General features: G+C 42.5%; 1 protein-coding gene and 2 non-coding genes across 3 annotated transcripts; 1 reads left to right on the plus strand and 2 right to left on the minus strand.

The window, feature by feature from the left end:
* The first annotated feature begins 8,362 nt into the window (after nt 1-8,362).
* On the plus strand, nt 8,363-84,058 carry LOC126556921 (nephrin-like). Its single transcript, XM_050212480.1, has 18 exons — nt 8,363-8,507; nt 48,336-48,477; nt 55,216-55,362; nt 61,900-61,961; nt 62,257-62,501; nt 65,967-66,039; nt 73,580-73,731; nt 74,305-74,455; nt 74,721-74,851; nt 75,271-75,424; nt 77,597-77,688; nt 77,786-78,164; nt 78,313-78,425; nt 80,744-80,845; nt 81,064-81,148; nt 82,668-82,786; nt 83,184-83,456; nt 83,586-84,058. Exons 1-18 carry the CDS (start codon nt 8,363-8,365, stop codon nt 84,036-84,038), a joined length of 3,018 nt encoding a protein of 1,005 aa, XP_050068437.1. The 3' UTR covers nt 84,039-84,058.
* A 12,057-nt stretch (nt 84,059-96,115) lies between these two features.
* On the minus strand, nt 96,116-96,188 carry Trnaf-gaa (transfer RNA phenylalanine (anticodon GAA)). Its single transcript has one exon. It is a non-coding gene; the product is annotated as a tRNA-Phe (tRNA).
* A 5,836-nt stretch (nt 96,189-102,024) lies between these two features.
* Nucleotides 102,025-102,097, minus strand: Trnaf-gaa (transfer RNA phenylalanine (anticodon GAA)). Its single transcript has one exon. It is a non-coding gene; the product is annotated as a tRNA-Phe (tRNA).
* Nucleotides 102,098-140,337: the final 38,240 nt, after the last annotated feature.

Genomic DNA, 140,337 nt, shown 5'->3' on the forward strand with positions numbered 1-140,337 from the left:
AATGCTGACACGCTTCGGTTCGGGGCCTCGGTTCGGCGTGCGTTTCCTGCCAGTATAGACACGGGTGGCAAGTTTCATACGCGTATCGGTACCACCATACCAGTGGTGCGTGCGTGTGCGTGTGCGTGCGTATGTACCTTTCGCAGTGGTTTCTTATTGCGCTATTTTTGATCGCGCGACCTGTGAACAACAATTTCGTGTGACGGGAAATATTGTTAAATTCGTGCATATGTGTGAGTGATTGTGTGTATGTGTGTGTTTTGCCCAGTGCAAGGAAAAGGGTTTTTGGCAATTGAGGCTGAAATGCTGAAATCCTGAAGCTCAAGGGTATCGCAACCCTTACCCGACAAAACCGAATAGGGTGAGTTTTGTGGCAAAAGCATTTTTGTTGAGTCGTCGTTTGGAGCTTTCCAACCGGCATGCGGGCTCACTCACAGGTTAAGTGGAAAGAATTAGCAGCTGATGTGAAACAGCATGGTGAAATGCTTCTAAAGCAATGTGGAAAGTTTGTCTTGTACCCCAAAATGAGCAAGAAAAAAGTTTCTCTCCTGTGTTCTGATTTTATCATGTGAAATAATGATGATTTTCAATTTACCTGTTACACTCAGCCACCGTACGAAGATTTGTGTTGATATTATGCTACACGGAGCTTGCATTATCCTGTGCAAAATCGATGGATTACTCCTGTTCGGTTATGGGTCTACTAACATAAAACCACGTGGACAAAAGGTAGTAAAAATCAAACAGACGAAGAACACCAATTCATCAATCGAAATGCGAAGACCACGCACGCAACTAAAACAAAATCAAACAACGTGCGTGCTTGCGTCATTTCTAAGCTGTGTCACAAAATTTGTAGGCTCTGCTGATGGATTAAATCGCGTGATTGATCAAGTATGAGTTGTATTAAACGTGTATCAATATACACTGCTGAAGCGTAACGTGATGAAAAATATAATTCACAAACAACAGTGTTTTTATTTTACTACAAGTGTTTAAGTACGAAGATGAATTGTAAAAGCCGATCATCAACTACCCAGCGTGCTATTCTAATCATTCAATTACCTACTGGAAGCTAACCAGGGGCTTATGTGAGATTGTTCTTCGTTTGTGTGAGTGAAAAATTGATTAAAAAGCATAAATCACGTCGTGTTCAACCGGATTTCAACCGGAAATTCATTGTCGGATTGTTTTTTTTTTTGTATTTGTGCCAGTGCTCGATGGTTTCCCTACTTCACACGTGGAATTTATCAGTTCAGCCGTTAAATGATAAATTAGTTATGCATCATCATCACCAGCGAGTCATCAGTGTAAAGCTCTAGACGCATAATTTAATGTGTCCTATTTGTGTACATATGTGTGGCTGATAAGCAGTACAGTGAGCAGCGAGAAGTTTGAAAAATAGCGCACCGAGGATATATGATGATAAATCGCAAGGATTAACGTACCCGGTTGGGCACAAACTCAAACCGATTATGTGCCGGCAGTAGGTTGTAGCGAAATATGGCGAAATAAGCACACCACAGGAGGATTAAGTGATGGAAAAATGTGCCACTGTAGAGATTGATTTGTTTCACCACGGTCCTCCCGTACAGGCTCCGGAAATGGAATGAAACAGGACCCATGGGAACTGGTGGTAGTCATCAATTCTGGGGATAATTTCCATAATTATCACTACGTAAGTCAGCCGAAAGTAACCGTATTGGAATAATCTGCAATACAACGAGGTCAGCTAACGTTAGTTAACCAACGCACACTGGAATACATTATACCTGAGCAATTCCATTCGGTACGCCGTTTTCTACAATTTTTCCACCATTTCCTGCTCCATTAAAGTGATCGTTAAATTATCCCGATTTCATTTCCATTTGCCGATGCTCTCAACGTTCCTTAAAGCATCAAATCGTTCCGGATCTAAGCACCTTAAAACGCAACCAAATCCCGTAAATCACCGTTCATTGTAGATCCCCGAAATGTCTCGAAACACTTCTCGAAAAATGTCTTAATCAGAACCTTTCGGAAAAATCGTCCCTCAGATCAGATTGGGCGATTGGTACTGCCGGTAGGCGCAAAAAAGGGTCTCTCCTTCGGTGTGTAAATCAAGCAAGTTGAGCAAACTTATTGGTGGAAAAAGAAAAGAAGAATTAGTAAGAAATGGGTAGCAAAGATTCAAGGGTGGCGCGTTCACAACCTTTATGCGAGAACAAGAACGCCCACATTCTGGTACTTAAGCGCCCCGCTGCTTCTTACAAGTTGCATGCAAATTTTCGCAAAGCTAGAAAACAAGCAGGCAAGGAGCCTTCTAAAACTCACCTCAACATTAAACACACAAGCCTACCGTAGGGGGCAAGTTTCCTGGCAATCGCTGATTCGTACGCTCGCCGTTCGCGGAATACATAAATTGTGTGCTTCCTGTGTGCTCCTGGAATTTCTAACCGCAACACGACTGGACGCGGAAAGCTTTAACTCCGGCTTTGAATGTTCAAGATTAGCAGTACCCTAACATCAGGCCACCCCACCAGTCCTTCGTGACATTACATGTTTGACGATTTGTTTGCATGAGGCACATACCACTCTAGGAATAAACGTTTTATCGTGGTACTTTGGTACACCCTTTTACCTGAATGCCGCGTACGAGATAGCGTGCGTTGCTTGTAAGGAATGTGCTAGTTGAGTTGGTAGAAATTTAAACAGCATTAAAAGTAAAAGCGCACAATCTTTTCCCATCCTTGATTTAGCTTCAAATATCAACAATGACTTTACTCTTTCTTTCTGTCTTGTCTTGTCTTTCTCTGTCTTGTTCAGCTCTCTCTTAGTTTTTCATACTGCAAGCATGAAGTGCAACTTTCGTAACTAGGCCATGGCTTGCATTCCATTTGAAGGAAGAAAATAGCGTGGAAAAGCTTTCAACGCGATTATGATAAGTTTTGCGGACGCTTTTCTGCGTCGAAACAATTTTACGCACTGTCAGGCAAGGCTGGTGGTGATTACGACCATGTTATTTCCTTTTTCCGTAGAAATTCCCAACTAAATTTGTGATATTTGTTGATGTTAGGACTGTGTATTTGATTGGCTTAAGAATTAAGTTGAATTATGATGAAAGAAAAATGAGTAAGAAATTTGGTTTGCTTCTTTGTGAAAACAATAAACTTGCATCTTTTGAAATTATTTTTCAGAACTAAACACAATTTATTGCACCTAAACTTTAGAAACTTAACTAATTTTTTATCAACTCAAGAACAACGTCGAAGCTAAGTTGAAAACACAAATAAAACTGAAACGATGAAAGCAGTAGAAACTTTTCTACGAGTTTTTGTCGCACCAACTTTTCACGCAACGCAATTCTATTTCGCTCCCCTTCGTACAGAAGAAAAACCACTGAACAACGTGCTCTAACTTAAAGCCTATCCTTTCTGCGCAACGAATGGAGGCGCTTTTTTTTTTTGGTAAACTTTTCCAGTTCAAGCCCAAAGAAAGCAAAAATGGAACGATTCAAACCCGATTGACCCTTTTCCTTGATCAAAAAGGCAACGGAACAAAAGTCCTTCGCAACCATGCGCCTCCTTTAAGCATTTCCAATCATTCACCCGACTGCCGAATAGTGTACAACTTTCGGCGTATTTTCCATTGCTTCCGCACAACGTAAACCTTCCTCCCGCTACGCATCTCGTCAGCTACGAGTTTTCGCCATTCGTCCAACCGGTGGGGGAAATTGTTAAATTTGCGGTAACAACTTCCTCTACCGCAAAACCCATAAACCACGGACGAACCGGACTCATTTTACAAGTTTTCCCCGCACTGAGGGGTAAGGGGCCTTTTCTTTGCGCTTTCGAAGCAGGTAAACGTTGAACCTTGTTGCCACAAATGAAGGTCCTCCGGGTGGGACCTATCGTGTCCTTGTCCGCCACTGCTCACGATAGCACTTTAAATACGAAGAAAAACCTTGCACCAAAATTGGTTATTGGTCGATCCGGTGTACCGAAAGGTGAAAACCGCGAACGAAACATCGCATAGACGATCCTCTTTTTGAAAGAGTTTTCTCCGTCTGGTCGAAAGGCCAAGTCATACCTTGTCGAGGCATTGTCGGCAGGCTAGGAGGTAAAAAAAGGTGATCGTAAAAACTTCTAACACATTCAAAGTATAAGAGCAGCAGCAGCAGCAGCAGCAGCCACAGATGTGCCAAAGGGAAGAATTTCATTAGACATTTGTAGACATGGAAACGTCTTTAAAAGTCCTTCCCAAATCGGCAAAGAATCTTTCAGATCCATTTCATTTCGACTGGAAAAATAAAGGCACATATAGCCACACGCACACCACGATACCAGGTTTGAATTATAGACGTTTTAACTGCATCCAGCACAGGATCCCTTGTCCCCCCGAATGCTACAATTTTTCCTCGTTCGTGCGTAACGTGCTGGTAGAAAAAATAGCTTTATCCTTTTTTCTGTTTTGCTTTACGTTTGGTACCCTGTGCACGTGGTCGCATTTATGAGATGATTTACTTTTTTCCTTACCGGCACTTTGTACCACCGGTGGACCCGTTTTATGATTTCCTTCTGGTTAAAGGAGGAACAAAAAAGGCAAAACAAAGCTCCGAGAGGGATATTACAGCAAAATACGACCGCGTTTTGTGTAGGGCAACTTCCAGCGAGTAAACTCAAAATAAAAACAAACAAATGAAACACAAAAAAAAAACGCCTAAACAGCTGCACGTGTCCCAAAAACAAGGAAACAAAAATTTGCAAGCTTTAAAGTGCTGGCGCGATGGCAGAGTAGCAAACGGCAACAAGAACTAAATCATCACAGACGGTAAGGTATTCTTAGGCACAACCGAAATGAGCCTTAAGGTGTGTAAAAACAGAACAACAGACAGAATAATTCACCTTTATCTCTGTTGATGTACACCTTGCGCGGGCTTTAAAGCCCGGATCAAACCAGAGTCAAAAGCAAGCCAAAAAAAAAAAAAACCAAACAATGAACTCAAAAGTTGCAACAAATTTAATACGTTAGAACCCCCTCCTACCACCTCCTCGACCAGAAACTGAAGGGAACTTTTCTTGCTCGTTCTAAGCCATTGCCGTTAGTTTCCGTTCCCACAAAAATCCAAACCCTTGTTTTCTGCACAAGGCAGTTTTTATTTTATTTTCATTCAGTTCCTACCATACCAAAGCTCCAAGGCGAAAAAACAAAGCTCCAAAAGGTGGATTATAAATTAAAAAAGTTTTCCGCCTTGTGCGAAAGCGCACAATTTTATCTCAGTTGTCGTATACGGATTTCAAATTCAAACGGTTGATGGTAAACGAATGCCTGTTTTTCCTTTTTCATACGTTGCTTCCTTTGTATTTACAATCACTTAGGCAAATTAAAAACATATCACTCGGATTAAATTCCAACAGTCGTCTGACCTTGCCCCACACGACTAAGCGATCCGATCAAACTCAATGTACTTATTTCCATTCGAAGTTCCCCAATCCACGAATGGCGGTAGTGGTGGCGATTGCAGTTGCAGCACTAATCCACTCACAATCGAAACAACACAGCGCAAGTATTTATACTTAATCCTCCAGTTTCGGTGTCTGCTGGTAGCAGTGAACAACGCTTTACCAAAGTAAGGTAAACACAGCGACAAAACTCGACACGAATCGAGTCAAGTTGCTGGAAGAGCTTCCCGGGCGAGACGAATAAAAAATTAACCCCAAAGCTGCCCCAAATCTGCACCGACCGTTTACGCCACGGATAAAAATGGCGAGATTCCGTAAGCTGACTTAATCCTTCTCTGTGCTATCACTTCGGCTAGAACGGTGAGCCGCAACAAGACTGGACGAAACCCTTAAAATGCGATAGGTGCTACCGACCAACCAGCGTGGCGGTGTTGCTGTGGTTACTTCTGCGGTCATTTTCTATTGGAAGAAAGCCCACCCAGCCACCAGCCACTCGTACACAGGCGAGGAAATGGAAAACAAAAACAAAAAAAAAACACCTAACCAAAGGAATGTCCTTGCGCTGGCTTTGGTATGGGAATTTATATTTGAAGAGAATAAAATAAACCGCGGAACATCATGATACACCGATTCCCGGGGACAGGATGTTGGGCATTTTTTAATCTAATATTCTTCCTTAGGAACTGTGGTGTACGGCACAGCGTCTCGTGGACTAAAAAGCGGCAAAATGGTTAATCCAAGATGAGCTTACAGTGGTTTTTGTTTCCATTTCCAGACTAGCACGGAAAGACTGCGGCGACGCACAGTTACACAGCTTAAAAATAAGGGGAGCTGTTTGCATTTTTTGTGTGGATGAATTAACATATTTTTGCCTTGGCGGATTTTTGCCCTGTTTTATTGGTATTCTAAGGGTGCTAAAAATGATTTTGTTTTTTAAGATCATAGTTTTTTTTTATTATTTTGGATTAAAAATTTGAAATAAATCATTTTCATAATGTTGGCCTGCCAAACTAATAAATTGCTATTAATGTGCCTAATGTTTATTCTATAACAATTGAAGTACAAAACTTCCAGCTAAACCGACGTTTGTTCCGTCGCATAACATGATTCATTAATAAGCAACTAAAAACAAAGTTTCCTCTCGCTAATCCAGCCCGAAACTTTGCTCCATTCCACTCTGAATACAAATGAAGGAAAATAGCATGCGTGAAATGGGAATCTGGCAAACTTTGCCCCAAGACCGATAGCTCATTACATGGCATTGGTCGAACGGTATAAGTTATTATTTTCCACGTACAAGAACACGGAAGGCTCGCTCATACATTCACTTACGTCACAGCGGATCAATTATAATTAACTAATCAATTATCGGCTTCCCTCGGCCCCCGTAAAAGGTGTATCCGGCGAAGCAATTTCCCCAACGGACCACCTAAACCAACGTGGGAAAAGTTTCTTCAATACATAGTTCGATATCAAAATTGCACAATAAGATTCTTTTCATCTCTATCAGTTTTCCAAACTTATGCTATTTTGTAAAGCTCCATTTTCTTTCCAATAAGTTACTAAACTTTGTTTTATTTTTGTAAGGAAGGTATTATCTTGCAGGCACGACACGAACGGCAGATTATTTTAATAATCTACAGAGAGGGAGTTAATAAATTTTCAAGCGATCTCTAGCCCCAACCAAAGGCGCCGGGACACTTTTATCACCTCCGAGCGAACAAATGCTTTGTTGTGAAAACCGAGAACGAAAAGATGAAAAGTTTAACTTCAACAATGTTTTTTTTGTTCGTTCCATTCCATTCTTTCACGGTGATTCCGTTTCGGAACGGCTTTGGCCTACAAAGGTCGGGCAAATATTTCGAACCGCTGGGTTCCAGAATTTGAGCGGATGAATATAAATTCCTGCACTATACTTAGTGAATAGGTCAGTTAGCTAGGTAACGGGAATATTCAAAACCTGGGATAAAGCACTTGGAATGCCGAAGTGGTGCTGAAGAAAAATATTCCATGAGTTTTTTCTTGCGTCACAAAATAAAGTAAAAGAAAAAGTTTAGAAATAAGTTTGTTGAATACTATGAAACGCTTCTGCTGGTGGGAGTTAATCAAAACGGTGAAATAAAAAGTAAAAAATGGGAATAAAATAGAAAGAAAGCAGACAATAAGCTTCCAAACGTGAAAGAGATTGAAGGTGAAAAATTATTAAGGATGTTTCTACGGTGTCGACGCCATTCCTGTCTGTCGCAAGTTTAAGTTTTTGACGTTCGCTTCCTATCGATGTGTACTGTACCGATAGCAAGGTTAACGAAGGTTACAAGTGTACAAGTGTTACCAACTTCGTGGCAATGTGCATTGGATAACAAGACAAGGTTAGGCTGGTTACAAATAGAACCAGGTGTTTCCTTATCCGGTTCCGGTCACCGCTCGGCAGATAATGATAGTTTGTGGTTTCTTCAGTGTATTTGGTTTTATTGCTATTCAGTGTCTTAACCTACTCTTTTCTTTATTTATTTTTTTCCTACAGCTTCAATGCAAAAGCAAAGTGATGTGAGGTGAAAAAGTGTGTTTTTGTGTAGTTATACGAAAGATGGTTTAAAATTTATTAGCTTAGAAAAAATAAATATTAAAACCGAAATCAAAGTAAAACACGACCATCTCCAAGTTCTCCGGGAAAGTTTCTTGAAGTGTGCGATGCAAAAAAGAAAATTCTACCACCCCACCCCTTTATCGTAACAGTGCAGTGTTTGCGAGTGTTTACTTTTGAGTTTCTTTTGTTTGCATTTTATTCCCCCACGTTGGGGAAGGAAGAAAAAAATTGCGTTCAAATAGCCGGGCAGCTTTGGTGCTACGTCCTGCCAAAGCAATGCAGTGAAAGTGTTTGGTGGATGTGAAAGAAGTAAGTGTGACGCAAAGGGGGAAACATGGTGGCCAGGTACGTGACAAAAGTGCACCCGGCAGTTGCAGTACTTTGGAGGTGTTTCGTGAGACCGTTGCTGTTGCTATCGATTGTGGCCACCGGAAGGATAAATCTAACCACAGCCAGCTCTATCATTGGTGACGAAAATGGTAAGTGATTCCGATATCTTCCATACATTAGCCACCTGGTTGGATTGAGGACCTTTTGTTACGATAACTTTTTATCGCTTTGAACCTCCAAGGCGACAACCCCAAGGCGCTGAAAAGAAACATGGAGAGAGTTTGATATCCAACCTTCTTTGCATATGATGGTGTGCCAGTTTTATTACTTCTACATTTTAATTACAAACTCACACGCAACCCGGCAAATGACCAGATTGGTGGTAGCGTTAGTCGAAAGGACCGAAAAAATTCGCTCTATCCCCAATATCAAACGCTAATCCATCATCCCGAATGATTGTGTATCGATGTGTGTGTGTGTGTGTGTATGCGTTTGAAGCTTTCTTACCCACCACACAATCAAAACAAGGTCCGATTATTAGTGTCAGGCATGCTAATATGCAATTACAGAAAATCATACGTCCGCCGACCGTTGTAAAGCACGGACGATAATCCGCAACCGCAAGCGTGTTGGACGGAAATCAATAACAGTGCAGGTCATGGTTTGAAGGCTGAAAAGGAAGGTATATGCATTAAGGGATGGTGAATGTTTATTATAAGTTTTTCGAAATAAAGGCAAAGGGATTATTAAATCGATTTTTGGAAAATCTAAAGCAAAAATACTTAGAAGAAAGTCAAAATACTTAAGGAAAAGTTTTGAAGGATGAAATTACCTTGAAATTGCTTTATCTCATCAGATCAATTCATGTTGAGCCAGGCTTCTATGTAATAAAAGGATGACTAAAACAATCAAAATCATAATATCAAAAGCATAATTTCATTTTCATTGACCCCCAGCCAAGAGCGAAATGGTTTGAAGCCATCGGGGTACCGACGTCCGAGGAAGCCATCCTAACGCGACACAAACACAGAAACTAACCTATCAAACGTGAAGAATAAAGCGAAAAACGCAATATTCGCTTTTGAAGGACGTCTTTTGCGGGGAGCGTTCTGCAAAGAAACCGAACCAAATCGCTAGCTTCTTTCATGGAATGAATTCCAAAGAGTGTTCTTACCAGCGCCGCACATTTGTACTTTTGTTTTGCCCTTAGCGAAAAGCAATGGCACGCGAACGTAAGAGGTCCATTCTGTTGTGCGCGCAGTGGAAACAACAGAAATGAAGAAAATGAAGTTCGATTTTTCCGATCGAATGCCTTCCTCAACACTCACACACAAACACACACACTCACCACTTTATACCCTTGAGGGCTAAGGACTAGGACGGAAAGCGGACATCTTCCTTTTTTTCACCGGGCCGGAACTGGCATCGAAACATTAAGATAGATGGCAGCATAATCGAAAGATAATTCTCTTTACTGGATTTATACTCCAGTGGCGTGCTGTGGGCTTGTTTGTTTGCTTGCTTGTGTGCGCACATGGCCAGTGCCTCGGTTCCGAGCAGGGAAAATTAATCCTACCGTGCTTGATATCGATACAGAACGGAGGCGAGGAAAGAAACTGGCAAAAAACACTTACAATCACACACAATTTACCAGTCCAGCATGACCCAGACTAAACTGTTCACTGTCTTCAACGAAAGCGGACCGAAAATCGATCGTTGCGATGAGTTGCGAAGGCCGATGCCGAAGGCTTACCGTGGATAGAAATGAACGATTTTCCCATTTCCCGATACATTCACCACTGGTTCCCAGTGTCTCTCCATGGACTTAAACTAGGGTTGCATTTTCGAGGAAAGTATCTCGATTCAATGTGCTTCGTGGGCAAAAAAGTGCGGGTGCGGGTTGGATGGACGAAGGTATAAATCCTGGCTGTCATCTTTCCGATTATTGTGGCTCTAATGCTTGAACTGTACTCCGATTGCTCAATCGCTTTGTTTGATTGCGTTGATGGATTTTCTACGCTTTTGTTTCTCATGTTCCGGCCTACAGATGGTTCGAGAGTTAAGTCAGGATGCGTCTGGAAGTGTGCAATTAAGGATCTTCCCCAGTCGCTTACTAAAGGTGCCTAAAGTGGTACGAAAGAGCCTAAAGTAAAAATTTTTGTTTACAAGGATTTATAGAGAATTTTCACCGATCTTCTGAATATCTTTAATTTGCATTTCATGCCCAAAAAAACAAGAGTTACTAATGACAAACGTATTGGTGATTAACGCATGGTGTAAATATTTATTCCTTTATTGAACATGATGCCACAATTATAACGGTGCGATCATTATTTATTGCATTAATTATGCTGACCTTGGAAACCTTACCAATCCTACCCGTTGTAACAAAAAACAAAGATAAATGATAATCGGACATCCAATTAAAATATTGTAACCTAATAATAAAGCCCCGATAAGCCGATCGCTCAACGCCGGATTAATTGATTAGAACAAAACGTGTCGGCGAGGTCTCCTCTCAATCGATGCTGAAATCGTTCATTTCTTTCTTCGTTTCTTCGGTACCCCAGCAGAAGAACGATTCGATCGCCATAAAAACGCATCTTTGCTCGTGATGCCACCACCTGTGCCGGTCTTTCACTTTAAGTAGGGTGGCATTAAAGTAGTCTGCAGCCCATCATTTCAACGCGGCATCGGCAAGATCAGAATCAAACGATGCCGCTCATAAACATTGCCATCCCGGTGCCGGAGGGAGGGTGAAAAGTCATGGCAAAGACATTCCCGGTGAAAGGGTTCACCGTCCCCTCACCCGTCCACGGTTACACTTAAAGATACACATTGGAAAGAAAGTAGCCCGCTAGAGCCCGTAGCTCGTTAAGGCCAAACTCGTTCCTCTTCTGGATTCTGTTTTCTCTCTCTCTCCTAAACATGATGTGCTGGTGAGAACTTTTGGTGAACCTGCCAATGTCGTTGCAGACAGCAAGATCAAAAGACGGTACGAGCGGAGTGTCTCTGCGAGAAAAGACAGAAAAACGGGCAAGAAATATCGAACCATTTATAACCGTTTGATACGAATAAAAACCAAGAAAAGGGAAACCCTTCTTTCGTCCCTTGATAGGTAAGAGAAAAGCAATGTGGACCACGGGCAGACCATCTGAAATAATCGATGAATTGGCTTTGGACAGAGTGAAAATAAAAAAACGGCAAAAGCAGATACGAATGAGAGGAAGGATACGGAGAACTTCGTCCTCCCGACTGGAACGTGTCAACAAATCATCAGCGTTTCAAACATTTCCATCAGCTTCTTGTACCGTTTTACCGTTCGCAAGCCTCTTCTGCCTTTTTCAAAACGGTCTCCGACCTATAAGTCCAGCTCGATTTCAAAATTGATCGAACCTGCTTTCTTCATTCCTTAACTTTTATTATCATTTCAAATCGTTCTTCACCGCGCCTCTTCGCCGTCTTTGGAGATCAGAACGGAACGAGGAAAATTTAATCAACAACCTTTCTTGTGATTTTTTTTTATTGATTTCTCAAACAGTTTGTTTCTTTTCTTTTAACGTGCAACAAGCACATGGTGTGATCGTCTCTGACTCACGTTGCAAGAACTAGAATTTGAACGCTCGCTGAGCTATTCATTTTGGGATGCTTCATCAACACAATCGCCAAGCTCACTCCAGATTCTAGTTCCAGGAAGGGTTTGAAATGTTAACCACTCGTAAAATTTCCATCTCCAACAGTGACCAACAATTGATCCCCAAAAGTCGGTGTGAGAAAGTGATGAAAAGCGGTTCATTAAATTCGGAAACCGGAATTTAATACGGCCGACTGCTTATTGGCCTAACACTAAACACAGTCGGACGAAAAAAGTGCTTGATCAAGCCGAGCGATCAACATACAACCGCATACCGCCGTCAAGAAGGTCTCCCAGGCTTTACAAAAGCCAAATTCGTGCTAGAAAAGGATCAAACTGAAGTATTCCGTTCACAGCACACGCACATAAAAGATGTATTGATTTGAGCATACGAAGCATCCACGGACGACAATATTATTCACTCAAAGATATTGATCGATATGGAGCAACCGGCAGGCAACCCACAAAAAAAAAAAACAAGCCGGACATACCGGTAGAGAATCTGGGAAAGTTAGACCGCCCGTAAGCCACAGTTGTTTTGTTGTGTGCTGTATGTCATAAATTATGGGCCCTGGCAATTTATATTCTGGCTCACCGTACCGAATCCTTTCTTGAAAGATTTGCCATTTTTTTATTAATGGATGCCATTTTTTTTGTTTTTGTTTTTGTAAACCTTCGAAGGTGGTCGCTTACGGATCAGACATCGACAACTGATTTGATAGCAAAAAAAGACGAAGGTGTGCTGTAGTAAAAAATTGATCTCTACAATAGATCAGCCAATGCTTTGATGAAACATTTGTTTGTTACCCAAAAGAAGGAGGAGATCAATTTCGCAACCATGATGGCCACAAGCTTTTGTCTAAAAGTCATAACTCATAGTTTTTTAGTTGGAAATTTCGGCGAATAAGCCCGTAGCCGTCATAAAAATCAAAAGCTTGCCGGCTGGCGTTTAATTACCATCTTGGGCGGTATTTCTACAGTCACACCCTTCAACATCTAGGCAAAGATATTTTGTGATGTATCACGTCGATCCGAAAATAACATTCATCGTACAAAAAGACATTTATGATTAATAAAATAATGTTTTGCATTTCTTTAGCTTTATATAAAAGAGATTATTCCGATCGAAATTCCACACTTTTATGAAAGGAATATGTTGTGGCTTTTACCGTTGGGAAAAACATTTCTTTGAAGAGCGAATCTGGCGTCTTAAGCGTTTCATATCTTTCTGTGTGGCTTTCAAGATCCATAAAAGGTCCAAACGGATTTTTTTTAACCCATCTTCCTTTCCGCCCCGAATCTTAATATCTGGACAACACACGTTGTGGACTCGTTTAAATAGCTCCCGTGGGTGTTCCGTAGGTATACATCGAAAATTTGCCGCATCGTTCGCAAATTGGAAATCCCTCGCGAGTTCCGCCCCTGAATCTGCCGTACCCTTACCCGTTGGTACGTTAATTATGCGAGAAATCCCAAATTCAAACGTAAAACCTCACTCAAGCACACACACACACACGCACACAACCACAACAAGTGAGCGATCAAAAGCTACCACCGTAAAACCAAGAGGAAAAGGTACGCCATCGTCATTTCCAACATGCATAATGGATGCCACAATTTCCGTACGTTTCAGCAAACTGATTACCGATCTTTTCTGATGGTGGTTCGTGTGTGAGCGGTACCACGGAACCACGGTCACTTCCTTGGCGCTCACGCTCGTAATATCCGCCAAAACCTAAATGAGAAATCATAGGCTGACCTACATTAACATCCTCCGGTGGTTCGCTCGCACGTAAAACATATAATCGCGCCGAAAATGCTCTCAGCGCGATTGGGAAAATCCTTTCGGGGATTTTTCACACAGCTTTCCCTGCTGGCAAAAGGACGAATCGAGCATTTCGTGGAACACAATTTCGTTAAAGTTTCCCTCATGGAAAATGAAGCGAAGACGAAAGCAAACAAAAAAAAAAACAGCAAATTGCATTCATCAATCATTTATGCGTGAAACCGTCGTGTGAAACTACTGTGACAGATCTAAGAAGAACGGACGCGGAAATTCGTTCTGAGTGGCGTACACACTTCTATTTCCTTCACGTGTGCGAGATGGTCCTCACAGAAGCGATCCCCACCACACAAAAAAAACCCGCATGCATGCAAATGGAATCGAAATCGATGGGAAAACTTTCGAACAGAGGCGACTAAACTTATTGCTCTAGGCAGCTGCTTGTTCGCTGAGCACAAGCCCTCGCTTAGTGAAGTTTAATCCCTTCCTGTCCCTGATATCGGTATGTTTGTTTATGTCTGTGTGTCATACTAATTGAAAACTTTGACACTTTGTTCTTGGAAGTTTGCGAACTGGAAGTTAAATCAATCGAAGAGTGAGCTCTATACGCGCGAATTTTCTTCTCGGTAAGCAAAACAAACAGTTTCCTTTAGAAGCAAATCGCAGAAAATCTGCACACTCTCGTTAAAGACGGACCAGCAGGAAAATATAATATAACTTACCAAGTTTGCCCTACAAAAAAACCAAAACTCCATCCCGCTAATCACATAAAAACCCCGTTTCGGACTCTTTGAGTTGGATAATTGAAACGATCCAGCTCGCCAATTCGCCGTTAGCTAGCATTTCAGCGCGCAGTAATTTAATGCTCAACCATAAATCTCGTCCCAAAAGGTGGGGGGATGGGGGGGAGGGGGTCTGGAGTTGTTTGGACGTCTTCGTGCTTTCCTGAAGTTCGTTATTTGCTTGGTTCCAGCGGTGGAAATATGTTAGGGACCGCCCTGCAAGGAACACTGGGAAGTCCTTACAACCCTACGCTGAAAAGTTCCTATTTGACTGAGCGTAACTAATTTGAATTGCTACTGCTACTGCTGCTTTTTCTGGTGCTCTTGTGCAGCGTTCCAACAGGAATGGAACGGTGCAATACTTGCAGCTTTCCCTGCAATCCGAGTGATATGCTAAACGTGTAGAACTGGCAAAGTGGCGTGGTAATGATTTTTCGCTTGCTAAATCTTCTAGCTGTCTTTTCTTTACTTTGGGGGGTTTCCTTTGCTTTACAAACGGTTGAGAAAGCTGGTTTACATGCATATTATTCACCAAACACTTTCCTTAAGAAGCTCACTTCTCACATTCTTCGTACGAATAGAAAAAAAAAGTCTTCAAGAAACCCCCCTCGTGAAAAATTTGTAAAAAATGCAAGCAGTATAGAAGGATGTTTACGCGGTAAGTCCTTCCCGTATCATTACACTCGAATACGCCTTCCTCGTGTACGTGCATGTTTTCGAACTTTGTACCAAGTGGGTCCTTAACTTACCCTTAAACACACACACAAACACAGAGCACATGAAGTACACGCAAGCCAAAAAACATCGTTTCATGCTTCTCTGTATGTTTTCGACGATCGTCAGCGATACGCCCCCCGTACACGGTGATTCATGGATCGCGCTTAAAGGATGGAACCTCCATTTCCGGCAGTGTGTTTCTGCGGCAATGTTTTGGCGCTTGCAAGATGCTAGACGAGAGTTTGAGAGTCTTACCATCTTACCACGCGTGGGATGTGTTGAGGGTGTGTGTGTATGTATTTAATGTTGAACTAACTTCAAGCGCGATAAGATTACGCTGGCTTTAATTACACATTTTCCGTTTGAGTTTGAGGGATAGACATGAAATAATTTGCATTTGAAGTAGTCAATTTAAGAGCATCGTCATAAGTTCGCTTGCAGTTTAGAAAAATGCAGTGCGAATAGTATAATGCATTGAGCAACTAAAACTTAACGCTCGACGATAGAACGCTAGAGAATTGGCAAACATCGCGTTCTTCACCACAATGGCTGAAATCACTAGAAATCGCTAGCGGTGATCCCTCCAGGGTTTCGTGGTCAAACGTGAATTCATGATAACCTATCTGGCATAGAAACACACAAGACTTTCACACACGCAGCGATCCCTTAGTGACCTTAGTCCGGAGTCCGGAGTCCGGAGCATGGCGAAGTAAACTCAACTCTCGGTCACGTAAAAGTGAAGTTTACAACTAGTTCCGGCGGGTTCGGTCGTCGTGGGTTTCCATTTCATTCGCCTTTACCTCTCATACACACACATGCACAATTGGTTGCTCTTTATTTATTAGAACCACCACGAAGGCATGAGTGGGATGGGTTGGCTGTGGGCTGCGGCCGTTTGAAATTACAATCTTCTGGTCGGTATTGGAGCTGTTGGTTTCGTCGAGAGTGCCGGGCGAGCGCAACAAGAAAAGTTAAATCACGTCCGTATTCTTCGCTGTGGTTTTTGAAAACGCTGTAATCTGGAAGGGAGAAAGGAGCCTGAACCATGAAGTATACTTGTAGCGGTTGGTGGTAGCTGTTTGCCTTGGCAAAGGGGCGGCTGGAAGGATCCAGTTCGCAATCCCAACGATCCACCACGATTTCTATGCGAGCATATCAGATGAATGCATTTGTTCCTCGCTAGTAGCAAGTCTACACACAACTCCGCCGAGTGTTCCATTGTTTTTCGCAGAGCCGAGTGCTGCGAACTGATATGATAAGAGCTCTGGTGCTTCGTGCTGAAACTACCGGCAAAAGCTGAAACATTCCAAGGTGCTTGAAAATATGCAACCTCTTTAGCTCCCGAGAGTTGGCAAAGGTTTAATGACGGCGTAGCAACGGGGTTACCGGAGTGTCTCGTCCCCGCACACTCTCCATTCGGTTTGCACTACGACCTGCGCTTGCAGAAGACGCAGTTTCACTGCCATAGGCTACCGAATGGGTTCGATGTAGCGGATATGTTCAGCTATGGGGCCGCTATTACCGTGTACACTTTGGCTGAGGTGAAACCTGAAATGGGTGAGCAAGATAAGCCCTACCTTGTATGGCGGATGAGCGGTTGCTTTGCACAGCCGGCAGTGTGTAAGAAGTGTTTTCTTCCCGGTAAATGCACCCGAAGCGTACATGGACGAGTTATTATAATTACAAGGCTCCATTGTTATAGCGGTATCTACCAACAGAGATGGTGATTTATTGCAACATGTATGAGCTTTAGAGTAAATATGTCGAAAACTCCTCGCTTGTCAAAACAATCGTGTTCAGTCGGATGATTAGTTTAAAAAATTAAACACCACCATTACGTATTGGGACATTTGTTTTTCAACTAGTTTAGTGTGGAAAGAAACTCGCCTCATCACACACACACTACTCGTACCAACAATTTAATTAACGTGCTTAGGCTAAAAGTTGGTCCGTTCATCCATTAGTGTTGTTAATTGATGGTGCATACCATACAAGTGTTCTTGATGTGAAGGAAACCCATGATCGCCCATCCATTAGTCAGATTGCAATGGTCAACCACTTACACATGTGGTAAATTCTTTATGCAGTAAAACCATCATGCAATTGATTAATGCACTCCATTCCAGTGAATATGATAGATGATTACAGTGGCACAATTAAGACCAATAAATGGTTTAGTCGTGATCTGTTGAGAAGATACCGGTCGAGTCTCTGGTTGTGCTTGTATGTGCTTGTGCTTGTCAAAAAATAAATTACATCAACCTTGCTTGCTTGGCAAGCTTTAGAAATATACAAACTGCAAGAATAAAGTAAAATATTTACGAATTTCCTCCACCATACGAAACTTTGTACGCTGTAAAGGATTTAATGACTTAAAACATTACATTGCCTCCCGGGGGTTTCTTTCTCCCCTATCCACACACACACATAAGCACACACAACTGACAGCGTTACACATTTCCATCGGCTCGACATTCTCCTCGGCCGTGCGGGATGGGTAAGTTCATAAAGACAAACCATACATTATGCAAGGGACGCACCAAAATGCATGACGCGCGCTGTTCCACGTTCCATCGCATAGTTAATTGAAGCCATATAGCACGCCAACACACCACCACCGGGAAGGGGTCGTCTAAGCACGCGCTTTCAATATTTTAGCTGTGCATTCAGCATTTTGCAGCTGCAACTTTTTCCTACCACAACGTACCCTGGCGTTCTCCTTTTGCGACACAGCTCCCCGCAACTTCAGCAAGGACTCCTCACAGGGACTTCCATTATCCGGAAGCAAACGACAAAAAAACACCATCCCCATTTTCCCATACAGACGACGCCGTCGTTGTCGTCGTTAGTCCCTCGCAAGGTGTGAAGGTTGCAACGCGTAGCAGCTGTATTACAGTTTTTCCTTACTTTTGGAGCACATGCTTGGGGGTAAGTGTTTTGGTGCGAATCATAATAAAACATGCTCTCCATGTGTTTTTTTACGACCACTTCTACTCTTATTTTTGTGTGTGCGAGATTTTCTAACACGATAAGAACGCATAAGGATGCATCATTATTTTGTATCTTCAAGGGTGTGCTGTGGATGGCACCGTGTGGAAAAAAGGGTTTTTAGAAGCACATACACACACACACGTACGAGTTCACCTCCAGATATCATGCAGGGGCAAATATCGGAAAGTCAATGAGCGAGATGAATAATGTACTAGAAGCGCGGGTGGATTGAAACAGAACCCGACACGTTCCCTCTTCTGCCTGCAGCAGGAAAACCGGCCAGGCCTTTGACATTGCTCACTCGAACAGGACCTTCTTCACCTCTACAAACTCGATGCTAAACTTCTTGTTGCTTGCACGTGAAAAACCCATCCTTCGAAAGGCTACGGTGGATGAGTGATGAAACGTTTGGCGCAGCAGGTGCCGTTACAAGCACAAAGCCGAGCAGCGGTCCTGCTCCAGTGAGCGGACGCCCATTTTCGCACTTGAAAGCGTTGTGCGAAGAAATCGGGAAAAGAGACCGGGTTGACAGACGCATAGGCAATTGCCATTGTTTTCCCATCGTCCGTCGGTCGGCCACTTGTCGGTGGTGCGATCTTCAGCTGGTTGCTGTTGATGGCAGGACAATATCGGTCGACGGAAATAGAAGTTGAATGGAGTGGGCCGGTGTGAGGGTTATGTTGAAGTCATTGAAATTCATATTCATAGGACATTCTGTGCTCTGACGGCCGTACAGTAAAGTGCCGTGAGCATAACGGTGTAGTGAATTTTAAAGCGTTGCTCTTGCACACGGGTAAATGCTCAAGTGGATGTGGGCTTGACTTGTACAGGCTTGCAGTTTCAGGGAACCTAGAAAACATGACTACGTTAGCTGGAGTTAAGTGTGACTTTTGTCCGGGCGCACTAAGCTTACGATGTGAAGCAAACCTTGTAATGGACATTTCCTCTTGACCTATGAAACTAAATGTAATCATAATGAAGCTTCACAGCCCCAATTTATAGCCCCAACTAACGATCTCGCAAATGAATGAAAACAAACAATTGAAACACCACCGTTTATATACACATAGATGTACAAGGCCAGTCTTTGCGGGTGTTAATTAATACGCAAGCTGGTCGAGAAACTCGGCACAGATTCATCATCAATCATACGCACGCGAAACTCTCATCGTCCCAACCGTCCGTGTTAATTGTGAAACATAAATTGTGATAAACGTAGTTCGCCGGCAGGTTCGCTCTTTACTTAAGCAACTTCGCTTGAACTTCACTCGCATCGAAAACTTCCGCAGTAACATGCCAGCCAGTTTGCGGTTACTGACAAGTGGCCAGGATCGATCGCACCAGTGGGTTACATTACTTTATTTTTCTTCTTTCTATACTAAAGCATGTGCATAAGGGAGTTGAGTGTTGTTTTTTTGCTTGGCAAATATTTTCCTTTGCTGGAATTAATTTTTCCGTTCCCTTCCGTTCGACCCTCGTCCCTCTATCGGTTTCCGGTGATCCTTCGCCAGTTAATTACGAACGAACTAATCGATACCGCATTTTGCCAGTCACTAGTGCGACCGCTCAGCTCAGCGAAGGACAAAGTTAATCCTTTCCACGAAGAAGCACATTGTTCCACTTGCGATACACGCTGAAGAACTAAAATAGACGCTAACGAAACAACGGGGCAAAAAAACAGCAAATGAGACGTAGGATAGTTTTCCACCGAGTACCACGACGGTGGATGGCCCAGGATCGCGTGCTTGCGTCTGGTTAGTATTCATATTTTATGTCTCATCACTCCCTACCTTTATTCCTGTTTTTTTGGCCCTATGTTGGCATGTTGTTGGCCACGTCACTACTTCCACCAGACTCTCATCACCACGTCTTGTTCGATTTTATGTTAAAGAGTTTTTGCTTCGGCTGCCAATCAAAGTTAGCGATGGGTTAATAATAACGCTATCACGCGTTCCGTATGGTCCCATTTTTGTCATCTTCTGTTAATTTAAGCACCAAAACTAAATGTGTTTACACAGGCTACAGGGTAAACACATTTGAACCGGTTTATTTCGCCCCAGTTACTATTTCAAGTGGTTTGACGTCTTTGAAGAAGAAGTAGAAATCGTCCATACACATAAACATCGACCGGCAGCAGAGGGGAAACTTTTAATGACCTTCAGTCAAACTTCTCCCACAGCTGGCATTTTGCTTCACAGCGGACGTGCTTCCGAGTGCAGTCGCGCACTGTACAAATGCACCAGATTTGTGTTGAGATTATCGACTCGAGTCATATAAAATTGCCTCAGCAAAACGAATCAATTAAACCGTGGCAGGATGCACACACACACACATACACACACAACTTTAAACCAGACATCTCAATTAACTCGCCCAAGAAGCGTCATCGTACCCGGCTTTTGTGCTCCCAGGTTTGTAAGCCGAGTCGCACTGCAGCCACATCATTGCATTTATCGATCCATTTTCCTTTTACATTTTCAACTATCCCCATCGACGATTAAAGCCGGCAATGATCGTTTTCGGGAGTCTGTGGTTAGCCCTTTTTGCTTGAATGAAAGAAAAAAAAAACCCCCGCCCAACGAAACCAGATTCCAAACATGTGGCAATTGTGGGTTGAGGGAGACAAAATATCCCCGGAATACGATAAAAGGCATAAAAATGCGTCAATGCGCACATTCCACGGTGGTGCTGGTAAATGGATTGCATTTTCTTTTCACTTTTGCTTTGCTTCGGTTGGTCGAGTACTTTTACAGTAAAAAAAAGGCTGCTCGCTCCTATTTTTTTGTTCTTTATTTCGGCTCTATTTGGTGCGTTGGAGCGTCATCAAGTGTCACCGGCACTTGAGTGATAAAATTATTCCATATTGAAATTAATTATTTTCAACCCTTTTTATGCGTGTGCGTGTGGCACTTTTACACCGTATTCTTCGTGGTAGATTGTTACTTGTTCTTTTGCTCTTTTGATGGAAACATACAAAAACCAGATTGAGAGGGCTAAAATAATTGCACACCACGTCATTTGCATGGCTTTTCTTTTAAGGTTTTTGTCTGTAGCGCTTAAGCTGTTGATAAACTTTTTATTGCATTTGACTTTGTCATTAGTGCGATTTTTTATCGCAGAGACAGTACCAATTATGAATTTGAAAATTTTTTAAACTAAATATTGGAAAAATGTTACATAAATCGTAAGATCTTGAAAGCTAACTAACTGAAGCAATCGTAAAACTGACGAAAAATTGTGCCATAAGATTTAATTTTATGTTGCAAGGAATTATGATGCAGACAAATTCAACAAAAAGTTTCGATTACAGGATCAATCAGATCAACAATCTACAAAATCTCAACATCTTCAATAATACATAGAGATTAGTTAGCAATGCAATGATTTAAACGAGCAATTTGAACTGATAATAATATTACTGCTACGGCCAATGAAACGAATTATACCTGAAATAATACTTTCCCAATTCCTTTCCACCATCATTTCACAGCTAATCACTCCGAAAATCACCATCGAGAAATATTTTCAATTTGCACTTCGCATTGACACTCCTCCCCAAAAGCGACGCAAATTAAAATTGATTCAATGTCAGACGTTCACTGCCACCGGAACCTTAACCTGCCTGGCACCGCCAAGAATGTCGAGCTTAAACCAGCATTAAACATCTCATTTGTACGTCCGCTCATAATTAGCAAACCGCTGCTACCATTAACCACCAACACAAGCTTTCCTTGCCCTGCCATTTCTGCCAACTTGCCCCCCGAAGGATGCTTGATCCTGTTTTTCCAGTTCAATTTAATTAAAAGCCTCCAGCGCCGAGGTAGCAACGGATGGACGGACGAAAAACTAAAAATAATAAACACATTCCGAACCGCTCATGCTGCTTGCGCCTGCGAGCAGAAGAATTGCACCGGGGGGATTTGCTTTCCGGTTCGTTCGTTCTTCAAACCGGTGCCAATTAAATTTTGCCCTTGCGAAGAATGCGAGAATCGAACCGAAAGCATCCTTCTCCCGGACTTCCATTGTCAGCTATTACCATGCCGCTTCCAGCTCACTGTTGCTCCATTAAATCATATCACGGAATATGGCGCTCCAGGAGTCGCCGGAGTTACGGCTAAAAAATTATTGATCCCTGCGAGAGAGCAGACATTCTTCCAGTACCTTCTTGGCTTGTTAGGAACGCGAAACGTGTGCAGCAAAACACCACCGAACCAAGCCATCGTGTAATGGTGATTAATTTCGCGAGTGACATTTTAATGAATTATTTTGTAATGCCAGCTGAAACTGGAACAAGAAACGGAATGCAAAATGTACTGGAGGAAGAGAAAAATCGATTGCCCCACAAAGGCTACAATTGGAACACACGAAAGGAGAAAATGAGGGCGCATAGAAAATTCATTCATTTGAATACAATCAGATTTCACTTGCAGTGGTGTGCATTACATTTGTAGGGAATATGCAGTTGAAGCAACTTACAGTTTTGAAATGAAAGAAAAGCAGGTGTTATTTAGAAGCATTAAATCATTTTAACATGGATGACGTAAGGTTATCTATGTAAGTGCACAATTTATGCGAACTTTTTGTAAAATATGATAAATGTTATGATTTAATTGTAGAACGTTTTCACAATACTTCATAATTAATAGGCATCTAAACGATGATTTGAGCTAAAAATGAAATAAATTCCCAATGAAAGTAAAGTTCTACAGAAATTCCTAAGGAAAACAAATCATCAAGACTTTATTTGATGCGTTCGTTGGAATGTCAAGTGTCATTCCACCTATATTTAGCTATCTATGCATTATTCTGTGTGATGTTAATCCTTATAAGCTCCTTTTGGGGTCAAGTAAGACATTTTTGTGCTTCTTATAAGTTCACAACAAAACATTCTTTTGTACATGAACAAGCCTCCAACAGCAGAAGTCGTTCATAACTGCTACCCCCGACAATAATTGATGACAAAATTCTCCTTCGGGCTATAATCTCAACGTTACTATTAAACAAGTTTACCCCGAGCAACGCCTTTCTTCCAGTGGCATTGGAAATGAAATTTATCTGCCCAGCGTGCGCTAGTGATTAATCATTTGTTTTTCAATTATCGCAAAAATCGTCCATCCTTTCGTACCCAATTTTCGACATTTTCTCACGATCAGCTATGTCTCGGCCGAACTGCTGCTGACCAATCTGGGATCCAGCCGCACTGCGAAGGGGTGGAATGTTCTTCCGCACGCGTTACGTGTCCACCGTTTGGGAGTTGGATTATCTTCTCCTTCTCCGGCACCCAAGAGCTTCACCGAAGAGTAAACTCGTGCCGCGTGAAACGCAACGCTGCATCTCCGGTTGCAGCATCTGCAGCAACAACCACGGTCATGGAGTGTAACACACAAACATGGACACCCTTCTGCTCTTGCCTACACTCGCACACGGTTATCCCCATGGCGTCGGAAGTGAACCGGAACGGAACCGGGCAAAAACAGAACTCGGCACAAAACGAAACAAATCGTTCACGGGAAAAGGCTGTTGTACACATTGTTTTCCGATACTTTCATTCTTCGAAAAATGCACCCTCCAACGCTCGGAGGAGGGTGAAGCGTTGCAGTTAGACTATTGCTACACCGACCAACCACGTCACGTTTTTTTCCCCGACCTCGTCGATGGAAGCGCGTTCGGGCACAATTTATGTCGCCCATAATTACAATTTATATCGATACGTATGTACGAGAAGACGCAGCGGCACCGAATCGCAATGCCCGATGGGATGTGGGATTTTACGCTTACGACAAAAACATGCCGTCATTTGTTCGCCCGTTCGTTAACGTATCGACCTTCAACCATTGCATTGCATCCGCCAGCCATTGATCCCTTCTAGGCAGCAGGGATGGCTCATGAAAAGTGGAAAATTAGTCGTTTGTTCGCGCTAGTGCGCTTTTCCAGCCTAACGAAGAGACGTACGGGCAATTTACTCACTGCAGCACTTTAGTGGTGCCATTGAGCGGTGAGCTATAGGTCGTTAAGGTCGATTGAAATGGAGATGAAACTGCATTCATGCAAAAGTTTTAACATAACTGTGCAAATGCTTGTTTGTGAAATTATAAATTGGTTGTAGAGGTTGTTACATGCAGCGAGGGATTTATATGGAAATTTTTGAAGAGACATTTTGTTGTTTATTAAGTTAAATAATTTACTTTCTTGAATGTGATGTAATTCAAGTAACAACAATCTTTAATTAAAAATGTTTACAACACTGGCAATATCTTGAAAATTTTTTCGATGGATTCAGTATGAAAATGCATATAAAACCAAATTAAATTACCCATAACATTATTAAAAAAAAAAAAACATTTCATTATAATTCGGTACAAGCCTCGGTGCTTTAAAATATTTCCTTAAAGCAAACGATAAAAGTTGCATTTTATTTGTGCAACAATAAAACACTACCTCCACCGTTCGAACAGTGCCACTTGGTGCCCGTACCTAACACTGCAATTTATGAGAGCATTCGAGCTATTTATAATCATTTTTAATGATAACCGTTAATTTTAGAGACCAAAACGTCACGGGGAGATTTGTGTTCCGCTACTGATTTTCCCTCAACGTCGAGGGATGCTGGCGTCGAGCTGCCCATCACACAACTCACCAGAAATGCGTTGTGACCCGATCGCGGAAAGGACAAGAATTTTGTTGGACTCCTCAACGAAAATGCTTCCCGGCGTACGCACACCAGCGTCCAACTTTAAAGAAAGAATTATTGATACTGACTGCATCGTAACTTTTCTTTAGGGTTTGTTTTATCACAATCTTCTCGGTTTTTTTTTTCCTCCCTTTTGCACTCTCTGGTGATGGTAACGAGATTGGTGATGGTAACGAGATTGCGCTTCGTCTTGATCCAAAGACATCACCATTTGTGTCAATCAACAACCACAACATTCAGGAAGGTGTAGTTGAGAGGAAAAACTGGGGACGAAAACCCCTAGTCAGCACTTACCGATATATAAACTCGAAAACCCATGTTACCGAAGAGGTTTATACAGACTTTAAATCGACCATGACAAAGACCATGGCTCAACTGCGCTCTAAAAGACTTTGTGGTTCTATTTCTAATCCCCCTACCGATGTTTCCGTTAAAGTGGAAAACTTTTTGCTCCAACTTCTAATTTCAATCCAAACAATTCAACCCAACCGGGCAGCATTTCCATTCGTGGTGCTGGTTTTGTCATTCCTGCCCGGTTATGACCTCGCTTGGAACCGGTAAGGGAAAATGAGGGACATTAAAATTGATAATAAAAACAAATTGCTCCACCGAAATGAAATACTCAGGGGGTACACGAACCAGCCAACCAACCAGCCATATTCTGTCTCCTCCGTCGTCCACCAGATATTGTTGTATACATACAACTACACGGCAAGTATATAGCTGATACTGCGTTTGAGGAAGCATTAGGGGAATTGTCAGACGGGCATCCAAATTTCGTGTTCAAACAAAATAGAACAATTTTTCCACCTTTCCCCTGCGTGCATTTTCTTCCCGAAACCCTCGCCGATGATACTCTAATCCATTGGTTTGGTTCGTCATCATCATCATCCACCACCGACGGGCAGACATTTTGGAACGGTCGGTTTCCCGAGGACACAGGAAAGGCGGATAAAACAACACGCACGTCATAACGAGTCAATAAATCAACCGTAGCAATAGAATACACCGGGAAAACCCCCTCACCTTTCGCAGGAAAAATAGCTCTATCGGAGGGTATTCGGGGACAGAAGGGATTGCTGTGGTCCGGTATTAATGGTCACCAATACCACGGTGGCGCCACCTTTGGGAAAACTCACCAGCTTCCACACCACACCCGTGAACGGTGGCGCTTTTATGAATGTTTTCCACTCCAGGGAATCAGCGAACTCGTGTCGCGCTCTGAGCCACCGCAACAAACGCACACATGCCACTATATATGTTTGTGACATACACACGTGTGTCCCTTTTTTCCAGCCCAGACGGTGGGTGTAAAAGAAAGAAAACAATGCTTAATTCGTTTCCGGTAAATAAACATTCCGATCGTATGCTCCCGGGAACACATCCTACGCGTTCGGTTTAGAAGCACCGCAATCCACGGTCCAGCGGTGTAAGATGACGATACACGGGATACACATTTAAGGGAAAAAAAAGAAATTTACAGATATAAAACAACTAGACAAAAAATGAAAAACATAAAACGCTTTTCCCAACGGGACGACATACATTTGGGGCTGCACCTTTCGGATCTGCCGAAAGCGATGGTGTTGATAGAGAGGTTATATCAGTCCGGTGACAATTGACATCGTACCGTTCCGGGTCAGCGAATATCTTCCGGCATGTTCATCCATTCGGAAACAAGGAAACAAGACCGAGAAGTCTATCGAATGCCAGAGGTTTGATTTGGAAATGCTTCGCAGAGAACCACCGTCTATTCATCACATGCACGCGATGCAATCAAAATATTTCCAACGCTCTTCCGGTGGTGCTATTTATAAAGCATCTTTCAACAAATGTCAATTTATAACAGAGATTCCTCGATTTTGTTTTTATAGAATTTGGAGACGAATCCCTCGTCAGTTAAACTATTTTTTGGAGGGGAAGATCTCATTAAAATAGTTTGAACAAATTTGGAAACGTTTCATTCTCTCTTCGATGGCGAGCCTCTCGTCTGCAGTAAGTTCAAAAATAAATATACGATCCCTTGTTATTCTCATGGGAAGATAACATTCCCAGCGCTGGAAATATTGGTCATATTGTCGTCGAACTGATTGAGAACAGATCCAAACAAATCGTTTGAAAAGAAGCCAAACAAAGAGCTCACAATGAGTTAACCAGCCGGAATCCATGACGGATCTACCGAGTGTCTTCTATGTGCCTTAAATGTCTGAATTTAGGCGTGATTATAGCGTTCGCTACCAGGCCACCGGAGTAGTGAAGGATGTTGAAATTACACTCCAACGTGACCTTCATAAATCACGTGGGCGAGCGTTTCTTGCCTTTCTCGTACCGGAAAGAAGCACTTGAACCCGCCCGAAACGAGTTCTGTTACGTTTTCGAGGAGCCAAAATAAGAAGGAATCTCGGAGTCGGCGTGTAAACCCATCGTGCGTGCCCTCTCTATGCAGTGATGTGCGTCCAAAGCAATGGGTTTACGAAGCAAAACAAGATCTTTGCTACATCCTCACCAACACACGCGCTTACCAAACTGCAGATCGCTGGCAAATGTGTCCTTCCTCGGGATTTGGGTGTGGAACGTTCACACAGTACGGGTGTCAAGTAACACGATCCACAGCGCCAGCGCTAGAGACGTCCTGGCGTAGGTTAGCCGTGTAATCAGAGACTCTTCGGCTCCGATGTCACTGTATATTTGACGGCGACACGTGTGAACATATCATCTTGATCCGAAAGAAACTTGCCCGCCATTCCGCCGAAAAATCTAATCCAATCCGTGATCGAAGGATTCAATCTGCCCGAATCGAAAGAAACTCGCTTGCAGCGTGCAAATGCTTACCGACCTGGAAAGATCGGTAAACGTCACGAAAATCTGGCTGCACGATATTCAATTTGGGTAAGCTTACTGGAGGCGCTGGTGGATGCCATGCTAAAGGTCAAATGGTAAAAGAGCATCCTATTTCGCTGCAACACGTCTTACCGTGTGACCCAATCAACTAACAAGCTCCCACTTTTTCTTGATGTTAAAACTTAAATTATTCCAAGTAACACGACACTCCCAAGAACCATCACCTGCAAAACGTCTCCCAAAAACATCCCGTGGCGAAAGAAAATTTGAAATACTTTTTCACTGATGCCTTTTTGTTGGCGCTCCCCAAAAAAATCGCAATGAATTTGAATCGACTCTTGAATTTGATAACGGTGTGCTAAGAAGAAAAATAAACCGAAACATGATCAGAAAAATGCTTCCCCTGTCAGTGTCGACACTAAATACAAACCGGTGCTCATTAAACCAAACGTCAGCAGCAGACGTCCCCGCCCGGACGCCTTTACAGATCTTTTCCCTTCCCAATAACGTTACAATCCACCCCTTAAGGACCAACGTAATAGAAAAATCATTTTCTTCGAGTTATAGCTAAATGAAGGCCAAAGCGAATCACGAAAAGCGTAGCCCACAACACACAAACACCCCCAGTGAACCATAAAAATCTTTTCTTTCACCATCATCAGTGATGGTGGCCGTTCGGTTTATGGCGGTGAGGGTGGGTGGGGCAGCGAAGGATCGAGTTTTCTTTTGCAGCGTGCGAATATTATTGCTCCCCGAAGAAAGTTTTCTTGCAGTATTGTTTCGTCCTTCCGACCTACGCTATGCTGCGCTACTGTTAGTCGACCCATTGTAGTCGATGTGAGGCGAGAGAGTGTTCTAAATTTACTGAACCATTGCATATTTAGGTCCGTCTTTATGATTGTCCTCCGGAGAGATATACTGGCTACGTGGGGTGTGGGCATCCTGAAAATGAGGTTCGATTGATTCTGGCTCAATAGTAATGGGCGCTTTAGTGGCCCAGCGGTGCAAAAATCAAACAATAATAGGCTTTAGTGATTTTCTTCCTCTATTCCACCGCACCGCAAATTGGATGTTGGCGCAAGCTGGGCACGGACAGTACAATTTGATCCAATTTCTTTGATTATGAATTTTTGATACCTTACTTGGTTGGATATTTGTGGGTGGATATAACTGGGTGCAGATGGAAAAAAAACGTCAAATCAAATATTTAACAACATTGTAACATTGTACAACAACATATAAAAATTAGTAAGAACGTGCCAAACACATGAATATCTCTCACTGACCTGGAAACACTGCAAATGGGTTTAGAATTCGACGGAGTGAGTCATCCGGAAGAAAGCTTAATCTCTTCCATGAAACACACGTGCAAACCGTTTCAGGCCTCGAACACTCGGGCCGCAAATGAAAAGTTTATTCCTGCTGGCTGGTTGCGAACCTATGATACCATCTTTCGTATCAATAGCGGGTGAAAACTAACACCATTCAGCGAGCAACGCCGTAGAGAAGGATTTATCTTTCGAATTGTTCTGTGGATGGAAAAGACGCCAGGGATGGGATTCATTCGATTGCAATTTAATTCCAATTTAAAGTTATTTCCCGAAATATTCATCATTCAATCTCCACTGTACTGTATGAATAAATTTTCTTGGTTAAAAAATTAGTACAGAACCTATTATAGCAGTGAATCCTTTGTTACGCAATGTAAACTCATCTCACTCATGTTGGCCTGCTCTTTTAAAGAGCACGTCGTCGTGACATGGCCTGGTCAATAAAAGATCTCCAGGAACTCACACAACCGAACTGGGGATCGCTGGGTGGGTCATGCGTTCGGCATCCTCATAACATGCCCCAGCCATCGTATCCTGCCGGTCTTTGCAATCGTCAGGATGTCTGGTAGCTCCGTATAGCTCAGTAAGCTCGTGGTTCATCCTTCTCCTCCACACTCCATGCTCGAACAAACCGCCAAGGATGGTCCGGAGGATGCGACGCTCAAACACGCCAAGAGCGTTTGCATCCTCCGCTCGGATGGTCCAAGACTCGAGGTCATATAGGACCGGGCGAATGAATGTGCGATATATCTCACATTTTGTGCGGTCTCGAAGTCTTCTGGATCTCAGCAGACGGTGAAGCCCGTAGTAGGCACGGTTCCCCTTACGACAGTCCCAAGATAGCAGATCTCCTCTACTACCTCGAGGTTTTCGCCGTCGACTAATACGCTGCTTCCCAAGGTATTGCACGCTGCTTGCAAGCAGGTATTTCGTCTTCGTCGCATTGATCATCACTCGATGCTCTCACTCTGCACTGCACCCTGTTCATGGTGGCCTTTAACAGCCGGATCAGCTTTCCAGGAAAGTAGTGCAGCTACATTATGTTCCATAGCTCATTCCGATCTATGGTATCGTAGGCCTCCTTGAAGTCGATGAACAGGTGGTGCGTAGGGATCTGGTGCTCTCGGCAATTCTGGAGGATCTGCCGAAGAGTGAAGTTTTGGTCGGTGGTGGATTTGCCTCCAACCAACGCAACTTTGGTAAAGTGACTGGAATGTCCTTTAGTTCCGCCGACGCTACAGCTTCTACCTCCTCGACAGTGTCGAAACGATGTCCCCGAAGCGGCCGTTTTAGCTTGTTGAACAGCCAGAAGTCGGCTGATACCAAATTTGGCAAATACTGCGATTGCGGAACAACATGGGTGTCAGTTGTTGCGAAAAACTCTCTCAAAATGACGGCACCAGGAGAGACCGAGGCTTTGGAAATCTTAACACTTTCCGAAAGGTCTCGTATCGTCAACCGACGATTTTTGACCAAAAAAATCCATGATTTGGACGACGTGGGCGTCGTCGGTCGAGGTGGATGGTCTCCCCGCACGGTCCTCGTTTTCGACCTTCTCACGGCCATTCTTGCAATCACTGTACCTGTACTGTGTACATTTTTCTTCGACATAGACAATGTCTCCGCAGCGTTTATTTCATTGCGCAAACAAAATTTGGGTCTTGCGCGCTACTCCACAAACTTTAACATGGTCAATATGGACAAAAACACTTGGCGCAGCTCCGAAAACAAATTGTCACTCCTAGCCCGGTTGACTGTTGTGACTTGAAACATGGCGGAACTGTCAAAATCATAAATATTAACAAACGAAAAATAAAAAACCAGGGGCTTCTTTTGGCGCGCGAAATTTGACATCTAATGTCACCTTACTTTTCTTCGGACACATATATTAGTACAGTAGTACATTCTCTGATGAATCAAAGCGCCACTCTCATAGCTGAGTTGAGCTAAATCACAAAACAAGACACCGTCAACAACCGTAAAGCTTTGATAGCTTACTTGTTCAATCTCTGGCTCCATCATATCAAGCAGAGATTGAGAATTGAGTACGAACATATCTATTTATCGATCTCGTAAATACTGGCCGGGCAAATTCAATTTTCCGGTAGTTGTTTTTTGTTTGCGCATAAAGATAATGGCTTTCATTCCAGCGCTTCAATCGACCGTTACCTTTTTCCTTTCGTGCAATCCGGGTGACTCTTTCCAGCCTTTTCCATACCGACAAAACGCGCTGTAAACGAACGCAAAAAGAGAAAAGATCCATTCCCATACCTGCTATAGTATAACTCATCAGTAACCCTTAACGGAAAAAGGATCTCTTCAACGCACGTGTGTGGATTTAGGTAGGGCTTGAGCGACGGACACTACCAAAAACGATGTGTGCGTAACTTTTTTTTATCTTCCCCGAAATACGATCGGCCCGGTTTCGTTAGTGCAGATAGGCCGGTCGATTTCTTCATTTGCTTCAACGAATGAAACTCCAAGTTTTGTGGGATGCGAAAAGAAGAGCTTAATAAAATAAACCAGTCCGTTTTCGTACTTCCACGCACACACAAACACACCCCTAAATGGGAAGCTTTTGTAGTACTTTCGTTCAAATTTTTTGCTTCCACGTCCACATCCGGTGCTTAGTGGAAAGTAACTTCGTTTCCTGATCTCTTACCATGCGCTCCATTTGCGCCTGTTACGCGATACTATCCGTGAGTGAGCGAGCGAAAATCAGTTACCGAAAGCGCACCCAAGCGCAAACCATTTTCTTTTCCATTTTCATTCCATCATCCACCGATGGTGGTCCTTTCTTTCCTTTTTTTTTTTCACCGTTACGGTGGAACACCGCCACAGCGAAGAAGATCGAATTTTACGTCAACCCAACGGCGTGAGCCATACAGCTCATATCGTGCAGAAGAGTGGCGCTCATTTTACGCACTTATCGCAAGGACGCTCTTCCACCGTACCGGATCTTTCTTCCGGGGCAGGTGGAAATCCTGGAAAGTTAGAAAGAAAAAAAATTCTCCAAGCATTTTTCCATTGCTTTATCATCCCTTTTTGTAGTAAAGATACCCGCGTTGAACGGATCCGTAGGAAGATGAATGAAACATTAGCCAACACGGAACCCGAGGGTGCAATGTAGATCGAGTTAATAAATGTGTCGGCCTCGGTGGAAAGGAGATGATGCTTGCGAACAAGTCTAACATTACAATTACCATCCTTACGACATGCCTTTACGGCAGTGTCGCAGCATCGGGTGTACATGGAATGGGGGATGAATGCACGTTAAAGGAATTAATTTTTTATTAATGCAATTCCTGTACATTATCTTTGTTCTTTCCTGCCTTTATCACCTTTTTTGCCAGGTCAAGCAAGCGACTAATGGAATATTTTAATCCTTACCGTTTGGTGACTTTCTAACATTACCGTTGCCATTCGTCAGCAAAGGTGCGGTGGCGTGCCTGTTCCACGAAACAAAAGGATCTCCGATTGTAAAGGAACGCTCCCGGGGAATCCAAAGCAAGTGAATTGCGATTAAAAAAGGGTTAAATTAATTCTAGATTTTATTGCTTTGAAATACCTTTTGCCGGTCGGGAAGCAAATCTTCAAATTCCGGATGCCAAAGGGGAAATTTCCTTTTTATCGAATGTAAAATGGGAACAGACTGAAATAATAAAGAACACGCCGCACCAGGCGCTTTTTATTGTTTCCTTCCCTTATCAGGGAGGAAAGTCAGGTGTGGTTTTTGGAAAAATGGACAGGGAAAAGTCCAAACTTCTCTAGCCACACAGCGAGACACGTAAGTCAAATTGGAATGTAAGTTCGCTTTTGTCTTCAAACGCAAGGGTTAAAAGCCAGAAACCTGCAAACAAAATATGGAATACACAATCTTGGATGCCAGTATTCACTTCTTTTGCTGTTATTTATCGTTGAACAAAATCATGTCAGGACGGGTTGAGAAATTGGGAAGGTGTTGGTAGATGTTCCTACCATTCCAAACCAGGGTCCTCTCTTGTTCGTTTAATTGTACGTATCAACCGTTGTGTCCTTTCCCCGAGAAAACTACGGAACACACATTCGCGTCAGACGCATGTAAATAAACGAATTCACCGGAATTTGTTTCATTATGCGTTCACTGCCTCAGGAACAAGCGTTTGGCCCTCGGCTAGGCATTCTTGACGACGTGTTTGTGTGTGTGTTAGCCGAGAATATACAAAAAAAACATACAAACATGAACAAATACTTTATTACATGTATCACAAGAAATCGCAATTCGAGCAGATCCTTTCGAATACTTCAGGCAGCGAAATAAAAAACGTTCAAACATACATAGAGCTCTATCTTTGGAAAGCAATTTCACGAAACATTCCTCATTACATCACATCCGTTTTTCTCCATGTTGGTTTTCTGTGTTTACGAGACGAAGAAAACACGCCCGAGAGAAAAGGTTGTTTTTGGTGTAGCTATTTTCTTCGGACAGCTACACTCCTTCAGACACTATTTTTTCGAAATAAAAACAATTTAAAATCTCATTTGTGGTGCTCAGGACCTGCTGTTTTATAAAAATTCCAAACGAATTTAAATATGTTTCACTATGAAGTGATCACTTTGCTTATAAGGACATTCACAGCGAGAAACGTGGAGTATGGAAAAGATTATAATTGAAAATTGTATTTAGAATGTTTTATTTTGTTTGACTGTTTGTTTTGACTATAAAGCCAGATTCATTAAAATGCTCAATGTATATACTCTGGTAGAAACAATCGCTCGAAACAATACCATCCCATATTTGATCAGAATCCAACGATGAAATAAAAATTTCATAACCCATTTTAATTAGTTCGTATGCAATATTTACAATGCTCTTACCACCCTTTTACCTAATAGCAGTCATGATTTTTAATCATCCGGCAAATAAAACGTAACCCATAACCTCAAACATTTCTCTATCAATGTAACGCGGTCGCTTTTATGCTCCCACAGTAAGCCACACCACACAACCAAGCTCCATTTGCATCCAAAGCCGTGTAGATGAGGCACAGCCACGGGCTCGCGTGGCGCACCAAAGCGCACCCTGAAATTCCACACATACACACACACACACAATCATTTCAATGCGTCCGTTTGATTAGGACTTGCGCGGGCCAGAGGGCGAATATGTTATGCGCCTTTTATTTCATCAAAATGCTACATTCGCGTTCCATTGCATCCCTCGCAAACATACCGTAAACGGTTACAAAGGAAACCTTTGTGGGAACAGAAAACGCGCTCATGTGAAGGTTTGGTGGGTGCTAACACATCGACCATTTCGACTAGCGCCGCATGAACTGAAAAACAGAAAACACCCAAAATAATTACGCTCCAGCGCAATATGATGATGGCGGTGTTAATGCGATATGAATCATGTTAAGGCATCGTTTCTCGAGTCGTTGCTTCGTTTTACAGCATATTTTGCATGCTGCAGAAGTATGTGGAAACGTATTGTGTGGATATGTATTTTTAATACGCCGGACAGCCTTTGTGCGAACGGTTCACAAACAGCATCCGATTAACGGTTGGTGTTGGTTGCTGCAATGCGGTTTTCGATGCTACATGATCGGCCAGCAACAGGAACAGTAAGGGAAGCAGTCATCCACGACTACCACTTACAGGCTCACTAACAAACGGTCAATTAATTCCAAACCCGCTGCCAAATAAAGATGTTGGGGCAAATAACCGATTGCAAAAAAAGGAAAAAAATTAAAAAAAAGTTTGTTTTTAATAGTCCATTATTTAAAGAAGTAATATGACGAAGCTGCTGCCAGCACGCTATTGTTAAAATTTCAAATATTTGATAATTGGTTCACAAACATGGTTTTACTCTCCAGTATGTTGGGTTATTGACTAACGTATTCATTGTGCCATTTGTCATAATAATCCTCAAGCTACCGATAACAATGAAATTTTCAGCATTATTTTTACTAAACACTTGTAAAAGTGTTGTACTAAACACTTGAGGAACGAACGCTAATAGATCATTAATAACAAAAAATGAATTCGAAAATAAAGCTGTCAACAAAACAATGAACAACTACTTACACACTGTGTGCATTATACAATTAACACTTGACCATTTCGTTAAAAATTCGAAGTAAATTAAGTTTATGTATTAAAACAAACAAACCGTCATTCAAAATGCACCAGTGTTTGGAAACAGTGAAAAAAATATCGAATGAACTTAATAAGTTCACTTCAAAGAGGATTCCGAAACGAAAAATGTACCACTGACCATATCTTCACTATGCGGCAAACCTTGGAGAAGATGTCTGAACAGCAGTTGAACACGTACCATCTCTTCATAGATTTCAAGGCCGTATATGATAGCATAGCCAGGGTAAAACTCTACGAGGCCAGGAGCACTTTTGGAATCCCGGCCAAACTGATCAGGCTTGTTAGAATGACCATGATCAACGCCACATGCCACGTGAAGATGGATGGAAAACTCTCTCAAGGGTCCTTTGCTACCACCAAAGGCCTGCGTCAGGGAGGTGGGCTCGCCTGTCTCTTATTATATTCGGCGCTAGTGAGGTGTCCATGGAGACTGCGAGAACCATCTTCTATAAGTCAACCCAGATCCTGAGATACACTGATGATATAGACATCCTTGGTCTGCGGCTCTCCCAGGTAGCAGAGGCTTACCAAAGAATCGAGCAGGCGGCAGAAAACCTCGGATTGCAGATTAACGAGGCAAAGACCAAAATAAATCCGGAACTACTTAGGGGTGATGTATGTACGTGGAGATGATCGCAAATTTGAAGTCGTCCAAAACTTTACCTATCTCGGGTCAAAAGTCAGCACCGAAAAGATCATAGAGACAGAGTTGCGCGCTAGGATGCTGGCGGCCAGCTGGTTATTCTACAGCCTGAGGAAACATCTCACCTCAAAAAATCTGTCGCGACGGTCGAAGCTGGGACTGTATCGTACCTTTATAGACCCTGTATTCACATACGCCTCTCAGACATGGACCCTGTCCAAAACAGACGAAGCCCTCTTAGCCGCGTTCGAGAGGAAGATGCTCAGACGCCTGATATGTTAGTAAGTAAGAACTTAATAAGTGGAACTATGGAAGCGATTTACGTGTATCATCCGCGCTGGACACAGAAAATGGGACATCAAGACGGCGGCGCGTGCATTAAACACGGTGAAGTATATTCGCAAGCAGGTTGAAACCTACAATGGAGATTTTGAGGCTGTTGTACAACGGAAGGATCATACCGAACGGTCGGATTGCTTACGGAAACGACGAGTTCTTTGACATTTCTTCTATAAGAACCTGAGGCTGAACGCGGATGGCTATGTGAAGCTTTTGGACACGATCGTCAAGCCCTGGATAGCACCAAAGTGGCCAGTGGTAGACCGTGAGGCAACAAGATTCGGCACCTTGTAATACGGCCGTCAAATTGCAAAAATGGCTTAAAGACAATTTTTACGACTTTGCCACCCCCAATGTTTGACCTCCAAGCTCCGCGGACCACAACCCGATGGACTGTTTCGTGTGGGGCATGGTTGAAAGGTACACCAACCGAACGTCCTGCAACGCAAAAGTAGGATTAGTGCAAAAAATTAAGACCGTTTTTGCGGCCCATCCCAGGGCTATGGTAGTCCGGGCTTGCTCCAGGCGGTCATTGCTGCCGAAGCTGGTTACTTTGAGTAAGCTAGATTTCGAAGAAGAACATATTTTTCTTATTTGCTTCATTAAAAAAAAAAAACAAAAAAAAACAAAAGTTCAATTCCCACTGCCTGCACTGGAACTGTCAAATTTATACAAACGACTATTTAATTAACGCAAATAAACACTCAGCAAACCCATCAAAAACAAGGAAAAATGTTCCAAAAAGTTCCCAGATTGCTGATTAGTTTTTAAACGAATACTACAACTGTTTAAATTGTAGAAAGAAAAACATCAGTTCAGTCACGGTTTCACTTTCAACCTGTACCTCAATGGAAATATTGTATTCCCCGAATGGCATAGGTTTTCTTTGCTTTACGAGGATCATCGTTTCCCCATTCGATCGAGTGAAAATTTGCAACTCTCGGCTCGACAAAAGCCCACAAAAAACTACAATCCTTTTTCACATCAATTTCTTCGAAAAATACACCCAAACCCGACGCAGGCATACAACACACCGACCGTCTGTGGTTACGAGGGAAAATTTATTGCCTTTTCCACACAGACCGCTTCAACCTAAGTTTTCGTTTTTGCCAGCATCGACACACACACACATAAACAGTGAAAGGTAGTGCACGGGATCCCAATTTCTTCTTGTCTATTTACCTTCATTTGGGTGCTGATTTGCGAAAGGTTACGCCATGGGAGTTTGCCTTTTTTCATACATTTTGTCGTTCGTTTTTTCATGCACTTCATGTTTTTTTTTTATTTGCTTTTATTCGTGCCATTGTTTGCTCCAGTCTACTTTTTTGATTAGTGTAAAGTTCGTTATACTATGTATTGTGCCAGTTTTTTTTATCAAGTTTGTGCGAAAAGGAGCAAGCCTTCCGCATAACAAAATCCCGTACATGGAAAGCTTCATGTGTGCTTTTATTTTGGCCAGAGGTTCCGCGTAGGGAATAGGAACAATAGAAATAAATCTTTCATCCTTTCAGATGAAAAATTCACAAGTCGGCCGTACAGGTGAAACCGATCGCGTACCACACATACACAAATGGCCATGAGCTCCAAAATATGATGAATAGTGAAAAAAAAAAAACGACGATCCTGCCTTCATTTCGAACCACCAAACCACCGAACCGCGTCCGGAACTCCCGAAACTTGGCAATACTTCCCGGTTTCCTCGGGCCAAAACAACTCATGTATGACGCAACCCGCGTCACACACCAATAACAAAATTCACCTTTCCACTTCCTGCTACTTTCTTGGGTTCGCCATCTTTCGTTTACGCAGGAGGGTAAGCGTATCCTGTTCCGGTTCCGGATAGCCTTTCCTTGGTTGCTTTTCGCTCGCAGAGCGTACAAAGGGACCATCCTTCCCGGGGTTTTTCAGGACGAGGTTCCGAGGAAAAGTCTTGCACATCAAACCAAACCCCCCATTTGAGTGATTTTCTTCAGTTGATTTCCTTGCAATTTTCTCCATACAAACAAGTAAAAACGCTTCAAAGTGGTTGAAAAGAGCCGGTACATTATCCATCACCGGTAATAAGAAGTCGGAGTCGGGATGCTTTCTCCTTCCACAAAGAAATAAATAGAGAGCAATATATTACGACAAATGCTTCTCCTTCACGTACGCACACAAATGAGATACTTTCCTGCACAGGCTGAGAAGTTCAGTGGTAGCAATTTGTCATATTAGTCTGATGAAGCATATTCTCCACTCAGGGATGGGTGACGTCAATATTTGACAATCGTTGTGGAAAATCACATATATGTATGGTGAAGCGTACGCAAAGCGCTCGTAGTCTACTGACAAAGGTGAAACCAAACAAGAAGTTCAAAATGGAGCGTTATTAATCTTGTTCCTTTTTTTTTTTTTTAATGTATTTTCCTCACAAGAGCATCAACATGGTTATTATTTAATATTTTCAAACATCTTTAGAGACTGCTGTGGTTAAGGGAGGCTTTGATATTTTTACGAATAAACGAGAAAAATAATATTTTTCTTGAGTTTGAATAATTTTTTGTATAAAATGGTTATATCAAACGTAATTTATTTTTATACTTAATGTCACATCATTTACTGCTTATTTTACTTTTTATCTTACATTGATGAGATCACTCTGAAACACTTAAATCATACAGCAAGTTTATTTTTGTTCAGCTCAATTCGATAGAGTAACCAGAAAAAGAAACCATCCTTAAACTTGTTTGATCATAACCACCGCAAAGCAAAGCAAAGGAAAACCATCCAAAAATAAACCTTATCCCGTTTGTGAAACTTGTGTCACGAGTGTGCACAAAACCCTAGTACGGATGTTGTGCGTCGTACACGGCACACGAGTGTTGTGATAACTTTCCACATGTTTTCCCTGCATTAGCATAGAAAAACATTAATACCTCGTTTCCAATTCAAATACCTGTGACTCCTCCGCGGTGTCCTTTCCTTCTGACAGTGACACAGTATCCCTGCTCAGCCGAAGAAAACGACCACATAACAATGTTCACCCTAATACATACACACACACACACACACACGCACATTCAGTCAGCAGCGAAAGAGAAGCTTTCAGCCAAACCACGCTAGCCAAGGTACGCATAGAAGGTGAACGAACGCAAGGGAAAAACGTTTCCAATCTTACCACGAGACCACTGATTCACCTGGTGCGTCCCCTCATTGAAACCACTTTCGTACCATCGTACCTGCCTGTTTTATCCTTTACCGTATTTTAAGCTTAACCGATTCCCTAAAGCCAAATTGATACGACGATCCGAATTGATATAGGCACAGCTCCAAATCGGGTCATCGAACGTACCGACAAAGTGGGTGGAAAACTCATCCTCCTCAACCATTTTTTTCTTATTTTTTGCAACAACGTTGAACAATCATTTTACCATGAAACTTTGTTTTCTTTACTCCCTTCAGCAATGCAATGGGTTTTTCGGGTGGAAAAGAAAACAGAACGAAACAATGCCCACGAACGGCTTCAGTAGTTCGCACAAAATTGCGCCAGTAATATGCTAATAATAGTCTTTCTGTGCTGTTTGGCAATTGAATAAATTTGGCAAAAATATTCATCGATTATTCGATTCCCAATGCCGAATGAAACGAAGCAAGACAAATGGAACCAAGATCATCGATAACGAAAGGTTTGGGTAAACACGGATCGTACAATATGTAGATTTTTTTTAATACACTGCAGCACACCTGTACCCGGAGTGGAGTACAGCGAAATATGAAATTTCCATAGAATGGGTTGGAATGTATGTTGAAATAATTAAAACACGAGCAAAAGGCCGGCCCGGAAAGGTTCTCTACCGGAAAAGAATTAGTCACAGGCAGCACAGGAGCAGGTACCCTTTTGCCGTAGCTAGAGCACTTGAGCATGAAGATCTTATCGAGTTCTTATCCGCTTCTAAATCCCGGATCTATTTTCCATTACAAGCCAGATGCCGGAATGTGTGGTGTGAAAACAGGGTGTGTTTCGTTTTGTTCGGAATTTTGTTTTCTAGAATCCAGGAAGTTAAACATGGGTTAATTCACACTTTGACTATGCTCAAGTACACATATTCTCTAGTGGACATAGAATTGCTATACGTAACTTTACAAATTCTGATCTAAGATAAAGTCCCTTTTCGTACATTAAACAAATTTTACGTACAGCAATGTTGTAGAAAAAGAAAAGGAAAATCAAATAAACCACACCCAACCTCTCTTGAGCATATTTTGAACAGCTAGCACAATAGAAAACGTTCAGTCATGATTTATCTTAATCAAAAACCTGAAATTTAACACACAAAATGACATGGTGGATTGCGGATGGCTGTCAACTTTAACTTTGAAATTAAATTTATCTATTAAAATTATTTATCAGACATCTCTCTTCAAGAATTTCTTAAAATTACGGAAAGAAATTCTTAAATATACGCAAACGCCCACGAAATGATGACTTTGATACATTTTTCTTCTTCTTGGCCTGCTCAGGAATGAGCACCTCGCGTCGACATGGCCAGTTCTACAATCAGTTTCCACGAAACTCGGTCTAGGGCTGCAGTCCTCCATCCACGGCTGCATCTGATCTCCGACAGGTTAGACTCCTTTTGATCCGAACGTGCCGAACGGGTCGCTGACGAGCACCTTCTTGGTCGGGCATGAGTCCGGCATCCTTATCACCAGACAAGGTATCCTTCCGGCTTTGGCTACCGTCAAGATATCAGCACCGCCAAACAGCTCAGCTAGCTCGTGGTTCATTCTTCTTCTGCTCGAACACACCGCCATAAATAGTCCTTAGCACCCGCCTTTCGAAAATGGCGAGTACATTTGCGTCCTCCGTCAGTATAGTCCAAGACTCGTACCCGTAGAGGACTACCGGACTTATCAAGGTGCGGTAAATCGTGCATTTCGTGTGTTTTTGGAGTCTTCTGGATCGCAGGAGTTTGTGGAGTCCGTAGTAGCCACGATTCCCCTGAAAAATGCGCCTTCGGATTTCACTGCTTACGTTGTTGTCCGAAGTTACTATCGTACCAAGGTAGCAGAACTATTCTACCACCTCGAGATTGTCGCCGTCAACTGATACTCTGCTTCTGAGTTGGGCTCTATCACGGTCAGAGCCTCCGGCAAGCAGGTATTTTGTCTTCGTCGCATTGATGCTCAATCCAATTCTATTGGCCTCGAGTTTCAGTCGGGTGTACGCCTCGCACGCCGCTACAGTTGTCCGTCCGATGATGTCGATGTCATCCGCGAAGCCAAGGAATTGAAGAGATCGGGTGAAAATCGTGCCCAGGATTCGTGACCAGCTTCTCAGGGACTCCGTACTGCTGCATGGTGTTCCATAGTTCGGTCCGATCTATGTTATCTTAGGCCTTCTTGAAGTCAATGAACAGGTGGTTCGTAGGGATCTGGTGCTCCCGGCATTTTTGGAGCATCTGCAGTAGAGTAAAGATTTGGTCGGTTGTCAATTTGCCTCCAACAAATCCAGCTTGGTAACTTCCGACGAAATCTGTAGCAAGGGGCTCCAGTCTGCAGAAGAGTATTCGGGACAGGATCTTATAGGCAGCATTCAGGACTGTAATGGCCCGGAAGTAAGCACAGTCCATCCTGTCGCCCTTTTTGGTGTATGACACCCAGTTTCCACTCGTCCGGTAGTTCTTCCTGATCCCAAATCTTAACAATCAGCCAATGCATGATGGTGGAAAACCTCTCCGGACCCATATTGAACAGTTCGGCAACCAGCCAATCGCTGCCAGCTGATTTGTTGCATTTCAGCTGTTTGATGGAACTGATGACTTCGTCCAGGGATGGCGGGGGGAACTTTGATACATCAAAATCCAATAATTCTCCAGCATCATAAAACGCCATACATGATTAATTCATACATCTTATATCATTTATTCGAAATCAGTCTTCTTCTTGGCATAACGACATTCTTGGTCGTCTGAATGGGAATTGAACCCAGATCCTGCCATAAACAAATAAGGATCATTTTATTTACCTTTCAGAACTTCACCACACCCTAATGTCATACTTAGAAAGACCGAAACCAAAAAGTTTTATGATGGAAATTAAATCAACTTAAACACGACAACCTTATCTCTCCCAATCGATTAACCTTCCTACATCACAATACACGAGCTACGCTACGAATGCATTATGTCAATAAAAATCAATTTTTGAACATACTACACATGAATGCAATTTCACCAGCCAAAATGATATAAAGCTGAACGGTGTACCAAATTTCACACACCCCATCATCAATATGAGCTTCACGGTTCGCGCTGACCAACAATAAATAGCGCCCGAAATTGCATCACGATTCGTTTTTTTTACTTCCGAGCCAAACCCACCGGAAAACGGTCAGACCGGTGAACACAGACGGGTTAGACAGACAGGTAGAATAATGCACATCTTGTCCAATCGAGCACATGTTTGCTGCACCGTATCGAGTACCGATCTCCCGCATACGTACATGTACTATGTAGGTCAGCATAGCCACCGGAACGAGAATAATAAATCAATAAAATAAATAACAGCAAGCACCCCACACACCTGTCTGTGTGTGTGTGTGTTGCACACAAACTGTTGCACACATGATCATGGGGATGCTCTTTTTGACGAATCGCGCGGGTTTGTGCACTGCTGGTACATTTTGAACTCAATTTTTCCTTTCATTTAACGGATGCTATAGAACGGATGAGAAGGTCGGAACCATTTTGCCTCTACCAAAACACCATCTTTCAACTGCTAACTATTCGGCGTATTGTGGTGTCCTTGCTTTTGAAATATTTAGATCAAAACCATTCAAATGGAAACTTAATGGAAAGCAAGTGACAAGCAAACAAACGGAGCGATCAGCGCACATCGTTTCAGAACACCTATAAACATGGCGTATTTTTATAGCGCTGTTGAAATGGAGGACAAGAGTTTTTTGTTTATGATTTTCAAATTTGAATTCTATTCAGCTGGATGAAAATTTATAAATCCGTTTATCAACCATGCGTGCGATAGAAGGACGTTCAAGAATTGAGCAATTCGAAAGATAAACGCATAAAACAACCAACGGACAAACTTCACGACCACCTCGACTAGCGCCGTTTGGAGTAGCCACTTGATGTCAATATGATGCCCCACGCACGGCTTGAAGTGCAATGCATCACATGAAAGCCTCTTCAAACAGGTGTTTGTGTGTGTGTATGCAGGACTCTCAACAGTCAACCAGGATCAATAATTGTGCGAAGCGTGCGTTTTATGTCGGTAGCTTTAATTTCCAATTGCTTTCTGCTTCCGCTTCGACTGTCAGAAGGGTTAGGCTCCGGTTATTTATGTTCAATTGGGAGGCACAAAGCACACAGCCCTCGTGTGTATGTATGTCGAACCACTCGCGCCTAATTGGAGTGGGTCCCACAATCATATTTTCCTTAATTAAGTGACCCATCACCGGTCGATCGCCACTAGAGAGCGGAATCAAGCTGGCGGATAAAACGTTCAAATCAACCGACCCGAAGGCAGCCGGCTGGAAAAACGTTGGTTAAACCCGCGGCCAGGTGTGTGTGTGTGTGCTTTATTGGTGCTATGGTGGCATTAATAATGCAGCCAAAGGTTTTACTGTTTCTCCTGCGTTTTGCGTCCAGAACACGCCAATCGTATCAAAATTAGAGTAATTAATCGAAATAACTATCGTGCGGCGTCGAAACACTACTCGAGACCGTACTACATTCGGGCGTCGAGAGCGGACGACTGAAGTTTTCACGCCATGTGGTTGTTTCAAGCTCATTTAATTTGTTTTAAATACAGCTAATTGGGTAGTGTTGTGCAGGGCAAAACAAAAAATAGAAATATAATCAACTGTTTTTAATAAATCATGTTTTTGATACGCTCAGTGTCCTGGTCTATAGTGCTTTAACTTCTGACGTCTCTATGCCACAATGATTATTCTAAATTGTTACGCAAAAAGGCGAAACCTAGCCTTCAACAATATTAATCGTTCATCAAACTGTCCAAGATGACAAATAGATCGGGATGCTTCATTCCCTTGCGACAAGCCAGACAAAACTTTCTACTTTGCGTTATTAACGATCTGTGGTTAGATGGGAAAACAGAAATGTCTAGCTTCCGGAAGCTGGTATTGTACAGTCGGAAGCAATTCCCTATTGCAATGACATCTAACCAGGGTCAATGATTAATTGATGGATTTTGATTGAAATCAACATTCATTGAAGTCATGCGCTTCTTAGCCAAAGGTCTTTACAAAAAAATGTTCCGAAATAGATCAGCATTGAAAAAAAAACATTAAACGCTCCGTTGGGTTTCCCTCCATTCTTATGCCATTCGGTGTATGCGATGGTAAAGGCAACACAAGGAAATGACCGGTTTGGTTGTGCCATTAAACTGCCTTAAATCAATAAATCGTCACCATCACCGTTGGTAAAGTAAAAACCACACTCACCTTCGTCGTTCTCGACGCGTCGTTTTCCTACTCGCCACGTTTCAGATACGTGTGATTAACAAACAAAAAGAGGCATCTAGCGTTGGCCGGGTGGGAAGGAAATATTTCAATTAACCGTGAAAACCTTCACGTCCAACCGTCGACGCTTGGTGGCAAAAGTTTTCCCCAACCGCCCGATAAACCTGCGTGCGCTTGAGGCACACGATCTCGCTCTCTCTTACCATTCATTCCATCGTTCCTGGGTTCATCGTTTATCGTGCACTTCCGGCGTGAAGGAGGCACGCCTGGGCTACTCCCTCCAATATTCTGGCCGCACATGGCCGCACGTCTCTGATGGACCATTTCCGCCACGGGGAGTGTGCTTTCGGAAAATTTCTTCATCGAACACCTTGCCCTACGCTCACCTTACACACCCGTACTATATCTTTGGCCGGCGGGAGCAGCAGCAGTTCATTTGTTTGCCACTTACATTTTCGTCTCGCGTACCACTCAAACCAAAACAAAAACCAACGAAAAAAAAAAACTCACCAACTAACGCCACGTGGTAAAAAACCTTTCCCGAAATTCACCCTCATTTTCCCGAGGGAAATCTTCCATATTTGTGCTTTGACTTTGTGTTTTCCATCGGCTCGTTTCGTCTGACTCTATCTCTCTCGTTTCGTCTGACTCTATCTCTCTCAGACACATACATACATACTCAAACATTCCTATCGCGACTACTGCCCCGGTAACTTTCAGGCGGGACGTGGCAAGGCGATGAAATATGACGTAATTTATCTCCCCCGGCGAGAAACACTCTTCAACTTCGTCCGGTGGTGGTCGCCGAGCCCCCGAACGATACCCCCGTGACACATGAACGAACCGTTAAGAGTGCCCATCGAACTGGAAGGGAATTCTTCCCAGGGTGCCTGTTCATGTTCGCCCTTTCCCAGCCGGGAACCCACGGCAAGGCGTTAGTGCCGCACGCGTTACGTCGAGAATAATGTCGGGCACGGGCCACACTGCTTTTTTTTGTCTGTTTCTGTATGTGCAAGCATTACCGGTACGCTTCGCGTCTAAATTTGGCTCCCCTTTTCATACACCTGCAATGTATCGATTTTTGCCCAACGCTTACTAAAGACATCTGGACAAAAAGAGGCAGCAAATTTATGTTTATGTGTCTGTGTGGTGTGTCCTTCGCCTCGTGCCATGGTATAACACCACCGAGCTGTCCTTCACGGCAAACAAACAGCGTGCCAACTGCGGTACAAAAACGTGCACCATCCATCGGTGGAATGCAAGGGCAACACGATTAAACGAAGAAAATAGTTACAGGAAGGAACGCTCCTCTTAGACGTGAAACATTTGGATGAAATAGAAATAGCGCCAATGTACCGGTTCATCCGCTCGAAGCGCGGAACACCGCGCCACAAACGAACAAACCCAGCTGGAACCGCTCAGTGCTGTGTCCTAACTCAAACCGGCAGGTTTATTTGCTGTCAGTAAAGAGCAAACTATCGGCCAGCTTCGATATCTCAACCACTGGCGCTGAGGTATCGTTTCTTGACAATCCTCCTTCACCAACGGTAGCGAAAGCTGGTAGGAACGGTGGCAGATCTGCGAGCGCGGTAATCACCTAGACTGCCAACAAAATAGACTGTCTTACTTTAAAGGAGAAACTCTTCGTGATCTTCTGTTCCCGTGGTCTTCCTCAAACGAAATGATGTCCTTCTTATGCTGTCGTTATGGTACTTTCTTTCAGTACACCAGCACGCAATTCTCCTTCCCCAGTTCGCTTCATCACACGAGCCAAGTGACGACGTGCGCAAACAAAGTTTCTCGTTACGTTACACAGTACACTTTACGACAAATCACGATGACAGCATCTTTGGTCGGTCAGTCGGTGGGAGCGCACAAGTGAAATATCAACAAACCGGAAATTGACGCTGGGAAATGCATCCTGCTAAATGGTTTGAGAAGAAGAGGGAGTCTGTTGTTTAAAGTTTCATCGTTTCAACAAATTGCTGACACGATTTAAAATTGTTTACAGCGTGATATCAGAGCTTTTCGCTTACGTGGAAAAGATGTAAAAAATGAGCATTTCGGAACCTGCAAATACACAGCATACAAAGTAAGCACAGCTGTACAGTACGTGGCACAGCTCTAATAAATCTTTAGTTGGAAATACGATGACAAATATTCCCGATGGCTTCTCTGCCAAAGGTTGTTTGGTGATTTTATTTCAAACAATAAAAAATTTCAACATTTAACATGGTAGAATGGTAGCAAACAGATTGAATATGTATAACCCAACCCAACAATAGAAAAAAGTGTTTAGCGCCCTAAGCTACCTAACTTTTCCTCTGAAAGCAGGTCACAAGCTAAACAATTTTCATGATGGTTTTCTGCACATATGGTCGTCGAATTGTCCCTCTAAACGGCAAAAGATAAAAAGCATTCCATCTGTGGAACCTGTTCCCGTCCAGGTGTCGACGCGGCACTAACGCAACATTACCAACTGTGAGACATTTTTCTGGTAACATCAGCCATATTGTCAGTGGATGGTAGAATCAGCAGGCAAACGAGCATCTTTACAGCATGCTACAGAAAGACGGGCAGCAAAAGCAAGTGCTTAGCGCTTTGGTGCCCCTTCCTGGTGTTGAAAACTGTCACTTGTGGAAGGAAATATCGGACCCCGGCTTAGAACGCGACCAAGAACACACGTTCGTCTGCAACCCGACGTAAGTGTGTCAGCATCGCACCACACACCCTCATAAAGAAATGTGTAGCACAGCGCGACAGATTGATGCTCGGAAGTGGAAAGTGATACAGCACACCCGAGGCACACACACACAAACATACACAGAAGTTTTCCACAGGTCGCACAAATTGACAAGACATTCCACTGACGAGAACCGTTGAGGATCAACGGGACTCGAGGCAAAACGTCTCGTGTGGATTAGCTGAGGATTATGGAAGCTCCGACAGGCTGACTTATGAACGGTGGCAACGATGAAGATGCTACCGACCGCAAGAATTAATGATTGCTGTTTTGTGTGCTCCATCTGTCAATCGTTAGTGTGCGCTTAAGGAAGGGTTCTTTTTCTCCTGTTGGAAAACCTCATCCTCCTATCCCATCGCATCGTCCATAAAAAAGAGGTATTGAGGATGGTTGACATTTGTGCGATTGTCGGTCATAAAAGGTCAGTGACTTTTATGAATATTTTCACATTCCGAATCGATAAAAGCATATAGCGTATCAGTAAAAGCATTTCAAGAATTTTCAATATCAATACGGTTCATTCTTGAAGCCACCTAAACTAGTAGAATTGATTGCTGCTGAGTGTTTCAATACCCTGGCCACCAGGCATATGGTATCATGGAAATTATTTTGCATACATGAAAAACATCAGTTTCCACTCGAGCAGAAATGCCATTGCTTTTATCCTTCGTGCTCAACATGACCAGTGTTACAAATCCATAAGCACATCTAAAACAATGACTCAAACGGTGCATAAAAGGGCTATTATCCTGGGTGCGGCTCGTACTCCGTTCGATGGTTTTAGCATGCTAAATTTAACACAAATTGTCATATCTTGCCATTGTTCTTACCTTTTTCTTCTTTCGCCCTTTCTCGTCCTTTGCAGGTCCCTTGATAGAGGTCCAAACGGCCGTCGGGTTGGATGTGTCCTTGCCGTGCGATTTGCTGCCAACGACCATGACCATGATGACGGACAAGGTCTACTTGGTAATCTGGTACAAGGAGGGCAACACGAAGCCAATTTACTCGTAAGTATCTTTTTCTCCACTCCACCGTCACTCGTTTTTGTCCAACTGCTTCGTGGTTTTGTTGCAGCAAGTTACTGCAATAAGTGCATTCTGTCCAACCATCTTGATATGCATGACAATCATCGTGGTGGAATCATCTTTTCAAAACTGTCAAATGAGTTGGAAATTGGCGTTGCATTGCGCTCCAACTATTATGAACGATGGTGAAAATTGTCCAATGAAACGCTCTTCATAAACTAGCTAATATATTGCTCTTCAGATAAGCTGCTTTCACTTTCATTTGGTGAGCAAACTTATGCACTGGAGTGTGCTATTTGCTACGGAACTCATGCCGGCCAGCGTCGTATTCTTTTGCACAGTTGTCGGAGATTTTCTGTTTGTCCATTCACTTGATGCACGGGTGTCTTTTCTGCGACACAATCTTTCGTTTTTTGCGATTCACCTGCACCTGTACAGTTACTCCTCACTGCTGTCACTAGCTAATACACTTAGTTGAGACGATTTGTAAACAAACTTTTATACACTGCTTTCCTTTGCGACAATCACTTGTAGCACAGAGTGGTCCTTGGCGGAGAAATTCATCATTGCACGGAAACCTAACCCTAGAAACAGATTTTTACTTCGAGGACACGCCGCATTCGCATATGGAAGACTTTTGCAAAGCAAGTAAACACGGTTCAATTGATACTAAGAGCAAATGACAAATAAAAGTAGGAGACCGTCCATAAACTAAGTAACGATAAAATAAGGATTTTTTTATCCCTTCACTGCCATATTAGGTAACGCTAATATGGGAGTCCAAATCCAACCATCCCATAAAAAATGTATTTATGTAAAATTTTTCGATAAAATGTCAAATTTATTTAACTTTTTATCGCAAAATTACAATAGCGATTGGTCCAGTGGTAGAAGCGACAGTGGCGTCAGTTTTTACACGGCAGGAAGTTGTAAATTCCAAAATGTTTGTAACATATGGATACGATACAAAAACGAAACATTGGACAAAAGGTCATAAAATGGATTCTTGTTCTAGGTTTAACGACCTTCTGAGGTCACGCTGACCATCGAATGGCTTTTACTAGACTTGCTAATACCACGTAGTTGGACAATCAGTCATCACTACGGGGGAACGGCTCCTGCCGTTTGAAACTGTTGTCGCCTACACCACCAGTGATGGATGAATGCATAAAATGCATTATAATGAAATAATATCCTAGATTTGAAACAACAGTCTTGTATAAAACATACATTTGCCGAACTTTTTTTAACTTTTTGCATATCACAGAGCGGACCCCCCTTCCCCTTGTGCAACGAATCGTAATGATAGAGGGTACTCCCCACACACTCTGAAAACCATTCAAGCGTTACGTAATTTATGGACAGCTCCTGGCTCCTGTTTGACAGACAGTCTACCGCACCGGTGACAGTTGTCAAGAGCACTGTAAACAAATTAAAACGGAAAGATTGTACACAAACGGCGCGGCGCAGGAATGCAATTGAAAGAAAATCATAAGATAGGATCAGTAGAGGATTTTGCACTCACCGGACGATGAGGTACGTCGGGTATGTTTGCATATCCGCCAGTCGGACGTGCGTCTTGATTCGCTAAAGCGCTTTTAGCTACCGCGTTGGTTAGCTGTCGCTTTGGTTCGCCATAAAGGAGCCTGATCCTGGCGACTTGTCCGGTTCGTGAGCAAACTCACCCAACGCTTGTAATCTTTTCGGTAAGACTCTAAAGAGCAATCACAAAACGATAAACATCGGAATGCTAATTTAGTCCAAGAGAGTGGCTGCACCAAGAGAACGTACAAGCAAACCAGCATATTATTTATATAAACACGGATTGTTTCCTCTTCTTGACACGGGAGTCGCTAATTCAGATTCCTCACCGGAAAGAGCTCTTCCGGGAGATGGAGAATCATGGTCACCCGGGTGAGTCGTTATCGTAAACAAACAAAATCCGTCCACGTACCTGGGAGCACATCAACGGAACGCGCACCCTGCCATGCGTATCATCCCACTATTGACATTTTGTCAGTATGTAGATTACTGTTGATTTTAAATAATTCACTTACACATCACATTTCACAATGCACGCGCTCGTCGAATTGTGTCCATTTGAGTGAATTATCTCCGTACATCTTGTACCGCGAATAAATAAGGCAGAAAGTATTTGATCCACTTTTGGCGCAATACCCAAAACCGATTGTGTTTCCCTAGTGCCCGGTACTTGATTGGCAGGGCATCTTGATACGTCACATGTTGTCTTCTCGATTTGGATGGTTTGATAGGCTGTTGAAAAAAGCTCATTATTTCCTGCATGCATGGCATCTTGTAAAACAGCACGTTCGGTCCCAACCAGCAGTAGCGATCCAAAGCGTCGTTAAGCTTCTTAACTGACCATAAATCAGCGACGTTTTGCGCCCTGCGTATCGGTTCGGTGGATCGAATTCGGCTATAAAACTGTCGCGGACATTAAATGCTAATGATGGGCGCGTTTGCTGCCAACATCAAAATCAATCTTCTTGCCCTGTCCGATACCTGGCGATCGTGAGCCACGTCGCGGAACGTAACATTTTTATGGGTAGGGATTTTATTAAATCTTTCTCAACGACTTTTCTCCATTGCACCGAGCTGTTTACCACGGAGGAGTTTTTTTTGTGGTATATTTCATCGTAAGCCACCTGGGCAAAGAAGAACGGTATCTGTTGTCGGTTTTCTTATCCTAGAAAACACCCGCATGCATGGCAAAAGTCAATCGAATAGGTGAAAAGTCATATTCTAGCCTATCTTACCAGAGGAAGTCAATTTGATCTGAGCGCTCTATGTGTCGTCCTGTAACCGCTGCTTCTACGTAAACACAAGAAAAACCGGCTCAGGAAGTGATAAAAAGTCCCAAATCAAACAAACTTGAAGCGAATCGACAAGTACGGGCGACGAAAGGTCCCCTGTTTGCGGAGCAAATACCGTGCCCGATGAATATTCTGTTTGATCGTTTCATCGTTTTTACTCCTACTCGTCACAGACCTTCCGAACCCTAAATGCTTTAGCTTGCCGCACAAGCATACACAGTAGGTTATCAACTCTCGCAAGCCCCAAGAGTTTTGTAAGCATGAGGTGATGTATATTTAGAAATATGAGTTTGCCTAAGGGGTCTTATCGAACACCCACTTTTACTATCGGGAACTTACTAGAGCCTCGCATTTGGAGATGTGGAAGACACAGAAGAAGCTAAAATTGCATACTTTGGCAAAATTCTTATTACACCTTAGCATGAATCATTTCCCAGCGGCTATGGTTTCTAATTATCTGGGCGATGAGATTGCAAGATATTTTAATACGAAACTTAATTACAACAAACCCTGAACAAGTCGTAAACAGCTAGTGCGGGTTCACGTTAAAAGCATCAACTCCCTACGCAGAATGGATGATTTCCCACAACGTTTTAACATTTACCATCGTCTCATATAGAAACAGCTTCCCTAGCTAATGCCAGTAGCTTAATGCAACTATAGCGAAGAGTTAAATTTTGGTAGCTAATGGTATCGATGACGTTTTCAAAAGGCAAACACCAAACCACTCCTAGTGACACGTGGTATTTGATGAATTCGTTACCTTTCACACGCTTCTACAGTGGTTATTTCATTCCTCCTGCGATACCAAAGAGGATTAACCCACTGATCTAAAATCAGTTCCCGGCACGTATACGATCATGCCACACCCGTAACCAAACTCCAAATGTGTCGCGATCGAGGTTGATTGAAAGGAAAGACTACAAAAACGAACAATAAAAATCTCTTTAAAAAAGACCTCCCCCATTTATGCAGCTACCTCGACGTACATACCCTTAGAACGATGCGCATATGGATGCATGCATAAGCACCGGACATTATCGGAACGGAAGCCAAACCTCTAGCTCTCTCTTGCTCTGTAGGGAGTATTGTGTTGGCCTCGTTTCGGTCTCATCTCGTGTGTTGTGATGGCATTGTATGACATCTGTTTTAATCGGATTACCGGCTTTTGGCATTTTTCTAATGCTTTTTGGACTTCATTTTTCTGTCCCAGCACTCCCAAAGCTCTGCTTCTAGCCGCCAGGTGTGATGATGTCATCCGAACTGATTTGTCGCTCCGCCGGCCGATTAAACAAAATCATTTTGGTAGCTGAGCTGAAAAAGCTGATGGTTTAATGTTACGTGTCCACACAGACGGACCAGTTTTGATGGTTTTTAATGCTGAAAAGTTAGATCCGACGGTTTTTTTCTTTTATGAAATCTATCAATTTTGATGGATGTTTGTCTCGTTTGTGCCCTGAACCCTAGCTTCCGTTAAACCTGATTGAAAGGATTTATTTATTTGTTTATTCTTTTTTGCTTCAAAGGATTGGACTCTTTGTCCTATTTCACACCCGCATATTTAATCCTCTCGATCGATGGAATAGTTCACAGACACATTTAATGTTTGAAAATTCAATGTTCATCCCATGGGAAACTGACTGACTATATACAATTACAGAGATTTTAAGCCTTCTGGTATCTTGCGTCTCTTAAATTAAATGGGAAAATAAAAGCTGCTTCCGCTTCCTGCTAAGCGTAGAAGTAAACGTTTCTGTTCCTCACACACAAGGTTTTATCCACTTTAAGTCTTTTATGCCTAACCATGAAATCGTCCATCCATCACTACCGACACCTCATTCAAACAAAGGCAAACTGCACAGTACGGCACGATTTATCGATTGATTTCCATTAGTAAATTACCCTCCCGGCTGTGAGAGTGTCCATTAAGAGCTTAAATTAAAATCATCTCATTACGGAAATTATATAATTGCTTCTTCTAGCTATTGGTCGGTGTCTGCTTGCGCATTAGGTACAGACAATGCTCGATTCTTGACGTATTTCCACGCGCTAGACAGCGTACTGTCGTTCCTTCCAGGCCAAGCTCGTTAGCCTCGTGTGCTCCTGTGTCCGCTCTTATCATGCCCACAAAGCACCGTCCGCACCGTATCTCTTCCAACAACCACCCTGCGAATGTTTATGCTGCCAGGTGAATGATATTTGTAAACTTCCCTCATCAATCGATCACACCGCAACCCTTTGCTACACACGGCTCGCCCGCCTCATGCATCCTGTGTACCAGAGCGACTGTGTACATAAGCCCCGAAAGACAAACAGTGGGCGAAAGAATTGATGAAGAGCGGCATGCATACGAACATAAACATGGCAGTGGAACGAATGTCTGGTAGCAACAACTAGGCTTGATACATGCGTTTAACGTGCCCGGTGTATGCAATGGTCATTACAGCGCTACTGGAACAATGCCGGCACTGCCGGAAATTATTGTTTTCCATCGTCGATTTACCTTTCTTTCTGGTTCAAAATCGTGCTATAGACTAAAACAGTACATTCCAGAGTCTTTAAGGAGAGAAAAAAGTGAGATTATTTTGACTGAAAAACAAACAAGATCGTCGGGTGATGATCGAATGTTTTGAGATGTTGGAGCTAAGGAAATTTTCTAAATCGATCCTATCAACTAATGTTGTATCATTAAACCACCTTTATTTAAGCAAAAAAAATGCAATTCTAGAGGTTCTTCGTAACGGCCACTCAAGCAAACTCTCTTAATTCACCGATAATCTAATCTCATCCACTACTCCAGTAGTGGATCGCGATGCTAATTTTACCTTTATTAGTAGACTCTTGCAGAAACTTTATTTGAACTGGTTGGAATGGGATAAGATATAATTTTTATTACGATATTCACCAAGAGAACATAAAATCCACCGTTATCCAACAGAAAGCCAACTGTTACGAAACAGCAGTCACTAACATATCAAATCTTCCAAGCAAATAACCACCAGCTTGACTTATTTTGTGAATCTCACTTCAGCACTATCACCACTAGTGAACGACCTCCGGGTGAACAAATCTCACCAATGAAGTAGTTGATCCGCTCCTTGAACCTCCGAAACCCACGTCATCCCCCATTCACGGTCATCTTCAAAGTACACCTTCAAGAACTATGCCCAAGTTCGTTACCCTCCCTATCCATGGCTTATCTTATCGTACTGGGAAGGCCTGAATAAGGAAGTCAGCGAGGAGACCAAAAAACGCACATTTCTTTTACGACACACACCACGCACCAGGATCTCGGTAACCCATCACCGTACCTAATGGACCACATCCCCGAACGGCATTCGTTTCATACACTTCGGGGATGAGGCGAGGTTTTTCGAGAACCCCTTAGAACTTTCCGCATCGAGGAGGTTTGCCAAGTGTGTCACTTTCATTAGCTGGCAGCGTCTCGGAAAATTACCCTTCGCTATCAATTCCTGCTGTTTACGTAAGTGATCAACACTTGGATTTTATTGGACTGCGGTCCACTGCTCTTCCACCGGCAGCGTCGCAGACAGCTCTTAACCGCAGACCCCGACAATATCCGTTCGCTGTCAAACACGGTACGTGGTTCTGTTCGCTCGTTCGCAGTTCAACACGTTTCGACAGCTTATTTCCTCGGCCCAGTTATTTGCCATCGGAACACGTGAACGAATGGAGCAAATCGAAGTCAGCTCGCGTCCGCACGTACACGTACGGGGAACTCGTCCTTTTGGGCGGCCTACTGCTTGGGTTGTCTTTGCCACCACTATGGTAGCAACGTAGCAGCAACCGAGAACTTCATCGCAGCTGGGAATTCATTCGTTTCACTCAAAGTGTCCATTTTTCTTTCCGCCTTTCTTACTTTCAGCTTCGATGCACGGGGTAAGAGCCTTCAGCAAGCCATTCACTGGTCGGATGAGGCGGTGCTTAAATCTAAGGCGTACTTCTACTACGACACCAGCCCACCCGCCCTACGGATCAAGGGCGTCAAGCAGGAAGATGCCGGCCTGTACAGGTATGTGTGTATGTCTCTGATAGTTTCTGTATTTTGCCGTACCTTCCGTTTCCTTCCAGCTGTTCTCATGGGTTTTAGTGTAGGGAAGCGAGTGTCGAAAAAACATACAAAGCGCTCAGCTGCTTGAAGCAAACGGTTCGCACACACCTATCTCGGTAGCCAGCATCGCAACGTCCATAATCCTGACAAAGTGCACACTCGGCACGTGAGAGCGTTGCGAATTGAGTACTTTTTCCTCTTGCTTGAGACCACACGGTTTTGGGAAGAAAAATCTGACGAAAAAAGTTCATCCGCACATTGCTTCATCGTCAATCCCTGCCGGGAGTATCAGCTTCTTCAGCATAAAAAGGAATATGGTAACAGCAGCAGCATTATCATCATTCCCTGGCCGGGAGATCGTTTTGCAGCAAGGAATGTAGCCATTTTGGCGCAATCGAAACGAAATTTATCAAAACCATAAAATAAGCCATAATATCAATCAAGTACAAATCGATGATGAGAACAAAAAAATACAGGAATACTCCCATGTGAATCTGCCAAGGTAGCAGATTTTCATCAGGTAAAATTTTTACTCCAAACAAACCGAGCTGGTTCTTCACGCAGATGTGGTGAATTTTCAACCAAACCTTGAGTGAAGTTTGCGAAGGGAAGATGGGATTATTTTTACAAATAATTCAAGCTATACACTTTTTTTCGTTTATTTAAAGAGGCTTTGAGTCTCAGAGATTACATTCGCCTCTCTACTGTATACAAAAAGGATGTTTTAATCTAATACAAAACTATAGTATGTGTGGCTTAAATATTATGCAAAACTATTGCCTATAAAACTATGGAAACTATTATGGCATGTGGTATCGGATAAGTTTAGACTATTGCTTAAATTTCTTTGTATAAATAACTGATGCGTAAAAAGCTAATGAGGCGGTTCTGCTGGAGTTTGTCGGGATAGGATTGTCGTTAAATTAGTTTCTAGTTGGCAGGGGGCTCGGTGTGTCGTGTATCCATGGCAATCGGTGAGGATGTGGCGGACAGTGATGTCAACACCACAATCTATAAACTGACGAGCTATGGAACTCTTTAATTGACGTGTAAGGATGATCTTAAATTTAACTAAACCGATCAATTGTAGATAATAAAACTTCAGTACATCAACTGCCAAAAATGTAGCACAGCAGCGCTGCGATTCTTGGAAAATAACAAACAACCAAACTATCATTTCACATGGAACAGAGTTGTGACCATCGTCAAATCCTATTTCCATCCTTAAAAAACAAAGGCAGCAATAATTATTTAAAGCAAAACATTGCCATCCGCTTTTGCCGGCGCAAAATCTGATACCGAATGCTATCGTTGGGCAAAATTGCCCAAAAAGGTAAACTGTTTATTTTACACCAAATGACTACTGTGGCCATATCTGACGCCGTTTGCTCTACTCGATCTCTCGTTTCGTATGGTTACGGTTTTGCGGGTGCTTCAGCACAAGAATCTACCATCGGCGGATAGGATTAACTTGTACTAATATTAAGTTCAAATTGCTTCAAACGATCCTTCCGGTACGGTTTCTCTAAACTGGCGATGGTTGCGCGCTGTTACCTGATGCTCGCCTTGTTTTTTTTTATTTTCCGTTCAACGCATCGTAACCGTTAACTGTCGGCAAACGCAGCAATTGGCAGCGCTGGCAGCATTGCTTGTGCCCTGCAGGGAGATTTCGTTGCCTTAACCCAATCCACTTACCATATTTCGGTGGCTGAAATATTCAGCATACTAGCAAATGTTTACACATCCAAATCAAGAATGCAAAAGCAAGAAGGAAGGGGTTTTTGAAGAAACTGCGGCCTCACAAAAATAGCAAGAAGAAAAGTAAGATTCCGTACAACGATGCGCAATGATAGCATTTCACTTTATGTGCAACATTCTTTGCCTTTTTTTTCGCAACAAACAATCGCTAACCAAATAGCCAGAATCCTTTGTTGCCGGAAGGCACTCGATGAAAGTTTTTTTCTGGATTCCGCAAACTCGGCACTGCAAAATTGACTGCCGAAGCGAAATAAAAAATTTGGTAAGATTTTCCGGCAAAAAAAAAACTAGCAAACGATTGAGTCCAGTTTTGTTTGGTTTGACCGTTCGGTTGCGTATATTTGACCCGGACCCCGGTTAAGCAACTCCCTTCCAATCAACCAACCCACTAAGTTCTGGAACATTGCAATCGAACGAAAACCATCTTGACCTCTTGATCTGCTTCCTTTTCGATTACCAGTGTGACTTGGGCGAGGGAGGTGAGTGAGAATGAAAAAAAACTAAACCTCTTGCCTCGAGCATTCATTTGCCATTTCAATGCCATTTCCAAGCTTTTTGGCTCTTCATTGAAGAGTTTGCTGCTTTTCTCTCATCGCACCAGCCTGCCTTAGGAAACCTTGATGTGCCATAACACTAAACTATGCCGGTACTAACGGTTTGCTGCAAGTTCTAAAGGGGAAGGGAACTGCAAACATAATGTAGTAGGTGGATGCTTCCACTTTAACCCCTATCGGAAGGTGTACGTACGTATGGTGTGTCATGATTATTTTGGGAAAGAATTTTTACACACCTATCTTTGGGAACCTCCACAAGAAGGCTACAAAAATGGTGGCATTTCATAAGATTTTACGAGTTTACGCATTCACGCCCGAATGTTATGCTATCCGCACTACACGGCAATGATGATTTTACGACGTGAAATATTGAAATTTTCACCAAAATCCAATATGCGGATAGGTAGCAAAAATCTCATCACCATGTCTGGGTGCAGCCCTACAGTATGCAGGGTGTGATGTGATAATGCTTTCGATATTTATTTTCCCTTGATTCTTGCCCGTAAGCTTGTTGTCTACCCCAACCAGGAACCGAGGAACAATTCTGTGTAGAAATGTGTGTACGATCTTGTACATTACCTGTCAGAAGATGGTTGTAAACTTTTTCCGACAATTTTGTTTATGCTGGTAAACGCATGACACGAGCACTTTAGCAGTCTTGTTAAGCACAGTACGCTCTGTTCATTGTTAAGGCAACATGATTGGCGTGTCAGTTGAAGTGCTAGCGCTAGCAGTGGTGTACAATGTACGGAACGTAATGTTGGGTTGAGTATTTCAGTAACATTATGCTCACACAAATTGCTCGTTGCAGATCATTGGAAACTGCGTTTCTCTGCGTTAATGTATCTCCAGATTAATATGATTCCCCCGTTTATGCAAATCGTGCCATGTGAGTTTTAAGACTTCATTCTGTTATTGTTGTATTGTTGTAATGTTTTGTTTATTAAGAATTGTCCACCAATGGTTGAACAATATTGTAAGTTCTTAAAACTAATCGTAGGGGTTGGGGGTAGATACGGATTGGAAACATTTATGAATAAGCTGGAAAACGGAGACGTGAACGGAAATATGTAAAGGAAAGGCGAAAATCGAACAGAGCATAATTATTGTTGAAGCAAGGAATGGCACGCAAGAACGGATCACGGGCACCGTACGGCGATTTTCTACAAAGATGAGAGAATCATCACAATTATTAAGGAGTAGGGAAGCAATGAAAGAGACTTAGACACGAGATCGGCATGTCTCAAGAGTTTCCAGACCTAAGTTTCCAGTTCCGAAGCAGTCGTTGGGGTTCAAATGATAGACGCATATTCTAGGATCGACCTAACCGTTGAACACTTGAACACACCGTTGAACGTTGAACACACCGTTAAAAGCACTTTACTTTTAAGTAAGCCGGATCAGAGAATTCGGAAGCTAGGCGCCGGAACAAACCTACACACTTGTTCGCTTTTGGTATGATTATATTCAAGTGATCAGTGAATGAAAGTTTGCAATCCAACCAAACACCCAGATCCTTTACAAGTTGGACAAGGATCAATGCCAAATCAACTACTTTGTAATCGTGAAATTTCGGATCGCGGGATCTACTGAAACTAACCCCTGTGCATTTCGGGACAGATAGGAGTAAGTTGTTTGACAGACACTACATGTAAAAGTTGTAAACAGTCAAAGTAAGAGAATATACGGGAGAACAATTTAACATCTTGAGCATAACAAAGAAACAAATCTTGAGGTAGGACCTCGCGTAAATCGTTAATAAATTAAATAAAAAGACATGGACTTAACACACTTCCTTGCAGTACGCCAGAGTGAGACATAAAGCATGATGAAAAAGTATTGTCAAGTTTGACTTGATATACACGAATTGATAGATAAGAATAAAGCCACGAATGAATGTCGTCCGAGAGTTCAAGTTTTTTTCAATTTTCTAAGGAGAATGCCGTGAGGTAAAAAACGGTCAAATGCCGCTTTGAGGTTCATGATCATTGCTTTGAGAAGAATTGTACATCATTTCCTTCAAAAAAATCTGTTTCTTAATTTAACGATTTACTACTTCCATTTACCGTTTGCAAACTTCCCTCATGGGCAATAATTTCCCCAAAAAATAGTGACCAAATATGTTTTTTCAAATATACAATCTTCTACCCCTACTTTGTCATATATTAGCCCTGCTCGTAATATTTTTTATCATAAAGTACCCTATCATTTGCTTTACCCGATCTGGTTGTACTGTGAACTACCCTAACCATCTGGAACGGATCCTTTCAACAACCACTTTGACCACTTATCAGGTCAGTTTGTGTGTTGTGCATGTCTGTATGCTTTCTACATTTCATTGTCTGCTTTTGAGTTTCTAGTTCGAACCCGGCAAAAACGGTGAATCCCTAACCCAAAGGCTATCCAACAAATCTTCCAGCAACACACTTGTTGTTGTCAAGTGTATGTTTTTCGGAGTTGAATTTCACGTTTTTTTCTTCTCTCGTTGGTGGTCTACAGCTTTAGCAACTTTTCTCCAACTGCTAGCCTGAGCACTGGATTGACATTCGCTTTCGACCGATCCACCACTACGACGAGAGTGTCCTTGTGCGACATTTCCTCTAACTCGTTTTTGACAACCCTACCGAAAACCCCAATTCCCGGATGCAAATAGTCAAATCCAATTTCCTTTGCGAAAGGCTACGAATCAAATCGAAAGTTTGTGACAACAACCGACGGAACCGGCGTATGATTCAAAATTGTGAAGTTAGGAAAAAATAGAGGAATCGAAACAGGTTGACATTTCGAAGCGTCGTGCTACACAAGCCTTATCGTCATCCCTGAACGGTGACTGAATGGCCGATGGGGGTGTGTACTTCTTTGGGGAGGAAAAATGAAAACAGCTGAAACAGAATTGCGAATCGAATGTATTTGATAATATGTATAGAGAAACAAAACAACAGCACACAAAAAAAGTGACTAAAGTTTCACAATAAAATGCAAAAACAGTAAGCTACAAGAAGAAAGATGTGAAAGGATGGCTGTCTGGAACTTTGTCTTTTCGTTTGGCAAATGGAGGACTTTTTTACTGTCCTCGTCTTGTATTCGGTTTAATAGTCCTTAAAAAACCAAACCAAACAACAAAAAAAACATCAAACCTCGAGGCATCGAAATCGAAAGGAAGCGCTCTTAAATTGATCCTAACAAGCCAACCAGAGCAAGAAGCGAGCTGGCCAACGGGAAGGGGAATTCGGGAATGCATTTCGTTGGGCCGTTCGAAAAAGCGATCCCAAAGACCCAGTGCCTTTCGGTCAAGCGAAGGGTTCTCATTTTAAAAGAGGCTAACATCCTAAAAGGGTATATCCCTCGCAGACCGGGAAAGCTGTTCGCTCGAAAACGGATAGATGCTTTTCCTTTTTATTTGCCCTTCGGAACGGGCACAACCACGTCCACGTTGTGTTTGGATTTTTTGGGCTGTTTTTTTTTTTTTGCTTTCTTTTTGCCACAAGAAACACATTACATCACATTGCAAAAGTAATGCGAAGAGCCGGGGCTGGATTGACTGGGAAATGGGACAAAAAATCAAAACGTTCTACTGTTAATGTTTGCAATGAGGAGCACCGAAATGGGAGAATTTGGTGCACAAAAACAAAACAGAAAGTGATATAAATTTTAAATCAATTACAAATATTCGAAGTAAAAAAACGCGTACACATAAAACAGAAACGCAAAAGATCATTCGGCCCAGATTACGTCCTCGTAAAAACGGAACATATTGAAAGTATCGCCAAGCTAAATGGGAGTTAGCGGAACGGATGATTTTGTGTTGCTTTCTTTTAAATCCTCCCCGGGACCATACAACAGACACTAATCCCTGTTGAATTATAGGAAGGGAAAAAAGGGATACACGCTCTGAAAAAAGGATTTTAAGAAACGATCCATGACAAAGCTTTGATGGATTTTGTGTTTCGCAATTTAATATGCGAACTTAAATTTGGAAACAACAAAAAAAAAAAACTATTTACATTTAAATTTATCTTTTCAAAACACACTTAAACATTTAAATACACTCGTCAAAGTTAAACGCAACTTTAGTTAAAGGACAACATCTTAAAATTGTTTCTTGCCTGCTCACTAAATTGTATTTTCTCTTCTCTTCCATTCGCCGGTCATTGGTAAAACAAACACACAACCGACCCCGCTGCAGATGCCGAGTGGATTTCCACAAATCGCCCACGAAAAACTGCCGGATCGATCTGGATGTGCTCGGTAAGTGGTCCGTACGCTGGCTTGATGCCATCATCACCGACACCAACGGACGGGCCGGAAATTGTATTTTCTTTTACTTTTGATATGCGCTTAAAAGAATGGTAAAAGAAAAACAGATCTTGTCACCATCATCCGACACGCATAGCATACATTCAGGGGCTAGGTTGCGTTACGGCGTGCTATCGGCAGGTTATCTTCTTTGCTCCGATTCCCCGACACCGAAGCATTGTGCAGCTTGTGTCAATTTCCATTCTAACGCGCCACGCTTACTACTTCCCATCTCCCTCAACCACAGTACCACCGACGAAGCTTACCATCCTAGACGAGCTGGGGGCGGCCGTACTGAACAACGTGGTCGGCCCGTACCGGGAGAATGCGGACATTAATCTGACCTGCATCTCGAGCGGTGGCCAACCGGCACCGAAGGTAACCTGGTGGCGGGAGCATGCTCTGCTGGACGATTCGTACCTCGTGCTGCCGGACGGTACGGTTAAGAACGTCCTCTACCTGGAGAAGCTTTCACGCCACGATCTACACACGGTAAGTTGCGTCAACTGTGGGCGAGGTGTGTACACCCACACAACAGAAAGTGCGCTTGTTTTTGCTCTGTGAACCATTCTGGGGCGGATAGGTTTTATTCCCGCATTATGCTAATACGATCTGGTGCTATATCGTGCTCGTAGGGTTTTTTGGGTTTTCGTCTTGTACTTTTTGTGGCTGCTAGGTATCTCCGAGCCTGAGAAAACCCTCTTAGGTTCGGTGACTTTAAAAAAACACACACACACAAAGACACATACACACCGAAGACAGACAAACGACATCGGTTCGGTTGCAGAGGGGTTCGTCCTTCACCATGTCCAAGAATGATTGATCATATTTTACGCTACACCCGAGAGCCAAGTTAGGTGAGGATGTCACTAAGTGAATTGTATCAATTTGCAAAATGTTTCTTGCGCCCCTTTTGCTGCGCTTGACGAGTTTCCACCTATATGAAATGAAAAAAAATATCTAAAATTATTCACATAAAAATAGGATGAAATAAAGTCCATAAGAGGATAAAGAGAACTCACCGATACAAAACTTTCAGTGAACTAAAAGTGGCTTATAATACGATGTGTGATGGATAAAGTTAGAATGAAAACCTCTCCCTGTATCGACCAATTTTTCTTTGAATCCTCTTCAATTCAGACACCTTAAAGACTCGTCACAATGCTCGAATTTATTTTCTTAATTCCGTCGCGACAATGGACAAGTAGTAACCTTTGACTCGACGGACCGCATTCACCATTTGCTTCCTCCTCCCTATGGCTTCAAACTTCCCCAGAACACAAACAGTACAAGTATCGATGTCCTGGCTTTACCCAATGACCTTTACAATTGGATTACGAGCAACAGTCCATGGGAGCGTAATGGTTCCGGGCGTTCTATTTGTAGTCTTTGGCAGTTTAAATGACACAACACAACGAACAACTTTGTCGACATAATAACGGTGAGAGGTGTAATAGCCGCACCTGCCGCTAACGCTACTTGTGCTAAAGTTCACGTCTCGTGTCCCGTGTGGATACAATTATTATCCAGGGAGAGCTATCCATTCCACGCCTCCTCCAGCTTCCTGGAGGCGTATTGTTCTAGGGCTTCGATACTATCGAATTTCTGTTCGAGCTGTTGCTGCCAGAGTTCGTTGCAGCCGTAGTGGCTTCAATTAAAGCCAATCTGAAGAGATGTTAAGCCGTTTGTGGCATTGCGGACAAAGGCTGTGGTGCATTTTTTTAGGTCTCTTCCATGAATAAGCTCAACAACAGAACTGTTCGCCCTGTTGGGTTTTTAACAGTCGTTCGCATCGAAGTTGGATTGGTTTGATCATGAAGCACTGGTTTAAGTGCTTCCGCATGTTACGGCAAACCAGTCCTGGGAAATCTAAATTTGACCTCCGTGACGTAAACTATGCTCCTTCGTTTTTTCGGTTAAGTATGGTTGATTGATTAGCTTCCGTCAGAATGATGTAAAACATAAAACGAAGAGGACAGAACCACACACACGCACACCTATCGAGCATCGGTTAAATCAAGCGTAACCGCATTTTTTCGGTTTTCGAGACGGACGAGTATCCTTTAACGACGTGGGTTTTTTCAAGTGTGCCCACATTTGAAATGATGGTGTGGTTTCTTTTTTGCTCGTTGACTTGTTTCCAGGAAGTCGTGTTCCGGGAACTTTACCCAATAGTGTTGCCGGAAGTCTTGAAGACCGTCTTAAGGAGGTGGTGGGACTTTATCGTGTTTATTTTACGCTTACTGCGCACTGTCTGTGTATGTATGTTTGTGTTTCAGTTTTTCCTTTGCATATTATGCACGAAATTCTTCCCTCGTGTCCGGATATCGTGTTATATACTGGAACAGCACTGTGGCGGAAGGTGCGGGCAGGAAACCGATTTATGAACCTCGTAACACTAATAATAACAATCAGAACGATGATGATGATAATGATGACGAGCATAATGATGTTTTTGGTTGGTAAGCATTTTGATTATAATGGTCCAATGGCGATCGATGAATGTAGTGTGTGTCGAAAAGAGAGACCAAAAAGCTATCATCAAATCTCAATCAGTACTATAAACAAAACAAAACCTATTCCCACACACACACACATACACATACAACCACACAGACAAAAGAGAATGAATTTCCGAACGGTAGTTTGGAGAGCCACAAAATCCGGATATGCTGACACTAAAATCCTGTCCATCCTGTCCTCCTGAATGCCATTGTTGTCATTATCATGCATCGAAAAACAATGGCAGAGTAGAAGGTGCTCCCCGAAAAAAAAAACGAAAAACAAGAGGAAAGTATAAAATTCCAACTCACTGACTTCGCATACACAAACACTGGTCTACCTGATCGATCGGGGATTCCGGCGTTGGATTGTGGACACGGAACCACACCACCGGAAGGAACGATAAATCATTCCACCGTGTGCCATTGTTTGCCGGGCGGTAAAGGTAGCGATGGAATTGAAAGATTTGGCTTAATCCTTGCGATTGAATCGTTGAATAAAATGCAGCTGGTGTTATCGATGCATCGTAGGTATTGTCTAACCGGAAGGTTAAGGAAACGATGGGAAAATTGGCGGTAGGTAGGAAGCAACAAACAATCGGACATTAATCACCGTTTTGTGTTGGTAAAACGTGACGCTCACTGATCATAACAAGTTTCAGAAAAGACAAATAATCAAAATTGAGTTCAATCAAAAAAGTTAGCAAAACAATTGCTTTTGTTGTTGTCATTTTTACAATTTTGCATTACTGAACCGTCCAATGGTTAAATCAAATCCTTCACTCGACCTTATCAAAGAAGTTCCAATTTTTGGCACAACTTTCATGCTTCATTTTCGATTCCTTCGGCTTTATTTTCACTGAAAAAATAATTGGCTGAGTCAGCAGGAAACGGAACTTTTGGCGAAAAGCGCTTCGCAACGATCAATAATCACCAGCTCGATCATGAAGCACGGTACGCGATTTGAACTTTCGCCGGACACTAATCAATCAAGTTTTGTGTTCCAGTTGATTTCGACTGAGTAAACTCACCCAATGCTCCGGTGTCGGACGTTCGTTCACCCGTAACCGTCATTACAGATTTTAAGTTTGTTGTTTATCGCAAAAGCGAACGCGTTACCAGGCGCCTCCATCGTCTCAAGAGTGTGGTTGGGCGATCGCTGTTTAATTACACACCAAACCAAATCGGTAATCAAGGGACGGACTAAGCATACCAGTACAGCATTCTATAATGTGAATCTTTTTACGCCAAACATGGCCCCTTTTGGGGGTCATTGGGGGAAAAACCCACCATTCCCAGTAGCGCTGAAGCGTCTCATCGCCTTTGCTCGGGGATAAAAAACGAGAATTGCACGGTTGGTGGGGACGTGTTCCGAAAACGGCAAAGTTTTAATTATGAACAAATGTTTATCGTAACTCCCTCCTATCATTCTCTTTCGCTCTCTTTCCATTCGCAGGTTTATACGTGCCAAACAAGCAACGGTCACGTCGTGCCACCACTTTCCAGTGCCGTCAAGTTGGACATGAAGCGTAAGTATATGACGTAAAATGTGAAATAACTGCGAGCGTTACGCGGCAGCGAATCAGTGCTCTCGGGTTGTCCGGTTGCTGGCACTTCCCTACCGGTCTGCAGTTGGCAAACTTTTCCAATCATTAGCGCTCGTATTAGAACGTTTGCAAGCAAGGAAGGCATTTTCCAGTTCGCAACACCATCGAAACTAACTCCGAATTATTAAACTACATTTTCCACCCGAACACCCGGTTCCACTTCCCGCCAAAAAATATCCGATTGTTTGCAATTGTTGTGCGCCTCTCTCTTTCTATCTCTCTCTCTCTCTCTCTCTCTCTCTCTCTCTCTCTACCGTTTTTTCTCTGTGACCAAACGCTCCAGAGACACGATGAGAAAGTTTTCCATTTCTCCATTGGCAAAAAGCTTTACTAAGCAAAAAGAAAACGAAAAAGAAACACCATTCTTCCATGTAGAGCAAGTTTTAATAGAAGCGCGATGCTATTGCTGAGGGCAATCTAACTGCCCTCCTGTTGGTGTGCTAGGAAAGGGTGCTTAGAATGTGTTAATTAAAATTAATACATTTTCCAATAATCATTCACGGAGCATAGATGTCGGTACGGTCAATGCAAAGCATCATTGATTATAATTGAAGTTATTATCGGATTGAATATGTAGAAATGATACACATCCTTTAAATGACATTGACAGTGTTGGTTCCGTTTTATGTTATTTTTTCTGGTTTGATGTTTTTAAGTCGATTAATACATCTTGACATTCTTTAAATATTTTGTTCATTAGTAATCTATTTTTTTGTATGAAGCCCGTAGTTTTTCTGCAGCATGTGATCAGGAAAAACGGTGACCCGGTGGTGTTGGCGTCGGTCTTGAAACGGCAGGACCGGGATTTTAATCTCATCCGGACCGTACCCCCGTAGTGAGGTATCCAACTAAGTGGTATCGGGAAGTATAGTAAGCCATTCGATGGTCGGCGTGACCTTAGAGGTCGTTAAGCCAAGAGGAAGATGATCAAGAAAATTCAAAGATATATTATCCACGATTTACGATCATAGATAGATTATAACAATTGTGATACGGCGTGCGTATTTTTTATTTTTTTAGAGGTAGCAAAAAATTCTTGTGCATTTTTGTTGTTGTTAAAAATGAGCCTACGTGGGCTGCTACATATATTTCTGGCCTAAGCCACTTTTATTCGAAAGTTTAACATTTTGGAGCATAATCACACCCACAACGTTTTGACTTACGACCATCATATGTGATGTTTACATCGACTTGAACAAATCAGCTTCGCCAAAAAAAATGGAATTGACCCATGAACATTTTTGTGCGATCATTTTTCACAACTTTCGACGTGGACTATCAAGACACGACTGCTTTGGTGAACTCAAATTTTTGTATGGACATGAAGCACTATCCTATATCACTGTTGTAACTGGTGAAATGAATTTAATCGTCGACCCAAAACAGGCGTTGTGCCTGAGAATATTGATGTCTTTCGAGATCTAATTGTACAAGATCGTCATGTGACAATCCGTGAGATAGAGGCATCTTCGGGCATATCTTCCACCAGCTTAAACATAATTTTGCACAAACACCTGGCCGTAAAAAAAATTGTTGTCGTTGGATCCCGCGCATGTTGACAATCGCTCAAACATTGGGCTTGTGTCGATTGTTCCATGAACATTTTGAAAAAATACGATCATGTTGCTTCAAAAGATGTTTAAAAGATCGTCACAGGAATCATAGATCTATGCGTATGAGCCCGAAAAAAAAACAACAATCGACCGCTTAGGTCTTCAACCTCGAGCCAAATCCAACGAAAGTTATCCGTGGAAGAAGCACTTCGAAGCAAATGGTCGTCAGTTTCTTCAGCAAAACTGGTCCAGTGGCGACAGTTCCGCTTGAAGAACGTAGGACGATCAATTCTAAATGGTACACCACAATTTGTTTGCCAAAAGTCTTCTGATAAATTTGGAAAACGAACAACAGAAGACGGATCTTTCTTCACCATGCGCGATGCGAGCTCTCACATATTGACTCAACCCATTGCTTATTTGGCCGGCCAAAACGTCGAATTGATGCGTCATCCACACTATAGCCCTGACTCGGCATCCAATAACTTCTATTCATTCGCGCAAATCAAGAAAAAAAAATGGTGGTCAACGATTTTTGTCCCCAGAAGTCCCCTGTTGAAGCTTACAAAAACCAAGTTTTGGAGGTATCTCAATCAAAGTGGAAATAGTGCTTCGACAATTGGTTTGATCGCATGCAACAGTTTATTAATCGTGCTGGAGAATACTTTGAAAAATAATAAAACACTGATTGATGATAAATATTTGCATTTTCATCATTACGAATGGATAAACGGATTTGAAGCTGTCCAAAGAAAGTTCACACGTTTCGCGATTCGTAAGCTAGGATGGGCTGATAGCTCATCTCTCCCATCATACACTGAACGTTGTCAACTGTTAGGCCTCGAGTCTCTGGAACATCGACGGTATTTGCATCAAGCCACATTCATAAAATTACTTCTTTTAGGAACTATCGACGATCCCTATTTATTAGGAGAACTTAGATTTAATGTCCCCAGACTATCCGCCAGACATTACCTAATGTTACTTGTTACGCGCTCGCGCACGGAGTATGGAGATAATGCTCCCCTAAAATCCATGATACTCCCATTCAAAACGCATTCGCACATGTTTGACTTTAATATGCCTTTTTCCACGTTTAAAAATCTGTTACGCATCCGTCTTACTACGAACTAATTATCTGTACATGACATATGTTTTAATTTATGAGTCTTGTAAAACTGTAATCCTCCGGCTTCGTTAACCCGCAAACGGCGGATGATCAATAAACGATAATAATAATAACTAGGCCAGAAATATACATATATAGCAGCCAACCTAATTAAAATTTGAAACGAAAGATAATGGTAAAGAAAGTTCTAGTAGTGTATACGTAAACTACTGGTTGTGGTTTCCATAGCCTGCATCACAATGCTCCAAGCACTAGATACCCTAGCGCACAGAGCAAACTTGTGCTCCAGAGTCTCTGGCTGGGAGCAGAATGAGCAGGCTGAAGGAGCCCGATTCATCCTGTCGAGCAGCAGTCCGTATGGCACCTTGTTGTGCACTAGCGTTGGTCGGATGAAAGTCTGTAGCTGGTCTTTCCAGATTTTCCAGATCGTTTCGAGACGTTTTTCCAGATCAATCGCCAACACGTGGTGACTCCATAGTCACTTTGGACTCTGGAAGTCTGTCGATCATCATTTGCCGCAAACTTTTGGTTGAGACTGTAGGTACTGTTAACCGCAAACTAAGATAAAATTTATTCATATTTAATTTCATATCAAATTTAGAATTTTTGTTACGTCTTTGCACGCAGGGATTTATACTTATTTGCGTCAAAAACAAAAAAGATAGCTATTAAAAAGCCATAGATGAACTGCTGTACCGATCCCCCATACCAAGCATTCTTAAACACGTCTAACGATTCAGTGTGTCCGACTAACCTACCAATTAATCACAAATACGAGCAGGTTACGCGTCTTGAATCCATGACATTCGTGCACCAAAAATTACCCTCGTTTTACTGGATGCGAAATGAATCTCCGAAGTTGCTCGTGTCCAAACATGATTCGCAGCACAAGCCATCGTTAAATAGATTTCCGACTATTTCTTTTGTTTTTTTTTGTTTTACGAATTTCACTGCAAATCAACAAGATCTTGCACCAACCAGTACACAAGACTCATACACATCCGGTCAGCGAAACGTGCACGAAACGAATCAATCTCGCAGGCAACGAGAGAACAAAAAAAAAGAAAAAGTGATTCCAAGCGGCATTCCGAACATCCGGATTAGGTGAAATCAACACGATCGACGTTTTGAGGTGCGCTGTTTCGTTTCCTTCCCGCTGTTTTGACACGATAGCAGCAAAGCGATAGCTGCTGACCCCTTACACTATCGCGAACCATCACTTGCACGTTCCTTTACAGTGGAAATTGAGACGCATAAGGCTTGAAACGACGATGCATCTGAAATGATTCTCAGCATTGGTAGAGGAGTGGAAACCCCCAAAAAAAAAAAAAATAAAGCGTAAAAATCCAAACCGTCTGTTTTCTCCGTTCAACTGATTCGGCGCAAATTGCAAACATATCACGTCACACGATGGTACGGTTTCACCCGGATCTAACGGATGTGTTAGAACGCGTTGTTTGATATTGGGATACTATGAATGGGTTGCAAAGAGTGCTATACGAATGTGTACAAAAAACTGCTATCGAACAGTGCAAGCAGAGCCAACGCACAACAGGATAAGAAAAGCGAACTGCATCCACCGGAGGCGTACAGCTTGCACCACATCCTTGCATCAAAGGTCGTGCTGTTAAGCTTTTCCAGCTCGTCAAATGCGTCACGCAGGATGGCTACGAGCAGAGCAACGCAAAGGTTGGAAGCTGAGAACACGATAATGGTGTACGGTTTTTTTTTTGCCTATTGTTGTTTTGCTTTCCTTGATTGCTGTATCTGTGTGTGCCAGCGTCAAGTGGGAATGGAATGAAAATGTGATTTTCCTATTCCGTTTCAAGTGCATCTACGATTCCTTTGGTATTTTTGCTGCTCCTGGCTGCTTGTCCTGCAAACAGAAAATGCTTCCAAGGACTGTTCACAATGTTTTATGAGCTGTTAACTATCGTCAAGTGGTCTGTACATATGGCGATTGAAATGGAAGTTCATTCACAAGGGTCGAGAATTTGGAAGCATTTGGACGATTCCTTAGATGGATTCCTTAGAAAGTTCTTTAAACATAATAACACGTTTCCTGGATGTTTAGAGTTATCAAACTTCTATAAGATCGATCTGAAAATGTCAAAGTTCTAAGTATCTTTTGACCGATCAAATGAAACAATCCAAATTGTCACAGTTTCACCCAATTCAAATACCGATTTGTCAACATCCCGAATGCTCTGTGATACTACAAACAAAATCAACCCTTTCATCTGCGTGCTTGCGTCGCGTGGATCGCGTGCACAGCAAAACAAACAATCGAATTTCTGAAATATTTTCTAAAACTAGAACTTCACCTAACCCGACGATGGTATGCGGGTTGCAACCCCAACTGCGGAACATCTCCTATTTCCACTTCCTCTAACTTGCATCACGACACAGCGAACGTTCATTCTGTGTTGTGGTGAAGAAAGTGAAACACATTTCAAGCAGAGTGACGTTTCGTGCCATCGTTCGTTGGGATAATGATGTCATTTTACGATATCCGTACAGGCCGTTCGCCCGTTGTGAGGATCCACGATTTTAAACCCCCTAGTGACACTGGGATTTCGATAAAATGCACCCGCGCGATACGATAGCGGTGCCGGATGAATGCGGTTTTTATGGGTAACTCTGCTCTACCTCGTACCAACTCTTTTCCGCCCCATATTAATGGTTGTGGATCGCCGAGAACCGAGCTGCTGGTAGTGATAAAACTGTACCCTGCGGCATGTACTCTGATACATGCAACACGAAGCGGCGCATCATAATTGAATCGTGCATTCTCTGCGGCACGAGAGAGCAAGCCTAGATGCGGTTTTATGGCTTGACGATAGAAGAATTTATGATTGCCGTCTTCACACCCAACGGCAACCAAACCCCAGAAACGTGCCCTTTCTACAGTTTTCGATTATGGCAACGTGATCTCCGGCAATAACTTGCAGGAGCAAAACAGGAAAAGGTGTGGTGTGAGGGGAAAATGGCGATTCGGATGTCATAACTCACCCGTGCTCTAATCTAGAGTCAAAACCTTCAAAGAGCAACCACTTGCTTGTCTCATGCTCGAACATTGGATGTGGATGTGTGGTGCCTGCTGCAAACTGCCACTGCCAGTTACCTAGTTTGCAGAGTAACGTAAACATTCGTAACCCAAACATACAAACAACCTACCAGAAAGTGACACAACCGTTCACCACTCTTCACTATCATCTTAAGATCTCGACTCCAACCGACCTCAGCCGGACCTACGGTGCTGATCTATTTCGATTGCCCACCCCAATTTAGCACAAGCCCTTTTTTGTTGGCTGCGTGTATAGCTTACGTTTCCATTTTCCTGCAAATGGTAGCGATTCATAAGGGATCGATGTTCAAATTTGCGTACCGATTCTACCTAGCAATCTGCTTTTCCGGCATTGGATGTTACGCAGATGGATTTTCTTGTCCCACACAGTCACCCCGGCGAAACGATGTGTTGACGCTGTTCGTACCGGTAAACTCGGCAAACAGAAGAAGTTAAACTAATGAAATATTTATTAGCTTCAAAAAGATGTTTCACGCCCGCAAGCAATACGCGGCTCCGATTCTCCCCGGGGGAGTAGGTGTTATGTGCAATCAAATTCATTTATCTATTAAAATGCTAAACCTTTTAAGAGGCAATATCAGCACTTAACTTGAGCCTAACGAGGAGATGGAGAAACGGACAGATTGATACCTTTTGTCTTTACATCGCACCAGTCAGCCAGTCAATGATTCGACGTGGGCAGAATTAAATGTAAGCGTAATCAAACGAGCTTAATTAATTGCGCTGAATTTTAGTGCTTTAAAAATGTCACTCTGTCACTGTAGAGAATTTTACGCCAGTGTCGTTATGGGTCTTTCATGATCTTTCTTGGGCAATTCATTTGGGGAAGTGGTGTTGTATTTATATGTGTTCTTCATTCCATTTTATTGCTCATTTAACCACTTGAATTGTTAACCTGTTTTTGTACAGTAAACTGATGCTGTTTACGTAAATGAGGTATTTTGGTGTAAAATGGTGTTCTTTCTAACGATTGTAAAGACAAAGCAGCATAAGAACGTGCAACATCGAATTTTTCCAACATCGATTACGTTTCTCACTATCAAAACACACTTTCGCAATGAATGTTAATCAAACCCGATTTGAATCACTTGCCCGGCAATGAAGCATAATTAACTGCGGCATCATTTTTCATCGTTTTCTTCAGCAACATCGCAAAATCGATCCCCAAAAATCGTGACCCTCATTAAGGAGCTTGATAAATTGAACCTCTGTTGGTTCTGGTTCATGTTTTCTTTCGCCCTGTTCTGTTTTGATTTTAACATCCATCTGTTATATGCTACCAAAAATTATCGATCTACCCACTCTGTCAAACCAATCCCAGCGTTCCGAGAGATCTAATCGATCGAGCTCATTGAAGGGAATTTCCCAGAATGTGTGCAGAGTCCTATCTTTCACTCCACTTTCTCGCATCTTCCAACATCCGGATAAAGCCTTTGAAAAACGACCAAACGCCTCAGACACGCTGTTCGTTCCGTGCGTCCAACAAACAGTAGCAAAACCACGCCGTAAAGCACCAAAAAAAAAAAAAACATCACTTCAATCACTGTCAGTTTCGATCCAATTAGTTACAAAACAACGTTCATTTTCCTACGCAACCCCATCGGACGGGCAAACGCAAGCAGGGCGAGTTGCCATTCACCTTTCATTCTAATTCGGTACTTTCTTTCGTTCGGGTCCCATCTTTCTTTCCAGTGCCGCCCCTGTACGTGCGGATGCAGGGCCTACGGGAAACGTTGACGGCAGGCGTCAAGACGCAAGTATCCTGCATCACGGCCGGCAGCCGACCGGCGCTGAGCGTTGTCTGGACGAAAGGATCATCCGTCATCCGTGGCTCATCACAAACGGTACGTTCTCGGAACCAACGGTCCTTCCTGGCATTGGTACTTTTGTGTGTTGTATGCTGCGGGCAAGCTTTGCCCTACATAAGAAACAATGGTCTTTTGTACGTGCAAACGAAGCGAAGTAATTCTTGAAATACTTCTCTTGGGTTTCAAATAGTCTCAGTTCGGTTGCGATGCAAAATCCACTCATTCGACACTTCTCACTTGCTCAGTTGCTATAATATTCCAGAAAGTTTCCATAAAGCATATACATCTAGCTTCATAGCTTTTCCAGGAAAATTTAAATTAATTACTGTAGCTATATTTTCTCTTCGAACAACACACACTCCTATTCCTCCAACCGACTTTCGAGAAACGAAGAGATCGATTAAACATACATACCCACCAACACCGACCGAAAGTTTGTGTTCTAGGTGAAAAACTTGTTTTCCAGTTTCGCTGTGTCCTTGGTCGCGTGAACTGAGATCATCTTGGCCCGGCTGTTTCAAGCGCGTCGACGTTTAGATTACCATGATACCGTGCCGTAGAGTGCGCTCCATTAACCCGTATTTCTTCTCTCCTCTTCACCCGCTCCAGACGTCCAACGACGGAAATGTCTCCGTATCGGAGCTGGTGTTCGTGCCCGGTCCGGAGGATAATGAAAAATCAATTACATGCTCAATTAGCTACAGCGAAGACGACGGGAAAACGGTACAGCTCAAGGATACCCACGTGCTGAACGTTAAACGTAAGTATACCGTGCGCGTTCTTGTACACTGGATGACATTTGCAGCGTCATCTCGCCTGGCGTTGGGAGTGTGCTAAGCGTAAATTAGTCAAATTCACCTGCATCAATTTGGCGTCCACTGCCATCCGTGCTCGGTTCCTTCCAGAAGTCAGAAAGCTCCCGGACAAATGATCATCTTTGCTACACACGGACACTTCATAAAGAACCGTTTGTCTGGCTCTTTCTAACACTTCCACTTTCTCGCTCTATTGCTTCGAATTTACAGACGTTCCGGTGATATCGTTAGCGCTCGGTGCTCCGCTAAACTCCCAGAACCTGATGGAGGGTTCGGATGTGTACCTCGAGTGCGACATCAAGGCCAACCCACCGGTGAAGAAAATCGAATGGTTTCACAATGTAAGTACTGCTCGCCTGAAATGTCACCGACATGGTTCAAAAATGGCAATATTAAATGATTCTACTTGACAATACGGCAACGTGCCTTTGCTTTTATTTTTTTGTAAGCAGTTTAAATTATTATTAAATTTGTGAATAATTGCACTCACAAAAGATTGGGCGAATAATTTATATAGTTTAATTGTAATAAAAGGATTATCAGAAATTCTACATGAATCCCAATAAAATATACTTTACTGTCTTCATTTGTGGCTTCATTCATTAATATGTAACGACTAAATTTCGAACGATGAAAGTCAATGTAAGACAATAAATACAAAGCTTAAAACATATTGTTACATTCATATAAAATATGAATTACTCATAACCAGATATTGCCATCATTTTCATATTTTTTTTTCCATTTTGTTTACCTACAGAACAAGCTTCTTCAGTCTGCCCGCGGTATCATCGTTTCCAATCAGACGCTCGTCCTGCAGAGCATCACGAAGTCAACCCATGGCGAATACATGTGCCGTGCATCGAACAGCGAAGGCACCGTCAACAGTAATCAGCTTTATTTGGATATCAAATGTAATTAATTATTTTTCACTGCAATCGTAATACGCTGTTCCATCAGATATCACACTGTTTTACGTTTTTTTTGCGTTTTACCACCAAAGATTGCTTAATTTGCTTCAATGGATTTTTTGTCTTCCACAACGCAATATGTTTTAATGCGAAACGAACAGTTCCAATGGCAACACCGGACCAAATATTCCATGTCCGGCTTTATTTGCAACATCTTCATGCGCACGGATGCATCTGCATACGGAAAAAGTGCAATGTTGCAGGGTGTGTGTGTGTTTTTTTTTTGTAGCACCGCTACGAAAACATGACAACCCATCATTGATTCATTGTCAGCAGAGAACACATTTTATCGGAGATAGCTTTTTTTTTTTTGGGATGCTTCTTTTTGTTTTTGCTTGCCACTGAAGGTATTAATGAACAACGGAAATTAATGCTCGATTGTGTTTCGTATCGCGTCTATTCTCGACCCGATACATGATTTTTTGGAAACTCTGAAGCGGATGGGCTTTCTTGTTCGTTCATAAATAATCTGCCTACAGGCAATACATAAATCTATGCTTTTATAATTTACCCCGGGAAAATTTACGGCGACGTGCATACGTGAAAAATGTGTATTCTCTTGGTAAAGAATGGGAAAATAAAGCCCATTATTTATCCAATGGAGAAAAAGCTTTTAAAATAATGCACAAAGGAAAGAAAACAATATAGCTCGAAGAGTTGCGTTATACGATATTATTTGGAAATTGGCAGCTAAATAAACATGAACAGAGTGTTTGCAGTGCAGCATTACAACTAATTATTTTTTTTCTCTTCGACTCATCTGAGCCATTGAAATTGGCTAACTAAAAATAATTATTTTCATCCCTATTCTGTCGCTAAACCTTCCAGAAATTCGATTGCATTCCAACCACAGATATATGGTTACTGTTCAGCACATCTTCTGTTGAAAAAAAACACCTAGCACAGGATCAATTGCTATGCAGAAATACACATTTCAGCAATTGAGCATTTAACTGGATAAATACCTCCCCAATAATCAGGAAATACGTGTAACAATTTTGCTGACTCTGTCACGAACCGTTAATAATACTGTTAAATTGACCCATTTTCGTGCTTCCTGTCGGTATCAACTGATCAGCTCACCAGTTTTAGGAAGCCGCACACTCTCAGTGGAGCATTGAATCGTTTTCCGTTTGACCGAATGTTTGAACGAACATTTCACGGCTATTTTAAACCAACAAAATCTGTCACGCTCGATTGCACTTTCGTTCTAGTTTTAACTGTCCTCGGAATTCGTGCTATCGAATAGCCAATGAATAGTTTTTTGGGTATTTGCAATGCATGTCATTATGGCGGTGTCAGCGATGTTTATCACACCTGACTGTGTTACACGTATGGCTAGCAAGTGTTGAGATAATTGTAATTTACATTTCCAATATCATCACACCAAGCTGCCACAGCTTCGACATTGTCCTGGTGCGGTGTAAGGTTGCTTCAGAATATGTAAAATGAAATTGTAGAACAATACGGCACAATCAGGAAACTAAACATAGTGACAATTTTCAGCTTTACCAGGTGGTGATTTGCTATTGTTTATGCTATGTAGACGACTAGTAACAGCCTCTGACACAAGCCCAGTATAGATGAGGATTAGTTCACTTTTAAAAGTGCCCAGGGATTATTGAATTGATTTTTCTTTTATCTAGTTAAAGTGCTTTTTTATTGTGGTACAGTGAGTATTGAGTATTTTTTAAATTTTGAATACTTAAAACTTGTTATAATATTTGTTTTAATCTGATGCAATAGCCAGTCATATTGCTTACAACTAATCTACAAATAATTAATCATTTAGGGACAATTTTACTGGATTCCATTACCCTTTCTTGACATCTTTGTTAAATACTATCGTTCTGAAGCATGTAAAAGAAATATTCTTTAAAGAACATTTATTAAAATCAGACAAAATTCGGTGTTGTACCATCGTAATTAATTATATATAAAATATTTATTGAAACTCCTTTGAAATCCTTATTTGCCAATCATAAGCATTATGATTCATAAGCTTCCTGATTCGTGAACTCGTAAATCGTACAAAGAAGAGCTTAATTTAAAACATTGACGTGTCGTTAAATTTTTGCCGGCCCGTCTAAAGTCTCAACACATTGTCCATTTCAGATCCACCGGTGTGCAAATCGGAAGCGCAAATAATCCGTGCCGCGGTAAAACAAACGGTCAACATAACGTGCGATATTGACGCTAACCCGATGGTAATGTATCGCTTAACGCGCGATTCACAATAGCGCTGGATGTTGTTTTAGCAATGCAATTATTTCCTTCCCTATCGTCCGTTTCGCAACTCAACAGCCAAATCTCTTGTTCCGGTGGCAGTTTAACAACTCGCTCGAAAGCATGCTTGAACTGCCGCCGTACACGAACATCGAGTCGGAAGCCGCCAACCTAGCCCTGGCCGAGATTGACCTCGAGACGAATCACATGGGCCCAAGCATCGAGGAGATGGTGCGGAAGAAGCTGGAACGGTTAGAGCACTCCGTACGACAGCAGCAGCAACAGCAGCAACATCATCATCACCTGCTTCACTCGACGAAAGACGAGGTCCCGTTGGTTGACGGTCAGCTGTACATGTACCGGGTCGATACGTTCAACAGCTTCGGTACGATCACCTGCACGGCGACAAATTCCTACGGCCAGAGTGGTCACTGCGCTTATCACATACTCGTTGCCGGTGAGTAATAATAGTGACGCTGCACCATGGTTTGCCTCTGCCCAGTGCTGGGGAAAATCAATCCATAGCGAATTAACTCTTGTCACGCCTAGTTCTAGCACATCCTAACAAGTTTTGTGTGTGTATGTGTTGTACGGCTTCTCTGCAGATGTACCCGACCCCATCAAGAGCTGCACCGTTTCGAATGTGACCGCATACACGGTCCACATATCCTGCGTGGCCGGCAAGGACGGTGGAATACCGCAACAGTTTCACATCGACGTAAGTACTGCAGCGTTTTCAAAGCTTCAGATGACTCACTATTCTCTTTTAAATAATTCAGCCATACAACTGTATTGATTTAAATTAATATAGTTTAATAAAACAAATTCACAATAATTTACGGAACAAGTTTTAAATCAAGCGTTTGTTTATAAAACGCATTGTAACTTCCAAACCCATTTGCAACGGACCAAAAACGGTCAGTTTGGCATTATTTTCTCTCTAGCTGGTGTGAAACCTCTTCGCCAGTTCTTTCACACGGTTTGCGTCGTGATGGATGATGGATGTGCTTTATCTGAAATCGCACAACGCTTTCATTTTTGCTCAAACATCAACGTGACGGGAAGTCAAAACGTGACAGATCATTCGACCTAGATCTGTCCTTTGTGTTCGCCATTTTTGATCGGCCACTTTAAAAAAAGACTGGAGATTATTGAAGAATTAGGACACGTGATGAGAAACAAGAAGGCAGCAATCTGTTTGCAAGTGGGCAAACCGAGTGGGGGTTTTTGAAAAGCTTTTACATGTTTAATGATTTCCGCTGAAGTTGGACATTCTGGATTGATATGAAAATGAATCCATTATTAATGGACGACCGTTAAGGATGTTATTGGAAGCTTTCATTTCGATGTCGGGGAAAGTGATCGATTGGTACGAAAAACGCAACTGTTACACAAAATGCTTCATAATTTTGAGCAAATAAATGTGTCAAATTTTGTCTAGAAATTGTTTATCGAAGTTATCTAGCTCTTAACTTAATGGAGCACCAGCACATACCTAGACCTCAGTAAATGTTTTACGATCGTTGCCATCAACAAGCTCTATTACAAAAATAAAAAACAAAAGCTCTCAAAAATTACGACTAGTCAGCTAGACCTGTGTCAGATGGACCCGTGCAATTATTCTCGCAACAGTGCACCATAAACGATGCATCATCCTTTTATCCATCTAGCTAGAGGAGTGCCTTGGTGCTTGAACGAACAAAATAAATAGCTAGTCCAATTACAAACGCCCTGCAAAATGTAATCCCCGGCAAAGGAAAAAAAACAGAGAACTACAAGTCAAACTTGCAACCTTAGCTAAATGGCAAAGGTATGACTTGTGTGTGTTACTTCCACGCAGTAACATCATCCTTCATCCTTCTGGACTATGTTTTCTCGTACCAAACGACTGCACCAAACAAAAAACGCCAACCCAACGCCATGCTTAAAATGCACGAAACGGGGCAAACATCGTGCCGAAACGAGGAAAACCTTTCCACCGTGCAAAAAGATGCATAATCATCACGCCACACCATTATCCGACTGCTCATTCGCCGTTGAGAAGAGTTTTTCCGGAGCTCCGTAGGATTCAGTAATCCTTTCCAGTGTCTCAGCACTCAGTGGGCAATGGTGCGAAGGTGCGAAAGCTCCGACCGACCGCCCGGATGCCACGCTTTGTGTTCGCGCTTATTAAAAAGTTGCATCGTTACGCCAAAACGGGGAGCGTAAAGACGCACCCGGAACAACGGTACCCGAGGGACAGGTCGAGCTGCAGGTCGGTGTTCTTTTTTTTTTGTTGCTTCCTTTTTTACCAAGGTTAAAGAACAGGGAAAATTAAATTTTTGGATACAGCGGTTAGTGAAGACCGTCCGTCAGATGTCTATCCAGGACGGAGCAAAAAAAAAAAAAAAACAGACACAAACACTCGACTCCCGTCCCGTCCCAAAAGCATAAAGGGAAATCATAGCGTGTCCGGTAAGAGGTGGACCAGCATAAAGGGAACAAAACCCCTAGGGTAAGAAGCACTGAACATAAAACGGAAATAACAATCCTACGGGAAACAAAGCTTTGCTTGCGATTCCCATGGGAGGGAAATCAAGGAAAAGGATTTTCCTTCCGCGCGCAAATAGTACAATGTTTAGCACTATCCTAAGGTGCATCAAATCGAACGACGGCAAAAACCCTAACAGCATCTGTACAGCCGGTTCTTTCATCACGAATCCCGGTGGCTAAACGTTGCCACTAGATGACAGAAATTGCATCACGCAGCGATGCAGATTCAGCCAACATTGTTGCAAAACATTCCGCTACATTGGTTCACTGCTGTTTATTTTTTCCTACTGCCCCGGTGAATCGTATGGTTCTGGGCGGCGCGCGTGAGTGCATTGGGATAGAAATAATAGTAAAGATAATTTCACTGTCATTGCAACTGGTAGACGATGCTCGTCCATGATGATGGTTAACGTGTTGTTTAATTTTTTTCTCTCTGTGTTGGTGTTTTTCTTTTTTTTTTTTTTGCATGCTCCCATTGGACACTGGCGGATCCCACTCGTTCAGGTGTTCGAGGAGTCGAAGCGCAAGCTGCTGCAAAGCGTCAGTTACCAGAGCCCAGAGATGTTGCTGAAGAAGCTGCCAAGTGACACAAAGTTCATCATCAAGGTAAGAGCGTGCGGAATGTTTCAACTTTGCAAACCCAGATCAGAGGTGTAATTTGCCATCACCGGAAGATGTCACCGGTAGAATGTCACCGTGTGACGAGGACATTCGTTTCCATTTCTCGCTGTCAATTATTTGCCCTTTTGTTGGTGCATTTTCATTAAAATGTTTTCTGTTTTTATTTGCCATTTTTATATGTTTTGCTGTTTCGCTCTTTCTAGATTACGCCCTACAACCTACAGGGTACGGCTCCGACAAGCTACCGAGTGAAGGCACAAACACTGCCGGCACCGCTGCTGAGAACAGGTAAGAGTAACATTATGCAGTACTGTTATGTTGAATATAAACATTTGATGTTTTATGGTTTGTAAAAAAGGGAACATAAATGCAGAGAAAATATTTCAAACCTTAAAACCAGTTATAAAACACAGGTAGCATGGTTTACAATGCATTCCGTTTATTGTAGTCATTTTTGTGCTCTACTCAAAGATGTAAGCGAACATTGTAAGACAGTGGTTTAACTGGAAAAATGTTACATTATTTAATTAGAAAAAAATTCTGGCAAAAATATCAGGATAATACTGATATGACTTATCAAAAAATAAATAAAAATAAAACCTATAAATTTTAAAAAAATAAAATTACCAAAAAAAAGCAGCAAGTGGTAGGAAAGAATATTTAACATTTTGACCATAAAAAAACTAACTGTAAACCAAGAAAAACTAATAAATATATCTTAAACGTAATATCCTACACTTTACAAACATGTGAAACAAATTAAGACAAATATATAATAGATCATAATTGTTAAGGTCTGCTGTCATGTGACAAAAGAGGTGGACGAATGCATGCGAATAAATTAACTCATTTTTCTTCTTCTTGGCTTCACGGCCTCTAAAGGTCATGCCGGCCATCGAAATGGCTTTCTAGACTTGCCGATACCACGTAGTTGGTTAATCAGTTCTCACTACGGGGGGACGGTCTGGATGGGATTTGAACCCCGGTCCTGTCGTATGAAGACAGTCGCCGCTGTCGCCTAGACCACCGGGCCGCCCTCCACACATTAAAAGTTAACACATTAAAATCTTTTATTACTATCCTACTTTGAGGCGCGCCGAAGAGAGAGAGAGTGATCCTTTGGCGATCACGTCATAAGTCCGAACCTAACGGCATCTCACGGGATGCGGGCACTCATCAGTGAGAGCCGCGATAAATACAAGTTGGCTCACGAAGGCAAAATATTCACTGTAAGAAAACTCCCGATCCCTATTAGCAGTCCGATCAAGCTGCAGTTGTTTAGCGAAATAGCTGCGCCCTATTACCCAATCCTGTCCTAATCAGCCATTGTCCCTTGTGTAAAACCAGTCGGCAGGATTCAAACCAGCTATCAGCTAAGAGGCAAACAAATTTTGCAACCATTTTCTACATCCACCATTACCACTGTCACCATCTTCGTCAGCACAACACACGCTTCTTGACTCCCCACCCAAGATGGCGTTGCTCGACGATGCACAACGGGAAGGAGATCAAAACGAACATAAGTGTGCGCTATAGGTTGCCGGTGGCCCATTTTCAATAACGACCAACCGTCTGTGTGTGTGTGTGTGCGATTCCATGTATTCAAGCTAACATAGCAACAGAAACAGGCAGTAAGTTGTAAGAAAATGAGAAGTCTTTGGAAAACCGACACCATTACCGGGCGCTTTCCAATTGCGGCGCTGAGGGACTTTCTTTTTGTTTCATAAATTATGCTCTATTTTTACATCTTTTTCATGGACTGTATGTACTAAGTTCTTGCCTGTTCCCTGCTTTCTGCTCGTTCCAGCTCCATCGAAGGCCGTGCTCGTGCAGCTAACGCCCCTGCTGGGAGCCCTCGTCGGGGCTGCCGTAACACTCTGCCTGGTCGCTCTTTGCATCATCGTTTTTGTAAAATTCAAAACGAAGGTAAGTAAGACCACATCCACTTTGTTTGGACGCTCAGAATGTTGCAGTCTTGAACGTTCACACAAACCTGCATGGTGCTTGTCATGTGGGCTTTTGAATGAGAAAAAAAAACAACCCCATGGAATATCTCACAGGGGAACGACACAAAAAAAACGCAAGAAGAAGAAAGGACAAGAAACACACTTAGGGAACTTTGGTGCTTTTGAAGAGTTCAACTTGCGAGACGTATTCAAGAATCTTTTTTCTTCAACTCTAGAAAACTCTTGAACCACCGCCATTACACTAGTTTTTATCTGGTGGGGTCACATTTGCTCACAAGGAAACATGTATTAGAAGACTAGATTTATGGCTGGCGTTACATTTTTTTTTTTGTTTTGTCTATCTTTATCGTACTTAGAAGAAGCATCACCAAACAGCAAACACCGAGCAGGATAAAGGTAGCGCCGAACCGCTCAGTCGCAATATCGGCAGTCACTCGAGCATCGACGACAAGAACCCGGACGTGATACCGCACGAAAACAGTGAAGACGACGACGAAAAGCAGTTCGAACGGTTAGCGCTTAACGCGGACGGACTCCAGTTTGCTGGCCACACAACAACGGCGTCTGTCGGTGCTTACTCACCGACCCATCATCACTTAATGTCACCCAGTGGGAACGGCTTCAAAAAGGTAAGAGATATGCTAAATCGTGTTAAACTTTCGTTACCCATCTCCGCGTTGGAGAAGGCGAAATTAAGTTCTACTCGCTTCGATAAAGTTGAGAATTAAATTAAAGAATCCGTGGCTTTCCCGTTTCAGTTCGGCGAACTATCGCTCACGACCAATCCGGGCTACGCGATATACAGCTCGCCGATACGAAGCTACGGTAAACCAAGCCCTGGCCAGCCGCTTGGTTCACTGCTGTTCTCTACGACGACCGGTCCCCAGGGGACCACCACCACAACCACGAGTGCCCCAACGGGGACCAGCCTGCTGCTAACGTCCTGCGGTGGTGCTCCGGGAGCCGCAGTGACCACGCTTCCGACGCGCACCTCCCCCAACATCTATACAAGACTGCCACTGCGAGACTTTACGCCGAACAGCTACGACAGCATGCTCAGCACCTCGCAGACCACCTCCTGTTCGTCCTCGTCGAACGGTGGGTACGCGACGTCCCAGATCTACACCGCCAAGATGCCCCTGCTGACGACCAACTACACCGCGCTAGACAGTACGGGGCCAGGGCTTGGGCTCGGTGTGGACAAATGTTGATAGTGCTGTGGCGGCAAGGTAAGCGGCTACGATGTAGTTAGTGCAGGTTGCCGGGAGGAACGTCTACCGAAGCATCCATTTGCAAATCTTACTTGACGTGACTATGTTTTGTGACGGTGCTAAACTGATACTGTTTCAGTTCGGCTGTACAATTCCTGTGTTTGTTGTTAAGTTTTGCTAGAAGCGCTTCCTTTATACGCTGTACTTTGACGAAGAGAAGGGATGAGAAATTATCAGCAAGTTGAAAATTTAACACAACTATGATGTGCCATTTAAGAAAGATTTAGGCGACATAAGGGAAGAAAGGATACAACTCAAATTTGCTGGTAAACAGGGTACTCAGCAGTTTTGCAAAATAAATGCGCTAAACTACAGCGAAACTACAAACGACGCTCAATTAATGGATGCTTTTCCACTATTCCAGCAGCATAACGGTCAACACTATGTAACCGTTCCAGAGTCCTTATTTTGTAGATTAATAAAGTTTGATACACTTTTTTTCAACTAACAGTAAAAAGTTTACAGCACAATTAGGAATGGTCTTGATCTGAAAGCAACCTCTTTTGTTTGCCATAACAGAATTAAGAATTTTTTACTTTATAATTATTCAAGTTAAGTGTAACCAGTTTAATCTTGATTATTTTTATGCTCCACCTATACAAGCAGAATACTACAACTGTGTTCAATAAGATAGCATAGTCCATTCGTATGCTTCAAGGGTTTCTCAAAGTTTATTATTTTAATGCGTTACTGTTGCAAAAATATTTTAAAATTTTTCATATCTTTCTAGAGTGCTTTCTTAAAATTTAGACTCTCGTGGTAATGAAAATATTGAAAGCAGATGATATATGACTAATTTCGAAGCTTCTCCTCTTGGTTGAACTATTACAAATAAAAAAAAAAACTCCAATCAAAATCAAAGGCCCAACCGAGTATGCCCGGGATAAGGCAAAAGAATAAGGAGGAAATGCCTTATCAATATAATTGTTTTTTTTTTTTTCAACACAAGCGGTGTGAACAATACGGCACTGGACCGTCATAATTAATTATAAATAAATAAATAAACAAAATCAAAGGCACTGCTATTTTATTGAACACAGCTTCACTTTTAAGTTCGTCCCAGTGGAAAACTAGCAGTACGTGTTAGTGAATGTAATGCAACCCTAATGAAGTGAGCCGATTAAATTGCTTGCTACCAAGCATTCAGCGCAACGTATCACGGACAACGTTCAAAAGTGCCCAGTGTCAAATACACCCGTGGTCCCCAACAGACGGTCAGGTTTATCATCATCACTCAATTGTTCAATACGTCTAGTTGGTGATGCGCTACCGAGTGCAGAAAATTACACCTAACGCATCCGACACGTTGCAGATGATCTGAAATGAATTTATTCCTCACCTAATGGTCCTCTCCCGAACTGTGACGGTATCACCGTGCCAAGTAAGCAGTGGAAGTAACACGGTCTCATTATTTACACCACATAGATTATCGTCACAACAACGCGTCAGCTTCCACAATATTCCCCATTTGTCCCTGATATCCTTGGCGCAACTCCCCTAGTCCCTGATCCATTAGTGAAAACGTACAACCATAATTGGGATAACTGTTGAATCACGCTATTTGTCTGTTTGTGTCTGTTATGAGTGAAACGCTTACCCGGTTGGTGCTGCTCGGTGGAAAATCAGAAGTATTATTTAGTTAAATTTTTACCCCATTTCCTCGTTCAGAGTTTATTTACGATGGGAGAGGGTAGTTGGTGTGCATACGGCGGGGAATCGCAAAACGTAAGGTGCAAACAGTATGTGAGTGTAAGAGTAGTTAAACGATAGAATTAATGCGAATGACAAAGCGAGTGGATGCGTAAGGGACAATAAAACGTAGCGCCCGCGTGAGTTATAACGATAGCCATGTAAGTAAGATAGCAAACCGAACAGACACTGTATATAACACACTGTACATATCCTGGCAATAGTCTAATGAATAAATTTGAACGGGAAGAAAAATGAGGACGAAAAAAAAAAAGCATGAACAAACAAGCAAACCATCGAAAAGCATCAAACCATAACTTTACGAAGACAAGTGAAACAGCCAACATGCAAAAAAGGTAGCAAAAAAGAAGGGGTGCGAATGTCACAAGGGAAACAATTAAATAGCTAATGGTAGGGAAAAGATGTAGGTTATGAAAATTATTTTTAATTGCCGGACAACGTGATACAGAAGAAGCCGACACACTGCAAAACATGAGTGAGTGATTCAAATGTATAAACAAACCTTCAAATCAAACAGCAAGAAAAGGGGGAAAAACAAAACATGAAAAAAAGAAACTAGAGTCAAAATCGTGCCGCGGAAAGCGAGTAAATGAATTTAAAGGCAGCCATTTCTTCATTCAATGTATTGATGTTTATTGCATGTTGACACTGGGTGGCGCTAAAGAGAGAAAGCAAACACTAAAACATAAAACATTCAGTGAAAAATGCCAACAAAATGACACAAGTTCGGTGCAAACAATGCGACGTTCAACGTCGTGCCGACGTTGTTGGAACGAAAATCCTTTCGATTTTAATTTGTGTTGCTAACAAGAAGAGGACGAATAAAGCGATGCAAGATTACATAACAGCGATAAGGAAACGCCAAGAAAAGGAAGAGAAGGTAGAAACAGTTCGAGCAGGAGTGATCAACAACCAAACAAAAACCATTGTGCAGGGATGAAAGAATTCGTTATGGAAAGTTCGTTTCCTTTTTTGTAAAACTGAACGAATAAAATGATGTACAAACAAACGGAAAAATGTGATTTTCACTTGTTTTTATTATGTTTATTTTCTGCTTGAAGTTTCATTCGGACTTTTCTTTCCCTGTTTGGTTTGTTTAATTTTAGCTTTCTATTTCGACTTCTACAAAGCCAATCATTCCATTTGACCTTTGTGATAATTATTGTATGATTGATTGCGCCGAGTGTCTTAATCCAAGGGACCACCCTTTCAATCACACTCCAAAGAATCAGATATCATCAAAATAACCTTGCACATAAGCTCAGCTCCTCACAAACCACAACCCAATACTGGTGATTATTATTTCTTCCATTTCACCTTCCCCAAAATAGGCAAACGATGACGGACCGGAAAAAAAGTCTGCAAAGCTCAAGCTCCCTATTCAATAGTGACCCTTTTTTAGTGGTTTTCTACAATGGCTGAGTCACTGAGTGTGAGAGAATGATACTCGGTGAAGTATTTCCAAACACTTCGTCCTTGGAAGAACGAAAGAGTCACCGATCAATACCACCAGTGTGGCTCACAGTTGTTAATCGCAAAACCGGGGATCATAAGTTTCCATACGGGGCAAAATGTGTATTTATTTTTCTACTTTGCTTCACACAACCAGGTTCGGGGTGGTGGTAAAGCGTGAAAGATCTGAAAATCATTTTCCCGATGACGGTGCTACTTTAAATTGAGCTTTCTAAAGGAAAAATATGAAATCGCACTCTCTCTCTTTCCTTCTCTCACTCACTCCTTTCCCTTCGTAAAAGGTGCGTTTCCGAGAACTTTGCACTTGATGTCCTTCGTTCTCGAGCAAAACCCGACAGGCAACCCGCAACAAACACATCGTCAACTTTCCACCGTAGTGTTGCGCGCCGTTCATAATGGAATGTCCCCAGGGCAACTCACACTCAACATAGCACAAAACTGACGACGACCGGACGGAAATCGGAAGCACGGACCGGATTTTCAACAAGTTTGCTCCCATTTCTTCCGCAATCGTGCCATTTTTTTCCTGTCCGCAAAACGTATCTTGGCGAAATGTGAGCCCTTTTTCCTTCTCTCTGCTGTTGTTGTCTTGCAGCATTATTTCTTTGCGCTGTTGCGTTCTGCCCATCAACAGTGGGCACTATTTTGTTTTGTATTTTTGTTAACGATCAACCACAATATCCTAGACCGGAGTGTTTTTCTCACCGTCCCAGCGGGAATGCCACCGTGCATTGCTTTGGTATATCATTATATTTTCATTTCGCTACCACTTTTCTCGCCCCGGAAAACAAATCCAACCGAAAGAGCAACATTTTGCCCAAATGTTCATTAGAATCCCTTTTATTGTACGATAACCACGGTTTGCTTTTCGGAAGCGGCAAACTTCCGGCGATATCATTTTCGAAACGCCTTTCCTGTAAGTCCCGTAGTGTGTCCTGTGTAGGAGGTAAACAGAAAGTACAATAAAGTGTTGTTGTACCACCGAAAGGTAAGACATGGACCAAAAGTGTAGCAAACCTCCATCGCATGTTCCTGTGTTCTGTGTGTCTTGTGCTATTTTCTCGTTTTCACTCCCGACAACTCCACTTACCCGTTTGTATAGGGAACATGGAAGCAAATGGAGGGAACATTTCCATGGTGAAACTTCTTTCACACGACCAGGTATGTGCGGTAATGAACGTCGCATACGATACCGATGCAAAGGCCACAGTGTTGGTGAGCTAATTGCAATTTAATTAGCACCCGAGGCGGTTGATCGCGCTTGCACATTAGCTCGATTTTTAATCGATACGGTCGTTTGAAGCATAAACGACGTAGTTTAGGGTGTGTCATACCGGCATGACGATCATTGGATGCAACAATCAACTTATTTTATTGCATTCCATGTTTATTCAGTTTATATTTCGCTGTCATTTCGTTTCATTGTTACATGTGACATAATAGGCAAAATTTGTGACAACCTATACATGTTTATAAACATTTATTTTTTATTTACTTCTTCTACTTGGCCTGCTCAGGATTGAGCACGTTGTGTCGACATAGCCAGGTCTCCAATTAGTTTCCAGGAAACTCGGTCTAGGGCTGCAGTCCTCCATCCACGGCTGCATCCGATCTCCGACAGGTTAGACTCCACTTGATCCAGCCAACGAGCTCGCTGTGCTCCTCTACGCCTCGTGCCGAACGGGTTGCTGACGAGCATCTTCTTGGTGGGGCATGAGTCCGGCATCCGTGCACGTGCCCCAGTCAACGTATCCTTCCGGATTTTACTACCGTCAGGATATCAGCATCGTCAAACAGCTCAACTAGCTCTTGGTTCATTCTCCTTCGCCACACGCCCTGCTCGTCGCACACACCGCCAAAGATAGTCCTTAGCACCCGCCGTTCGAAAATGGCGAGTGAATTGGCGTCCTCCGTCGGCATAGTCCAAGACTCGTACCCGTAGAGGATTACCGGACGTATCAAGGTGCGGTAAATCGTACATTTCGTGTGTTGTTGAAGTCTACTCGATCGCAGGGGTTTGTGAAGTCCATAGTAGCCACGATTCCCCTGAACAATGCGTCTTCGGATTTCGCTGCTGACATCTTTATCCGATGTTACGGCAGTCCCAAGATAGCAGAACTCCTCTACCACCTCGAGGTTTTCGCCGTCGACAATTGGGAGGGACACTTGCGGAGAGATCGAGAATAGGAAACGCCCGAGTTCATCCGCTTCTCACATGCTCTGTCAGCGAAACACGAAAAGTTGCTGTGGGAAATGACGGAACTCCTGGGTCCGAGATCGGTCTGTCGTAAAAAGCGCCTTCTTTGATGCCTGTTTTGGCCAGTGAGTCTGCCTTCTCATTCCCGGGAATTCCACAATGAGATGAACCCAAATTAGCGAGATCCTAAACGCCTCATCGAACATTGAGCCAAGCAGTTAAATGATGTTTATACTGAGGAATTCCGTACTCTTAACAGCCTTTGGAGATCTCAGAGCTTCAACAGCACTAAGGCTATCAGTGAAGATGAAGTACTGGTCCGAAGGTCTCGCTGCTATCATCAATAGTGCGTACAAGATTGCGACTAGCTCTGCGGTGTAAACACTACATGGCTAGCTCAATTTGAAAAATACTTCGGTGGACTCGCTAAAAACACCGAAGCCAGTGCCCTCCTAAGAGGATGATCCATCAGTGTAGTACTGGCTTATTTGGTCTAAATTTATAAACATTTATTGCTACGCAAAACTAATTACTTTTTTAACTTATTTAAGAATCATCGGTTTTGGATATGAAAATTTTATTTGTGATCGAATTTTCAGTCGTAACAATTCGTTTAGTAAACTCAATAACGTTATATGTAATTATTTTTTTAATCTCATGAAAAAAGTTCACTTTAAACGTATTTTTTCTTTCGTTGCACGCTCCATTAATAAATGCCAGAATAATTCGATTTGAATGCGTTATGGTTGACCTATCCGGCTCCATTAAGCTATAACCTTCAAAAGGCCAGACAATATTGATTGATCATCTAATTATGTGTTTGGGATAGATTAACCACAGTACGCCGTTTTACGCCGTTTCTCAACCACCACGAGCACCGTAACCAGAATTTTTCCGTTCTTAATTTTATTATTATTATTATTATCTATTTGCAAACTAGAACAAAACGGCAGTGAAGTGTGGTGCCGTACTCTTCGACACACAAGGGTAAGCTAATAACTCTTGGGATTGACTTTTCGCTAGCTAATTGCTGTTACATTATTCGCGGAAGGTGTCAACTAAGTTGAAAGAAAAATGGTTGACTGAGTTTTATGGATGACATTGTGACCTTGTTCGCTTTTTTCGTTCAGTAGGTTTCGTATAAAAACAATTATCTCCATTTAACCTAGGACACTTTAAAAAAGCGTCAATTAACGCATGGAATTTTTACATCCTTCGTGAATGGTTGAAATAATTTACGCCATTAAGGAAATGTTTCGCAAATTTCAAATAACTTATTACATGAAAAAACATGCTACGCACGTGTTTGCGAGCGCTAGCTTAACTTTCACATCAAACCACTAAAGGTACATAAAGAATCTAATCAATTTTAACATAAATTACTGTCTTGCAACAGTTTGCCAGCATAGAAAACAATACTAATGAGGGCGTTTGCTGGGAAAGTTTTTCGTTAAAGTAAAAAAGAGCTGGAGTAGCAAATGAACAACACAAATAAACACGCACCTCAAACAAAAAATAATAAAATGGCAAACAAACCTCACATTTCATACGCTAAAAAATATGGCCATAGCATACAGAAACGATTACTGAAAATCACTCCCGAAATAATACTACCACTTTTACTAGCCGGGCAACGCAGCGGCAACACGTTATTGGTTTCGGGCGTGTGACTCATAATTTTTCGCCCTTTTGCAGAAAACTAGTTTGCGAACGTTGAAATGTTGGAAAGTTTTCTCATTTTCTCGAAAGGCAGCTGACTCCGCGCGAAGCGAAGCACGGTGAAAGAGTGACGAGATTTAATTGCCAAAACAGCAGAATGAATGAAAAGGAACGATTTAGCCAACCATTTGCCGCCGGTAACGGAAGTATTGTCCGAGTAGAATGTCCAGGCGGGTTATAAACTTTCCTATTTTGCGTTGTTTTCTTCTCCTGCTTCTTTTCTCTACTTTCTTTATTTAACTTGCTTGCCTTAAATCCTCCCATTCTGTTCGCTCTCTTTCACAAAGCTTCGCTGAAAGAACGTAATCGTTTCGATGAAGGCCACACACTATTTACTGGCCGCAAAACTTATTCAACAAGCCCCGAAGCGTAAGATCCGCTTCCCGGCACTGTCGTCTGAAGGGTTTGTAGCATTTCGTGGCAAACCGCCGGAGAAAACAAAATGGATAAAAAGAAAAACAAACTCCCTTCCTTCATTTCTGTTATGCTATTTCTTTCTAGAGCAGCCTTTTTTTTTTGTTTTCTTTCCACTTTTCTTTTCTTTAGCTTTCGTTTGGTTTTTTTACAGCATTTAACCGGTTTGCAGACTTTTTGTTTGTTTCTTACCAAAGTTGCCAAACGAAAGTTGGAATTAAACAAAGCGTTTTGCGCTACCCTTCAGTGTGGTTTCCTCTGCTTGATGCATATCATTTTATTCTCTCTGATTATTTTTGTTTCGCATTTTTTTCTTCTACCCTTTAGCATAACTACAACTTATTCTTCTAGAACTTTGGTTCAAGAACCACACACAAAGTGAATGATTGATTCGTTTGTCTTTAGGCTACCCGTGCGGCTTAAATCAACAAAATCAATGCTTGAATTCAAATTTTAGAATATCATTCTTGCGTTTGGCTCTGATATCTCACACCAAATGCGATCGTGGGGGATTGTTAATAGAACAATGAATCTAAATAAAACTAGAAACTTTCTTTCCCATTCACGGCTTCAATCATGTATCGATTATTATCCAAAAAATGAAAGAGACAAGTACATCTAGAACCTTGATTGCACCATACTGAATATGTATGAAGCTTAGAAGATGGGATACTTAAAAGCGAACAATGAGGCTAGTTTTGCTTCACGTCTGCAACCAATAGCGGCAAACGGCATGTACGCATGTAGTGTGAAAATTTTTGTTTTGCGTTTATTTTTTAATATTTTTTTTTGCATAAAGGACGGCAAGCAAAGCAATACGGCCTTGCTTTGTTTTGCTTTTATATTTTCTTCAAATAAAGTCTTAAATTCAGGTGCAAACCATAAAACTAACAGTGTTAATTTGCTGTTACTTTCTTTATATACGGATTTTAAGACTATTTTTACAAATAAATGTTGTTCACAGCATTGCTTGTGAAGCCTGAGCTATGTGGAGACGCATGGTAGCTTTCACGATATAACCATGCTTTTCGTGGAGACGCCTGGTGTCTCACTTCTATGATGACGAAACGTATGATACTGTTTGTTTTCAACTATACTGCTGCAATTCAGAGAATTTTAATTAAACTATGAATTATTCTTGGCATTTTACTGTTAGTTACGTGCACGATTGTACAAACAGACTTTTAATAAAGGTTGACAGGCATCAGCAAAAGGTTTTCTTCCGAAAGCAATATTTCTATATCTTAATTCTTGCAATAATCTACCCAAAGTCAATATTAACTTTCAATACAACATCGTATAAAGCTATATCTATTCACCGAAAAATCTAAAATATAAAATTTGAAAAACTTTGCCCATCCTTTGAAAAAGTAATAACTTGCTACATTGGTGCTGAGTGTTTTTTTCCATTCACAGTAATGATCACTGTTTGATATACAGAATACAAATCCATTCATGCACGAGGCTACATCGAAGGATTCCCACCTCACGCTCTACCGAACCGAGCAGGAAATTAAATTTTCCTAACGGATCAAAGTTCATTTAAAAAGAAATGCTGAGAGGGAAAAAATATCCCAATGTTACACAAACATTGCTCTACGCATCGGTGTAGTAACAGTGTTACCCATGTGCATCGATGATGGAAGCAACATTTTAATCGATTTTCCACACACTTCGCATGGCATGACCTTTATTCACTTTTCCGTCCGTCCGAAACATCGCATCAGACAATGTATAGAACGGAAACAGGCAATTGGAATTGCTTTAAAAATTCGAGTCGAGTCGATCTGCTTGAAACAGTGCGTCAAAGCAATACGCTTCGGTTGTGTTTGAGGAACAAAACAAAATTTCTGGCTTCGGCCAATTCATTATAGCTTGTGGGTTGCAGAATCTCTTTTTTTTTTTGCTTACTCCAAAACAGAGTCATAACCGGAACGCTTTGTACCCTGGAGCAAGTGAATTGGAAAAGGGCTTCAGAGTGGTGTATCAAATTTTCTAACACTGCTTGTGTACTTCGTCATATCGATAGCATCGAGCCAGAACGCTGGAGATGAAATAGTTCTATCTTTATCAGGATACAACCCTCGTATAGTCTTGTATGGATACCTGTTAAGGTTCGAACCATTACGAAATGTTTACAAGGAAAGGATACGATGTTGTAAGGCAACGAAATCAAACCACCATTCTCAGGACAGGACAGGCATTTGTAGCAGTTTTTGGAATACAAATAAGCAAGGATCCACTGTTGACTAGTGTGCAGAACTCAATGTTCATTAGAATTTTTCTCAGTGTTCATAGATGCATGTTTTGGGTAAAGAACATCGCCATTATTTTTATCTCAACAGTTGTTCCTGGTGTGAAAAGTAACTAAAAAACATTCAATCTAACTTGTGAAGTATGTCAGCAGATGATCATGCAATAGTTTATTTTATATTTGAATTTAAAAAGTGTCTTAAAAATGAATATGAAAAACAATTTTTTTTTTGGTTTGATTAACAAGAATTTCTACAGTAAATTGTCATATTGCTTCCTTCCTTTCTATCCAGAATGATGATAATCATCCAGCACAAGGATGGGTATACCCCTAAAAAAACACCACAAAATGAACTCATCACTATCAACTATGACACACAAGGATATGCATGCTGATGAATGTACGTGCCCGACATTTCGATTAGCGCTTTTAAATTTTTATCACCACCGCTAGGCGATGAAAAAAAAACCCGACTACACTGCACAACGGCTAGCTGACCATACTGACCGACAGAGCATGGAAAGAGGCATTTTTTTCGTTTATTTATACAGGCTTTGAGTCTCTGAGACTACAACCGGGGACGGCATTGAAAAACAAAACAAAAAATAGAACAAAAAAAACCCTCCGAGCGAGACTTTTTTGTTCCTGTCAGCTTCAGATGTCATTGTCATCATCGTTCTGTAAAGTACGGAGACCTTTCTATCGGAAGACATTTAATTTTACTCCCACAATCATCTGCTCATCACGAACGCGCCACGTGCAACGGGTACTGCTCGTGATTGTACCAGGACACGCTGCGTTGATTCACTGTGGAAAATGTATTGAAGTTGATTACGAGCAACTTCGTTATGAAGTTACCTTTTGCAAAAGCACCACTTCAAAGATTCACAAAAACTTGATATTTTCGATTTTGAGGAGTTTGTTTTTGTCCAATGCATTTTTAAACACCACACCAATAGACTTCAACTGAATTTATAAAGCCGAAGAAGGGATCTCATTGTGGCATTGCTGTGAAGCGTTCGATTAGAATTTCTCAAAATTAGGCTTGTTAGCTTTTCCCAGGAACCAAGCGTTGTGCATCTTGATGGCTCGTGTTAAGCATATTGAACGTAGGTAATGAAGGTCATGAACAAAACATCGGAATAAAACATGCAGCCAAAGATTTAACCAATTAAATCGATCGAGTAGCTAGTAGCATTTTGATCAATTGTATCGATTGTATTTGGCTTTGAGCCTAGTGAATGCTGCTAGAGAATTTGCACAATAATCATTTGAAAACACTTTACAGTGGTAAGAGGCACAATTCCAAGAACCGACAATTGTGATGTTCAACGTTTATGTTTTCATCTTATACATAAACGTTCATATTTAAGGAAGCAATTTCGGAATAACATAAAAATAAAACACTAACTAATATAAGTCTATAAAACGCTTCTAACGATAGGCAGCAGAGATAGCAAAGCTTTTCTGCAAAAACTTAATCTCTAACCACTACAGCTCTCCGTACCATTTGCGTTTACGAACCGCATTTGGTCGGAGGCGAAATCTTCCAACGTCAAAACCCGTAAACTGATCGGTATCGAATGGTTCTCGTTCATTCGCTTCAAACTCCAAAGCTCGTACACCAATCAGTCCGAAAACACGTTCCTGATGACAATTTAATTTTCATCCGTCAAACCGCTACACTACACTTGTCTCGTGTTGTCGTGACTGTCGCCACGTTTGCGAGGCTGTGCCTACCATTGACTAGGGCAACCTCAAATGGCGAATCGAAAAGGACATTTATTGCTCTGCAAATTGATGCAGCTTCAAGAGCTGCGTGGAACCAACGATACATTCGTGTAGCTATGGCGACGTACAGCCACAGTGGAAGAAGTACAAAACCGACGCTAGAAAACTGGTGGCCTTTTGGTGTTTAACACAGTGCCACACCCGGAACAAACTGTCGGAATGATGCGCTACTTTCGATGGTGACCGCTTTTGATGTATTCAATATGATTAAATCGTCATTAGGTTTAGATGGTGATAATTTCAATTTAATTGCCTCTCTTAAGCCATCTTACACATCGATTGTCGTCTGCTTCGGAGAGCTGTTTGATAGGTATTAAAAGTTCGTTCCGATTTACCCGGGAAAAGGAGACATTTTCATCGATGGCGATAAAAATAAGATCAAAATTAAAATGAATAAAATAGAAACTCGTAAAAAAATTATTTTCTCTTATCTTGTTCATGGATTTTATTGAATGGTACTGCCGAAACCCGGGATTGAACCGGGGACCTTTAGATCTTCAGTCTAACGCTCTCCCAACTGAGCTATTTCGGCTGCTGTATACAAACGAATACACATTACCTGTCGGTGGTTTGTAAACATTTCTACTGCATCTACTAACTTGCGAGTACTGCAAACCTCCGCTAACTCTTATCAGCTGGCTCAAAGCCACGCTCATCGACACACGCGCGATTAATCTCGCACAATTAAATGCAAGATGCTGTCCGGTAAGCTGACTGACCGGGATTAGGACGACTGATTAGCCAACAGCAAAACAGCTACCGGGCAGTGCCTTTAGCTCTGCACCGTTGGGCAAGGTTTTGTACACTGAAGCTGTAGAAACACACCGGCAATGGCTCATCGGAAGCAATCAACACAGTTCAGTTCCCGGGAAGCCCGTAATTAAGCACAAACAATGAACATTCGCTCTACGGCAGAGGATAAGAGTCAAGCGGTAAGTTGTTGCCCATAGCGAACCACGCCAGCAGATGGTAGATTAAGCCGCACAACTCCACTCCTTTGAACGTGCCAAACAAGTGGCTAATGATAGGCTTAATTTCTGACAAAAAGAAACACCGCCTTTAAGCTGTTCCGTTGGCTAGTGAGCAGTGAGCAAACAATTTGCTAACTGAATTTTTTGTTGGCAGAAATTATTGTAAAATTTTAGTTTAGGAGAGCTTAGTTACAAAAAATGTAAGAACCAACCACAGCAAATTCCTGGAATCTTTAGACCAGAACTTTCAATAATAAAATCGGTTTAGCAGGTGCAACTTGCTTCAACATAACCATCGATTAAACATTCACTCTTCTAGCTTATGTATTTCAACCCAAAAGTGGCTGCTACTTTCGACTAAAGCGCGCGTGACAAAACGTTCACAAATGCCCAAAATCCCAACACAGCCGAAGGATTTATGTTACTCTAGCACCCATTCTTAAGCTCACATTATGAGCCGAGAAAGTAGTTGTATTTTTTTCCAAACTCCAATTTTCTTAAAAGCGATTGAATAGTGTGCTAAGCCCGTCGCCTGTGTGTCGATATTTTTATGTTACTCTCTACCATACGACAAAAAAAAGGCTTCTCGAACCTTTCCCATAACCACCTGAAGTGACGTTCATGCTGCGAATCTGCAGGGAAACTTTCACAAAACGCTTTCCAACCTTCACAAAACACTGTGCACGACACTGTGTTTGTTTTGATGAACATTTCCCTAACTTAAAGAGGTGTAAAAGTCGAATGGTGAAATGGTTGCTTCACCGTTTCAACCGCTGAAACTGGACGGACTGAAATCTTCGAAGGTTCTTTGGATGGTAAAAAGGTGGCAAAATACTGCTGAGATGAAGAAAAGGAAGCGTACGCGTGAGGATATTTATCACTCCGGGGTTAGTGCTGCGTTGTAAATATTTTGCACCCACTTTTCAGGTTCAACTTTTACCATGGTTTGGACGTTGTTTTGGTTGAGGCGTAATCGGAGACAAAACTGTGCAGCGGAAAGTATGAACAGCCGCGTACAGAGTTTAACCCAACGGCACGAGCAAACTGAGCTAAAGTAAGGGGTTATATCCTGAACAAAGGGTGATATCTACCGTTCCCGAGCAATAGGTATTTTTCAAAACTAACCTTAATAGCGTCTCCAGTAATAGTGGAATATTTCTATTTTTTCGATATGTAACTTATCTTAAAATTTAAAAACTCAAAAACGCAAAGCGTACACTCTCGAAAACGGGCTAAAATTTCTATAACCTCTTATGAGCTAGTATTTACAATAGTTCCTGCATATTTTCATTAGTATTTTGAAAAGCAACTATTTTAAAAACTCGAAAAAAAATCGATTACTTTTATTCATCTGCTGCAAAACTTTCTACTTTTTCTGCTTCTAATGGCAAAGCAACATGCATAAGATAACTTTAAGCAAGGAGTTTTCACAGCATCTCATTGTTTATTTTTCAGCTACGTGGGAGTTTCTACAGTTTATTCTGTGAAATGAAATTCTACACAAGTTTTAACCTCCTTAGGACATGGATTGATTTTCTACGCGTTTGGTAACTTCTTTTCTCTCAAAATTACCCATCTTGATGGGAAACCCCACCTCAGGTAGGTAAAGAATGAACTTTTAAGACAATTTTCTATCATTTTTTGCACGGCAAGTTTCAAAGACAGAATTACTGATCGTCTCTTTCAATGCTTATATTATTTTAGGTTATTCTCTATTTAAATTTAATATAATAAGCCTAGTGGCGCAATTATTTCTTATTTTCACACTATTCATTTATCACTAGGGGTTAACTTTCCATAATACAGAACATTACTATAATATCTCTGGATGAAGCTTTGTTTAAAACAAAAGCTCTACCACGCACGGTAGAAAACTCCCTGCCAACTAACCATAGCACAAACCTACATCACTATCATCTCGTACCGGGAGCTGAATCTCACCGTACTAACATACTCGTACGGTTCAATTTCCTGATGCAACTCGCACCGTCTAAGAAAGACGGCAAGAAAAGTAACGATAATAAAAATAAACATTCACCCATAACGGCAAACTACGCGCTCACCCCGTTGATAACGAGCAAGGGCCGGGTAGCTTTCAGCAAATTTGGTACCGATTCCACCCCGTTTTCGTTACCCTGCTATCATGCGTGAATCCCTTCCCGTATGTATGTATATTTTTCGCTTCTCTGCACTTCTGACACCTTGATCGTTTCGGTAACCGAATTGCAAAACTCATAAATTTTCCCACCGGCTAATCCTTCCTACGACTGCATCTTTGGCCACCAATACGCGCCTTTGAGCAAAACTTCCATTCGACCGAACGATCTAACTTGTCCCGTTGCTAACTTTGTATCGTGTTACACTATACGCTCGGCAAAAGAGGGGCAACAACAAAAAAAGCCAGAAACGGTTACTGCAGGCACGAAATTTGGTGATGAAACTTACAGCAGAAATGATAGTACGACAGCTGCTGCATTAAAGCAACAGCTAACAAGCGAAAGCTGTCTACGCTAAACGAAAACGAAAAAAAAAACGGCCAAATATGCTATACTCATGAATGTACTTTCAAACGTTCCTCGTTCTGTTTTTTTCTCTTTTTCCCCCCAGAAATGAGCCCAACTTTTTCGCTCATCAGCACCGGCCAAAGTTTTGACGACATAAAGTAATTCAATTAAAAGTGCCTCCCGAGTGTCTTCTTCTTCCAGTTTTGTTTCCCTTTTTTTTTTGTTGTTGGCTACAAATTATTCTAGACTTTTTGTACGAGAAAAAAAAACCCTACCGCCAGCTAGGAGGAGCATGAAAAACGGGACTCAATTTTGTGTCCCCAATTTGTAAAACGTATATTTTACGCTCCCACGCCACGCCGTAAAATGAATTCACTCTATGGCACATTAATTGTCATTTAACTTATTACACACTCATGGTGGAATCCGGCGAAAGTTTGTCTTGGTGTATTTTGGAGGTGGAGTGTTGAAACACAGGACGCGGCTCCGGTTACGAATCTTCCAACGCTGATAAACCCGTGTACAACGGGTGTTGGTTGGTTAAGTGGATATGGCGAAGAACGGTTTGGTACGCCGAAGAACGGTACAACGATGCATCTTGATTGTTGTTAAACAGAAACGACTAATTTCAATGGTTTGTAGAAACGAACGGTACAATACGGCTTATACTTCATCGTTGCACATTTATTCACCAAAATTTTCTAACCTGTTTAACATGGAAGAATTGCTCTTGTCTACGAGCTGGAGGAGCGCTGCCAAAGGAAAGAAAAATCGCAACGTCAGACTTATTTTTCTGTGGAAAAACTTTTAATTTGAATACATTTTACCGGGAATTACTTTTGGGCACACATTTTGTTTTGCACAAAACGTAAAATTATAACTGGACCGTCTCCGCTGTCTCCGTTTTTGTGCGTTCTTCTATCCAATATTTAGTTCCGGTGGAAAATTTTCAAGATCTTCATTTGTTTTTTTTCCATTATTTTTCTCACCCATACACACGCACGACAAAGCACGATAAGTGACCCGTCCTTATGTAAGTGTTCCGTATTTGAATTTCCGCTTAAATAGCAACATTTTACCGCCCAGCTCACCCAGTCCTGAAACAGTAGAAACAGACTGTTCTCTTCCATACGTATTACATTTGCACTTACACACAGAAAACGCACTCCTAACACTGTCAACCGTTTGAGCTTTGAACCAACAAAAAGGAAACACCAAAACGCGACGCTTTGAAGCTCTTTTCCAACCACGCTCGCACGGAGAATGAATTTCAAAAGCATCACACACACCCAAGGGTGTAGCAGCAGCAACCGAAGCGACAGAAAACTTTTGCCATAATATAGTTTACCACCCTCACCCTTCCCTGAGCCTCTCTGAGCCCGGTCAACGTTAACGTTGGTTGCGTTCTGCACAGCTTTTAAGCACAGACAACAATTGTGCGGTGCAGCGTTGAATTTGAATTCAACAAACAACAAACAGGGTTTCGTTGGAAGAAACCGGAGAGACAGGCAACCGGAGTGCCACACATTTAAATTTGAAGCTCAGTCAGTTTTGTTTGATTCCTTGCCAGGTTTTTTTTTTTCTACAAATGCACACCTCTCCTCGGCTAGACGGTACAGATTGTGTTATCGTACAAGTTTATGCGCACAATTTTGGACCCCATTTAAAAAGCCTGAAACGCATTACATCAGACTTTTTATATTTAAGGGGGTAAAGTTTAATTTGACAGCCGAAAAAGTTGATTTTTATTGATCGGGTGATAGCGGTTACGATTAAAGGCAGCATTTGCTGGCATGACCAGAATATTTACATTTTAAACAACGCAATTTATCCTACAAATTAATCCTTGTCGAAGTCCTTACAAGAACGCCACCAGGTGATAAAAATCATAAACCACACCCAAGGGTCGAACGTTTCTTAACATTTTCGGTGGAACCTTTTGGGTAGCTTGTAGTATTGGGTTAGCTGATCCGGTAGTAAGAACACGGCAACACAAACGCATCTCAGCTGCTGTGTCCAGCGAGTTCCGGTGTGCACGTTCTCTGAGGCGTAGAACGAACAATCCATTTCCATTTCCTTTGCACAAGCACACACACACAACACATTATGACAAACGAGCAATGGCTCGTCCATCTCCACCCGAACGAATGCTTTCCGGGGCAATCGGTTCCTTACGCAAGCACTCTACATCCGTACGGCCATTGTGCGTCATTTGGGCGATGAGCCAGAACGTTGAAATTCACTTTTGGATAACTGCCAATCATACGCACACGGGGTATCCACAACTTTCTACTGGCAGGAGAGGGAGAGAGAAAGAGAGAGAAAAAGCTAGCCGTAACAACTCCCATGAGCTTGGTTATGTTTGTTTGTCGGAAACGGATTCTTCGCTTTCGTTTTCCGTATATTAACAACAGCACTACATGTCGATCCGAGACCTTTCCAGTTCAGCAAAGATGGACATATGTCGAAAATGGGAACCTTAGCTTTCAGCGCTCAGCAATCGAACAACAGGAACCGCCCTTAAAATCATTTTCGATCCTAATCAACTCCGGCAAGATGTGATGCTCGTATGTGTTGGTGTGTTTGGATAGATTCTTTATAGATTCTCGGGGTGTGCTGCTAGAAAAGCTGAAGATGCTGAAAATAGAATTTCTTTCCCTTTAACCCCGCCATCATAAGGTTGTCATGCTCACTTTAATATTCGTGCCCTGCGTCGAAGAAGCAAGGGGAAGATTTTGAATTCTCTTTGATTTTGGTTCGATGAGTGCACAGCGAGTACGGGCCGTGGCAGTAATACGTTATTCACAGCCCCCTTCTTTTCGCATCCATTTTGCATACATGGTAACCAAATTCGGAATACAAACAAGAATTTAATCTACAAAAAACTACCCCTTGCCGAAACCCGGGATTGAACCGGGGACCTTTAGATCTTCAGTCTAACGCTCTCCCAACTGAGCTATTTCGGCTCGATGTGATTCCACATGTGTTTGTATTGCAAGATTCAAACACACCTCACACGATAAGCACAATCAAAGTGGAGTCGAAACGAATCTAAATACTATTACCCACGTTGCCGTTCTATCTCTCTCAACTAAATGTTCACTGAAGAGTGCGCAATAGCATGGCATCGACCAGTGCATCGAAATGTATGATAATTGGGTTTCGTTACGCGCAAAACTGAAAGACAAAATCATCACCAATCCGTGTTGACTCTTGCACAAGCGTTCCCAATCACAATTGGCACACGAAGCGATTTCTAATGCTATTAGCGTTTGCATCAGCACTATCGCCTTAATCGCGTGCTGCAGTTTCATTGGCGTGCCAAATCGCTGATCAGACACAATAAATATTTATTTTTAGTACAAATCGATACAATTCTTCTTCAATCACCACTATTAACTCGCCATTTCACGTGCCGTTGTGAAATTGTTCGTAAAACCGAGACACACACAGCACACAGAACAGAGCAGTGGATCGAAGAAACAAGGCGGGCAGAATTAGTGGCAACATTGTTACCATCCAACAGGTTGCTACAGTACAGGGACAACAGAACTATTTGATTATGCCTCACTGACAACCAACCGGGCGATCCCTAAGCGATTCCTCTCCAGTTCCAGTGCCATTCTGTTCGGGTTTTACAATTCTGCGCATCACCATGGGTAACGTGTAAGCATTTCCAAATTGAAGGCAAACGTATGGGAACCCTAGATCGATTGCTCAACAGCCCTGTTCCGTTCCGCAATTGGAAATAGAACGAAAACGGGCAAGAGGAGCTGGAAGTGTGTGTGTGTGTTGCGCCGTAAATTGGATGCAAAAATTCATTTCATCTCTCGACTGTTTCGTTGTACATTGGGGAAACGAGATTTTTTCCAGGAAATATATCTCACCAACAGCATAGATTTCATAGATTTGCACGGTTCCTGCGTTATCGGTGTTGATATACATCATCGAAAACAAATATGTAACTTTGTTTTGGTATGTTCAATGTCCGAAGCACCCACAACCAAACCGTGTTTGTACGAATGGATGTGCAGATGAAAAGTAATATAACTACAGGTTGGTAGTAGTTAATGGAAAACGTATTTGATGTTTATTAAATTGGTTAGTTTCATTCCCTGTTGAAACTTCCTGCCAGAGTGATGTATATTTTGGAGAATTTTTCGTTTCCACCGAAACAATCCGTGGTAACTGTGGTGGCATTTGCTCAGTTATAATTACATTTTCTTTTAGTTTTTTCAACTCATAGATCTTTTTTACGCTACTTTCCGGTAAAATCTCATATCCTAACAATGCTTGGTTCTTCAGAAAGTGTTAAATTTACATCCAATTCAAGGAACAATTCCCATGTGTTAAGCATAATATATTTCCTAGTATTTCATTGCAATCGTACACCAGAAGAAGTTGAAAAATTATATTTTTAGAATCTTCATAAGATTGTGATGATGATTTCTACGTAAACATATCATCACAACTCATTGGCAAAAATGATTCCCGAAGCGAACATCGAGAGAAGACAAACGAAACGATATGACTCTTTGATGTAGGAATCGCACCCTTTCTTCGTACATTGTTAGCTTCCAGGAATTGATTGTCAACCAAATTGTTCGTACCACACCCAACAACTGCATTCATTCAAATTTGCTCTCCACCCATCCAGCGAATGGTACCAATCCGTTGGAGTAAAACCCATTTCTGAATGATTTTCTTTGCCCTGTTCGTAGCAAATAATATTCACATTCCAAATTCCGATTTTCGCGATTGCATAGCGCACCGATGCCTAAAGTGGCACTTAGATTTGATTTTTCTCGCAGATAGATGTGCGGGCACGGTTCGTGCGCGCGTAGGAAGAATGTGAGCAACAAAAAAAAGCATCACCAACGTAACCAAACCGGCTCTAAATATGAATGTCCTGAACGCATTTCCCGAGCACCCGTGGGCGGTTGTGAATACATTCATATATTAGCTTTGAAATTCAATATACATGCGTGTTTCACTGTGGCAGTGACATCGTGAAACCGGTAGAACCCATCCCGGGCACACGATTGCCATTCCCAAGGTCAGACTGTTATTTGCCGGTACGACAACAACGACGTAAACATGCCGGCAGTCGACAATGACGTGTGAATATTACCAAGACGCAGCTTTACAATGCCGAAAACACAAATGGCATGAAAAGAATAGCAAAAAGTACCCCAAAACCGGCTGTGACCGACGCGAACAAGGTACCGATGAAAAAGACAACATCACGTGGGTTGGGGATGAGTCCCAAAATCCCGATACGATAGGCGATAAGGCTCGAGTGGCACGCAAGGACAAGTTGAGCTGGAAAGTTGGAAACGAAAACACACACGACAACAACCACGTGTGGCAGATTTATGAATGTCGTTCTTGCTGGTACTGGGTGCGGCCAAAAGTTGTCGACTTCCTACCAGATGAATTGTTCCGCAGCTTAAAGCAAGCAAACTTTTCCAAAATCCTATCAGTTGGCGAGGGAAACCGTGTAGGTGCGTGGAGGTTCCTGCTCATCTGCAGTGTGTCATTGTTAGATGTCAAGATGCTCCAAGATTCTTATCTCATTCTTTCAGAATGAATGCAAAAACAAAAAGATATTTCTATCCAGCCTAAGACACCATCACCAACGATAGCCCAATCCCCAATCTTGCATGTTCCGGTACACGAGGTCGTCGGCAGTCCTTCTGAGATGAGATAAATTGAGGGATGTATTCGTGCACCGTCTGTACCGAAGCATCGGTTTGCATCGTTCGTTGCCTTGTGGAATCGTATGGCTGTGAGGTAGCTTGAAAAATTACATACTTTCATCAGCAGACGAGCCTTGCACTATGTCCATCTCCTCAGCTTCCAGCAGTTCTACAACGCACTACACACAACACACATGCCGGTTTGTTTTCTTCATACAATTTATAGAGGCCAACTAATCCTACAGAGGCTGGATGTGGCAAATATTGATCAACATTTCCTTTGTCGACTTGTGCTGAAAATCGACACTAAACAGCAGACAAAATCATCCCACACAAAAAAGAAAAAAGAAAAAAATCGAGATGTGGTTGCCGGTTTCAGCTTTTTGACGTTTACTGACAGTAAAGCTTCCTCCGAAATACGCTAGATGGTGTAATAGTATAGCAAATGAGGTGATGTTGATTGAAATAATCCTGCACTAACGGAGACAAGATGCACCTACTCGGTCGATCAGAAATTCTGTTCCCTCCTATCTTAGCGCAAACATACACGCTTTCACTCACACACACACAGCCGTGTTACAAAATTGCCCCCCAAGGAAAAAGCTTATACATCCTATCTTGGCAGCAGCCCTCTTAATCAGGAATTCCGTTCGATGTTCTTATAAACACTAAATAAAAGTTCATTATCGTTTGATGGGACGAACCACCATCAAAGAAGGGCAAACATGGGTCCACGCACGTGTTTGCCTTTCCCGTGTACCCTCCAGCAATCGATGGCTTTTTGGACGGTACAGATAGATTGTTTCTGTGTTCTGTTCTTTAGAATTCTGTCTTTCGGAGTACTTTTTTTGGGTGATTTTTTCTGTGATCCACAAGTTACTTAAACGTGACAAACTATTACCTCGGAGGATGGTTTTTAACCGAGATTGAGAAGAAGCTTTCAAACTGTTGTTTTCGTTTTTCGTGCATGTAAGAATATTATTTTTTCCCGAGGAAACTTTTGCAAAGCGTGCCTACGTGAGCCAAAGCATACACATTTTGCGTCTTTGCACCGACTTTTCACTTATCCAACCTGCCCGACAACTTCTCGCTCGCAACGCTCGATGTCTGTAAATAGTCTCGCGCACACTTACGTCAAACTTTCGATGGAAATAGGAAAGACTTCTTGAAAGGTAATATTTTTGGGGTTGGAAAAAAATACAAGAAGGAAACAAAACCCAAACCCGTGTACCATAAATGGTTTCGAAAAGTTGACTTTTACCCCTTTCTTTATGCTTTCGGTTTCATGCTTTAGCTCTATGATAAGCCCACAGCAGATGGGGAGCAAGAAACACCCACCACTGATGCAGCACCTTACTTTCTATCTTCCATAATCGACAGTTTTGATAGCTTTTTTCACCTTCCGCGGTGAAAGTTTGCTACTTCTTTTTCCATCCATAGGAAATGGAAACCTTTTCTGGGAAGCTTTATAAAACAAAACAAAAAATGCCAAAATATCTCTTCCGCTCTTTGATGTGCTGGAAGAGTTTTTCCTTAGTGTTAGAGCGTTGGAAACCTTTTTATTTATATCCGGGAGATGATCATGCAGATCCTAAACTTTTAAATTCAGGTGTTCATGCGCCATAATTGCAGAACGACAGGGGGAAGGGGTTTTATTTTTGAACGAAACGCTCTTTTAGCTTATGAAATTTTATTCTATACAAGATAAATGTTACTATCATCTAAATTTGGTATGTATTGTAAGATGTATGTACCTAAGGCGACCTGCTGTCGCAACAAAGATAGTGATCTGATCAGTAACCAGCCAGAGGTCCTCTCGCGATGGGCTCAATACTTTGATGAACTACTACAAGTTCAACGAATAGCTAGAGACTCCACTAGTACACGGTCCCGATGTACCGTCGACACCTGACATCCAGGACACACCAAAAGCATGCCGAAAAGCACTAGAAAATGAGGTTCATCAACTTGTTACTGAGGTATGGGATAGCGAATCGATGCCTTGTGATTGGAATTTCGGCATCCTCTCTCCCATATACAAGAAGGGAGATATGTTGGACTGCAACAAATACAGTGATATTGCGGGTTTGAATATCGCCTACAAAATATTTGCCCTAATCCTTCAGGATAAGCTTGTCCCATTTGTTGAACAGATAGTTGGAAACTATCAAAGATGAATCCGAAACGGAAAATCTTCCACTGACCAGATCTTCACCATGCGGCAAATCTTGGATGGCTGAACAGCAGTTGAACACGTACCATCTCTTCATAGATTTCAAGGCCGCATATCATAGCATAGCCAGGGTAATACTCTACGAGGCCAGGAGCTCGCTTGGAATCCCGCCCAAACTAATCTGGCTTGCTAGAATGACCATGGCCAACATCAAATGCCAGGTGAAGGTGGATGGAAAACTCTCAGGGTCCTTTTCTGCCACCAAAAGCCTGCGTCAGGGAGATGGGCTCGCCTGTCTCCTATTCAACTTGGCGCTAGCCATCCGGTACCCGGAGGGGGAGAAATCGGGAACCATCTTTTATAAGACAACCCAGATCCTGGCATACGCTGATGCTATAGACATCTGCGGCTCTCCCAGGTAGCAGAGATCTACCAAAGAATCAAGCAGGCGGCAGAAAACCTCGGGTTGCAGATCAACAAGGCAAAGTCCAAATTGATGGTGGCACCATCAGCGCCCCGGGGTAGCACCCCGGGGCGGCCCAGTGGTGTAGGCGACAATGGCGCCGGTCTTCATACGGCAAGACCGGGGTTCAACACCCATCCGGATCCCCCCCCCCCCCCCCCCCCCCCCCCCCCCCCCCCCCCGTAGTGAGGATTGATAAACCAACTACGTGGTATCGGCAGTCTAGAAAGCCATTTCGATGGCCGGCATGACCTTAGAGGTCGTTAAGTCAAGAAGAAGAAGAAGACCATGTGATGTAAGGATAGGTGACCGCCAATTTGAAGTCGTCCAAAACTGTCGTGACGGTCGAAGCTGGTACTTTATCGTACCTTTATAGTCCCAGTACTCACATACGCCTCTTAGACATGGACCCTGTCCAAAACAGACGAAGCCCTCTTAGCCGCGTTCGAGCGGAAAATGCTCAGAAGGATTGTTGTCCCCGTAGGTGTGGAAGGACAACGGAGGAGCCGTTACAACGACTGTAACTGTACGAACTGTACGACGACCTCTCCGTCGTGCAGCGAATTAGGCTCGCCAGGCTCGGCGGACAGAAAGTCCGTTTAGGCCATCTACACGGACAGAGGAGGCTTGGTAGGCCCAGATTGAGGTGGGACGATGGCGTTGAATCATCCTTCGTCAAGGCCGGGATAACGGATTGGCGGACGTCGGCGCGGGACCGTGAGCGGTTCCGGATTCTGCTGCGGCAGGCCAAGACCGCAAGGCGGTTGTAGCGCCTGATAACAGGTTGGCTGATAAGTCCCCGGTCTGACACATAGATGGCGCCGCTAGTATTAAATGCATATTATTTTTATATAGCACCAACCTTCAAATGATTCGTGTCAAAATTTGACGTTTTTATGTCAATTAGTTTGTGAGACAGAGCGTCTTTTGTCAAGCAACTTTTGGTTGCTTGACGAACGAAAAAAGAACGAAGAAGAAAAAGTGTTGTTCCACCAAGACGACGCACCGTGCCACAAGTCATTGAGAACGATGGCAAAAATTCATGAATTGGGCCTCGAATTGCTTCCCCACCCACTGTATTCTCCAGATCTGGCCCCCAGCGACTTTTTCTTGTTCTCAGACCTCAAAAGGATGCTCGCAGGGAAAAAATTTGGCTGCAATGAAGAGGTGGTCGCCGAAACTGAGGCCCATTTTGAGGCAAAACCGAAGGAGTACTAGCAAAATGGTATCAAAAAATTGGAAGGTCGTTATAATCGTTGTATCGCTCTTGAAGAGAACTATGTTGAATAATAAAAACGAATTTTGACAAAAAAATGTGTTTTTCTTTGTTAGACCGGGGACTTATCAGCCAACCTGTTAAGTAAGTAAGTAAGTATGTATTGTAAGAACACATTACATCTTTATCACGTTTGATCCTCAAATTCTTAAGATTTTCCTTGGAAACGAACACAACCTTCCATTTCCCACGTTAATCTACTTCATGTTTCTTTATTATACAAAATTTACTCAATATATGTATAATATTTGTGTGTTTGTATTTAAAAACTACATTAGCACATCAAAACACCCTAAAGAACGAGAAGGTCAAACGTCCTGCAAATGAGTTAGGGTGTCCAATTTCAAACCTCTCACAGCGTTTGTGTTTGACACATGTTGTTCCTCGTGCCAAGCCACCAGACATAATCGTGTACACACAGACATCCCCTAGGCAAAAACGCCGGGAATAGAACCGGAACGTAGTTAATGCATGCAAAAGGGTCGCAAAACATTTGATTCCACGCGGACTTGAGCTCTTTAAACAATTACGTACCACATAATGAATTCAGCTCCGTCGCTCCAAAACTTTGGTAGGAGCTTAATTTTCCCTTGTGGGTGGGGAGATCATTTTGAAATATTTTCACAGAATTCGGCCCTCGGGGGAAGGACATGTGCACACGGTCTCAATGCTTCGTGGTTGGTTTGGTTGGTCTTACTTCTTTTAGTAAGCCATCCTTCTTACCTGCTGCAGCACGATGTCACTACCGTTTTCGCTCGTCCATCCTTGCCAGAACGGAACGGAGGTACGGAGAAGCAAACAAACCGATCACTCGGTGGCCCATTAAAAGCTTCCTGTAACGACTGGAAACTCGAAACCGAAGTGGGTAGGATGAGTGAACACACAGCTGTATCAACCACACACACACACGAAAATGAAAGATAAATGTTGACCGTTCGGGGCAAACGTACCAATATTGTTTCGAACGTGGGCACTCAAATTCGTGGCCTTCCGAAATCGCACCACTGGACTGCTGCTTGCACATACGTCAAAGCTCTGATACTAAGCATTTCGGAAATAAAGCTAACACCGTGCCCTCACGGTGTGCACGGTGGGAGATAGGTGTTCTCACGTGGAACACTGCACTAGGTGACAAGCACCACGAATGGACCACAGGTACACCCTATGCCGGGTGGTATACGATCCGGGACATGGGTTGTAAGATGCAGAGGAAGCGCCAGAGCGTGGTGGACAGTTTAACGCCTAAGGGTGGTTCTTGGTTTATCCTGAACAAAGTCCACTGGAGAAGACGCTTCCTTGGGTTTGACCTAGAAACTTATCCTGCTGAAGGCCATTAAAGCAAACGTTCTGCTTGGTAGTTTGCTGATGTTCGTACCCAGCAAACACCGTCCCATTCCCGTACCGTTTTGACCCGCTCTTCCTGAGGCTTACCGCTCCCGTACCATACTGAGCTGGGGCTTGAATAAACTGTAAGTATCCAGCTCTCATAGGGATCTTGTCCTGTGTTCCTCTTTTGTCCCCAAATTCACCAAACCGTGGACAGCACCACCACCACGATCACCCACATAAAGGCCAGGTGTTCTCCAGGGAACAATAAAACACCAACACCCTCTCCAATACACTGTTCCTAGTTGCTCCACTCTACAGCGAAGAATGTGTGCCGTGTGGTGTTTATCCAGCATCCCGATCAAATTAGTTCCGCACCGAGAGAGAGAGAAAAAGAGGAAGCATCCATTCGCCCGACTACTTGCAATGCCGCACCGAAACCGAGGGCAGTTTCTTTTGCAACATTTTTGCCTTTGCCGGTTTGCAATTGTTAACGGTTGGCGCGTTTGGTCAACCTTCGTGTCAGCATGGTGGTCTCAAGGGCTTCTTACACTGGACACTGGGGCTAGAGATGGTGATAAATGGTGGCTTCCGGAATGGTTCACTAGTGCCGATGCAATCAATAGTTACACTTTCAACAGCTTTCACAATATACGGAGCACTGTTGCCGGTCGGGAAACCGTTGTCACCGAGTGGCTGATAGGTTCTCTTGTGCTAATGCACTCGGAAATGCATTCCGGCTGATGCATTATTCATCACCACTTACAGTGATACGCGTCGTGAATGTGCAGTTCATCCGGTGTCATGCTGTTTGTTCGCGTACTTGGAGCGTTATTAAATTACTGATTATTTTTCAATGTTAACATTACCTGTTTTTCCACAAGACTTGCTGCGGGAGTGGTTAATAATGTAAATTTGACTAAGCAAAGCAAAATTTGAAATGAATTTAAAAAGCTTCTTCAATATAATATTACTCATAACAGTGGTACTAATTTGAAACTCTCGCTCAAAATGCCTAATTAGTGGGGCCAGTTAATGGAAATATCAAATTTAGTTAGCTTGTGTTGTAGGATAGCGTATTAATCATTTAATTTTTTTTGTTCCCGTGAATTTGCTTCTAGTGCTGTCTGACCGAGGGCACCATTTTTGTGTTGGTACACGAGCCTGTAACAATCGATAACGAGGTTTTCCAACCCAAGCTTTTCTCTTGTTTTCGTTTCGCATATTCATTTAATGCAAATTCAATTTTCACTTTATACGATATTAATGGGTCAAAAAGCGTTTTGCCTTTCATCGCAAAAGGGCTAAATAAAGCTATAAAGTTCGCCATTTTATAACAAAGCGTCCTAGCGCATGCAGAAGAGCCCACGGAGGGCAGATAATTAAGGCAATTTAAATGCATCAAGGTGTGTGCGGTATTACAAAAAAAGCGATAATTGTATAACTGTTGCGTAAATGTTGCAGCTACATTATACCAGTCGGAATTTTTGCCGGCATTTACGCTGCGTAGTCTGTATAGCTACACTAACAAATCCTCATATCAAACAGTGTTTTTTTTTTTTCACGTAGCATGCAGGACCATGCTTGTCATGGATTTTTGTTTTCATTTCTTCTTCCCTTAAATGAGACATTTTGCGTTTCATTTAAAGGTATTTTTCTGATACTCAAGCTTGAAAGTCTACAGTACCGCTGTCTTAGACTCGCACTAGGCGAACTGATGACCGGAGTGATGCCGTTTAAACTACGTTTTGAAATGCTGTCGCTTCGCCTTCTAGTCCGTTGTTCAGTATCAAATCCCTTTGAAAATTTGAAAATTTTGAAGCGCTTCTAGAGACAGGTTCTAAGAGCAAAATCTTAAAGATCTACGAAGATTTTGTTGCCCTACAAGTGCATCCTAGCGCTCCACAGGCATTAGATCGTGCTGCCCTTCGTGAGAACTACAGTTTCCTTTTAACAACAGATTCCTCGTTGCGCGAGGAAATTAAGACCATACCGAATAATCTTCATCCGAGGGTAGTTTCGAGCATTTTCATGACCAAGTATGGTCATTTAGTCTCACGGGTACGAGTCTTGGACTATGCTGACGGAGGACGCCAATGCACACGCCATTTTCGAACGGCGGGTGCTAAGGACTACCTTTGGCGGTGTGTGCGAGCAGGGCGTGTGGTGAAGGAGAATGAACCACGAGCTAGCTGAGCTGTTTGGCGGTGCTGATATCCTGACGGTAGTCAAAGCTGGAAGGATACGTTGACTGGGGCACGTGCACGGATGCCGGACTCATGCCCCACCAAGAACGTGCTCGTCAACGACCACCAGTTTGGCACGAGGCGTAGAGGAGCACAACTTGCTCGTTGACTGGATCAAGTAAGGTCGGAGAACCTGTCGGAGATCGAATGCAGTCGTGGATGGAGGACTGCAGCCCTAGACCGAGTTTCCTGGAAACTAATTGGAGATCTGGCCATGTCGACACGACGTGCTCAATCTTGAGCAGGCCAAAGAAGAAGAAGTATGGTCATTTAGACCAAATAAGCCAGTACTACACTGATAGATCATCCTCTGAGGAGGGCACTGGCATCCTCGCGAGTCCACCGAAGCAGCCATGTAGTGTTTACACCGCAGAGCTAGCCGCAATTTTGTACGCACTATTGATGATAGCAGCGAGACATTCGGACCAGTACTTCATCTTCACTGATTGCCACAAAAAAAGCCTTAGTGCTGTTGAAGCTCTGAGATCCCCGAAGACTGTTAAGAGTCAAGATTTCCTCACCATAGAAATCATGGAATTTCGTTTTGGAATTCCCGGCAATGAGAAGGCAGACTAACTGGCCAAAACAGACGCCCAAGAAGGCGCTTTTTACGACCGACCAATCACGGTCCAGAAGTTCCTTCGTTTCCCACAGCAACTTTTCCTGTCTCGCTGGCAGAGCATGTGGGAGGCGGATGAACTTGGGCGTTTTCTCTTCTCGATCTCTCCGCAAGTGTTCCTGCGGCCTAGGTTCGATGGGCTCTCTGTAGTCGAATCATTTTGCGTTGAATGCTCATCTACAGCGTATAACTCTGGCTCAGACAAAAGTATGTGGCTGCGGTGACGGATTCCACGATGTGGATCACCTTCTGTGGTCCTGCGTGGAATTTGAAACCGCAAGACCCTCCTTGTTGAGCGCAGTCGAGCATATTGGCAGACGACCGGGTACAGAAATCAGAGAAGTGTTGGCTACCAGTGACCTCCCCTACATGAGGATCATTCACCGATTCGCCAGAAACAACGGTCTTGTCCTGTGATTCCACATCCCAAGTATCCTTCCAATCCTTATTCGTATTCCACCATTCCTTTTTTGTTAAATGTTGTGTTGTCTATGCCTTAAGTGTATATTTTGTAGTGCCATGGGTGATCCGATGACTAGGCAAAAGCACTCGAGGGCTCGAGGGCAAACACTGCCATAAAAGGGAAGCCGGCGATTTCCACAAAACAGTGTTCTCCAAATCAGTCCAGCCATGACACAACTGGTCCGGCTGTTTCGGCGAATGTAGCGAAGCGAGCTCTAGTCAGGTAGAACTGGAACTATCACTGCTGGACTGTTCGGGGACCACTATACGTAGGCAAATGTTTGTTTGTGCTGTCATAACAGTGTTTTCGTTTGCTACAGTCCAATGCCTGAAGAGATACAAACTAGAGATCAAATCACAATATCCAACCCGGATGCAATCAACTTCCATCGTTGCAATAGGTACACCAATAATACCAGAAATAAAACAACATCTGCCTGAGGAATATAACACGCAACAACCAACAGACCTGGACAACAACCACACATCTACATCCGAGCATGCCCGGGATAAGCAAAAGGGGTGCAAAGAATAAGGAGTAAATGTCTTACTATTAATGTTCATTGTTTCAGTCACACATGGTATTGACAATACGGCAATGTGCTGTCATACGTTATTTTTTTTATAAAACATTGTTTATTTAAAGCAACTTAAAAACTATTTTACAAAAGAAAAATGGGGTACCTGTAGGGACGACGTACAGGTTTTACAAAGAACACTTAGTTTGCAAACAAACGTAGGATAGGAATCCTCTTACTTATGCTAATGTGACTTAAAACAGGTAAGAGCAGGGAAGGAAAGTTGAGGTTGTGGTTTGGAACAATGACTTCCATTGCCTGCATCATTATGCTCCAAGCACTAAACACCCTAGAGCACAGGGCAAACTTGTGCTCCAGAGTCTCAGGCTGGGAGCAGACTGAGCAGGCCCGAAGGAGCCCGATTCATCCTGTCAAGCAGCAGTCCGTGTGGCACCTTGTTGTGCACCAGCAGATACAGTATCGAGCGTTGGTCGGATGAAAGTCTGTAGCTGGTGACGTTTTTCCAAATCCATCGCCAATCCGTGGAAGGTGACTCCATAGCCACTTTGGAGTCTGGAAGTCTGTCGACCATCATTTGCCGCAAACTTTTGGTTGTGACTGTAGGTACTGGATGGTATGCGAGCTGCTGGATTACCATCCGAAGGCATGGATACGTTGTGGCAATTGTTGTGGATTTTCAGGCAACCCTGCTCTGCAACGTACCGATACACCCGCAACGCTGTTGTGGTAATGGCGGGAATGTGAGGATTGAGTCCACCTCGGTTGCGTGGAATGGCCAAATGGGTTAATGGGATTCGAAAACCCCCAGATCCATCCCACAGGTATGATCGCATCGTCTTGGAGGCCAAATTGATGTCCATCGATCGTGCGCCACACACCGATGCAACAAACCAAAGCTTGGGCAGAAGGAAAGTGTTCAAATTGTTCATGAACAATATTGCGCCTGCTTGGCATAATTCCGTGTATTGTTCATGAACAATATGCCAAGCAGGCGCAATTTTTCTACTTCCCGCAGCCACGGAACATGCATCGGGGGTGGTTGTTGGTGTGATGTGTCTTATGTCCAGTGCCGTTGTTTTTTCCACGTTCAGCTTCGCCCCAGCGGTTCTGCCAAACGCTTCTATTGTTGTTTTAACCTCCTCGAGTTTGGGAAGGGAGGTTGTCACCACCGAGATGTCGTCAGCATATGCGTTGATCAAGCCATCCTGATCGCAACAAATACTTTCTAATCTGGAGATGAGCGGATTCAGGTTAAAGGACAAACATGTTAATGGATAAAGGATCGCCCTGTCTGACAGAGCAGCGTATTGGAAACGACGGGGAATGGTTTCCATTTACAAGGATACGGGAGGAGGATCGTTCACCAACTGTTCGCAGAAATCGCACAAGTCCTGGATTGAAGCCCAGAGAAGACATAGTTTGCCACAAAAAAACTTCAATTAACTCTGTCAAAGTCCTGTGACAGATCAAAGGAAACGAGCTTACCACGCTTTCGCTGATTCTTGAGATCAACCACCCTCTCCTTAACAGAGAGCACCGCTTGAAAAATGTTGCAAGGTTTGTTGCTACATTTTTGCGCTGTCGATAATATTCCCCACTTCCTGATTATAGAATCAAGACGTAGTTTAATAATTCTCGACAGTAGCTTGTAATCTGTGTTAAGCAGGGATATGGGCCGAAAACAAGAAACGGAGCCCGTACCTCCTTTCTTTTTCACTAGAACTATGACACCGTCAACAAAGTCTCGCGGAAACTTTCCTTCAAGAGCCTCATTCAAAATGAGATGTATTTCCTTTTGGATTATCTCGTATGCACAAAGATAAAATTTCTTAGGGATCCCATCAGGTCCAGGAGTCTTTTGCGACGCAGATTTTTTTATTGCATCGAGGATTTTATCAGGTGTGATCTCAACCATGCAATTACTATTGGTATCACAATCCTCTGGAATGATTTGGATACAGGTGTCTTCCGTAGGCAAGTCTTCGTCAGAGTACAGTTGTTTGTAATATGTGGTAATAATAAATAAATAAATAAAATAATTTGTTATTCATCATTAAAAAGCAGAAATAAGAAATTTTGAGTAGGTAATGTGGCTTATAATTATAAATAAAAAAATAAATAAATAAATAATATGGCTTATAAATCGGTAATGACAACTATTCCGCCTTTAGATAGGCATTACATTTTCAAAGCTCTTTAGTATTCACTCCGAAAGTTAACTTAATCAATGCTAGTAACTGTAATGATGGTTAAGTTTCGTATATAATAATAAGAAAGTCCTCACAGTTTTCCATTAATTTGAAGAAATGGAATGATAGTGATAGCCTTTGAGTGTGAAAAACATGTCCTTTCTACAAAGCTACAATAAATTGTAAAATTTGGGCAACAAATTTTTGTTTTGGGCATGGGTTCAGTGGAGTAATATTCCTTTCACCGTGCAGCACAGTGCTTCAATGCGCTTCACGATACTCCACACTTTTACGAACAATAAATTAAGCTGTTGGTATTCACGAGACCGCTACGGAATTATTTACTTCCACCGCATTCTGCAATATCTTTGGCTAGTTGCTGCGTAACACGATTGATATATGATTCCCCAAGCATAGTGCAGCGCATCAGAACTGCATCATGAGTACAATAAGCAACGTTCATGAACAAAAATCGCAAATGAGATGAAGCCATCGAACACGTGCTAGAGGAAATACACACTACCGTGGTGCTACATGGTGAAAATTTATGCCTCAATAATCAATCTCCATCGACCACTCGCTTTATTGACCCTCACAGTCCGCCCTTTTTCACCCTGCACGCAACCCTATACCGTTCGCTATCGGTCACCTCGAGCGACAAGACCACGCAACTGCATCCCAAAATGCGAACCACAGTTTCAATCAATTTTAATTACTGTTTGAAAAATTATTTCTTCTCACAGACCTGCCACTTTAGTCCCACCGGTTCTCCAGTCGTTAGTTTTTGACGTTCTGACGTGCGAACGATGCGTGAGTGAAATGTTTCATCATTTTGCATCGGACCAAAGATTGGGATCCTCTAAAGATAGAGCGAGAGAGAAATATATATCAAGAGCAAGAGAGAGAGAGAGAGAGAGAGAGAGAGAAAGAGAGAGAGAGACACAGAAAAATTGACGAGAAAACTGTGCACCCCAAAAGCAACGATTCGGGGACGATCGGGAAAAACAACAACATAAGAACCGCTTCGCGCCTTAGGACACACCAACCGGCCAACACATACACAGAACCGGCTCGGAAACGACACACGAGACGAGGAATAATTTGAAAAGTTTTAATTAAATTTATTCATTTGTGCGACGTTTTGTGCTGGAATAACCCCTGCGAACGATCCTTCCATTATTCTTCCCCTGCAAGAATCAGCCCGCGACTGTTGACTTCAGTTGTTACTTTCTCACCTTCTCTCCGGCACACATCCATACACACCCCTCACAATGCATCCAAGTGCATATGGGTCACCGATTTTTGGGATTCTTAAGCCAGACCCACTTCAATCCCTACAACGTAGTACATTTTCCCTCCTTTCAGCAGGAAAACCTTCCAGCATGCCTGTTGCCAAACGACCAAACGTGCGCATAATTAAGAGTAAAAATCATGTCAACACAGCAATGTTTTCCGAACAAGCGAGCATGTAGTTAATCGCACCCTCACCCACCCAGAACTGGCCCAAAAAAGTGGTAAACTTTTAAGCCCAGCTCGCTCAACTCGTCGGGAAAGTTCTTCAGCTGGCAAATGCTTTGTCTAGTGTAACTATAGCCAACACCAGCATTAAGGAAAAAGCATGTTCAAACTGAGCGAAACTATTAATTGAAGACATATATTATCGCCATGTGTGTCAGTGTGTGCTTGTGTTTTGTAGGGGTTTTGTAGGGTAACAAATCCTTTTTTTTTTTGGACTTTGTTGCTTGTTGTGCCGTTGTGGTTTTGATGCCGTTTTTGAGAATTCCAGCCAACAAAGGGTGTTTCAACAAATGTGCATACCAAATGTGAGATGTGTTATTTTCCAACCCACTACACCCACTCGACAAAGCGAAAAGTTAGGCTGATGTAAACTTATCACTGCTGACGTAGCGTACATTTGTGTCTTTATTTACCCTTAAGACACTATGTCAAAATGTTAGCTTTTCCCGAGCATGCAAAGTAGTGTAATTTGTGCCATTGAAATTCATTTTGGTGACAGCTGGTGTACGAAGGGGTAACGGCAAACAAAGAATGGGTTCGAGAGCTGTTTTGGAAAAATGCACAATAAGATGCTGCAGATTGAAGGCGTCATCACAAACACTTCTTTCCGTAACGTATCATTTGCTAATTGGGTCAGTATGGAAATGGGATCGCTTACTATTGCTAGGATCCAGCTGCTGCATTCATGCTGGCATGCTAATGTGCTAGCAATTGTGGTATGATGCAGGCGTGTGGTTTCAATTACCCTTTCGGGTGATTGGCATAATTAGTATTTTATAATTTTCTAAAACAACAAATAACATGACGAAGGGCAGTGATATTTCGCGTCAGAAATACCAGACAGACCGATTAGTAATGAACACAATTCGAAGAAGATAAGATTTGTGCACTGTTGCTTTACTCTCACATTTGAACCATTTTCATTGTATGATAAAAATGAGCCTAACGATCACAAAGTTTGTTCCAATTTTTCTAACTAAAACGCAGAGCTTTTAGCTGCAGAAACCCTGCTTCTTTGTTGGAAAATTTTATAAAGTTTCCAACGCCCTGCCAGTTAGAAGGCGAGCAAGAGGACAGGAGAGGAAAAAACAAGGAACTAGAATCGGAAAACTGTTTAAGGAATCAGTTAGGGATCGACCGATAAGTCGCGAATCGAACTCGAGTTAGTAACATGCTAAATTTCACACTAGTAGCGGACCAAATATTTAGTTTACTGGAACCACGAAAATAAACTTGCGTAAAGCAAAAGAAACCACTGCTCGATTTCTAACATCTTCTTTCTTTGCTTTATAACTAAACAACCTTTGAAGAACTCCACGGTCATCTAATGGTATACTAGACTTCAGTCCTTTTTATGAAGGGACGGTCCTGATGGAATTTGAACCCTGGTCTTGCTATCGGAACGCCCTCTTTAGACATTTAAACAGGTTTTACTTGGTTTACTAAGCAAGTAAAATTTAAGAAGGCAATCGAATTGATACCGTAAACGTTTCCGAGAACAGAACTTTTCCCTTCCAATATTCCCGAAATTCATTGCCGAATCCTCCCAATTACTAAAATGTTAATCGTCAGTAGATAAATGCGCTATTCAAGTGTCTTAAGTACACCATTGTTTAATCTAACGACAGTGAATGCACGTCCATCATCTACCATAGGAGTGCATCACTGCACTGATGGGCTCCACCAAAATCTTGTCGTCTCTGTGTGCTTTCTTTCATCTGCTGCACAAATTGCATTCATTACCCTATCAAACGCGCTGACGTTGAACCCAAATTTGGGAACTACCAAGACTAAACCGTCGTTAAACTTTACTTACACCTACGGATGCGGTCCAGATTCGAGGAGGAACATCAACTACCCTTAAGCAAAATGAGTAATGGTACCTGATGACTGTCCATCCAACCCTCCATATAGGTGGTTCACCGGTCAGTGCATCACGTGTAATTTACTCCTTCGCTATGTTGGCCCCGGTCTGCCAAAGTAGCGTTCAAAGTTTAATAAGCACAGATAGAACCAGACATTGCGCAAAGTGTAAAACTGAAACGAGATCGTTAACCTCGCTCCTTACAGCAAACACCCTAGCGGTGTATGTGACGCTTCCATGCGACTAAAAAAAAGAACGATAGTTTAATCCTCCAACATGAGTCTTAAATCCCATCCGCGCTCCATAACAAAAAAATCCTGCTCCACTGATGTGCCCGTAAAAGTCTCATCCGCTAATCGCAAGCTCTGGTGGTGAAACTTTTGACCCGATGGGTGTGAGCGATGTGTCTAAACCAATTTCCGCTCGTCTAGCAATGGGCAAACTATCGGCCAATGTACTCCCCTTCTGGGGTTTGGATGGACAGAACTCAAGTTAATCTTTGCAGCAAAGTTTTTGTTCTCAAACTTCTGTCCCCAAACCCAAACGACTTACTTCAAAAGCGTATGTTGTACACCCTCCGGAGAACCTCTAAATATGCGACTTCTCCCGAATGGTATCAAATCGATGAATGGGCTTCCTTCTTTTTCACCACTCGCAGTCGCACTTAATTGAAAAGTACCAACAAATTGAATTACATTTATCACCTATTCACGCGCAAGAATGAGCAGTTTATCTTCCTTTTTAGCCGAGCTGACCTATCCACCAACCGCGGGGTCGCTCCGGCCCTAGTCAACTTCTTAACGTCGTTGTCGAAAGCTGAAAAGCGCATCAAGCGCATAATGCAGAATGCTTGTACGAACGCTTCAAGACACTTTTCCGCACTGTTTGTGACAACCCTTTTCTTCCCACAAATGGGACGCCTTGGGAAGGGCGTTATTGTATCAGCATCGGTTCGCTTTTTCTACCGTTATTCAATGTCGGTCGTAGTTCTGTGAATTGAGCTACATGTCAGAAGTTTACTTGCGGAATTACTTTGGGATGACTGTGTGAAAAGATTTCTTCGAATGAAAAGCAGGAGAAGCTACAGCAGCGAGGCAAACTGAAAATGGAGCATTAGGAAAACACCAATCAATCTCTTCCACGAACAATTCACAGTAAATTCCACTTGTACATCTCGAATTACTGGCCGGTGGGTCAATTTCATTGGAATTAAATTTAATAGTAGTAAAAGACCGGAGATGTACAGATGTAATTGGTAGATGGGTAAATTAAAAATAACCTAACTACAGCACAACTGCCTCTTCCAACCACAATCTATGCTACATTTTAACTCAAAAAATTATCCAGTTTAAACTACAATTTATTGCAACACTTTCTAGTATTATACTCTCTCCTTTCAGCAAACGAAAAATGGACTCTTCTACGATGGACAATTTTTCTTCTGAATCGAGTGAATTCCAGCAATGCGACAAACGGTACGTCTCACCGCAGGACATTCACATTCCATGTTCACAGTGAGCAAGAAAATTGAGAGCAGGCAAAAGGATTGCAAAAGCAACGCAACAGAAAAAAAATTGGACACCATTCAATGGAGTTGCCTATGATGAGGTACTTTGAAAAGCTTCCTTTTTCCTCATTCTTGTATGACCGCTCGTTTGAAAAGAGAACTTTTTTTGTAACTGTTTTTTCTTTTTCTAGAGTTACAATATAATGTACTATTTCTTGCGCAGTTTGTAATGCGTTTGTTTCACTTTTTTTCTCATTCTAAAGACTTGATCAATTGAATTGCTTGTACGAGGTACATTATACCTCGTACCTCATTACGGTTGTGGAGCGAAAATCTGGCCCAAAAAGGAGGGAAAAAATTAATCAATGTTTTCTGCAAAATTGCACGTACGCTGCACGAAAGTTACAACAATGTAATTCACATGTTCTTATGGCTGTTTACTAACATGAGTGCACGTTGCACATGACAGCTGTCAGTGGTTGTAATGGCATCCAGCAGTGGGAGCATGCCTGATTATTGTAACGATTAGAATTTGAAACGATTCGTTTAAGTACAAAAATATTTTATTTTTCTTATTCTATTTGGAATATACGATACGATTACAGTTCCTATTAAGTAATTTTACAATGTATTTTTTTAATGAAAACTTTTGCTTGACTTTTGAAAGCACTTAAAATTAAATAGCCTCTTTAAATAATACCTTAGTGAGCGTTTGAGCTAGTAACCCTCTCAGTCAGCCGTATTGGCCCTGCTGTAAATGTTACAACACCATCCTAAACGTCATTTTACAACAAACTAAAATGCTAACAATTTAACCATACATTCTCGTACCGATTTGCTGCCCCTTTCCACTGATGGAAATCGTAGCATTCCAACTAAAATGGAATCCGAACCCGGTCCATCCGACCACCGTGTCGCCCATGCTGGCACAATCAATGTGCGGAAATCTGGGCATAGTAAATGTGCAGCAATTAGGGAAGGAATTCGCACTGCACTCGGCGCACATTTCACCAGTTTGCAAAAAGTGCCCCAGCAACAAACAGTCCAGAAAATGCAACAGCTGGAGAAAATGGCAGCGACAGCGGTTAGATGAAGCGAAGGGAAATTGAATCACGAGATAACGAAGGAAAGTTGAACCAGTTTTCAACGATTTTCACTCGACAACAACTCGTTTTTAGTGGATTTTTCCTTCCCACTCTCTACTTCCTCTTTATATGCAAACATTTAGTGCTTCCTGGCCGCACCAACCAATAAAAAAAAAAATGACAGAAAAGTGAAATGCACTTTTCCAGGAAGAGCAGCTTTTAGAATTATTCTTTCCCCCAGGAAACACTAAAACTGACAGAAAGTATTTGTGTGATTTGGGCAGTTAATAAAGTAACTGTTGGGCAAAAAGTGGGTAATTTAAAACTTCGAAACAAAAGAACCGATTTAGAGCGGGCGCACAAAGCTAAATGGATTGTAAATGCACACTATTCTACCACTCAATGGACACATCCAAAAGGCATCAAAACGAGCAACCGCCAACCCATACGATGGTTACGGTATAAAATTGTGAAATCTGAATTTCCCGCCAATTGGCATCGTGGAAGAAAAGGATGATACGGTGGGCGTTGGTATAAGTGACTGGAAGAGGTGAATGAAACTTTTCAACAATTTCTGGCGCAACGCAGCACAATCTTTCCGACCCGATGCATCATTTTAATGAGAAACAGCTTGGGCGAGTACGAGCTGGAATTCGTAGCTAAGCGAAACGGATGTGGAAGAAGATATTTTGACGCAACCCCTCCCAGCAGACAGGATACCGGGCAGGCTCGTTAGACGGGGGAGGGAAACGCCAAACCGATCAACCGAACTGGGCTGCAAAATTCCAAAAGTAGTAGCGCCAGCGTAGCGAGATGGTATCCCATCTCTACTCCAAACGTCATCGATACGCCGACCGTTGACAGGATGCCGTTTGGTTGTCAACAAATTTTCCAGTAATCTCCGGTAATGATCCTGGAAAGGTGGGCAAGAAAATCATGCGAAAGTGTGAGGCACGGTAAAGCAAAAATTCGAACAATGGCGATAACGGCAGATGGCAAAATAATAACATCACACTGCCGCCACTTCCGTTTCGCAATGCCTGCGTGTTCCGATTTTTCGCACCAGCAAACATCGATCTGTAGGTACTCTGGAAAAAGAAAAAAAAATATTATGCCTCTCTCGCGTCCCGTTCAGTGAAGTGAAACAATTATTTATACACCATACCCTAACGAAATAATGCAGAAAAAGTACGGTACATATGTTCTCGTTTTGATTTGTAATGTTGTTAACTTTTTCCCTTTTTTTTTTCTTCATGTCGTGTAACCTAGGCCAGGTCCCGTACGTAACAAACCAATGAATTAAACTTTTCCAACCATTCTTTAATTAGCTATTGAATGCTAAAAAAAACCCCCTTTATTGGATATTAAATATCTCACACGAATACGATTCCCGTGTTGCAGTCAGTAGTAACTTCACTTCAATGATATTTTTGTCTAAAAACGGAAAGCTTTAAGCTTACCTTCTGTGTTTTGTGCAATAAAACCACCACAATTCGCTAATGATCGCCTTGTCACGCCAACTGTCAAAAGTTTCGAAAACTGCACTACTACCACCACTATCACCAGACGCAAAAAAAGGGAAAATTAATCATCGTTGTGTCGATTCGAGATCTAGAAGCAATTTGCAGCATTTTTCTCTTTCCCTTTGTCTCACTTCCATAACAAATTAATAAATCTTGCGCGATGTCCTTCTTCCTTGGAGTTTTACTTCGTTCGATACCAAAATTGACAGCTAGCGTCAAGCGAAAGTGGGCACTACCGCCATCTGGCGGAAGCGGAAGGAAAGCCAACCCCGACTGGTACCGTCCTGTCGCTTTGAAATATTCCTCCAATGCTGAAGGTACGTAGGTGGTCATGATTTACAGCGGTGTTACAAATCAATTCCGCTGCATCCTTCAGAACACAGTTTAGCAATTTGTTTGACTTCTGCTCCGAACTACGCTGGAGCACACAAAGGGAAATTGAATTCGAAACTTACGACAGGACACGACATAAAATAAATCAAAAGCCGCTCCCGATGCCAACTGTGACCGGCCGCTGAGATGATGCCCCGTTTACCCCCCCAACCCCTCAGACAAGGAGTACGATCGACGCAAACCAATACGTCGTTCGAAAGGAAACCACTCCAAACAAGGTCAAGTGAGTGGAACTGAGCGGAAGCTAAAAAATGAAATCTCGGTGCAAAGAGTTTCTACCCAAAACGCCTACCGAAAATTTAACGTTCCGGTACGGTTCAATAGATCAAAAATGCAATAGTCAAATAAGCAGTTCCTGTAAAGTTTCGAAGGCACATGCGGGCTTTGGCTCAATGTCTCGCGCTGATAGGGCAACAGAGGGCATACACACATGTTGATTTATTCATACCTCAGCACCCTAAACGTTCGGAGCACATATACATGTATATCGTGCAATACCAATTCGATTGGTTCGTGGAAGTTGGTCAACATTCAAAGAGCTTGCAAGATCCGGAAGTGGAAGCTGGGTTTTGGAAAAAAAGGCTGGCTTCAAAAACCTCTGACAATACGAGCGGTTCCTGTCAAAGCAGGGAAATAACCTGAAATATTTTCCTCGTCACTAGTGCTAGTGCACGTTGCACGGAATGCACCAAGCATCCATGCTTTGCTCCTGAATGGACCCGACAGGACCTCCCAGACGACCCCTCCGGAACGAGAGCGGCACGTAACGAACGACACATGTTACGTATTATGTCCAGTGCATAAATCTTACCAATCTTCTGCCAAGCGTTCAGCTCCCGGAGCCGGAATTCATCCGGATCCGGGTGTCAGTTTTGTGGTTACGGTTCAGATCATCGTTCCTCACCTCCGAAGATGGGTTGCCTTCATCCTCGCTCCCTTCGTTCGCAACGCTCACAACCCCGGGTCCCAGTTACGGACCGGTTCGTGTTTGCTGACGAGAATGATGATGATGTTGTTGTTGATGCTCATCGTCATACGATGTGCTGCCGGTCCGACGGTTTGATGGTCAGCAATGGAACACAGTGTGCCGTAGTGAAACCACATCAGGGCACATACGTTTTGTCACTCCGCCAACCAAAACGACCGGATTGGGCAAGGATTTTGTGTCGGGTCGTCTACTCCATTTTTTCCCATTACACTCGGCTGCTAAATAAATAATGAGTCACATTTTCCTTTGTGTTGGAGCTTTTCTCGCTCTCTATCTCTGTCTCTCTTTCTGTCCCTCGCTATATTAGCCTCAAAGTTAAAGCTTTTTGTTGAGTATGTGAAGTGCATGTTGGGCTTTGCTCTGATAGATTTCGATACCGGTAACCATACCTACACCTAGCAGTATCAGGCTACCCAGCATGCTGTTTTGTTTTTCAACAAAATCTTTACAAAAGCTTCTAGCATTTAAAATACAAAAAAAACTGTAAACGTACCTAATAACTGTTTTGTGGTATGGATATTATTTATGAATTTGTGCCAGCGACTCGAATTGTACAATTGAGTTAAATATTTTACGAGATCCTTAGACACAGTAAAGGATGCTTAAATATATTTAGCTTTATCTTCAGCAATACCTTTGTAAATAAATCACTTTTTTCGTTGTTGATACGGCCTCGTCGTATTGCTAAGCTACAGCTATTGTTTGACTAGCAATCTAACAGAAACTAGTGACGTAAATATCATAATCCACCTGATAGTTGATCTTCCAATTTGTTGGTACTTGGAAAAACTTATCATCAAAACCGGTTTTCCTGCTAAAACCACGTCGTCGTGAGGATTAGTGAGAAAGGGTGGTTTTCCCCTGTAGGAAGCTAAACTTAATTATCTGCTATCGCTTTCTTTTGGCCTGTCTCATAGGGAGTATCTCTTGCTTTTGCTTTAACAACGCGCTTTTTTTTAATAAGCAACACGAACCTCAACCTGTATGTTACGCAGGTTCTGCGTACGACAATTCAACCTTGTAGTCATGTGCTGTTTCGTATCGGTTGGCTTCTCGTAAACAACTAAGGTAACAACTATAAGCGTTGCTCTTTTTCCATAAAACATGTTTACGCAGAATAGGATTGCACTTATGAACAAGGTTCCAGAAATATTATTCAATACATCGTATTGGAAAATTTTCAGTTATGCACAAATAAAACAATATAAACAATATATGTCAAAATCTCTCTAACATAAAGCAGGGAGCTTCTCATGCAGAACAATATACATCTTCTCGGTACCACCATAAAGGACAGAAGCTATTTGTTAAGTACTAGTCAATTGGCCCGATTACAGGGCTACGCAACAAAACTCCGGAATATATCTTAATACCAGAGTGTATGCTTTTTCGAGAGTGCAAAAAAATATTCAAAATGAAGCGGCTAATAATTTGAGATTGTTGAAAATACGGTGACAAAAAAAAGTGACACAATATAAATAATTTATAGCTGATCACTGATTGATTCGTGAAGCTCCTCGTTTGCAGAATCGGGAATATCAGCCGAAACCAATCGGTCGTAATCCGCCGCCGACCGTGGTTTGTTCGCATCACCGAAAATGAGCAAACAGTGAGCAAGAGGAAGACCACGTTTTTAATACTCAATCACATGAATGCGTGCGATCTGAAGCCCAAGCACTCCGGCCGAATGGTCCTGCAAGATTGTCTTAAGTTTCAATCGAAAAAAACCCGTGAAGTGAGATCTGGTCGATCGGAAGCTTGCTGCCGTGATAATACATATTCGATCACCTATGGCCACTTTAGTTTGCGCGTTACTGTAATGAAGAGATCTGGTTTACCAATCGTACGTACAATAGCCATTGAGTCTTGGTACTAAGCTCGCATGGAACGATCTCCGCCAGGAAACGAAGGTGCAAGAATAACACGCCTTCCTGCTTGCTCCATTGTTTGGCCTTGTTCAGGTGCTCCATTTTGTAACTGGTCGTCTGGACCAGCAAAGTCCACAATGCCAGCGTATGTATTAGTACGCAGTTGCGCTTGATAATCTCGTTGAAATTTTATGGTGCTTCTCTTCGATTTTACAACTCTGATCCACGCAATACTGCTGCATAAGTCGTCCGGAGCAATGAAGCAATGAGTTCGTATGTATAACCTGAAGGCGGCATATTCTCGAGGATTATTTCGCTTCGATGAGGCAAAGACGAACCACGGCTTCGGCTCCATCATCGCCTGGTACTGATATAGTCAGTGCGCGTCAACGGCGCGTTGCCTTTAAGATGCCATTCCGCCATCCTACTTCTGCGTAAGGATGCGTAAAACTGATGGGACTCGTAAACACGGCTGATCATTCCGGTGCTACGGTTCTGTAGCACAATATCATGCGACTGTCCTTTTTCGTTGCTGACAAAAATGCTACCAACCTCATCGGCAGATGGACGATATGGCAGCCAGCGGATGGCGTGCGTCGAACATGCTTTGCAGGATAACCCCAATCATACGATCCAGATTTTTCGTTGTTGCTCGACACAGGGCACCTTGGATACGGTATGTGTAAACAGTGCGTTAAGATGAAGTACAGGGTCATTCGAAACGGAGACGAATTGGCCACTTTCCGTGTGGATAGGGTCGCTATTGCTACATCGTGACCATCCGTGACCGTTGGTGTGCGTTCCTGAGCGATAATACCGGCAACACGATGTTGGCGCGTCAGGCCGATGCGACGCAGCCGTATCACTGTTTCGGCGGGCGTTTTCGCAGATAGGGCCACTGAGTCTTGATCACCCGTAACCACGTTTGTGACTGTCGCCGCTGTTTATTCGTTTGAAAGTGACACAGAACACACTAATATTGCTAACCGTAAATTTTTTAACCTTTGTTAATCATAAAAACCAACGTAATGATCGTTCCACAATTATTCTAATTTTTATATTTTGTGTGTGATTTCGGGGAAACATTTTAAATATCATGAATACGGAGAAACTACACATCCAAGTAGGGGTAAAGTCTACTCTAGTCTGCGCGGTCGGGTCTACTCTAGCTTTCTCATACAATTAATATGGAGAAAAATTTTACATCCAAGTAGGGGCAAAAATTACGCTTTGCCCATTGCAAAATTTGTATAGCGATGAACAATGGTTTCTGTCACTCGTACTCGTTATCACTCGCCGAGCGGGTTATATGGCAGTCTACGTGTTGATATAAAACTGTTTTTCAATTTAAAAAAACGCAATCGTTTGCTACTGTACCAGCATTATTTGCAGTTCCATATTTTATATAAATTTTTTGTCCTCTTCACTTTTCTCACACGAATTCACTTCTGTTAAGCTGTGAGCAACCAGGCGTCTCCATTGGAATGACTATATTTATCTGAAGAAGGTATAATCATAACTACAATTTGAATTCTTGTTCTTCTTATTCTGCTTGGCTAACGACCTTCTAGGTTATCACGTAGTTGGATAAACAATCCCACTACGGGGAACAGTACGAATGGGATTTGAATCTCGGTCTTGCCGTGAGATGATCGGCACCGTTGTTGCCATTCAAGTTCAAATTATTACAAACAATTATAAAAAAATTGCTATAAAATCAAATAATACGCAGTATTGATTACCCAGCTATGGGTAAAATTAAGTCTAATAAGTCAGAATTGACAGGCCAAGATCGGTCGAGGTTGTAGGTTGTAGCCACAGAAGAAAAAGAAGAATAAAATTAAATACCAAATGAATCACTCTACTAAATGTCTCTCAATCTTTCCCTGTACATTAAACTCACATTGCTTCACGGAACGCTATTAGATTGAGTTACTAATACTCCCACCGGTGCCTTGGCTAGCGAAACAAAACTACTTATATGCGAGAATACGGCAATAAGATCGAAAATCCTATTTTCATCCCCTTCGTCCGCGGTCTGTTTCCCATCCCCCGTGGGTGATGGCTTTTCGACAGAGCGTTCGTACGTTCTTCCAAAACTTCTCCCACCAGTTTACCGTTACCAATTGACCAATCGCACATACATACAATAACCGTCCGTCACAATCAAAACCCCGAAACCAAAGCCCGGTAGCCCCCGAGAGCGTAAAAGTTTTCCAATTCAATTTCAACCATTTTCTCACCATTGCCAATCAACCGGACCTATTCGGCTCCCAGTGGAACACGTTTCGGAACATTCCGAGAAAAATGTTTGTTTCTTCCAGCCGGTCATCCACTGTGCCGGCTTCATCCTTCCTCCCTTCCCCTTCGTCCTGCTTCCATCATCGTCTCCCTGCTTTTTAAAGCTTCTCATAAACAAACAAAAAATAAGGACACGATATAAGAAAAACATGACACGTTGGGCAGAAGACGATACAAATGGTGCTAAAGTTTTGTTCGAAAGCAAGCAGAGCGGTGTATACATACAGAAGAAGAAGAAGAGGAAGGAGAAAAAAAACACAACACGATCAAACTGCTCGCAAACAAAATCTTCATTCCATTTGAGTACAGAAAAAGAAGAGGCAGAGTACAAAAAAAAGGCTGATCAACAATGGCGTCAGCCAACCAACGTAAGAAAAATCAAATCAAGCGCGAAAAGCATCATTTATACACCTCCACCAAAACTGCCAGAGCCCAAGATTATTGTCCCGACTTGCTTGAGCACAGTCTTCTCCGACCATCGCCGAATCGCAAGGAGGCGTGTTGAGGGTGTGAGAAATCGGGACGAGCGCAACGGGAAGAAATTATCGTCAGCCAAGATTCCACGATACCAAGGCAACCTGACGCGCAAACGATGACTTATCGGATCCGTGTAGCGTGCGCTTCCCGTAGATGGGGTGGGAAGACACGTTCGAAGCGAACAATTCTTGGGACGCTTTGGGAAGCCAATGAAGTCCAAAAATGGTAACACCGGCACCAGTGTTTGTCGATCTAACGACGTTCAGTGTGGGCTGCCCCAAAATTGAGGACAGAGCATCGAGGCGAACCTAATTTCGCTGCCTGATACCTTATCATGCACACCGATAATGGAGAACAGGAGAACCAACAGCTGGGAACATATCAGACAGCAACCGGTTCCGGAAAATGCTGGCACGGATGGAACACTCGGAAGAAGATGAATGACTTCCCCCGGGTGTGCCAGATTCACCTCTTTTTCTAGTTGTTAAGAGAGGGCGTGCAAATTCTGCCGAACGGTACATGGTAATGTTGGCGAACTCATGATGCTGGAAGCTGTCTACAAACTACTTTTAGCTGTCCAGGTTGGGATTGGTTAGCAGAGTTAAAGTAGGAAGAAATAATGATGCTGTGAGCTACCTGCAGACATATTCGTATATGTTTTGTGTAAAGTACTTACTAGTATTAGTAAGTTTACTTAGTGAAAATGAAATTTGTCCAAAATTACTTCAAATATCCAGTTTACCAAATATCTGCCACCACCAGAAAAGAGTACCATCAAAGAGGAACGCCTTTGTCACATCGTCTGTCGTACAAACCCGGTCACGGCTGTCAATGGAAAGAGCAATGACTACACGTGACTACAAACGTAGTCAAGACGCTGTCGCTCAATTAATTCCAGCCCAGGAAACATTTTGTCCTCTCCTTCGGCACCGAGCTGCTTGAAAGACTTCTCAAGGCTTTTGCCTTCCATTACACCCCCTGTTACACACACACATACGCTTCGTTGAAAAGCGTGTAGTTTGTGTTGTCCACACGTCAGAAATATATGGATCGTTCTATCTCTTTACTTACAAGACACCAGTCGAACGGTATGCCGAAACATGCCGAAAGACAGTGTGTACAGTGAACAAAGGGACACAATTAGATGTTCGGGATGGCTCGTTTCGTCGGCTGCACAGCAAAACAGGCTGCATCCATCCATCAGGGAAGAATATGCCCCAAAGGGCTGCTGGTCAGAACCACTAAGAGGGTAAACAGCAAGTACTCTGATCTAGGTCGGTCGATCGAGGCGAATATTGCTTCCATACCATGGCTTCGCACCGAGTGCGTGACCGATGGGGAGGGACGTTCTTTTCTTCGGGAATCGCACACAGGAGAGGAAAAAAGAGGTATAATGGTGACCGTATCGGATGAGTTGACAATTTATTTCACAAATCAACAACACACCAAACAAAAAGGGAACTTGAGCTTGAGCAACCAACATTCACCCTGGAGCACAGTGAGTTTGACAGAGTACCACGACACCAGCCTGCGAGACTATGACCAAAACAGGCCAACCTCAAGGTAACTACGGGTAAAGCTTTTCATGAGATGGCAGGAATCATTTGTTCGTCTTAAATCCAGAAATCCATCGACTAACCTTAATCCTCAAACCGGACATACCACGCATCTGTAAAGATCGTTCATCATGCCATGGTGGTTAGATTTTATAGAATATAAAAAAAAACTTTTGGACGTGAGAACTGCTTTAAATTCTTTTAAATTATTTTGAAAATATGTTTTGGGGATTTTTATACACATCTTTAAATAGTTTAAAAAGATCTACTTAAGAATTGCTTCAGAAGATAAGTGCTTTTCAATTAATTTATATACAAAGGAATGGTCCTCATTCAGAATTAATGTGTGATAAACTATTTTATTTATTTATTTATAATTAATTATGACGGTCCAGTGCCGTTATTGTCAACACCGCTTGTGTTGAATAAATTTAATAATCATTTTGATAAGGCATTTCCTCCTTATTCTTTGCCTTATCCCGGGCATACTCGGTTATGTGTGATAAACTAGTGATATGAGAAATAGTACAAATCCTCTGAAATAAATGACAACCCTTATAACTCTTATCAAAACCACAATCATCGAACAAGTCATTAACCTTTAAGTGGACAACTGGATACCAGGGTATTTTTTTCAACTTCAAACGGCAATAACTTTTGATTCATTGCAAGTATGTATCTGAGATTTTCAGTAGCCACTCAACTTTTTATTTCTGATTTTTTTTTAAGCATAAATTGTAATTTTCAGAAAGCAGTAAGAATTTTATTTTGATTTATTTTAAACTTTACTACGTAAGTTGGCAACCAGCATACCCGGGTATTCCATACATTTTGTATGGAGAATGACGTTTCTCTTCTTCTTTTTTTCGCACTGTGCTCATTTTCGAGTCAAATTCAATCGATTTTAAATTTCAAATGGATCGTTAGCTTTATCATAATATAAAAAATGAATTTTCATTGATTATCATAACATAATAATGAATGAATGAAATAGATATTAGATATACAAAAGCAACAAAAAGTCTAGAATAAATAAATATAAAAATATATAAATAAATATATTACATAAAAACAAAAATAAAATTGTATAAAAAAGTCATTTCACGTTGGAATTATTCAATCTACTAATACCATGCAGCAAACTACCCTACAAAAGACAATTATTATGCTGAATATAGCGAAAATCTAGAAAATAAAATGTATTACAATCCATTTTTTTATTTATTTTTTTATATAATATGTGCGATTTAAAAAATTTGTATATAATTTTGCATCATTGTTCAATGTTCATTTAACATTCCGATTTATGAAGATTTGCACGAATAGAAAATGATAGAAAGCATTGTTTACCTTCAAAAATCGTTAATTGTATACGTCAAAACGTATGGAATACCCGGGTATGTCGGTTGCCTACTAACGTGTGTAAATTTGGTTGCCAACTCTACGGTTAAGGTGGTTTATGCTAGTACTTGTTTTTCCACCTCCATATCCCGATCAATTATTTCTTTGCTCTGTACCATCCTTCAAGCACTTCGTTTATCCATTTATCCCGTTACCGGACAGCACAGCAAATACATCTCCAACCCTTCTTTCGATTAATTCCTAACCGATGGAATCCGTTTTCCATAGAATGGATGACGAAATGGTCTAATTTCCTTCCTAAACCAAACTCAAATGCATTTCCCACTGTAACCACTCATGCTGTCTGTTGCTGGGCCATGTTGCCCGTTTGGACGACATAAACCTTCGCCTTCAGTTCGTTTGCGTTCCGTTTGCTGGCCCAATGCCTCTTGCGGAAGTTATTGCACATTTTCAACCATAAACTGAACCGTTCCAATGGTGACGGTTTTGCTGACGGTTTTGCGGGTTGGGCGAAGGAACAACACCAAATCCAAACCGGTTCGGCCCATGCTTGGTTATGGAGGATTTGTGAATAATTAGTTTTTTGTTTTGTTTTTTTTTTGAGGTTCTGCACTCCTCACTCTGTTCGATGACGATGTATTGCGGCCTGTAGAAGCATCGACAGTCCCAAACACCAGTTCCTCCAGCCAACGCAAAAACCTACCTACTAACCTAACCCAATGTGGTTGGTTGTCTCTACATGTGCTCAGGCTGTGTGCTCAGTGTACGCCGATATCGGTTTACTAAATGAAAACACTATTCGACAGTTAGGACAGTCGGTTCGAATGATAACCATAAAGTACGAGTTCCATCACAAATGCCCCAATGTGGGGCCCAATATGCCCAATCCGGTGCACAAGCATTTCGAATGGCACGCTTGGTAAACTTTTAAAAGTGAAGGGTTCTCGGTTGGTTTTGGGGTAGGTAAAAATATGGATCAACCATTTCCTTCAACGCTAAACCGAGCGACACACGATTCTCGTGTACTAATTCTTCTTTTCATCTTTCCACCAGCACCACGCAAAACGCCTGTTCCTGTAAAACAGAGAGAGAGAGAGAGAGAGAGAGAGAGAGAGAGAGCGAGCCCGCAACCGTGAAGTTGACATACTCGGAACACGCTCCGTGGCAATAGTACAGGATACCACTCGATTGTGGCCCACAACCCCTAATCTCCGGGTAACTCCGGGAAGGATGAAATGCTGTGGACCAGAAGCAATGATTCCCATATTTATCGACGCACAAATCCTTTCCCTTGCTCACTCTAGCGGCGGCCGTTCCGGTAACCGTACTGCTCAAAACTCTACGCCTCGTGTTGATTGTGTCGAGCAACGGAAATAAATTGGTTATTGAATAAACATAAATAATGTGGCCTAGCCAAGCAAAACAAAGAGTAAGCAGGATGGGATGGGCAGAAGTAAGCGGAGAAAGCTTTGGAGGTTATCGATGTGGACCAAGGCGTAGCGTGAGAAGCAACCAGTTTCTATGTGTCAGGTTGATTCGTAGAAGCGGCCGTTTCTGTGGAGGAATGGCGATTCAGCAATCGTCTCGAACCATGTCCATACTCTGCATGAAGAATAGGCACATGCAACTACTGACATCTCGTATACACGGTCGGACACATTCGACCACAAACTTTGCTAGAAAACCACACATCTGCTGCTGCTGCTGCAGTACAGCCCTTGCCGATGTGGCAGCAAATCAACGCCACCACCAACCCTTTCTCAGTTCTCACTGATAGCATTCCTTCTGCTTGGTCCCTTCTGGAGGTGTAGGAAATTATGGACATCGAGCCGGACAGTGTTGGAGCGTTTCGGCCGAGTGGCCCTTTATCAAACTCCCTGCGTAATGAGTAATGACAAGCTCGAGATGGATCTAGAGGATTGAATTTTCTCTGTCTGGTGTTGTGAAATGTTCGCCCGGTGGATCAACAATAATTATTGATTCCATTGCCACATTCATGCACCGCAAATTTGTCCCCATTCATTGTTCGGTGTGCATTGCTTCTCCGAACTCGTGCTAGCCAGGATGCTTTTTGGGGAATTTGTCCTCCAAAGGTGACTTCCAATAAAGTTCCCAAAGCAATACCGATAACCACACAGGAGCAAGCAGTCTTTGCTAACTGTCTAGCGCTCGTCGTCACTGACTTGCATCCAGCTAACGAAAGATGCAGTCTGCCGTTGTATCTCGATACATTCAGACATTTGCTTTCGATGAATGTTATCGTATTGCAAAACTAATAACCTTCTCTCGTACTAGCCCAGAAGAAAGCAGGTAACACACTGAACCCGGAACTCGATACTCAATAATTCCACAGAGACCAAACAAGGCTCGAGAAATGTGCTCTTAATCGGCCAGACACGAATGCTAGATGGTTAAATAAATGGATTTATTTTTAATTATCTTTCTGCCTGTCCCATTCGCAGGTTTACCGTGTATCATCATCAAGGTAAGTGCGACGATGCGCCCAGGCGGGTCGTTATGTCGATTTCTAAATCAATTAAAAATTGTATGATCAATGCAATTAAACTGTTCCCCCACCCGTTATCGGTCGGATGGCCAACAGTACGAGACAAGGTGTAGCAGCAAGACAAGATTTCAATTAATTTCACATTTTATTAGTGCATCGTCATCTGTTATGCTTAACAGATTGTATGCGTCTATATATTTTATTAAAAGCATATTTAAAAGCATTCTTTTGCAAATGCTTAAACTCAACATAATTCTAATATTACTCATTTGCCCAAACATGGGATGATATAGAACGAAAATAAATCATAATAAATGCTGCAGCGATGTGCAACTGCACCTTCAAAACAGCTGTAATGCAAATTGCATACTTTTAGGAAGATATGTAACAAGCTCTTTAAAAGTATGGGCTTCAATCCAGGACTTGTGCGACTGTTGCAAACTCCTCCCGTAACATAGTGAATGGAAACCTTTCCCCGTCGATTCCCAGACAGGGCGATCTTTTATCCATACACCTATTGGTCCTTTCCCTTTATCCGCTCATCACAAGCTTAGAAAGTATTTGTTGCGATCAGGATGACCTGATCAACGCACATGCTGACGACATCTCAGTGGTGGCAACCTCTCTTCCCAAACTCGAGGAGAACCGTTGGGGCGAAGCTGAATGTGGAAAACAAAAGCACGGCGCTGGACATAGGACACATCACACCAACAACCACCCCAATGCATGTTCCGTGGCTGCGGGGAGTAGAAAGTTTGCGCCTGTTTGGCATATTCACTTACAATATACGGGAGGCTCTGGGGCATAACTGGGAAAACGCAATCCAACAGTTCCACCATTTGATCAGATTGCACCGTGTTCTCTCACTCACTCACTCACTCATGTTGGCCTGCTCTATTAAAGAGCACCTCCAAGTGACATGGCCCGGTCAACAATAGATCTCCAGGAAACTCGATCCCTCAGCTTCCCATCCATGTAAGCACCCGATCACCGACAGGTCTCCCTTCACCTGATCCAGCCAACGAACTCGCTGTGCTCCCCGACGCCTCGTGCCGAACTGGGAGTCGCTGACGAATATCTTCTTGGCGGGGCATCCTCATAACAAGCCCCCGCCATCGTATCCTGCCTGTCTTTGTTACCGTAAGGATGTCCGGTTCTCCGTATAGCTCAGCAAGCTCGTGGTTCATCCTTCTCCTCCACACTCCATGCTCGAACACACCGCCAAAGATGTATCCATCTCCGGATTCCGCTGCTGACATCGTTATCGAAAGTTACGACAGTCTTAAGATATCAGAATTCCTCTACCACCTCGAGCTTGTCACCGTCGACTAACACGCTGCTTCCTACTCTGGCGCAATCGCGATCAGAGCCCGAGCCAGAGAGCCAGAGTATGACACCTTCCAAGGCTATAAAGAACTGTAGACAGGAGAGTCCGTCTCCTTGCCTTAGACCCTTGTGAGCTTCGAACGATTCTGACTACATGTTCGATACTCTCACTCTGCACTGCACACCGTTCATGGTGGCCTTTAACAGCCGGATCAGCTTTCCAGGAAAGTGGTGCAGCTACATTATGTTCCATAGCTCATTCCGATCTATGGTGTCGTAGGCCGCCTTGAAGTCGGTACACAGGTGGGCCATTCCAGCGCACTTCCTGAAGTGACGGCAACTGATGGTAGACAGTGGCTATGGAGCCACCTTCCACGGATTGGTGATGGATCTGGAAAAACGTCACCAGCTATAAACTTTCATCCTACCAACGCTGGTGCACAACAAAGGTGCCACAAGGACTGCTGCTCGACAAGATGAATCGGGCTCCTTCGGGTCTGTTCATCCTGCTCCCAGCCAGAGACTCTGGAGCACAAGTTTGCCCTGTGCTCTAGGGTATCTAATGCTTGGATCATACTGGTGCAAGCTAAGGAAGCCATCGCCCCAAACCACAACCTCAACTTCCCTTCCCTTCTCTTACCAAGTTTAAGTCACATTAGCATAAGTAAGAGGATACGCATCCTAAGTTTGTTTGCAAACTACATCATCCACTTTGTTTGAAACAACAATGCTGTGATTGATGAAAATATCCTTAAATGTTTTTTGTAACACCTGTACGTCGTCCCTACATGTACCCCATTTTTCTTTTGTAAACTAGTTTTTTTTAAGATGTTTTAAATTAACAATGTTTAAAAAAAGCTCTAAATGTCAGATGACGTATCTAATGCATGAGCATGTTATTGGTTTTGAAGTGCATGTTAACATTTATTTATTAATTTGTGGAGTTTTTTGTTAATAATTTTACTAAAATACCATTTTTATTACAGAGTTAAAAAATTGATTGATTGATAGTTAAATAATTCACCTGACTAAGTGACAGAAAGAAGAGAACTCATTCTTTTGTATACATAAAAATTGCAGTTTGCTGCAACCTAACTATAAAACGGTAATTTTCACTCACTTTTCGCATACGCATTGCACCAGTAAATACATCATTAATTCGTTTCTCCCATATATGGGCAATGGGCAAATTCAAACGATAAAAGCATCGCATTATCCATAGGTCAGACTGTATACACCGAGTGCGGTTCATCACACTGAACGACCTATCCGGATCGACTTTTGCTCCGGTTAAAATATTTATTGAAATTCTCTCTCTATCTGCCTGTCAGTATGCGCGCCGTTACTGTCGTTACCCTGTCAGGAAGGAAATGCTAATTTCCACCGCATCCACCCCATCACAACCCCATTGCATGCCCTGCAGTTATGGTTATTTATTTCATCTAAGAAAATCGAACATCGTCGGCAACACGAAGCGTCAATTGCAGTACAAAATGGATTTCTGAACGTCATTCCATTTCACCCAGTGAGCTGGCAGGAGTTTTCCAGGAAGCGAGCTTCCGTTACAAGCATTTCAAACAAGCACATTTGAATCTTCCTTCTCGTGTCGAGTCGATACGAATGCGTTGCAAATGCGAACGGCCCTCCAACGGTTGTTGAATCCTGAAGGTATTAATCGACTGCTGTCCGTGTCCGTGGTGCAGAAGTCAACGACGACGATGACACGCTTTACCATTCGTGCTGTACCAGTTTCTTGGATAAATTAAATTACATTCCACCGAGGACAAGTTGAAACAGGGACCAACGGCCGACGATGGTACCCATCGGAAGAACTCACCTACCTACCCACCCCTCCAAAAAAGCCCATCCTGCGTAATAAAGTGGTACCGGATCTCGGAGAACATACCCAAGGAATGTTCGCAATAAGCTGACATCTTCGTCTATGTGGGTTTTTGTGGTTTGCTCCAACCGCACACAACCCTCACCGTTAGGCACACAAACCCGCTTCCTTCTAATCCCCGGTTCCGGGAGCTGATGGTGACAGGCGGATTGCGTGGATTTCGTTAATTCGATTGCGAACTTTGTCAGAGCCGGCACTTTGACAGCGGTAAACTTGTGCCTGTGTCAAACGCACCCGAAACCGCTGCACAGGCCTGAAAAACTAGCGATCTAAACACAACGCTAACGAGTTTCGCTGTTGAGAAAGAAAAAAAAAAGAAGCTAACTCAGCTCCTTGCACACAGAAACAACTCGCGAGCGCCTTAAAAGATTGTCAAAGTTACCAATTTACCATTCAATCAGAGCGTCAGAACGTGCGCTAAAAAGCGGTGTGCAAAGTATAATTGAATCCTCAACCCCTTGGGCCAACAGTACATCGACCCAGTGGCAATGGTGCCGAGCTTCTTGTCAATCATTAATTTGCAGTAACTGCAAATCAGTCCGTGCTTCCGTGCGAGCATGTGTGTGGGAAGTCACTTTACCTGTGAAACAGCAGCCTTATAGATTGCGTGATGAATAATTGAACGAAATATCACTTCAACCGTCCAATTCTTCAGATGTGAAAGGCATGGGTGTGATGAATTGATGCAACAGCTGTTTGTACCAGGAGTACATCATTAGCACGAAGAAAGCGTGCATAATATTATGGGAGAATTATTTTCAATCGTTTCTGTGATGTTTTTTTTTTCTTTGCGAGTGGAATGGAAATGAATGTATGGTTAAATAGTTCGAGCGAACTTTTTTCTACTTCATAGCAATAATAACATTCGTTTCATTTTTATTCGTTTGTAGCTTACTTTGCGTTGTAACGGTTTTTTTTTGAATGGACACGTTTTACACACTTTTAGAAAGAGCTTTTACGAAATAACGCCACCTACCGGATATTGAGCGAGGCACTACAAAGCTTATTTACTAACTTATCAGGCGCTACAACCACCTTGCGGTCTTGGCTTGCCGCAGCAGAATCCGGAACCGCTCACGGCCCCGCGCCAATCCTTCGTTCGCCAATCCGTTATCCCGGCCTTGGTGGCGGATGATCCCACGCCATCCTCTCACCTCAATCTGGGCCTACCACGTCTCCTCTGTCCGTTTGGACGGCCTAAAAGGACTTTCTGAGCTGGGTAGCAAAGGACCCTCGGGAGAGTTTTCCATCCACTTTCACCTGGCATGTGACGTTGGTCATGGTCATTCTAACAAGCCTGATCAGTTTGGCCGGGATTGCAAAGCAGCTCCAGGTCTCGTAGAGTTTTACCCTGCTATGCTATCATATGCCTTGAAATCGATGAAGAGATGGTACGTGTTCAACTGCTGTTCAGTCATCTCCAAGATTTGCCACATGGTGAAGATCTGGTCAATGGTAGATTTTCCGTTTCGGAATCCTCTTTGATAGTTTGCAACTATCTGATCATCTACAAAGCTACTCGGTTTAAAATTTGTTTCCTGTTTCTTATCAAATTTAGCTAATTTTTAACTTCATTTACAATTCCATTACCGTTCCGTTTCAAAGTTTTCACTCTCAGAGTTTAAATTATTTTATTTTATTTTATTAATTAGATAATATCGGCGTCTTAGGTTATTAGAACCGAAAAAATTACCGTGAAAACTTCTCCGATAAAGATGATTACAATCAGAAGCCTCAAATAAAATAAACCCAGGAAATAAAAACATGTATGCTTGATGATGAGCTGCAAATCATTTAACTGATAATGGATTACACAAGCATTTCAGATTATGAATAACCTTTTTCTCTCGGTAGTCTTGTCGGGTTTTATCAAGACGTTGAATAATTAACGTATACACCGTTGTTACTTCACAAACTTTATTCATTTTCATAATACGCTTTCTTTATGCTAGAATCTTTTATGTTCAGCTTCATCCATAACAGTTTTACAAAAAAAAAAAGCTGATGGGAAAAAAATAATTCAATGTGGCTGCATTTTTT

This window comes from Anopheles maculipalpis, chromosome 2RL (genome assembly GCF_943734695.1).
Source record: "Anopheles maculipalpis chromosome 2RL, idAnoMacuDA_375_x, whole genome shotgun sequence".
Classification (NCBI taxonomy): Eukaryota; Metazoa; Arthropoda; class Insecta; order Diptera; family Culicidae; genus Anopheles; species Anopheles maculipalpis.

Bases quoted from the DNA above. Each gene is read 5' to 3' on its own strand.
- LOC126556921 (XM_050212480.1), top strand. From the start codon at position 8,363: ATGGTGGCCAGGTACGTGACAAAAGTGCACCCGGCAGTTGCAGTACTT. The intron at 75,425-77,596 runs GTAATTAATTAT...TGTCCATTTCAG, and splicing joins GCTTTATTTGGATATCAAAT to ATCCACCGGTGTGCAAATCG. The intron at 81,149-82,667 runs GTAAGAGTAACA...TGCTCGTTCCAG, and splicing joins GGCACCGCTGCTGAGAACAG to CTCCATCGAAGGCCGTGCTC.